Here is a 144179-nt window from a genome sequence, read left to right as displayed (position 1 = left end):
CTGAATCGAAATGCTCACCAGACAATGCTTGGCAAATGAACAATGTATTAACTTGCAAAGACATGGTCTGTGAGTTTACTGCCTTGAATGGTGCCCTACTTTATTTTACAGGATACTATGACAGTAGAGAAAGGCCCCCCAACAAAAGGATTTTCATTGTAAGATAGACATCAGAAGCTGATTTACTTGTCAGTTCAGTTTTAAAGTTTCTAGTTGATTTGAAGAGCATCAAAGCATTTCTTAGATTTTAAAGAATTACACAGAAATCAGCAATATATAAAGGTCAAAGCTTCAAGCGCTCTTATCAGCTACAACAGGCCTGCAGGCCTGAAGACAGGAAACATCCTGTCTTTGAGAGAAGGGTGAAAGTGCTGACATTGTCACCAGTTGATGGGACTCTATCTAAGGGATAGGTGAAAACACTTGGGCGCAGTGACATCAATTTTCAAGATGATTTAACTCTATGCTCCTGTGTTGGAGGAAAGAAACTTCAGACCCCTGATTTACCTCTGATGACAGCCACGCGGCCCCCGAAACAATGTTTCCAAGGCTACTAGCGAATGACGAGTGGTCACGTCTGTACAACCGTCCCCATTGGTTTGATTTATGTGACCAGGATCCAATAAAAATGGCAATCAAATCAACCCAGCCACTTTACAGGTAGAGGGCTGTCTGATTGAGTTGTCGAAGGCATGGCTGAGGCTCAGAGTGATTATGCTAGGAAACAGAGAGGGGTCCATCTCTTCGCAGCCAACAAGGACACCATACATCTCCCCATGCAGCATTCCTACTCCACTGTGAAATGTATCCAAAATAACTGCACACCTACTGCTTGCCTGCCTCTTCTCTCTGAAGGTTATTTGTCGTCTGAAGGACTCTCCCTGTCAGAGTATGATGAATACCATGTACACAGACAAGAGCAGCGTCAGGTCCAGGATTAGCCGGAAAACTCACTGATCTGTGAATAACCTAAAAAAGAGGAGCTGAAGATTAGCAGTGATGCTTTTAGGAATGATCCATCAAACTCAACTACCTCAGTCACTCAAATGAATCATCTCACTTGATTCTTTAACCCAGGCGAAGTACGAGTGACTGCCGCACTACCTGCAGGTCACAGAGATCATTTTGAGGATGTTTATTAAATCAGTGCTATCAATTTTCTTACTGATCATCTTTTATCTGCTCTGTCCTTGGGGATGAGTCAAGCACACAATGATGTTAAAGGTTGTGGTATTCAACTTATGGCTTCTCTATTCAACCTCCAGAACTCTGCTGACAATATTGAATTAGAACCATTGCCTTAACGTACAAATTGATATATGAAATATGCTCCATATTTAGAGGTCCTGTCACTTGCATTAACTCTCTTCTGTTAACAGAGCTCCTGCACGAAGCAGAATAAAATAATAAAAAAGAGAGCAAACAATAATTATGTGAACTATTTGCCTTAGCTTTGAACTAATGACATCTTAGGCAGGCCTGTTTACTGTGCACAAGGAAGCACACATTCAGGAAGTAAATTGGATCAAAGTACAACCAGCTGCTTAAGTACTTACTCGCTTCGATAAGCAGAGTGAAATCACCATCATTGTTGCATTAGAGTGACTTGCCTCAGTCACCGACAGGAAAGCAGGCAGGAAGAGGAGAGGGGAGCCGATAGTACCAGCTCCATGTGTCATGAAGGAGCTGCTGGCTAATCGCCAGCCTGAAGGAGAACAATTGAGCATCACTGTAGAGTCTTTATGTGCTGGAAACATAATCACCCTTTAGGAGAACACAATGCATTGTACAACAGGTACAAACACATCCTCTGGAATAAAAAGGCAAACATGTGGAATTTAAGCAAATGAAGCCAGTATGTGTTTAACCTGTAATAGCTACATCAGTAATATTTAATTCAAAACTGGGTTACTTGAGAAGTTAAAGGAACAAAAATGTAAAAGTTGAACAGTTTGTCAGATAAGCGTCAATTCAAAGAGTTAAAACGGAAATTCTGTGATCTAAGGCATCTGATATGACATTATCTCAAGTTTCCACTGAACTCAGAGGACCTTTACTCTCTAGAAATGAAGACACAAGGAAAGTTCAAGGATTGAGCAAGTCAGTTGGACTAACATGCCATGGAACAGGAAATGGCCATTCATTGATTTTGTGTGTGTCCAGAAAGATCAATTTTATTCTTCCTTTGTTTTCAAACTACAATGCACTAAAGCTCCTGCAGCAGCAGGATGTGTTTTGCACAGGCATGGTCCAAATGAAGCTATAAATCAAGTGTTGGAGCAGAAACACATAATGTCATCCCCCACAGACCACATACAGTACAGTACCCCACCTCAAAGTCTTCTATTCTGCTTTCATTCTGTCTAACAACGTCCAAAAATCTAATTAATGTCACTGTCAAAATAACTACTTTTGAGAAGTCTAAAGAAATAGCATGACAGAGATTTAGACATGCAAACTCCTCATGAGTAAGTTATTCATAAAGCTATGCTGTTATTGCAGTATTGAGGGTTGTTATCTGGTTCAACATCTCTGTTGTTAGGCAGTTAGCTGATTAGCTGTGTGTGAACGTGCGCATATGCGTGTGTGCATAAACTGACACTTCTTTAATTGTATTGCACTCATGCTATCTGCTGCCGGAGTTAACTCGTAAAAGTGAAGTCTCAAGCAGATTCCCAGCATCTGCCTATTTAAGATTCATAGAAAAGACCATCCACCCCAATCAATATCTACTTGAGATTTAAGTTGCATTATGTGTCCCCTTCACAGGCATGATTTAAAACATCAGCACAAAGTATTCTTAATTTTATTGCCTACCGTAAATTAAAATTAATGATGCTGACATCCACAATTAACAATGAAAAATGCAGATTCTTATAATTACTTTAGCAGTAATATTGTTTTCAGCCCAGGCTCAAGGTGCTCCTCATGTGCTCCTCAACATTCAGTAAAACACAAAAAGACAGCTTCATTACATTTTATTTGCTATAGGAAACAAAAAAAGGGTCTTACAAAAATCCACAGCTCATTTGGGAATATCTCGCCATGCATAATTAAGCAAATTTGATTGGAATTAAGCATGACTTCTTTTGGTTGGGTTTTAATGAATGCAAATCAGGCATCTACATCCCTAAGATTAATTTCAGCCAATTAAAAAACAAAGCTTGTTGGAAAGTGTAAAAGTGTTCAAAGCAGGGCAGCACAGCAGCCCCCCCATCTCTCTCTCTCTCTCTTTCTTTCTCTCTCTCCTCCATTCCCCCTCTCTCCTCATCTCATCTTCATAACTTGCACTCAGGAGAATCCCCCCACCCTCAACTTTGATCATTAGCATGAAGTTATAGGCAGTGTGAATTCAAATGTGGTAGAAATACACTGCCAAGATCTTTATGCCCTTTTAATCTCAAAATTTTGCCCCTTTATAGTTTTTTTTTTTTAACTCTTGACAGATTATTTAGGTTGTGTATTTCTATACAAAATGTACAAATATAAGAATCTAAATACTCAAATATGAGCTGACTGTCAATTTTTCTTGCTTATGATGCAAAGGCACACTTTAGAGCATTAAATATGTCATTGTTCTGGGTTTTGACAGGACAAACTATGATAATTATTCTGCATTAGTTTAGCCACAATAATGTTGGCACAACCTGAAATCAACCTTTATCAGCGTTCAAGAGCATTCAATCCATCTGACTTAAGCACTCAGGAGATCTCATCGTGGTATTTTCCATGTGAAAGCACCATTGCACACAAGACCAGTGACAAATAATGTGGCTCACACCAATAAAAAATGTCAGTGTCAGACAGTGTCTGGCTTATCTAGGTGTTAGTCTCATTATGACAACCTTACACTTCCCTCTACTCCAAATGTTATGCTGATTTTTGCACCTATCAATGCAATGAAAGTAAACCCTGCTTATTTGGAGAGTCAGATGTAAACACTAATGATTGAGGGCAAGCCGACACCTTCAGGCTAATGCTAATCTGCCTGCACATTGCTTGGAGAACGGCGTGTACATTGATTTGATCTCTCACATCAAAAGACAAACAATGGTGCTAGTCAGCACTTCCCCAGTCAATGTCATTCCTTGAAGTGATTCCCCTGCACGTGCATCTTTATGGGCCTCGAGAAGGAGGGAGGGAATAGAGAATTAGGTAATCAGAACTATTGGCATTTCTTTAAAGAAGATTCATGATGGGAGGAAAGGAGAAAAGTGAGGAAAAGTGTTTCCCCAGTTCACTTGCTGGCCATCGCAGGTTCTAAGAGGCTTGCTGTGTTTAGATTGCATTAATCCCTCTGTCTCTACCTGTTACAGAGCTTTCATTAATGTTGTCTTTTAACATCAACTCTCCTGCAGAGTAGGGAATAAGTTGACAGTGCTCAGAACTCTGCAGAAAGTTCAAAGCGCCACAAGAAACCCTTTATGTGTTCCCTTAATCATTCAAAAGCCCATCCTAGTATGCCACTTGTGTAGCTCCTCCATATGACGAGAAGAATTAATATTTGGCCTCTGATGCATTCTTTTTGAAAGAATAAAGGAATGTGAAGGAAAGCATTATCTATTCAAGGAGCACAGGGAATACTCCGACTGTGTCTCAGTTCTGTTGTAGCTGCTGCGTCTCATTTTGTCTGTCGCAGATCACAGGGGCTGCAGACTGGTACGTTTCTGAGGGAGAATGGAGATAGGGAAATTGTACTGTTTTATTAGAACCCTGTGGGAGAGTTTTGTAGTGGCAAGCATGCCATTGAGCCTATTTGTATCATGCTAGCAGTGAATAGATATGATAATATTGTGATACTTAGAGAATGATAGAATCACTCCCTCAAAAGATGTTTTATGGGATGATTGTTTTTGTTTTTTGTTTTTTTTTTCTTCTTTTTTTTGCACAGAATGCCTCTGGCGGAGCCCCTCATGATATTAGTCTGCTGTGCTGTTTTAAAATCATTTTACCTAAAACATTACAGATTATGCTCACTTTGTTGTGAAAGGCTTGACAAAATCTAAAGCATAATGATCATTATTTCATGACTCTACTTTCTTGTTTCTTGTCTGTGAGTCCTCCCCTGTGTTAATGTATTAACTCTGATGCCTTAGGCTTTTCATTTCATTCAGTACAGCCTCATTGCTATAGAATTGGCCTTATGCTTACTTTATGCACCAAGAACCACACATTCAAGTTCACTAGAGCAGACCTACATGCCTTTTGAAACATTTGGACCACGTTATTATGAAAGTGTAGTGTTCATACATTTGTAACTGCAATTGCAACTCAGCCATCAGTGTAAAATTTTCCATTCTGAGTTTCCTGAATGCAATGGGACAGAGAGGAGGGAAAAAGAAATGTGTGTACCCTTTGTTTTGACACATAATAACACAACCAAGATTATTATTCAGGTTTTTTCAGGAGTGAAAGGCTATTCACTGCATTTGTTTCAGACTGTCCTACTAAAAATCTGAGAACTGGAATAATTTGCATCAAGCCTTTAAACCTTTCACGTATTCAGTGCTTGCTTTTAAAGACATTTTGATTAATTTTCATTAAATAGCTGGAACTATTTATAAAGAGGAGGTTGTGGAAAAAAAGTCTATCTTCTAGGTATAGGGCAAAATTGTGTGGAGTGAAGAGATGTTACTGAGAGATGGGAAGCCCAAGGGACAAGCAAGAGGACAATAGTGTCTCTTGGGAGAATTTTATGCTGCTGAAGTGGATTTGAATATATAAAGGAGTACTCTGGTAAGAAGGAAAGGGGGGTACAACATTGCCTGTGTTCTTCTAGTCCCTCGTGTGGGAAAAGAGGCAGATTGGCCTATGTGTTGCTTTATCTCTTCTCTCATTGTTCACAATTACTAATTTTGCATTTTGAGATTACAATTGTGCAAACGGCATATTAGTTCAACAATGTTTAACCCCCACACACCCTATGTGTTTTGGCATTAGACGTATTGTTCAGTGGTAGTTAATTTATTTCTGATCAAAGTTAAAAAAAAAAAAAAAAGAAAAAAATATTGCCTTGCAGCGCGTTGCACTTATATTTTTCATTTAAGAAATCCCTGCCTTGGTAGCTTGCTTCTATTTGAGCCATATGACTCAAAATGTCAACAGACAATTTTCACAAAATTCACAAATAGGCTTTGAATCGAGGGGCAAAGGATTATCTAGCGCTTTGAATGAAGTATTTGCCTAAAGGGGTTTGTCTTATAACAACTGGAAGACTAACAGAGACCTGAATTTGTTAAAAGTGGCCTTTAATGATTAACATTTTTAATGATTATATGTCTTAAAACTCTTCCTATCCTTTAAATGATGTTTTCATTAAGCAAACTGGGATGATGGAAATTACACAATGCAACAAAAACCAAGAGGAATGCAACATGCTCGTATCAACACATTCTCTTGCTCAGGCAGGCAACGCCCCGCACATTCTCCCTTCTTAGTTTTCCTGTTTGGTCTGCCCCCTTTACTTTGTCCCTTATCTGAGCATCATTCACTCCTCCCCTGTGATCCTGCTCTTGGCTATGGTCTTTGTGGCTTGGCACCAGCCCATTCTTGCTTGCCACCACCACCAAAGACACTGGTTTGCGCTGTTCTTTGTCTTCAGCCAAAAAGAGAAAAGATTTAGTGTTTGAGAGGGTTTTACTTGTTGATATGCAGCAGCCTCACCTATTTGCATCCCACCTTTCTGTTTTTAAAAAATACAGTTCTTCAGTCTTACTTAACTTGAGTTGAGCTTAACTTTAAGGCAGACCCAAGAGGATTTTATGGTAAATGAGCTTTAATTTAGTTTAATTTACATCTCATACATTGCACAGTTTAAAGCTAAAAAATTCATAAGAACAACTTTCATGTATCATAATTTAAAAAAGAAGAAAGAAAAGAAATCATAGAACCAACAAGAGTCATATTTTAGAATACTAATTTAAAATAAGCTGATTTTAAACAGGTTAATTCAAACCGTAATTTTTTGAGTGCATGACCAAAATCATCTATGAGACCTGAAAAGACATTTCTAAGTTTCACAGTAAGCATCAAGTAGATTCTATTGTAATCTGTTGAGCTCCTGTAGAGGTCACTGTTGTGTGGTGTGTTTGTTTCATATTTGGTACACTATCATCAACCACACCTCCCATTATAAAGTTTGTAGCAAGAGCTGTGACATTGAAATAGACTGAAAATGAGAGCCAGAAAGGATTACAAAGTTAATTTTGTTTGCTAAGCCATAACGCCGAGTACAAACAACATTCTTTTAAAAAGGAAAAGTTTGTTGATGCTTAATCTGTACAATGGTGAACAGTAATTATTTTTGTACCAGTGTTAATCACGCTGAACCAGTGCTGAGTTAATTTGGACCAAATAAAGAATCTTATGTACATATGTCTGAAGGCATCTTAGAGTTGTAGGATTATTCCTCAGTGGAAGAAACACATTATGTTAATCACAAAATCCTAATATTTGTGAATCTGGAAGATGATTGTACAGAGCAATTATGTCTTGGCTTTATTAACTAGAACACAAATTAGATACTCTAAATGAGTTCATCCCAAGCATTTGTAGGTGCCATTTTGCTCTGAAATCCTTTTTTTTTAAACTCCAGTTGCAAATATGAATCAACTCTTTGGCATTAATCATGAAAAATAAGGGCCCAGATGGTACAATCTTAGCCAAGCTTGAGTTAATACGAAAGGTTGACTTGCTGCTGCATCAAGCTCCTCTCAAGGACCTTTGAAGAATGACATGAATAATCATTGTTGTTTGATGCATAGTTTATAAAGTCAGCAGAGCATAGTGACCTATGTTGTGGAATTTTTAGTTATCAAAGATCACACACTAAGTGAGAATCGAACAAAGTAGTTTTATTAAGAGCCGGCCGGCAATGAGAGTCACACAGTCAAAGGAGTTTGTCTGCGAGAGTCTGCCCAGATACAAGTGAACTTAGTTAATATACCAGGCATGAGCTGATAACATCACAGTAGGAGGTCATTGTTTTAAATTTCTCACATAGTTGTTAACAAATGTTACGGAGTGAAGGGTGCAAAGGAGGAAGCTCATTAACTCTCAACATCTGTTGGGGGAAAGAGAGAGGGGGGAAGGTGTGAGAAGGAGTTCTTATCTAGATACACAGACATACAAAGTGTAACCTACAAACTATAAGGGTATATGAATAAATTTTCCATTACAATCCACCCCTTTGATTAAAATGTAACATATTAATCACAATTAAAGAATAAAGAAAAAATTTACTCAAAGAATTCCAAATCACCACTGTCATAATAGGGAGTGACATCCTCTGGGGTATAATGATGAACATGGAAATTAAATGTTCTGTTAAGCGTACATTTGATCAGAGGAAGAACACAGCAAAAAACAACTAGAACACACAAGAGAAATATAGTCAGGAGAGTAGCAACCCTGGTCAGAACCAAGATCCAGGAACCACCAGTAAGCCAGTTCCAGAAATCCCACCCCTTAGAGGGCAAATTAGCATTGTTGCGGTCGTGTAGGGTGTCCCAGAGATCAGTAAGGGCATCATGAATCACAGACAAGTTAGTAGATGTATCAGGGACAAAAGTACAACATTGATCTCCAATCAGAGCGCAAGTGCCACCTTGTGCAGCTAGTAGAAAATCGAGGGCCATCCGGTTTTGTAGGGACATTATTCTCAAGGCTTGGACTTCCTTTTGCAGCAAGCTAAACCCAGAATCCACCAGAGAGGTTAAATTTTCCAAAGAGATTGATAGATCTTCCACAGTCCATGCTAGTTCCCCAACCCCCCACCAGGGCAAAGCCATCATAAATCCTTTCATCTGTGGAGAGAAGATACCGCGTTTAACACGATGGGGGTGATGAAAGGGTTCAGGAAAAGGCCGCAATGTACCATTTGGGGTTAGAGTAAACGCAGAGACATCAGGGAGCAGATAAGCCAGATAACATGTTCCAGACCAATTGACAGGAAGGTAAATATAAGAGTGTCTGCCACATGTCCAAACCATGTTCTGAGGACATCCAAAGCCGGTATCTGATGGGATATAAGACCAAATGGTGTTAAGAACAGAATTATTGTACATAGGAAGGTCAGGAAAAGGTAAGAGAGCTGTAAGGTTAAACACAACAACTCCTGAGGCCCACTCTGTAGAGGGAGAACTATCAGGGAATAAATCACGAGGATTTAAAGTGAACGGGTCAGAGCGTTTGGGGCAAGGTGAGGATATACATGAGGCTGAAATGATACGCTGACAACCTAGAGTGTGTCCTAAAAAGAATAGTGCATCTGTCCCATTTCGCTGAAAACAAAGAGGTGGAGAAGAATATGGATTTGTACGATCCCTTAAGCGGAAGACAGTTCTGGATGAAACACAAGTGGAGTTTGTGTTGCTGGAAAACTCAGCTGGTCTCCTCCAGGAGAGGGGAGGGCGCTGGTGTGGCCAAGTAATGTTCCTAGGGTGTAATCTATTACCCATGATCAGAGTCCACAAAGTGGTATTCAAAGGGACTGGATATGGAATAAAAACTGATTGAGTGGGTGTGGCATGCGGCACCAGTCCACAACATAGCAACTGTCATTTGTCAATTTATGAGCAGACATATTGGCAACTTGCCACCAAAGATTCTCAGTGTGATCATGATGCTGAAGGATGTGGTTATCTCGGCGGTGCCTCCTGAAGGAGGGTGCTTCTGTCCCCTGCAGTCGTCTGGCGGGTTGGGACGAAGCTGGGGTGCGTTGTGTCAGGTGAGGTCCGGTTGGATCCAGGTACCAGAGGAGGGAGGTGATAAGGATGAAGAGGATGACGCACGACCATCCCCTCACGGCAGTCTGGGTGTACTTCATGTTGTCCCGTGGAGAATGGACCATCTCGCACGGGGCTGACCTCAGGGATTATTCTGCCCTGTGGTTGAGAGGTCAGCTGGAGTTGGGGTACTTTGAAACCTTCTACAGTGGGACGCGTGAATCCACGTGGACCTTTCAGCGACCTTCACGGCTGTATGAGTGACCAACAGGACCTGGAAGGGACCCAGCCACCTTTTAGACCGCCAGTGCTTTCTCCTCGTCTCTCGAACCAAGATCCAATCTCCCGGAACCAAGGAGTGAAGCAGATCTGATGCTGGGCGTGGCAGGGCCTCTTTCACCACACTCTGCACCTGTGAGAGAACTTTGGACAGATTTTGACAATAAGCAAGCATGTTACTTTCACAGTATGTGGTAGACACGGAGAGTCCTGGAGGATCCAGACCAGTGTAGGGAGGTCTGCCAAACAGAATCTCAAATGGACTAAGATTTGTCCGGGCACGTTTCCTCATTCTCATGTGCATAAGAATGAGTGGGAGGGCTTTTGGCCAAGACAGTCCTGTTTCTTCACAACATTTAGCCAACTTACCTTTTAAAGTGGCGTTCTCTCTTTCAATTGCTCCGCCTGATTGCGGGTGATAAGCACAATGAGTCTTAAGCTGGAACCCCAATAGTCCACTTACCTCTTTCAGGGCCGCATTTACAAAGTGTGAACCATTGTCAGATGAGACCTTAACTGGAATCCCCCATCTTGGAATGATTTCGGTCACCAGAGCCTTAGCCACGACTGAACTTGTGGCATGCTTTGCTGGAAAAGCTTCAACCCACTTTGACCACATGTCTACCATAACTAGACAATATTTCTTACCTTCTGCAGGTGTTAACTCAATGAAATCCATCATCAAATGATCAAAAGGCTGATTAGGTGGTGTATGACCAGCTGGAGGGCAGGCAAGAGGGCGGGCGGTGTTATAGCCTGCACAGATCAAACATTTTTTGCAGTAATTTTCAGCCACCACAGTGAAGCCTTTTGTGAACCAAAGAGATGTTGTGGAAGATACCATCCCCCCTTTTGACACATGGTCCAACCCATGTGACAACTTAGCAAACCAGGGGAAGAAATGGCGAGGAAGGCAAGGTTTTTCATCAACAGAGCGCCATACACCTGCAGAATCAGGGGTGCAGGAGTTAGCCTTCCAGACAGAGCGTTCCTCTGGAGTAGAAAAAGACTGGATGTCCTGCAGAGAACAGGGAGGAGAGTGATCCTCTTCTGTGAGAGGAGAAGAGGTGAGAATGTGCGGCGAGGCTGACAGAGCTGCCTGCTTAGCAGCCTGGTCGGCCAAGGCGTTGCCACGGGCAACAGAGGAAGTGTCTTTACTGTGAGCTTGACATTTCACTACAGCGACATCTGAAGGAAGAAGAATAGCGTCAAGGAGAGCCGCAACCTGTGTGGAGTTCAAAATAGGCTTATCATCAGATTTCAAAAAATTACGGTGACGCCACAACGCACCAAAGTCATGAACTACACCAAAGGCGTAACGCGAATCGGTATACACAGTCAGGGACTTACCTTGTGCGAATTTACAGGCCTCAGTGAGAGCAACAAGTTCAGCTGTCTGAGCAGAGAATTGTGAAGGGAGGGAGCCAGAGAAGAGAACCTGATGCTCATCACAGACAGCAAAACCCACTCTGTTCTTACCAGAATGGTCTCTGAAGGAGGAGCCATCACAAAAAAGAATGAGATCAGAGTTAAGAAGAGGCTCATCAGATAAATCTGGTCTCGGAGTGCAGATTTCAGACAGAACAGTCTCACAACAGTGATGAACACCATCTTCTGCGGTAGGAAGAAGAGTGGCAGGGTTAAGTGATGTACACCGTTTCGTAGTGATGTTAGGCATATCGAGAAGAACTGTGGTGTATCTCAGCCATCTAGCTGCAGACAGATGAGAAGTCTTTTGTTCGAGCAAAATAATGGATACAGAATGAGGAACAAAAACAGTTAGCTCACTGTATCCCACAATGTCACGTGATGCAAGTACAGCCTTCTCACATGCAGCCACAGCTCTCAGACAGCCAGGAAGACCCGCAGCAACAGAGTCGAGCTTGGAAGAGTAATAGGCCACTGGGCGCTTGTGAGAGCCGTGCTGTTGAAGGAGAACAGAAGACATGAACCCATGTTTTTCATCAACAAACTGAAAGAAAGGTTTGGCTGGGTCTGGCAGAGCCAGGGCTGGAGCAGAACACAGCGCTTGTTTCACAGACAGGAAAGCCTGCTCAGCCTCCGGGGTCCAGAAGAAATGGTCATGAGCAGATAGATTCTTACCATGTATACAGGAAGTCAGGGGGGCCTCAAGTTCAGAAAAATGTGGAATAAAGGCCCGACAAAACCCTACCATACCTAGAAATGACATCAGCTGTTTCTTGGTAACAGGTTTTGGTGCTTTCTGAATGGCCTCGATCCGTTTAGAGGTCAGGGCCTTGGTGGTGGCAGAAATGTGATGCCCTAGAAAGATGACTTGAGGCTGGCAGAACTGTAGTTTACGCAGACTGGCTTTATGACCCTCAGAATGAAGATGGAGGAGGAGGGCCAGTGTGGCCTCCTCACACAAGGAGGCAGAAGGACAGCAGAGCAGAAGGTCATCAACGTAAGTTAATAAAACTACGCCCTGTGGAAGCTGCAAAGAAGAAAGAGAATCTCTTAGTACCTCATTGTAGATTGTGGGGGACTCACAGTACCCCTGGGGAAGCCGGGTCCAAGTGTATGGTTTCCCATTGAACTCAAAAGCGAACCAGAATTGGCTGTCTGGATGAACAGGAACAGACGTAAAAGCATTTGCCAGATCTACCACGGAGAAATGTGTAGCAGTAGGAGGAATCTGCGACACGATGGTGTGGGGGTTGGGCATCATAGGGGCCCGTGAAATAACTGCTTTATTGACAGCTTGGAGATCTTGGACAAAACGCCAGTCAGGTTTGGCTGGTGGTTTACGTGGTTTCATGATTGGGAAAATAGGAGTGCGAACAGGTGAATTTGGACAAGAAACAACAATACCACTCCTAAGATGTGAATTAAAGACAGGTGTAATACCCTCCAAAGCTTCAGGTTTGAGAGGATATTGCTTCTGGCAGGGGCGGTAGTCAGATTTCGGAGTGATGACTACTGGGGGGCAGTTCTTAACCAGGCCCACATCATGGGGAGAGGTAGCCCACAAATCAGAGGGAACCTGAGAGAGGGCTGGGGGAACAGGTGGCAAGGGTGAGTCAGCAGATAAACATGTCAGAAAATCCTCATCTACCAACTGAACACTTTTCTGGCAATGAATCACAGAGAGCATGCTCTGCTTAAACACACCCAGCCTTGGAGAAAACAAAACTGCTGAGTCATGAGTGGATTGCCACCGAGACTCTCTGAGAGCAGTAGCAACAAAGGGGCCCAAATCCTTCCACTCAGTCGAGTGGGACTTGGAAAGAGACACGTGTGGGTGTGTGTGAAGTTTAAACAACTTCTGTTGGTCAGAGGTTAGTGAGACAGACAAAACACACATACTTTCATTCCAAAACATACATGTCACAGTCAGTTTGTCAGAGCAGTCCCTAAAAAAGATTTTTTCATACTGCTGATCTGGCCCATCAGGACAGATGTAGGATGTGCAATGTAATTCCCTCTCCCCCATCACCTCTGCCCCAGGGGAGACTCTGGCTCTGCAGAGGGACAGCCAGTGTGAAGAAAGAGGGGAGCTTCCCATTTTCCACTGATAAGCATAGCAGGGAGCTCTTGGGTTATATTTAACCATCATTAAATCTTTTTCCTCAGTGTCAGAAGATGAACATGATATGGTCAGCCCCTGAGACCCAGAGGAAATCTGAATTCCCAGTTTGCACATCAGATCACGGCCCAGTAAATTTACAGGACAAACTTTGGACAAAAGAAAGGAATGGGTAAATGGATGCTCACCTTGTACTGAGCAGGTTAAAGGTACCGTGAATTTTTCTTTGTCATGATGGCCTCCAGCAGACACAGAAATAACAGTCTTACCACTGAGTGGTGGAGTGGGATTTAGGGTGCCTGTCTTAAGAACTGAGTGAGTTGCACCACTGTCAACCATAAAAGAAACTGGTTGATTATTTACAGACAATGTAAACAAAGGAAAACGTTTATAAGCTATAGCAGCTAAATGAGTGTATGTGTGTGTGTATGTGTGTGTGTGCATTTCACTTCCCTCAACAGTTGCTGCAGCGAAAACTGTGGTGGGTGGAGAAAAAAGCTCCTCTGGAGTCCTGTCTCCCGGGTCCGCCCCTCAGTCAGCCTGCTGGTATTCCTTCTGGTGGGTGGGCCCATTATCCTGAGGGCAGTTATCCTTCCAGTGTCCATATTGGCCACAGCGATGACACGGCCCATGTCGTTGTGGGCAGTTATCCTTCCAGTGTCCATATTGGTCACAGCGATAACATGCCCCACGCTGTTGTTGGTTGCCGCCCCTCTCTCGTCTTCCTCTGCCCCTTCCTCTGCCTCTCCTATCCCTATTGGATTGTGGCTGATTTTGGGAGGTGAACAGAGTCAGGGCTGTTGACATCTGTTTTTCTTTCTTGGATTCAGCTTTTTTCTTGTTTTCATCCATGTCAGGAAGATTTTTAGCATGTTCCATGATTTCAGAGGGGGACCAAGGGCGATAAACCAATATGGGGCCGGTGGGTCCTGATACTTCCACCATGGGGGCACTAAAAACCTCAGTGTCTTCATCTTCAGCAGTATTTTGTCCCAAAAATAGGCCCTTTGCAGTCTGTCCAAATTTGTAGAAAGGGGAGGTTGCTGACACCTCCGGTCCGTAGATCTTCCCGGACTTGGTACGTGAAGGGCTGGTCATGTCTGCTGACGGTCTTTCGGTTCCCCCTGTAGCTTGGCCATGGTTGGAGTCAGTGGGACCCGATGTCTCAGCTCTCCGTCGGTCCTCTGGATGACGCTGCTGAGGCTGCTGGGGCTGCTGTAACACCGGGGGACAGGAGTCCAGATCTGGATCCACCTTCAGCGCCTGTAATCGTTCCTGCAGTGAACGATATGGAGAGGGTTGTGAATGCCCTAAATTATTATTGTATGGTGGAGGTGCACTAGACAGGGATGCATTATCCCTCCTGTTTCCTATATCTCCAGTCATATCTAATCCCCCACCCATTTCTTTAGTATTAGCTTTCCTAACCCTACATTCACTCTCATTTTTCCACATTTCAATGCATTTATTATGTCGTTCCCACTTCTCTACATCCGTTGCCTTGATTTTCTTTTTTTTCTTTTTCTCATCCCAGTCCTTCTGTGCTGCCTCATTCAGCTTATCTAATTCCTTCTTACTCAAACTCCCGTTCTCTGGAAAACCATGTTTCTTTGTCCAGTAAGTCATGCAGTCCGTGCAGTCAGGTCCATATTTTTTTTTTCATATCTCTTAAAATTTGGGAGTCCCATTTACTCTCCTTCCCCGTCACAGCTGCGTTTCCCATTTTCAGCTAGGACGTCTCCTTGCTGGATTTTCTCTCGGTTTTCGGGTCGCCCAAACCCAGGCACAAAAATTGACTAAAACGCCTATTATTACCACCGAAGTTTTCACCTCAGTGCCGGACTAACTCTACTCTACCGCAATAGAATAGTAATCTACCTTGCCTCACAAGATAGCGGGACCCTGCGAAAAGGAGCAGTAAATGGGAGTCTGATATGAAAACTTCTCACCGTGTGTGATTCTGGATGCTGCTCCACACGCAGACTTCGTTCTGGATATCAGTGGTGTCTGAACGGAGTCCCTCCCGCCGTCCCCTGATGGTTAAGGCTGACCCAGGGGCTGAAGTATCCTTCAGGATGATCAATCACGGGTTCTGGTCCTCCGGTCAGTCACTCAAGATATCCTGCCGACAACGCCAAGAATTGTTGTGGAATTTTTAGTTATCAAAGATCACACACTAAGTGAGAATCGAACAAAGTAGTTTTATTAAGAGCCGGCCGGCAATGAGAGTCACACAGTCAAAGGAGTTTGTCTGCGAGAGTCTGCCCAGATACAAGTGAACTTAGTTAATATACCAGGCATGAGCTGATAACATCACAGTAGGAGGTCATTGTTTTAAATTTCTCACATAGTTGTTAACAAATGTTACGGAGTGAAGGGTGCAAAGGAGGAAGCTCATTAACTCTCAACATCTGTTGGGGGAAAGAGAGAGGGGGGAAGGTGTGAGAAGGAGTTCTTATCTAGATACACAGACATACAAAGTGTAACCTACAAACTATAAGGGTATATGAATAAATTTTCCATTACACCTACTGCAAACTGAGAGATATTATAGCACATAGTGCTGCCCTGAGAGGACTTTTTGATGTATTATGTTACAGCCAGGATGCTAAAAAGATGAATAACTTCTTGTACTAATGCACAGATAGATTTTTCGTTTTCTTTTTATGCATCATATTGTGCATCATAATATCACAGTTAATGGTGATAATGATAAACGGAGACATGTCTGATTCCTTTTGTGGTTACAGCCACTATGTTTCTATACCATTAAAATGATTTTGCTAATATGTTACCTACATGTAAATGAATATATAGAATAGAGAACTCTTCTTAAAGTTTATCATTAAATAAAGTAGTTATCTTGCTTTACACATTAGAGTACCCTTTTTGTTGCTACAAACAGAAGGCAATGCATAATATACTCATGGAAAATGTAGAAATGGTCTCCTCAGGGTTTTCAGCTGGAGCAACTTCCAGCTCCACATTCTGTAAAAAACATAGCAGAGTACATGTCACAGCTGAACAAACAGCAACACCAAGTCAAGAAATGTCATCCCTGTCAGTTGCTAATTAACCAACAATTATTCAGTCTTTTACTTTTTGTCATATGATTCTGGAAAATCTGTCACCATCTGCTCCAGATTCCCAGCTGAGTCCTATTACATATAAGAACATGCTTATTAAACTATTAAAAATGGTGCTGTGAATGGTGATAATATTTCATTAATGTCCTACTTATTCTAGCATTAATTATATTATTGTTTGATTTGTAAAATCTTCTAGACTCAACAGCACATTTTTCACTAACTACAATATATCTTATCAAAGATTTGTGGTTGTGGTGTGACTGTTATGCCATCTTCAATGTTTTAAACTTAGATCATTTTAAGATGAACTGAAACAGAAATAAAAACCTATTAACTCTTATTATCATTGACTGCTCCCGAATTATTTAAATATAGGCTACATTTGAAATCAAGACGTACTAAGTGCTACAATTTTCATATGAAAAGTATTCAGGAATGTTTCAATAAATACATGAGTTCCACTTTTTCCTGTTCAGTTTCTTTTAGATGAGAGCGGTGCCAGACCTGGTTGGCATCAGGCAGAGGAAAACTACACTGTACAGGATGCTTGTCTATCAAGAAGCTAACAGAAAAAAAGAAAAACACTTATATTCACTCTCACTGGTATGAGTAATTCAGACTCAAAACTTAGCAAACATGTAAGCATGTTTGTGTGTCGTATGCAAGGTGAGCATTCAGTGTTGCATACTGATGAGTATGAAATTGATATTTTATATCATGGAGACAAAAAGGAAAGAAAAAAGGAAGCGGTGTGTTCACTGTTCATGTTTTTTTTTGTTTTTTTTTTGTCAGTATATGCACTATTTTTATGTTCACAATGCCTTGACTAAATAATTAATTTATGTTTTTAATAACTACATGCACAAAGCAAAAATAGAGCCTTTATTAGCCCTGGTGGATAGCTCTAACACACAAATGATAAATCTGGGCTTGACTCCAGGAAACTTCTCCTTTACTCTTCAAAGCCACTTGGTTAGGTTTGCTTAATCAAATATCCATTTAAATTTAGGAAAGCATGGATAACCTGTAGTTGAAAACCAGCCCAGCCCCCAGAAAATAAGGCATGTAGGCACTACACATGTTCCTTTAAAAGACACGTATGGCAAGGACTGGAGACTGGGCTGGTTTAAACAGCATACCTTGCAAACCAGTTGCTGCCATGCATAGTCATGTATAAATAGATTTTTGTGGAGATGCGTATAAAATCAATACAATCAAGTAAAGCAGACATTTTTTTTTCTGTTGAGATGTCATGAAATCAGATCTGATTATATAACATCTGCATAGAATTACAGTTTATTACATGAATAAATTGTATATCCTGTCCCTGTCTTTTGTTCTTTACCTAAACAGTCCTGCTGTACTTTGCTTTGGTCGCATGTTTAATGTATTCCAGCTCAGCTGATATCCTGATTCCAAAGGACATTGCATCTCATTTCTTGTCACTTGTCTCCCAAATTCCTAAAGGTACAATTAGCATTTTGTTTGACGAAATGTTGAAAGGTTCATAGATTGATATTTGCAAAAAAATGTAGCAGGGTGTTTTTTTCCAAATGCAAATTCTGACATTTATTAATGTTTATTACAGATACTCGGTTTATGGATTGTAAAACTCTGCATAGATTTAATGAGAATAAAGTAAAATTACAATGTTTAAACACAATCAGTGTGGCAAACCAGCAAGTGTGTAATTTAGTGTTGTGTGGCAATGAAATGTTTTACGGGCCTTGATTTATATCCTGTGCATGGCATTTCTAATGAGAGAGACCAACATTGCAGTACGCCTGTGTTCCAGGAAACTACATTTACAGCAGATCTTTTTTCTCAAGAGTGTTTTTCCCCTGTGAAATAATGTCAGCACTTTCCCACCTTCAAAGTCCTTTTGTTTCCAGATCTATTAACAATTCTAATTGTACAGGAACACTTGTTAAGTAAGGCTGGTAAATAAAGCAGGAAACGCATTATTTCCTTTTAGTGCAGATTAAAGGTACAGCTATGCTGGGTTGAAACACATTAATGAGGTTTTAAATAAAAATGCTGGCAGGGAATTTGCACCGCTGACTGGTTTAACTGCAGTAAGCAGTTGATTTTCCTTGATGTTAAAGGGGAACATTATTTTACCCACTAATGAAAAATACATCTCTCCACTTTCCTATCTGTTAATTAACATGTTTGTGTTAAGGGATTTTCAAAAGGGATACAATTGCTTTCAATCTGATTAAAGTAAGTTATACATAATAGGGAGGTTGTTTTCCTAGGGTCCTTCTGTTAATTGAATAGCTTTGTATGACTTGGAATGTTTTTCCTAGTCACAACAATTTGCCAGGACGTAGCTTCTTGGGATGCCCCTATCTTAATTACGGATCGTTTTCCAAATGTGGTTCAATTTCCTCAGCAGGACAGTTTCTGTTAACTGCTATTTTTAAGGCCAATAACAACGTCAAAGCTAGGGATGATTAAAGCAATTAAAGTTTCCCTTTGTTTTCAAAGCGCAGCGAGATAGGCCTGCCTGTTTGTACAACATTTATTAAACATTTACTAAATGGAATTGAATCTGTCATCGATGAAGTTTTCCGAGACAACTACCTTTTAGCATGGCAAACACTGTTTCACTCAGTTAATGTCTCACAGCTTATGGCTGTGATTAACCATTTGATTTCATCAAGCCAAACTAAAAAAAAAAAATCCTCCAGCGGAAAGACAGAGCAAGAGGGTGAGGGAGAGGGCTTTAAATATAATTTTACCATCGGAATTTCTCAATTAGCATACCACATTTTCTCCATTAGATAAACTGCCTTTAGAGAGCTGGCTGGTTTAATCTGTTTAATGTCCGTGTAAACTATAATCTCCTGATTCTAAAAAGAAATCCCTTAAGGACATCATTCGCATACACTCTTCATAAGTCAGTTTTTGAAAGACGTGATGGAGTGCGGCTTTTAAGGGCTTGTTATGCCTATCATGCTTTTCTTTTCAGTGGGACATGGATTGTGCAAGTTGTCATTTCACTTGCATGTGTTTAGCTAATCATTAGTTATTGCCCTTTTACAGGCTTGTCCTTGCTTTACTGTAGAATACTATATGACATGACATCACACATGATCTGGCTACACACGTGACTTGATTGTTCCAGCATATAGTTTTATGTTTTCTCAATTCTCTGCTTGGTTTGTTGACTGTTGTGGCAACAGGCTGGCATCTCTGAAGTCATGTTAAAGCCATGCCAGCTGCTGCTCTGTGAAAGATAACTTAGTGGCGATATCTCTATTTGAAATGATATATGGCTCAAACTTTGATCTCAGAAGTGTATTAGGCAGTGTACGGATACCAATCATGGCGGCGTTGTATTTAGACACAGAAGTCAAGATTTGTTGTTATCCTATTGAACGATGAGCAGAGAGAAATCAGGGCGTTTACATGCATATCATTGCTTTCCATCATACACTGCAGGCTGTATGAGTTAGGGCCTGCAAACAGCCTCATTCTCCTTGCATCACGCCAAGAGTCACTCCATTGATTACCCTTCTCCGCTCCCAGGAAATGGCTCATGCATCTCATGTACATTATAACAAATGTTCTCTTTGCATTACAATTGAATTGTGATTGTTATGTTCAATCAATGGGGAAAGGTCACGGGATCGCTCCTGCCAGCGCTTTAATGGAGAAGTCGATGAGGATTCATTTTAATCACTGCGGCTGTGGCAGAATGAGCACAACACTGAGAGACTGTCAATGGCCCGGTAATTACCGCTGTTTATACAGGTTTGTGCTTTAGCAATTTAGATATCCACAAATCTCTCTGTTTTTTGCACCTTAGTTATATTGGAAGCTGCGTGGCATCAAATGAAGTACTGGAGGATGTGGGCCGTGACTGCTCTAATTGTGGGAGTGTTGGGGGGTGGCTCTTTGGAAATAAATTGAGCTCCATTTGACTGCCTTTGAGCAGTACCGGAAAGTTGTTATTTTACATACTTTATGTGAAGGAGCATTTATATCAGTTAAGTTGAGTTCAAGATCTGCCTATAACAATTATATCAAGAGATGGAAAACATTTACAAAACTTATAGAACTACAGCAGAACTAAGTCTGCAAATGTTTGCATGCACTAAATGACCTCATTTTATAATATATTTGCTCTTAAAGAAACTATGAACATAAGAAACATTGAAAACTTCCCAATAATTACTCCAAAAGAGCTGAGCAGACTTAATTTCTGGAAAAGTGTGCTTAATGTGGTATTCTGCCCTCCTTTTCTACTAATTAACACATTTTGTGTTAAATATTCTGCAGAGGTGAGGTGTAATGAATATAACTTTGTGCAAAAATGTGTGGTCAGAACTTTAGACAGTTTTGTGTAAAGTTTCTACCTAAACAACAGTTAGAAATGAATCATTAATTTGAGTGAAAGGTTAGTCTCATAAGCAAACAGTCTGTCTTATCACAGCATCTTAATTTGCACAGTGACTGAAAAGTTAAAGTAACTTAACACTGCAAGCTGAAACTTTATGTTTTCCAACATGAAAGCCACTGGATGTGGCAAGATGGAATATTATCACTCACATCCACCATCTCTGTCATCTCCCCTTCACCCAAAGTGGCATGTTTGTGTTGGCCGTTGTCAAAGGAGAGATAGGGTCAAGACAGAGTAACCTTGGAAAAACAAATATTCATGATCAATAAGTGCTTTATTCCAAGCATATAAATGATTCTTATGTCTGAGGCTGCTTTTGTTCCACTTATTTGCCCGTGCCGAAAAGCATTTTGAAGATTTATGCAGACAAGGTAAAAGGACATTTTAAAAGACTACACAGTATCAGTGCTTTCAAATGTCATGTAATCATAGGTTAAAGGAGAGTGCTGGGCACAGAGAGCTAAGTGATGTTACAGATAATGAATTGCCTCTGAAATATAATACATCGTAAGTATGATTCTTTGTTCCAAGCTCTGTACACCAACTTGGTACAATTAAAGTTATTTATCTCTCTCGTTTTTTAAGTTCATCAATTATATTGTGATACACTTAATGTCCATAAGAGGATGATGTATGATTGGTCTAATTATTTCTTATTCACCATGCTTTCTAAAGCATATCAATTTTGTTAATACCATGTAATTAAAACACGTCAGTGTGCTACAAGTTGCTGGCTGTATTAATGACTATGAAAATTATTTTAATTAAATAGCCAATTATAGAAAAATCCTAACCATGAGAATTGACATTTAAATGAATTCAATTTAAATTGCTTTTCAACATTGTTTTATCAAAGCTTTATGGGGTGAATAAATTATTACATCAAACAATATAGTGTGTCATTGATCATACACAAGTCCTGTCCCATATCCATACATTTTCAAACACTTTCCCCGTGCCATACATCATACAGGGTGATTACATTTTGACATAGTCATTTGTTTACTGCAATCTCATCCACATGTACTGTACGTCTGTGTACTTTTTGGAAAGTATGTGAACTGTTTATGTTACTTACTTAACTAAATATTTAGTCACACTGGAAACTTCATTTGTGGCATTAATTTAACAAGGACCATTTTTAGTTTTTGTCCTCAGTCAGTTCCTTTTTGAGATTCTTCCTGTGCATTTTTTTTTTCTTACGTAAATAATATTACATTTGTGTTAAATTATATCAATAAAGCATTGTGGTGTAATTTACAGCACAAGCACACAAAGCACATTTTTTTTTGTTATGCTTTGTTTTCTTAACTTGTGTCAGACACATGCAGCCCACCCAGTCTGCTGAAGGGCCTTTGTATCTCAAACATCATACATATCCTGTGTTGCCTTTTCATACCTATTGGGCTGCTGCGGCTCATATATTTTTTCTTTTTTTTGTCTTCTTTTTTTCCCCTGGATAATATTAATGAAAGTCATTTTTCAGAAATTACAAGCGCAATGATTTGCAGTTAACCCATGCAAACAAGAAAAATAGTGGGCAAACTGTTGTGACATTCATTGTATATAATGAAATCTTAATATGGTGCATATTTAAGTGAAAGGTTAGCAACATAAAGGGCAAATGGATTGCCTGGCAATGAATTTTAAGCAGCTATTGATTTTACACTACAAGCTACCTCTTCCCTGAATGATAATTTTAAAATGGCTTATCTTAAAGCTTATCTTACACAACAGGACATCATGAATACGCTGAATTTAAGACAAATACAAGCAGGATAAGCAGAATTGTTATAGGTGAAAACTACACTCATTCCATAAAATGAGAATACTTAAAATGAGCGGAAGAGCTCTTTAAAATAAAACTGTCATAATATGAACTTTGCACAAAATTTTAAGAACTGGGGCATTTAACTTTAATTTTCAATATCCACAATTTATTTGGAAAATGAGCTCGACAAAATTCGAAGAGAGGCTAGTAAAGAGTCTAATAGAGTTGCTGAGTGAGAAATTTTAAAAGTGCAAAGTTGCAATACAAAAATTAATACTGAAGAGCAATATACCTGTAATGTAATGTATAATTTATGATAATTAATGTTTACAAACTTTATTACCTTACGCCAGTGCTTTGATCTATAATGAAAGACAGGGAGACATATACTCTACATCATGATGTGCCTCACTGGTTGGCTTCATATGTTAACTCGATCTGAGCTGGAGTAATACACTTGTACATGGCCTTGACCTTATCCCATTACACAGTACTCAATTTTCCCCTCCAAGTCTTTATCCCTCTTTTCCTGTCTGTCTGAGATTGATATTGAAGGAAAGTTTGAGAGTTCATGCTCCAGCTTGGTAAAGTTTAGTTCAATAATCAGTTTCATAAAGTAGAATAACTCTTGAACAATATGGTGCTTTGTGTGGAGATTGTGGAGTGTGTCCAACACCTCCGAAACACTCATGAAAAGCAGCAACAAGTTGATGCTAAATGCTGATTCTTTAAAGGGGTTTAGGGTTTCAGTTAGCCCCTTATGTTTAACAAATTTGAGTGTTTTCTTCTTTTTTTTTCTTTTGACATAATCCTCAGTTCACCTGCAGTTCCTCTGAGATGCAACTGGTGTTATCAGATGTTTTGAGATGGACAGCAAATGAAGCAAGTATACTGGAAGCACTGCAATGCTAAGAGGATGGACCTTTTACAAAGCAATCTATTGGAGATAAATCATTACAATCCAACTGTAATTAGTGCCCTCATATTCACATTATTTCACAATATGCCACTTGATCAGATGATGCAATATAAATGTAATATATCATATAAATGTGATTTGCATTCAAAGCTTAAATTAATGAAGAAAAATGTATATCGTCTTTCAATATAATGTTTTATGCAATAATTTGCTCCTTTCCAGGCCTAAAAATGAAGTAAATACAGCTTCAGATTAACAGTTACACACAATAAGTCACTGTGTCATCTGATCAACTAAAACTGAGTCAAAGTGCAGAAGCAGTGTGTAAAAACCTAAATAAAACCCATGACTCAGTGGCTTGTACAACCAGCTTTAGTAGCAATAACTAAGTAATCATTTTCTGTGTGTTATCATTCAGTCACATTATTGTGGAGGAATTTTGGCGCATTCTTTACAACACTGCGTCAGTTTATTGAGGTTTGCATGAATCTTTTATGTAAGTTCTCACCACATCTTTTCAGTTGGTTTGTGGTCTGGACTTTGATTGGATCCAAGTGGCCGAAAGGTGTCCAAGTCCTGTGGCGGTAAAACAAGCCCAAATCATCAACTTTCTACCACCGTGGTTGACAATTTGTATGAAGGCTTTGCACTGATAAGCTGTGTTTTGTTTTCATCAGAAGTAGTGCTGTGCATTATGACTGAACATCTTCCCTATAATCTTATCTATCCAAAGGACATTGCTCTAAAAGCCTTTTGGTTTGCTCAAATGAACTTGACAAATATAAGCTGTGCTGCCATGTTTTTATCTTTTATATATATATATTTTAAGATAAAGGGCTTTTTACTCTTCTATACAAGCAAGTCTTGCTCTAATTTTACTGTCATGAACTTTAAACATTTGACATGCTAACTGAGGCCTGTAGAGTCTGAGATGTAGCTCAGTTTCTCTGAACACTGCACAGTCTGACCTTGGGATGAGCTTCATGGGACGTCTACTCTTTGCCAAGATTGGCAACTGTCTTAAATGTTTTCCACTTGTGATTTTTTTTTCTTCACTGAATGATTGACTCCAAACTGTTTGGAAATGACTTATAACTATTCCCAAATTGATAGGCAGCAACAGTTGCCTCTTCATCGCTGATGTCTTTACACCTTGGATTAACACACACTTGGATGATCCAGAGCAAGAAACTGTCATGAAAGCCAAAGTGCTTTCATAGATGTGCTCACACTTGCCGATAATCAATTAATCAAGAGTATTTCATAAGGACAACATCTGTTTTGCAATCTTTTCATTCCATTAGACGTGTCAAAGGTAATCTTACTTTTTTACGCTGCTTCAGGATTTTGGTTTACGTTTTGTAAAGTAAATAAGGACACTGGGCAATTTACAATGTGCCACTGATTATCTAAAGTTACACTTATAGTTTTAAGATCTGGAAAAGACCAGTTTTATTTATTCTAATACTTATCTATTTATTTATTATTATTGTCATTATATGTGAAACATTTAATTGGAAGAGAATTAAAAAAGAAAAAAAAGGGGGGAGAGCTAATTAAGTGGGACATGTTGTCCTCTGCCAGATCCTTGAACGTGACTCATACAGTCAAGCTCAGTCAGAAAATATGACAAGTATGATATCAGAATTAGACTTGTGACAGTGTTACAGTATTAATACCGAAACTAAAAACAGTTTCATAGCACACACAATCCCACAGAGAGGCAAAATACCTACAAATTGCCAAAGATAAAAACAAACAAACAAACAACAACAACAAAAAAAAAAACGTCTTCCTTCTCCTTTTTGACTTCTCCTTATATCTCAGAAACAGGCTTTGCATAATTTTGGAAATAATAAAAATTGATGATCAATAATTGAAATAATGCAAACACACAAAAAATGTGATTCCCGATATGATTTTATATAATCGCTGAAAACTGGAATTAAAAACACGTTATTTTAACAGACTTGAACATTTGTACTTAATGGGAGACCAGTTATGTGTTCTTCAAAGGCTTCCACTGTCCCCTAGCTCCTCCCTCTCTGTACCGTGTGACAATAACAACTCATCCACAGAGCGGAGCTGCACTTTTCAGCTCATTTTCCTCCTGTCATTCCTCCTCCTATCTTTGATCATTGTCCCGCTGCTCGGCCCCCCCTCAAAAAAAAAAAAAAAAAAAAAAAACACCCTCATTCAGCACGCCTTTTTTTTTTTTTTTTTTTCCCCCATTGGTGGCTCTTTTTACTTCCTAACTTAGCCGAGGAGCTAAACTCTCGTGGATTCTTTCATTCAGGGGTGTCTCGGCAGGCTGGGTTTTCTACTTTGAACTTCGGCGACTCTCTTCCCCTCTTGTAGGTGACCATGGCCGTACCGGCTGCTCTGATCCCACAAACTCCCCTGGTTCCACCGCCTCCAATCTCGACTCCCTCCGCAACGACGTCCCCGCCGTCGACAACTTCATCACCGTCTCCATCCCTGGCCCCCCCATCCGGACCCGGACAGAACCTGTTCAGATCAGAGCTCCTCGCGACCAGCAGTCCGGGCATCCCGACTCCGACTGCGGCTCTACCCCCCAGCAAGCCCGTCTATTCGACCCCGTCGCCTGTTGAAAATATACCGCAAAACAATGAGTGCAAGATGGTTGAGTTGCGCGGTGCAAAAGTAGCCTCTTTCACCGTGGACGGCTGCGAGCTCATCTGCCTTCCTCAGGCTTTCGACCTGTTCCTGAAGCACCTGGTCGGCGGACTGCATACGGTGTACACCAAGCTGAAGCGGCTTGAGATCACGCCGGTGGTGTGCAATGTGGAGCAGGTCCGCATCCTCAGAGGGCTCGGCGCCATCCAACCCGGGGTGAACCGCTGCAAACTCATCTCCAGAAAAGACTTTGAGACTCTCTACAACGACTGCACCAATGCGAGGTTAGTGGAGAGCTCTCGTTTGTATTTTGGTTTAAATCTCCTTAGCGGACAGCCGTGCGTAAAAGGCGCAAGAGCAAGAAAGGGGGAGACATTTTTTTCCTTTACAGTACAACTGGTTCGAGCAGTGTAATTAGTAATTTGATCATTGTTATTATAAGGGTTAAGTTTCTGCATTTATGTAGAGGTGTGTGTGTGTCAAACTCCATCCAAACGTCGAAGAAATGTGCTCGCGGTTGTGTGTTGGACATGAAGACACCAGCGCGTTTCACCAGTTAGAAAGTTAAGTGAAAGTTTTTTTTCCTTTTTCTTTTAACACGTGCAGGACAAAGCTGTGCCATGATGGATAGCTTGTCTGCCTCTGGGCAAATAAATCGATAATGTAGGCTACACCTCGGTTGAGTTTGTAAGTACTTTTGAGTAAACTGTAGATGTTGATCTACCTTATGAAAGACGATCTAACAAATACACAAAGCTGTCACCCTTTTTCAGACGTGCTTAAATAAATTTCCTTTACTGTATGCAACTTTTCAGTGTTCCATTTTAGAGATTAAAATAAAAGTGATCTATGGTTCATTATATGCACTTGCGATATAATAACTTAAATTTCCTAAAAAATAAACAAGACAGATCCGTTTTATTAGAAATAAATTAAAATCGTATTTATTTCTGAATACATTCAAATGGACTAATTTTTAAAGAGCAAAAGGCATGACTCAAAAGTGTGTAATAAAATCCTATTTATTTATTTTTTTTTTAATTAATCTGTTTGCTATAATTCAGTTAAGTGTGGACACACTTAATTAAGAATAAACATGGAGTCGGTAAACACTTCACTTGTAAAAACAGATGCATTAAAAAACATCAGCAACTGAAATATTTTCAGCTTCACGTGTTTTAAATTGAAATGATTTAAGCAGAGATCAATATTTGATTAAAAGCCTTTTTTTTATTGTCCTGTCCTGTGATGTATCGCTCAGTCTCACAGGATGGCTCAGCTTGGTCAAAATTTACCATCTCACCTGTCACTGTGATTGATTCCGTATTGATCTGCTCCCCCAGAAATGAGCTGGAAATGCAAATATGATGGAAAGACACACATCAGTGGGGAACAGCAGCAAACACATGGAGTCACTTTGAATCCCGGTTTAAAAGCATGCACTCTTTTGCAAAATTAACAGTGTGAGATTGCAGCTGACATCTGAGTTATAGATGTGCCTTGAGCACATTTTAAAGCAGCTCACACAAACACACGTTGCATGAGTTGCTGCACAAACAGATTTTCTTTTCATTAATTTAGTTGTTGTGTGTTTTTGTCATTAAGATAAAATTATATGATTATACTTTGAACCTTTAAATGTGAACAGTTAGGCCTGGAATGAACATCCCAAAAATCCGACAACTTAGACAACATTTTAAGTTAACGCAGACCCATGTCATCCCAATGAAACATTTCTACTTACAAAGTTATTTTCCACGTGCTTCATTTATTTAAAGTTTCATCATGGCCCATCAGTTTTTGCCATCAGCAAACAGCGTTCTCATTCTCTTTATGCTCGCTTTGTAACAGTCGGCCTCACACATCTACATGCAGAGATGCTGCAGCTTCATGTTTCCATTCCAGCAGCAATCGTCTCAACAACTCACCTGTGCACTTTGGTGCTTAAGCATCATTTACATAAAGCACCAAGGGAGTTAAACACCCCCCACCCCCCTCCCTCACCTCCTTCTATAGTGAGAAATGTAAGGTGCGGTGACTCTCCACTCCAGCCTGGTGTGGAGCTTCAGGTGACAAAGTATGTGGTTGAACTCTCCGGGTTGTCAATGGGGGGATGGCCAGCGATGGGGTTAAAGGATAATGCAGTGCCTCGCGTCGCTTTAATGACGCTAAAGTGCTGGGCTATTACAGGCACATGGACAGGACTGTAATTGTCTCTGAAAGCAGCCAGGTTCTCCCGGTGCTGGGCTGAAATCAATCACTCAGACCGGGCCCTGACTGCCTGCCTGCCCCATTTGGAGAATTACATCATGGAACAGTGAGGCATCCGCAGGATAAAAGGCTTCTGTTACTTAGAAAGAGTTGATTTTATTTGCAGGGATGTGTGCTTGTCTCCGTCTGTCGTTGAATTTGCTGCTGACAAAATGGTCACTTTGAGTAAACAGGACACATGTTGCCCTGTAGGTGAGGATAAGTTCCCTCTCTAAAGTCTGTACTCGGTTTTGGACCGACTTACAGTCAGATAAAAAAGTATCCGAGTTCACCGGTTAACCCACTCAGGTTACACAACAACAGCCTGCTGCCTGGGATAGTTTAGCTTTTCATCTCACCCTATTACCACAATGTCACCACTCTTTTTTATACAGTGGCAGAGTGATAACAATGAAGTGAATAATACTCCTGTACAATGGGTCTTACTATTTCACATGCAGTTTTTTCCCCCTCCCACATTCTATTGTGCTAAAACAACACTACTCTCATTTTGCACACAGTGTGAATGTGAATAGCATCACAGAGCACCGCTGCAACCTGCTGTTTCAGTTTAGATGTGGACACAAACAAGCGCCAACCAAACTGCCCCCCGCCCCCCCATGCTTACTTTAGCAGAGCTCTGTTTTAGCACCGTAAATGGAAAACTGTTGGAATTTTTTTTAAACCATTGATTTAAAAAAATTCCTATTAAAATTCCTTTTTGAAAATTTCTTTCATAGTTTTATAGCATCTGAGCCAGCTTATAGTACCTTGTAATTATTGTTCATCTTTAAAATAATAAAGAAAGAAATAGTCACTCTCAACCCCTTCATTTTCTTAAGGGCTCTCATGCCAGATTACCAGTGTTCGCATTTGCTCCAATACTGTTCCAGGTTCAGTAATCTCCCCCCACCCCTACATTATGACTCTGGCCCTCCAGGAGCCCTCCAGGAGCCCTATGTTCCAGCTACTTGTTTTCCTTTTCATTTTCCCTGCGGTGGGATGAAAAAGGTTCTTATTGCTGCGTGACACTTGAACTCACTGAAAGGTTATTATAACACGGGGGCGGCGCAGAGATATCGCATATCTCTCATTGGTCTGCTTCGTGGAGGCCGGCTATCCGATGCTGGGGCGCAGAAATACAGCAGTTAATTGACAATCATTGTCTACCCCTGAAGGTTAACCACACGCCCTAGACAATGTCCCACCACTGGGAATGGGCTGGCTTTTCACTTACATGCCCTTCTTAAATAGATTTTCCCCGGCTGGTTTCAGTCAAACAGATCGAGCTCTGAAACGTTACACATGGCAGGTCATGGTGAAACCACTTTTTTCTTTAACAAATCTATATAATTGATACGGGTATGACAGGTAGTGCTATGAGAGCTATCACCTCTGTTGTTCCCATTTCAAGCGTGTTTATGCCTAAACACACATATTTGCAAATGACGGTAATTGTTTTGTTTAGCGCTCAGTGTGAGCTGCCACTGAGGGTGCCAGCTTGTCTCTCTCCCTCCTCTCCTCTGCTGAGCTCTCTTATAATATATTTGTTTTCTACAAGGCACGGATGTGTTTACAGGTACTCAGGGGAGATTTCTGGATTCCATTCAAATCATTCCCAGTCAGAGTGGGTGCTAAGATACCCGTCACCCAGCAACCACATCCAAGAGGGAGCTTGGGCGATAATAACTTCAAAAACAGAGTGACAGATGCCTGATTAGAGAAGGAGAAGGAGAGGGGGAGAGATAGAGGTAGAGAGAAAGAGAGGGTAAGAGATAATGGTATACAAAGCTGTTTAAAATCCAAATCTATTGAAGCACATTCTCGAAAGCCAAATTGGCCCTCATATTGTGTGTTGTTTCTTTATTGAAGTAAAGAAAAAAAACATTTTAAGTCATTTTTCCCCCACATTTTTAATCCTTCAGTGGGGATCTGCTAAATTTGATTAGGTACAGTACATGTGCTCAAGTCAACTGTGCAGTTGGCAGATGGCGGCAAGGTGTTTTTTTTTTTTTTCCTTCTTTTTTTTTTTGCAAACAAATAGTCTCCTTGAAAATCAGAATTGCTTTATTGACTTGACATTCACTGAGTTGGAACAAGAGCAAATTAAAACATTTTTTAGAAAAGTCCATCGAGCAGCTCAGTTAACTAAACACGTTCTGTTTCTTCATTTCTGTAGCTTAAAATGAAGCTGAGCCAAGACTGTTAAAACCACAGATTTCACTTGTTAGAGAGGCTTTGTTTGACACTGTCTAATGTCATTTGTGGATTTAGAGGCTATTTGCATGGCAAAGAGGCCTGTATTATTAATTTGCCTGTTGGATGCATTAGCTGTCCATGCTCCTTATTTGCATGCCTTTGCAGCGATTGAATTACCAATTATTATTATTATTTTATTTTTTTTTAGAAAATTAAAGTGGTTTTAAATTACCAGCTCTTGCTTTTTTGATTATTTTTTTAACAAACATCCTAAAACTGCTTTAGTTTTGACTTTTAGAGACAGCAGACGTAAGCAGCTGAGTATCTGCCAACATGCTTGTATATTAAGCTAGATTTGTTAAACTTGATTTTTCCCTTCTAATTTTACACTTGAGAGTCATTCCCTGACATGCCAGCAAAAGACTTTGGGTCATGCAGACCCCCCCCTCCTTCCCTTTGTCTCGGTAAAGATAGAGGTTGTCTTTACTTGCGGGCTCCTTCATATTACAGCACATTTAGGAAGCGTGGCGGAAGTCACCGACGTTTGTACCAGGATGTTAAATACTACTGACAGAAGTTAGAGGGAGCAGATGAGATTTCCTGATTGGAGAAGGAATGCAGGCCCTTGCCAGGCTTTGTCTAATATGGTCACATAGAGAAATTGATTTTCCTCAGAAATTAATTAATTTTTCATATAGCCCAAAGCTGGAGTTTAAAAAAGAGTGCACACTTGCCAGTTTCTTATTTTCAACCTTTTTTTTTTTTTTTTTTTAAGAATTATTGCCTAATCGTATTAATACTTTTGCCCCAAGGATGAAAAGATAATTGTACAAATGCATTTGGAAATATGTATCACTGAGTATTTATGATTAAATTATGCAAATAACTCTGCTCCCATCCTTCGTGGGCCCAGATTGTCTAATTAGGATTGATATGGCGAATAGATGTTGGGGAATCTGAATACAAGCATGTCCAAAGAGCAGAAAATTGAAAATGACAAGGCTGGAATCCTTAAAAAGTGTGTTGGGTTTTTTTCCCCCTCCCTCTCTCTGTCTAATTCAGCGTAGCTGTATCAGGAGTTAATTTTCCCCAGCTTCATTTCTCGTCTGAGCTGACAGGAAAAGGAATCCATCAGGGAAGCAATCTCAGATGGGATTCCACAAATTTCCTCTTCTTGTTTTTCTCCCCCCCTCTTCATTTCATGGAGCCTATCAGGGATGAATCTTCTCCTGAGTAAACATGCAGATGTTATTCCTCCAGTGTCAATGTTTTTGGAGCCCTTTTGCTTAATACAAAAGTACTCCTCCTTAATAATTGAGGGATCCTAAGAAAGGAATGCCAAACAACAAGAAGACCTTTGTACGTCTGGAATTTCTAGAAGTAGTGTCCGTCATTAAACAACTTTTTTCTTTCTTTTTTTTAAATCCAGCATTTTTCTGAAAGTAAAAAGTCACTGTTCATGAACATTTTAAATAGAGAACAATTGATCCAGATAAATAGATTTTAATGATATATTTTTTTCAAATTTAACAGGTTTGTTAAATTGCTTGTGTGACAGGTGCAAAAAAAGTATCTGTTTCATCAAATTTATGTTTAATATATTACAATATGTTATCTAATAAACGGCTTCAAACCCAAGTACACACTCACTGACACACAATGAGCAAACAGTTACCTGTAATTTAACAACAGCTGTGTTCCTCACTGGGCTTAATACATCACAGAAAAGTAACAAAGGAGGAAATGACATCGCTGTGAACCCTTCTTCTTCTCCTGTTAGCTTCAGGTGAGCAGCGCAGCAGAGGAACGGCCCCAGCGCCTCCAACAGTATCTATTAAAGAGCTGATTGTTATCTAATCTTTACCTGGTGTTAGCTGGAAAAGCCCTGAAGCTAATGACACTTGAGACTAACAGCACATTCTATGGTAGTTCAAAGCATCTGCTCAGTCAGTATCTTCTGATGCAAAACTAAGAAAACAGCCCCACAGCTATTTATGTGAATCTAAATTCAGTTATACACCAGAAAGACTTTACGCAGTCAATTTGTTGCTTTGAATTGTAACCACCACTTTGCATAAAATAAGCTCCTGGTGAGGCGGTAGGCTCGCTTCTGTCTGAGTTTTGGAGTTTGAAAAATTCCAAAAGGATAAGAAAGGATAAGAAATTAAGAATAAAATTAGTTGTTAAACTGAAGCAGCCTTAGTAGAAAATGAAGATGGTCTTGGTGAAAGTCCAGATGTCACTCCTGCCATATTAATGACTATATTTTTCATTATATATTTAGGTCATATCTAGAGAACATCTAACAACAGCATTTGAAGTTTGACACTGATTGGCAGATTGCTCCAGATCTGTCTTTCAAAAAAATGGAAAAAAAGAAAAGAAAAAAGTAGGGAAAAAAGTCCTCATTCACAAGCTAAACCACCATTAAAATTTTGTAATTAATCCTGAGGTGATTGCCATATTAATATTTCTTGAAAAAAATCTGTTTAAAAAGTCTTAAAATGCAGAATTAAAATAACAAAAATAGTTGGGTTTCAAATGAAAAATGATAAATTATACAACTATGTTATTGATGTACTACATACAATTAATTGCAACTTAATGATTAAACGATTTTTTCCACAGAACCTTTTCATCTATTAGCAGGTCATAGTGAACCAGGCAGATTCAGTGTGCTGAAAAAAAAAAAAAAGGTTTGCAATTCTTGTTTTAATCCAAAGCGAACCCCACCCACAGCTGCTTCCTGATGCCACTGCACACCTGTAGAGGTTATGAACAGGGTATCAATATCACCAGGTCAACACATTTTCATCTTACACTGACATCTCTCTTTGCCTTTTACCCTCTCTCTCTCTCTCTTTCTCTCTCTCTCTCTCTCTCTCTCTCTCTCTCTCTCTCTCTCTCCCTCCCTGCCTCTGCGTCTCTCTGTGAGTCTAGTGAGAATATCGGCGGGAGTCTTTATTGGATGCAGCGCTTGGGTTTCTCTCCTCGTAGACTCAAATGTCACCGTCTCCCTGATGTTTCTTTAAAATCGCCTGTGCCACCACTTGCTGTGGCGCCTGGCTATTATTACCCTCCTCTTAAAGAGTGACAGTCGGGTCCTCAGAGATGTGACACAAACCTCAGTGGATGAAGCTGTAGTGCTGTGTCAAGCCAGTGCTCTCAGCCAATCAGATAGCTGGGAAACAGACCTCTGTACACCTGGTATGCTATGAGGTCAGTGCAGAAGTCAAGAGTCAGTTTGGTTTCATCTTGTGAAATCATGAATTTTGTTTGATTTTATTTAAAGGCAGTCAAACTCAACCCATGTGCATGTGCATGTGCTGATGCCCTAAAACTCTTTTATTTTACGAGTTATTTAAGTATGTTCACTAATAATTCCACAGTTGTGCAGAAGATTGAGTGAGACAACTTCTTTATGGAAATAAAGAAGTTATTATGATAATAAATGAGCCTTAAGCTGAAACTGTCTTTCCACATACATGAACCCTGTGCAACTTCCACATTAGGAATATGGGGGGGGGGGGGGGGGGGGGGGGGGGCATGACTGATTGTATGCAAGTAGTGTGCGGGTTGCTCGGTGAGAAACAGATGAGTGTGTGCGAGTGTGTGAGAGAGTGTCAAAGAGAGAGTCACCCTCGCACAACTTCACATATGAATGGTCTTGTGTGAAAAGGAGGATGAATTGAGTCAAGCTGACATAGCATGCCAATAAGCTTTGTCTCATTCCCAATGCCGTATTCATTTGTACCACAGAGAGATTTATTGCATGATTGACAATTATGAGAGGGTGACCTAGTTCTTTGTGATGGAACAAAAATGGTTTTCATCAGTTGCCTTTGCTTTCTTTTGCATTGTCTGTGTGTGTGTCTGTGTGTGTGTGTGTTTGTGTGTGTGTGCGTGTAAGTGACGCTGCCTGGTAAAGAATAGGGAAAGCCTCTGTGCAATGAGATACTTTTTCCTTTCCAACAACTGAAACTCATGCATTTTTCTAGTAATGGCTTCATATATTTTGCATAGAATCACATCATCCACCACGTCTGTTCCACAGCAGAAAAAATGAATTTCCTACCCCATTAAGCAATGTGAGCTGTCCAGATGGATCATGTTAAAGTGACATCTTTACGGATGCTCTTCAATCTCTAACTTTAGTAGAAGTAGAAGAAAAAAGTATATATATATATATATATATATATATATGCGTCAAGTCATTTTTAACCACTGCTTAATGTATTATAACCTCTATTATTTTTGTTACATGATCACTGAAATCACAAATCCACTCATCCTTCTTTTACTGTTGTGACTGTCAGTAAAGGGCGTCATCATTTGTTCTATACATTTTCTGAATCTTTTACTCCTCTATGGTTCATTCTACCTGTCTATTAGTTGTGTGTTTGCCTGTGTGCGGTTGTGTTGAGTGTCTGAGCGTGCCCAGTCAAGCTTAGATTACTACGACTGTGAGGAGGAAGTCTCTGCTCCTCCTGGGACTCCTGCTTGACTGGCCCCACAAATGATACAAGCCAGGGTTTAGTTGGGAGTTAATATCCTGCAAAATTGTCCTGCACAGCCTCGGCAGAATGTGGATGATTAAATGACACAAGCATATCAAAAACATTTTTCTCAGACTAGTGGCTGTTAAGTGTCGCGCTGGTGCCGGCCGTCTCCCAAGGTTACCATTAAGAAGAAAAGGAATATTCAGTGGGAAATTGGTGTCATTGAGCTGTGATTGTGTGTGTTTTTCCGTATGTGTGCACCTGTGTTTTGTGTGTGCATACATGCTGTAGATGTTTCACATAATGCCTTGTTTGAGTGGTAATAATATCTCAATAGGATTTTAGGGTCTCATTGAGAGGTTTGGTAGATGGCTGAGAGGACATATGCTAATCGTCCCTGAGAAGACTTTTCTCTCTCTCTTTCTCTCTGTCTCAGAAACATATCCCACTAGAGTTTTTCTTTTACACTGGATGCCAGACTTCCTCTAGTGACAGAAAAAAGAGGCTTGAGGCTCCAAAGTGATTCATTTTATCCTTTCTTTTTCAAAGGATGCAATGCTTTGTTTTAACCTCAGCAGGCAAGGAGATGAAAGGCAGCATAATAAAGCCGAAAGGTCTTTCTGTAGTTATCAAATGGCCTTTCACTCCTGACCTTTAAGATGCCACACTAAGAACTAGAGACAATGCTAGAAATACAGATCGGATTTCAGAGATCAAACACATCTTTGTATAGTTTACTTGCAGGGAGAAGAAAGAACAACCTTTCACAGCACACCATTTGAACATGAAAAAATTAAAACCAAACATTTGGAGAAGAATTAACTTCCATGAGTCACCTGGACAGATCACACACTTGTAAAGTTTAACTATAATACATCTTTGGATACATTTGAGCCTGCTTATTTTCTTTCTGATACATCTTTCCACAGCAATTCTCAGTGTGTCTGTGTGTGTTTGCATGTGTGTGTGTGTGTGAACATGGATTTACAGTATTGTTTGCTTTCTGCTTTATCAGTTACGGGTGTATAATAGAAACCTTTTTACACAGCAGTGCCATTTGTTCTTAACTGCTGTTGTCATGTTGGGTCATGTTGATGATCACCAGAAAAGCTTTCACAATACACAATGAGAAAGGGCAAACCAGAGAAATGCAAAGATTTGGATGAAAAGGATGCAACATTCATGTTAAGTCTCTAATCTGTACTTACTGTACCCTAGAAATTTAAACCCCCTGTTTATACACAAGTCTTCATGTAATTATTGCTCGTCAATCTGCCTGCTGAGGCTTAATTTGTAGCTGATGGTTCTATGTGTGATATGGGAGGTAACGGATCAAGTTTAAAGTGACAAGCTCATGCACTGTAGTGACAGGCCTACACTGTCCAGCAGTCCATTTCTTCAATCACATCCATAGAGGGGCTGACTACAGAGACCGCTAATCACACTCTTAGATGTAGAATGTTATCGGGATTCATGATGGCACCCAGCATTCCTGTCATTCTTGACATTCTGCGGAGGGGCACTCACAGTCTGAGCAGAGAGTGTCAGTGCCTGCGGACCCTGCAGGGCTCTGTGTGTGAGACCCAGTTGGGGCCTGCTGGGCCCAGGCTGTTGACAGTTCCTTGGCACTGTTGTCTCAGCAGGAAGACATCAGTTGGAGCAACAGAGAAGCAGTGGATGAAGGCTGTCTGGTCAGTGGAGAGAATGGACTTGGAGAAGATTAGGCTTCACCCATGGGTCATTGTGTTCCCAGAGCAGGCCCGAGTCTGACAGCCCCAGTATTGTTAAAGGGAAAAGGTCAGGTCCAACGACCAGGCTAAGCCCATTAAACAACCCACACCCCTTCTTCCTGGAAACCTGACTATGCTTTCTCTTAACTACCAAGTGGGGGAAATATCAGCTTTGAACAGCTGAGGTCGGCCATATCCTGATGTGAACAGGAGACCTTAGTTAATTGAAAAGATTATTGCTGTATACTCATATGAAGATCCTGCAATTGTGCTTCTTTATGATTTCATTTTTCAAAGAAGCACTAATTGTTTCACTGAGCCCCCTCAAGTTGGTACGCCATACAGCGTGAGCGGTTGAAGGCAGGGGGGTTGCTGACAGACCCTACGTGTGTCGGAACAAATCCTCACATTTATATCCTCTTAGTACTAAATGCTTATGTACCACATTCATAAGGTCGTCTGAGCCCCAACACACTCCCATAAGTCTCCTTTAGCTGTAGTGATGGCTGGTGTCAGGGATGTCTGCTGAATGAAAGGAAACAGGCAGATAGCGTTTGATCCGTGATGGAGATGAGTCCACATAGGAGTAGAGCTAGTGATTAATAATGGTGCATCTGGGTAAAAAGGATGTCATCCCCTGGACGTCTAATGAAAGCTCTTGAACATATCTGGGCGAGGCGATATGTTGACAGTGGATGATGCAAATGAGGCTAAATGTGAGAGGAAACCTGAAATGAATCACCCTGCCATGTCTTTGGCATTTGTGCGTTAGTGCGTGCATGCGCAGGCGTGCGTGGGAGTAAGTGTGTGTGTGTGCCCCGGCCAGCAGCCAGCCGTTTACGTCGTACAAAGCTTGGTTTGACACTCTCCCTCCTTTGTCTCAAACTGCTAACTGTATTTAATTTCACATCTTATCGGGCCTCGCTTTGTCTGTCTGTGAGTCTCTGCACAGTGGAGGCGACCCCCGGAGATAAACTCTGTCAGGCTCTGGGGTGATTTATTAAATTCTGATTTCTGTGAAGGACTTTAATGTCGAGGGGGTGGGAAGAGTGGGAGGGTGGACAGGGGGGGGGTATCGGTGGGAAGGGTGAGTAGAGTGTAGGGGGAGAAAATATGTCGCAGGTGTCTCTGCCAGCTCCGGGCACTGTTCTCTTTCCATTACCAGCATTGTTAGGTATAGAGAGGCAGGAGAAAAGAGAGAAGTAGGAATCTATGCTGAATTTCCTGTCTTTGTTGTGGCAGTGGGCTTGTTTTTTCCCTCTGTTCCAGGCTAGAACTGCAATATCAAATCTTACATGTTTGGACTGGAGAAAGCAAATAGTGTCTGGAACATGGGTGAGTTTCACCGAGGGCTCAGCCCAGCTCCAGTTATACTTCCATGCTAATCTTCCTCAGGACACCTGAATGGGACTCTCACACTCCATACAAATCTATTAAAAAAATCCTCTGACCTTATTGGCCTCCCTATCCCCTGCTCTAGATTTGAATAAAGCCCACAAGTCAGGACTTGTGTGACATTTTTTTTTTTTTTTTTACATGATCAGCAGCTTTCATAGTCAGTTTTCACAACCCGTTTCAGAGCTTCAATTTAAAATATTTTCCTGTTAAGCACACTTCACAGGTCAATTGTGACTATGACGGAGCTCAACATGTTAATTTTAATATGATTTTATTCATCTCAAATGCATCAGCTCCTCCCTCTTGAAGCCTATTTTACATTTCTCTTTCATATCACCTTAATCTAAATTGATGTGTTATCGTACATGAATCTCGGAGGAGGGGGATCAAATAATGACTGTCAGTAGTGCATGGTGAACTGTGTTTTTGAACATAATATAGTCCTCCACATTATAGAATCGGCTTTAAAGCAAGGTCGCAAGGTGCTTTTCATATGACCCTTCCCTTTATGAGAATAGTTTTTCTTTTTTTTTTTTTTACTGTGATCTGTTGCTTTCTCTGATATCCAATGAAACAGTTTGATCAAAAGAGAATATTGGAGAGTGTACCATGTTACTTCCCAAAAGGACTTTTTATTTTGCTGCGTGACACTTTCGATAATACAGAGTTGTGGATTCTATATTTTTATTTATTGCTCGTATTGAAGAAGTTAATAGAAGATTGTAGTCAGTGATGTGTGAAGGGCTGCTTGGGACAGGACTTTTTCGTCTCAACCGTAGGAAGACAGGCTGAACACATATATCAAACCACACGGACATGCGACTGCACAACTACCTCCTGTACGCACACACACAAACACAAACACACACTCACATACACAAGCCAGTGCTTTATATTTAATGGTTTACCTCTTCTCGTTCTTTCTCTTCTCATTTTGCTTTTTGAAACCTTTCTATTAAATTCAATTTGGAGGATGAGTTTGCAAGGACTCAGAACTCAGCAGCACCATCCCCTCAAAAACAGTCTGTTGAGATCAGCTTAAAACACCCCTTCTGTCTTGCAGAGGCAGAGTTTGTTTGACCTAGTGTGCAAACCCTGGTTAGCAGGTTTGATTGAGCGGTGATGGGGATCTACTAGGACCGGCTCCTCTGATACCTACATCTCCTCATCTCCATTGTTCTCTGCAAGTCAGCATCTTTTGTCTTTGCCACTGATTTGTCTTTTGATCTGTGCGAGTGATTTATCTGCATGGAATCGTTTTTCTCTCTGTTCCCCCTCAGGAAATTTGGAATGAGGCTGGCCTAACCTTGCCAGGGCCAAACAAAGCCCGAGAGCCGATCTCATGTATTTTGATGCTGTTTGTGAAAATGACACATTCACACACACACACACACACACACACCCACACACACATGCACACACACACACACACACACACACACACACACACACACACACACACACACACACGCACGCACGCACACACACACATACAGCACAGACTTTGAGAGCTATGAGAAAAGAGAAAGCGAGAGAGAGGGGAAAAAAGGCACCCTGGTGGTGTCCGATATTTTTTTTTTCTCCAACAGATGTAAGCACCTCCAGCACAATTTCCATTTGGAAGTGACATGTTTTGCAAACTCAAAATGATTAACTGGTTGTAAGTAGATTTAAGTGGACGCTTCTCGTGCAGACCACTAGACAGCTCTAGACGGGGGACCCTCTGAGAGTGTAAACCCTGCTCGCTGCAGCTGAGGTAAGCAGGTAGGGCTGATAGAGCAGGGATGTCTTCAGTCTGCAACAGTTTTTCCTCTGTTTGCCTGGTTAAAAAACGCTAGAGGTTGGGGGGGATTGGAGCTGACAACCCTGAGGGGATTGGAGCTGTTTTCCTAGTGTGCTTTTTTTTTTTTTTTTTTTTTTCCACCCGCCCTCGTGTGCAGCTGTTATAGCCTCCTCCCTCCTCCTACCAGCTGCCAGAGAGAGAAAGGCACTTGCAGAAAGAAAGAGAGAGAAAGGGAAGAGAGGCACAGGGTAGAGGGAAGGGTAGGAGGAGAGGGGAGGGAGGGGATAAACACAACCACTCAACACCTGCTGCCCCGTGAAGAGAAAAAGGTGTGTGCAGAAGAGAGGGGAGAAAGGAGGGGGGAGACAGAGATAGGTGGTTAGGGAGAGGCGACGTGAGTACAAAAGCCAGAGAATGTGTTAATGTGGGAGCGAGGTCTGTGAAAAAACAAAGATTAGAGGGGAGACAGGTGGGTTATGGCTGGGGGAGGGGGGGTATGCAGGTAGGCCACATGTATCCCACTCTAAACATTTGATGTTCTAAATGCTCCCTTATGCGTAAAGTCGGGTTATCTTTAGAGGTAATCTTGGAAAAATATAAATAGATATCTTTGTTCCAGAGGCGGGAGTCTCATTGCTGCAGATGTTTACGTGCTTTGATCAACATTGTTTTGGGGGCTGAGGCCCTCTGCATGTTTGTCTGAGATCTCAGAGAGAGGAAACTTTTCCTCAGCAACGCTAATTATTTTTCCATCACCGCTCCGTCACCAGTGAGAACTGTTCACGTCCACATTGCCGTTCAGGCAGCAAACAGAGCACGCAACCCAAAGAGAGCTTAGAGCTGCGAGAGCATGTTTGCACAATTAATGTTTCAGAGATAGCTCTCTTTCTTCAGCAGTTTACTCCTGATCTTAACAAATACCGCAACGTGATATCATTCAGACATTAGCGATAAGATCACCAATGAAAGTTTGTGCATGCAAAGGTGTTTGATGCCTGTCCAAAACATGCACATGCATTTAAAACAAAATGAAATAAGCAATCTTTCTGATCAGCCCATTTTTTTCTGTATCAGAGACGTGCAGAGTTCCCTTCCTGTTCCCGTTTGGGACTGAACAGTCAATTGGCTGACATTATCTAAACAAGAAATATTAAAACTAATTAAAGAAATGTCTGTGAAATCTTGATAAGGCCGAGGTTATTTTTTCCCTTTCGCTCTCTCTGACTGCTGCACTGTTCTCTGTTAGGAGACTTGCCACAGGCTTGTCTGAGCAGAGGAAGTTATGAAACTCCTACTGCCATATCATTTGCACAAGGAAGTTTCAGCCTGTTCCTCTGGCTCTGTTGACTTGAGTCCATAAAACAGCTTTATTAAAAATGACACCATTCCACTCTGTATTTGCTCAGTGGCTGCTCATCTAGATTAGGTCACATGTTGCTGTGTAGTGTGGCCAACAATAGCCAGAGTTTATGACAGATAGCAGCTGTCTGGGCTGACTGCGCCGTGATAACATATTGCATACAGTACATCTCTAAATCTGCTGCCTCCTCGTCGAGATAATCTGCTTCTGTTTTCAACAGAAAACTGTCTCGACCACAATTCAAAAGCAAGTCAGCACTGTTCCAATTTCCTGTAACCAACTGCACATGATAGTAAATCATGAAGCTGAAGTGGCATGGCCAATGCTGCACTGACTCCACAGCGTTTGAGGTTTTTTTTCACAACTGATGTAACATTGTTACTTTGTATTGCACAAGTTGAACGCTTGAGTTAAATGCTTTAGTGGAGCAACAGTCCAATATTTCTCAACCAAAGACCGGTTTCATCTTGATAAAAGGCCTAAAAATCTGTACAATCAAGATAACGCAAAGTGTCTCCAATGTGTGTTTTGCATCCGCTAACAGGAGCGCCTGTGTGTGCATGCCCATGGATGGAGAATACAACACCACAGTGAGGAAGGGGGTGAGCATTCAGAATTATGTTATGGCTGCCTCCTGTTTAGCTTTTTCCCAGAGCCCCAGGCAACTGGAAGGCATCAAGGACACCTGGGTGCGACTTTATTAAAGTATGAAATGAGAGGTCAGTGACGCGACGGTCCAGCACATGACATCCTGCTGCTGGCTCTTTCTTCCCTGCCTCCTCCCCTCAGCCCAGGGCTCTGATGACTCCGCTATGAAAGTCTGTTTCATTAATCCCCCTGAGGGACCCCTCAACTGCTCTTTCTGCCGCTGATACAAATTTAATTCCTGATAGGTCTGTTAGATGGAAGCCGTGTCTATCAAGGCTTTTAATTAATGTGGCACTACTCTCTGTGTATCGCAGTGTTTATCTGAAATTCATGACCAGGGCGAGGACGGACGGGATTGTTCAAAGATGGCTTGTTTTCCCTTTTTGGTTGAAATGTGAATTTTAATTAGACACGGTTGTTACTCTAAGGGCTTGTAAAAAGGGGCTCTGTGCTTGTTACAAGGAGGTATTTGTTTGCATTGTGTGTGTGTCTGTGTGTGCAACATAACCGCGTACTTTATGTATTCACTTAGTGTCACACCTTTCCACTGTGTTTATTTTCCTTTATTAATGGTCCAGTATTTAGAAGGAAAACAAGGTTTTGAATAGCTTCAGGAAACTACCTACAAAAGTGCAGCTGACTAAATTCTTTGGCCTTCTCTGTAAATCCATATCCTGACAATGGCTTGGCCTGACAGCTGTTTGTATTGGCTGGCTATTTGCAGCCTAATAGCTGTACAGTATCATTGTCAGCCTCTTATCATGGCAACCACAGCCCTTTCTGACACACTGACACCTCACTGGTATGCGTGCATGTGCGCAATTATGCACTTGTTTGCATGCGTGCATGTATATCTGGTAATTATTTTTATATTTATCTTTTATTCTCTTTTTTTGTTGTTTTGTTTATGCATTGATCGTAAGGTGTGGTGTCAAAACCTGTTTATCTAAGAAAAAGTGTTTTTTTTTTCCTTGCCTCTGTTAGCCAGGCTGGTCTCTGCCTGTGAGCGAAAGCAGAGATCATGAAAATCCCATCTCCAGCTGTATCCTCACTCTCTAATAGCATGTTCGGTGCCTTGAGATGATTCTGATGGAAGATTATCATTTGCGCAGCACTCTTCTTAGCACCGTCCTTGTCCCTGAGTCTCATTTGTGTTAAGGCTAATTTATATGGTGTCCTTAATGGTTGTGTTTGGGTTAGTTCTGAGAAGCAGAAAGCCTTTAATTGTGAGGTTTAACATTTTGCAATTAAAATCTCCCCTCATTGCTCTGAGGAATGAATAAGCCGTCTTTGATGTGCTTTAATCAGCAGAGATGTATTGTAGCTTAAGAGGCATAAAGATGCCAGATACATTTCTGATTCTAAATTGACACACTCCTCTACCTTTGAAGATTATTTTTCTTTTTTTTCCCTCTCTCTTTTACTGGCATAAAGCAGCAAAAGCTCAGTCCCTTGAACCCCACATTCAGATTCTGGGGCACAGATCTTTATCTCTCATTCTAAAGTGGCCAAACAGGATTAAGAAGAGGAATGCTTCTGTTTCAACAGGAACAAGGAAGCATACACAATTCACCAGAGCTTGACTAAATATCTTAGATGCACACTGTGACTGTATCAGCTGTTATTTTCTCACCTGTTTGAGGGGCTTTAGACATCCTCTGTAAGACATGCTGATGTGATCCAATAAAAAATTAAGATGTTTAGATTGTCTTTTTCTTTTCTCTAATTTTTGAATGTGATTATGGTGCCTCTCTCCTGAGATATCCTTGTTTTGCTCCATTGTGGACAAATAAAAAGAAAACTCATTAAGACCGGGGGGGAGAGAGAGAAAAATATTCGTTATTTGAAAGGAAGAGGTGGCAGTTATATGAATGCTGATTGGGAGCATCTGGAGTCTGTTTTCAGAGGACGTTGCCCTGAGTGAGCAGCCCTGGCATTTAAGTACGGCTCCTAGAAACTAAAAATCTCCCAGCAAGCAAATTAACGGGAGCAGGGATTTGGTAATAATGGAGGTTCTCGGCTTTTGTTTCAGCGTGACAGATGGACAGTGTGTGCTCAAATTGAATTTGGCTTTAATTGCATTGTGGCGTTTATAATTTATCTGCTCCGCAGATTTTGTTTAGAGCTTTATGGGGGTCTTGAAATGCATGTTTGCTCTCTGTTTTTTTTCCTCCTCTGTCCTCTACTTTTCCTCTCTTTCCTTTCTCCCTCTTTCAGCATGTGTGCCTGTGTGTATGTGTCAGCCAGATCCTTTTTCATCCTCCACTACAGCAGGATAAAGGACACTGTAATTCTCTGAGAGTGTGGTGTTCATTACCGTAGCAGTTTGCCCTCCAGGGTGAATGTGTTCAATAAGCGAGATTGTCTTTTTTTCCAATATACACTTAAACGGTATAAGATTGCAAATGTAAGCTCTGTAGTGCCCGTCTGCCCCAATGCTCTCTGTTCAAATCATTTGGATCACTCGGGTAGGTGAGCACAATATAATTAAATATCTCTTCTTTTGAATAACTCCTGCACATGGACACCAGGACATGCAGACAAGAGGGTATGTCGCCTCACATATGCATGATTGCAAACTTATCTGTGTTGCTGTTTTGCAGAAAAAAAAAAAAATTTCTTCTGCCTTCGAATGTTGAAGTCCGTCTTTGCTCATGTGGGCAAGGGGTCAGCTTCTAACCCTTTTCATGCAAATGCATGCAGATGCTTAAAAAGCAGGAAGATCAGGCTTGTGTTTTCTCTGAGAAATATACTAAATGTACCCAAGCATAACATCAAATCTGACAAGCTGCTCTTTGCAACACAGTGATTACTCAAAACTCATTCTGGACACGAATATAGAGCTGTGGCTTTGTCTCATTAATTTGCGTAATATTGCAGCTTTCCGTTTTTTTTCTTGTCTTCTGACAGACCTCCTGCAGCATCTTGCGGTAGTGATAAAGATTATATTCTTGTCTCCTGCTCCATCTAGCTCTTCTCTCCTCTCCTTATCCTAGCCTCTGCCACCTTCTAATTGATGCACCCCTGCCAATTTACACTTCAGCCCTGGCTCTGACCCCTATTAACTACCTGGCCTCACTCTCCCAGGAAAAGCAGTGTGTTCAGGGAGAATCCTCCACCCCCAATCAACTCCTCTTAAGACTGCTGCTAAACACATTTTCATACGCAGTCAGTGAGAGGACTTCACGCTCTTGCCAACTTTTATACAGATGAGTGAAAAGGATAAGCTGTTTTTCCAAACCCGCTGTAGTTTTATCACCAGTGAGTCTTTCGGTCCTTTCACAAAGACTGCTTATTTATTTTTTTATTTTTTTTATTTTTTCCTCTCTTTAGATTACTGTCCTAGTAACACTGCACCAGCCACTTGTCATTGTCTCTTTTTCAGTTGTCCTAGATCAGGAGTATTTTGAGGAATGCCCGCTCTGTTCTTTGTATCTGTCCCAGAAGTCAGCCCATGTGAGCTGTGAGAAAGAAATAGAACGTGGTCTGCATGCTTAAGCAGCTCTCAGGCTGCGTGGCTCAATCATCTACGTTTTATTTGTGGCATGCGAAGCTTGGTATTCCTACCCCAGGTTTCATGATGTTACATCAGCAGACTCGGCAGGTTAAAGGACAACATATAATCACTTGTGCCTGCGTGTGAACTGTTGATCATATGTGTTCATATTTAGATGAACGGCCCACTGTGGAAGACATATTAAGAGTGGCAATTGCTGGGATGTGGACACTTCGCATGGGCTAGTCACATAATTCCATCTTTTGCAGCAGGCGTGGTATGTGTACAGGGTAATGAAGTAGGGAATCACTCTGTGTTCTCGATTAACAGTAATCACAAAGCAATTGAAGCGTGAAAAATGGATTTGTTTCTTTCAATGCAAAACAGTTTCAGAACACACACAGCAAACTTATTAATTATGCAGTCGTGTTGAGGTAGAAGAATATTATTTTTAAATGCTGTCATACCATGTCCTCTTAATTGTCTGATATTGCACATTTCTTACCATTAAAGCTAAAGAATGAAAGAACATGCAACAGTTAATTTGAGTTCCCCCCCCCCCCCCCCCCCCCCCCCCCCCTCCCCTGAGCAGCATTCTGGCTCTTTAGCCACTTTTTTTCTGGGCAAATTGTTTTTGTGACCCACGGAATGTTAGAGGAAATGCTTCTTTCTCATTGGCGGTCCCCCGGGTGTGGAGGCCATGGCCCCTGTCATCGGCCCCAGTGCACACACAGACACACATGCAGACATATATGCACTAACACACACACACTCACACACTAGCACAGGATCACTCTTTGCTAGAGGAAAGCAATCCACCACAAGAGAGGGACCTCCAGGCCTTTTTATAGCACCAGTACATCCCCCCCACCAGACTCCCAGACATGACATCACAACATTTAGAGATCGTTTTCAGCAGCATCATCACCACACACACACACACACGCACACACACCCACACACACCCTGCATTCTTTCTTCCTTCATATTCATTCTCTGTCTTCCTTCCTTTTTGTTTTCCTTTCATTTTGTCATTAATTAAGACTCTCTTTACAGAAATAAACAGACTCCAGACAGTGTTATTTTTTTTCCAACTCCCTGAAAGAGAAGTTAAAAAGTAATCATGAGCAGTCCCAATTCGAAGAGGATCTCTCTAGAACGTGCAACGAAATATGCTCCTCAGATCAATTAAGTGTTTACAGCCTGTAAGAATCAGCAGCACAATAGAGAAGCTGTCTCTTCTGGACCCCGGAGGCTACCGTAGCAATGTTTCATTAAGTGCACTCACTCCTGTGGCCCCCTATAAACACACATTAATTAAGGCACACAGAAACACAGTCTCTGAGCTTGCACTATGGTAATGATAATATGACCCCAAAAGGAGAAGGGCACCAAGGGTCAGGGAATAAAAGCAGGGAGAGTTTAATGCCGGGGCTTGGCTGATCTGCAGAAACACGGTCTTAGCTGGTCCAATTCAAATTAGGCCAAGATTTGCTTAACTGGCTAATTTAGATGTGCATGAATGTAGATTCATTTCCAACAGTAAGTTTGGCTGGGCCCCCCCCCCACCATAAAAATAATGATGAGGGTCAAGATGACAATTTTCTCCAAGTCAGCAGTCTGCTCCTGATATAATAATTTATACACGCTGTGAAAATTACTTAAAGATAATAATGTGATGGCCATTGTTGTACTTTTTATTATTTATTTATTTATTACATACTGGCAACTGAAACCTGTATTTAAACTTTAGTGCAGACTTGGGCTGATCCTAGATCAATGCTTGGTCATCATTCAGATCATTTTAACTTCAGTAGCAGTCACCTCTCATCAAGAATTTATGTTGATTTGACAATGGCAAATGGGTGTCATCAGTACATTCCCCAAACACTGATATTTTTTTTGTTGGTGTAAATGGAAAGCCCCATTCCTACCTCTCAAGATCTGCAGCTAGAGGCCAGGGGGCTGGTATTTATCTTCGTAACAGTGACTATGTTGGAGGAGGAGGTGAAGGAAGAGGAGGCAAAGAGATGGAGGGGAGGGAGGCAGCATGTCAATGAGCCTGCCCAGTGTCACTGAGCACCACACAGAACAGCCATCTGGAGAATCAAAGACTCCTACCATCTGGCAGCCTCACCCGCTCTCTACCCCAACAGAATAAGAATCAACCAGATAGTGCATTGCCATAACACTTTTTTTGGCCTTTTTTTGGATGGAGAGATGGCAGGTAAAGTTAAAGAAAAAGCCTTTCAGCATTCAAAGAACACAGTTGACGATTTCTGTGCAGATTTTTTTTAACAAGAATTCAGACATGATATTCAACTTCAATATTCTAATATTATAACTGAAAATCAACATATGCCCAGTCTAATGCTAAACCTGGTATTTACTAATTCCTTTTTTTTTTTTTTTTTGCCTGCTCTCAAAACAACTCTCACATCAGCATGGAGAACAGATCAAGACCACATATTTAAATTATTCATACAAACGTTTTGGAAAAACAATATTTAATCTTATTATTTTCCTTTATAATTAAGAATAACAACTATATTCTTGAATTTTATCTCAGTGTTGCAAATGAACTAATAATTAAAACTCATCACATTACTCAATTTAAAGAACAGACTTTGATTCCAATACTAAGGATCGGTACGTTCTTAACATTCTTGATGATGGTTTTGTCCTCAGTTCTTTGCAGATCTAAAGCAGTCTGAATCTTTTGAGAAACCTCAAGTATCACAGCTACAACTTTAAGCTTAAAGTAGTCCTTTTATATCGCTGAGTAGGCCTTTAAAGTCTTGATTTAAATTATGTATGATCTGTAAGTATGTATTTGGCAGGAAAGAGCAGAGAGAGGAGAGAAGAAGGAGGATGAACGCTGAAAAGTCGTCATACATATTCCAAAATGCCATTTCTGTGTTGCTGAGGTACCATTGTTTACAGGGCTTTGATGGAGAGGTGCCCTGATCGCCACTAGCTGTTTCTCTACCTCTCGCTTTTTCTTCCCCCTCTTACTTTGAGAGAAATCTCCTGACGCTGTAAAATGGGCAATGATGACATATGTGGATGCAGGCCTGTTCATATCTTTGTGGGGCCTTTAGGGAAATAAATATCTGAGAACATTCAGTGAAATGAAGCTCACTCAATAAATCACCATGACACAATAAACACTTCTGGCACATGAGCCCCCCCCTCACCACCACCATCCCCTGGTGCCCAGCCCCCTCACACACACAAACACACACTCTCCTCTCAGACACCACCTACCACTCCCCGCCTCTTCTTGTTCTACCAAATGGTGCCTCCCCACAGGCCAGTAAATCAAATCCCAGCACAAATACAGTGGGAATTTATTTGGAATGGGCTTTTGTTCTCTTTAACGCCTGATTGTTAGGCCGACCAGGTCACATGATAAATTCTGAGCAGGTTGTTTCTTTGCACTAGCTGTGTGTGTTTGCTGCCCCCCTTGTTTCTAATGTGAATCAGTCTGCGCTTTACCCCTTGAATATTTACAGCCAGTGGAGATATCAGTTACGTCATTAAAAAGATGCAAAGGAAGTGAACTCAATATACAGTTTTTAACATCAGTGTATGAGCCTACGCTTTGTTCATCTCTGTAAGAGATGGTGTTAATGATGGGTGGTCATCCAGTGTTTCCTTACACCTTTTTATATATATTTTAAATGTGCATATAGAAAAAATAAAATTGTATAATGTTGACTGATTTGCTTTGTTGATTGTAATCAGAAAAGCTAGTCTATAAATAAAGAAAATACAAAGAAATGACTCTTAATTAATAAACTAATAATGATATGCATGAAGCATGGGACCTAATTGTCCATCAAGGCCTCTTTTCCAGTGGAGAGATGAAAAAAATGTGGCAGACCAAAAGGAGTAAGGTGAAAGAACTGTGCAAAATGTTGTGCAAGTCAACTCTAGAACTGTTTTGTAAGTGTGAACATCCTGCTGCCATCCTCCACTCTTTTTCATGAGACCAGATCAACAGCCATGTAATACAATGTTGTAGGTGAATAATATCATCATGCACAACTAAAAATTATTAAAAATTATTGGGCTATTAGAACAGAATCCATCTATCTATCTATCTATCTATCTATCTATCTATCTATCTATCTATCTATCTATCTATCTATCTATCTATCTATCTATCTGTCTGTCTGTCTGTCTGTCTGTCTGTCTGTCTGTCTGTCTGTCAGTCACAAAAGCTGCATATAGCCAAAAACGAAACACGTGGAAATGTTATCACTGTACAATTTTTTTTACCCATTTTTTTATGTTGTTTTTAACTTCAACGATTAGCACAGTGGCCCAACATAGTTATTTCATAGCTTTGTTTATCACAGGTATGTCACAAGACTGGGTTGCTATTTTCTGTTCACTGTGGTAACTACTTCACCTTATCTGAAAACAAATCTATTTTGCTCTAAAATTTTACATTGTGGCTTTGGATAAATCATAACTTTCTCAAAGACACAATACCTATTGGTTACTTGTTGCATATACTAAATCTTGCTATCTGGTTGGTGATGGCAAGTTTATGAGCCTTTAGCAAGGGAGCTGCTGTAGCTGACTATACTGGCTATCAAGTAGTCAGATAACACATCAGGTTGTATGTCTTATATTTTGTCATTCTAAGTTATGTGATAAGTATGCAGATGAATTAGCAATTTTGTTGCTTTTGCAGAGCACTACAACTGCTTTGTAGAAAAAGTCAGCAAATAGCCTAATATTTGTTTGTTGCTATACCATTTATAGTGTAAAATCCAAAATGTTTTCAAACGTTTTTGAACTCTTCTCAATTCATTCAGTACTATTGTTTCCCTCCAAGGACTGCTTTGTTTGCTAGTTTTCTCCATTTTCAAAGCAAAGTATTAAATGCAGCATTAGCTTATCTTACTGAAAGCCTACAAGGGCAAGTTTTTAACCCTCTGGTGAGGGTGCAAGAGCACAAAAAAGTGACTAACTAATGACCGGATATATCCGATAGCTAACATACGGTCTGCAGCAGAGATCTGCGTGGGAGTGTTTCTTTTAAATCCCATTTTTGATTAATTTTTCCAGGCTATTTCTGGGATGTTGGTCTAGCAGACCCATTTAACTAACAAATATGCTAGTATTTATAACCATAAAATGCATTACCGAAAAAAAAAAAAAGTGTAGAATTATTTTTTACCTAATTAAGTATACTGACACTCTCGTATAGTACTATCATTAAGTCACAAGTCGAAAGCAATATAAATTCTGCATGCAAGTAACAGCAATCAGTAAACAATGGGTAAACTAGCAGTAAAATAACACCTTACATCGTCTTGTTTTCTTTTATGAATGCAAATCAACATGAGACAAGTTGTAAAGTGTATAACACACTCCATTCTATGAAGGGGTCAGTAATGCAATCATAACTTGTTTGCCAAGCAACAGTGAAAAGGATGAAAAGAAGGAAAAAGTTAAGTGACACATAGCTGGTCAGAAAAATCTGACTGTGCATGTGTACTGTAAAGTCCTGCATTAATCTGTCCCTCAGTTTCATATGTTAATACTGACATAGTGGTTAAAGCTAGCTAAGTATTGAGCAGTTGTCGCTGCAGGATCCTCAGCTTGTTTTCTTGCTAACTGCTCCTGCCTGTTACAGTGTTATAGATGCCTGCTCTGGCGAGTTTTACATCAGGTCAAACAGGATCCTGATTCTAAAGTAGCCTTGTAGTATGAAGTGTCTACAAGCTGTATTTTATTTAATTCAAGTTGGATCCTGACCCCTCATTTCCACCAGGTGCGTTTGCACTACGTTTCGCTGAGAACACATCAAACCTAGCAGTTTAGATAGGGGCAGACAGGAAATCAGACACAGGAGCAGTGTAAAAACTTCCGGTATTTTTGAAAATTTTTTCAAAAGCCCCGGTGCAGATTTGCACTACTGAACCATGTAAACATTACGTGTTTAACCGGTCAGGGGGTCTCAGTGTTTCGTTTTTCTTTTTTTTTTCCATCATGGACGATTATCCTGGAAGTGAAGAATTACAAGATTTACCTATGATTTTGTGAACTCGCGGATCCTGCTAAGCGGATTGAACTCGCTGACTGTCCACACCTGACACGCTCCCGGTGTGGATTGATGAGCTACGTAGATCAGAACAAAACCATGGCTCAGCCGCAACGTGGCGCACACGCACCCAGTGGAAATGAGGTGTGAGATTAAGAGTTTCCCCACTTTTAAGCAAATGTTTGAACTTTGAACAAACAAGTGACAGCCCTAATGCAAGTCACAAGAAAAACATGTTTGGAAAATCTTCACCAAGGTAATAACGTGAGAAAAATGTTCATTATTTACAGGCTTTAATGCAATTAGACTTCAGTCAGTGTTGTTTTCCGCCCAACCTCCGCCAGCTGGCCACAAGAGAGAATTCAGGTTTAAAGCACTTGTCCAACGTCATATTCTAAAGAATTTAAAAAACTGTTTACTTGATCCATTCGACTGAAATGCTTAAAGGCTGGATGGAAACAAGCAATAATTGATATTTTCCTCCTGACATTTCTCTGGAAAATTGTGCACTAAATATGGATGGGAACTTGGCTCCAGTCACAAGGGAAACTGTTCTTTTAAAACACAGTCCAGTGTATGTAATTTTTTTTTTGTTGTTTTTTTTTTAAATTATAACATGATTTTGTAAATGGAAATAGGAACGATTGTTCAGGCCTTGGTAATGTTAAGTACACATCCCAACACCTTGTGAGTGACACTGTTAGAGGAATTGGGAGGCTCAGCTTTTCCCCTTGACTCAGACAACCAGTCTCCTGTGGCAGCCGCTGTTGATGCAGCGGTAAAATAAGCAGAATTATAAGAGTGCAATTGGTTTATCAGTGTTTGCTATGGTAACCCACATGGAAACAGCCTCCTTAAACAATTATATTTTTAAACTGCAGCTAGGATGTATTTTGCTTTATCTATGGGTACTGTGGATATGATTGCTCACTGTTATAAATGGCACATAGTTAGTGCACGGAGAGAAAGACATTGTTTACACTGGGCCTCATGCGGTGAATCTGTCCAGTGTAAGGTAATCTGCAGTAATAAGCTCCATTTGTTTTGTTTAGCTTTTAAGCTGAGGGAGAGAGGAAGGGAGAGGGGAGAGCAAAAAAAAAAAAAAATAAAAATCTCATTTCAAATCCTACCCTCCTTCTTATCTCTATTTGTTCAGTTGTTTTTAATGCCACATACTGAAAGAATTTCAATGGCTGTTTTGCCATGAAGTCATTTGTTATCCTTCAGCGGGCTTTCGTCTCCCCATTGTGTGACAGCCCCCGAGTGCTTGAATCCTCCAGATGGAGCAGGTCACACACCCAGACTGACTAACATACACAGGAGTATACACACACATGCACACACACTTACACAAGCACAGACATGCACGCACAACTCACAAACAGGTTCACATACTTTCTTCTTGACGTAGATCCACTTGCCTTGTGACATATACAGAGATGATAATGTCATTTTTTAGCAATTTGTCTTCCCCTATTTTTCTGTTAGTTGGAAATGTTGCTGTTTTGAGCTGCCAGGCAGTTACACAGCTCATGCCATGTTTACAAACAGTCCAAATGGAAATCTTTCACAACAGTTTTCTCATTCTCTGCATATTGTCAGTTGGCTCAAAATATTTTGGATGCTTTACAGAGCAGATGCGTTTGACTTGTTTTAAAGTGCTGTTACAGTGATGTATGTGATGTTTTTTCTTATTGACGCCAAAAGGCTTATTTTGTTATTATTCTAACCTTGGCTCTTGTGTGTTTCTCCTCTTTTCTCTTTTTACATGTGGGGTCTGCACTGTTCCTGTTCGGATGTGGTGATATGCAGGTTAGTAGTCTTTCAATTAGCAAAATGCAAAAATGTACAACTAATCTTTGCCTTTTGAATCAATCCCCTTATATGATTCTATTTCATTTTTGCATGTTTATAAATAAATCATTAGTTATTAATAATTATTCCTTCTTTTAAAATGTACTATTTAATATTTTATAGATCACTTAATTGTAAAATTCACAACCTTTTTCAGTACTGTTTGTTATTCATTTGACACTTGCTAAACAAGTACTATAATGAAGAAGGAAATTACTTTGTAATGTAAACATGCATTTATGCAATTTTTGTAAGACACGTGACGTGACATATGACTTTTCTTTCTTGTGTTTTTTTCTTTTTTTTTTTGTAAAGCTGAGTTGCAGGAAAACTAACAGTAACGCTTTAATGTGAACACAACAGGTGCATTTCAGTCAAAACTCACATTCACTTGCCATTGATGGCAATAAAAGTAAGAGCAGGTTCCATAACAAGTAGAACGTAATAACCGTAACAGCCATTCTTAAATGATTTGATTGACTCACGCTAGACCTCATCGCTCGATTTTAAACCCTAATGGAGTCTGGTTATAATTTGACCAAGCCTTGATTGACAGCCCCTTTCTCTATCTCAACAGTAACCCCTGACGATGTACATTAGAGTCGGATTAAAGCAAGGTGCTAACGCATATTAAAAAATTAAGCCAAGCCAGTGGACTGGCAAAGCTCCCTTTTTTTTCTAACCCTTTTTCCCCCTCCTTTTTCATTGTACCTTTTTTTTTGGATAGCCAGGCATTAAAATTCAATGGCATCAAGTAGCGATAGGGACTTGTTACTACAGCTGCAACTTGCCCTTGTGGAGGAAATCAAATGACACAGTGCAGCAGGCCACGGAGGAATGACCGAGAGGACATTATACTGCTTACAGACAACCATAGAGCCTTGCAGGAGAGAGGCAAGGATACAACATCAAATATAACAATGTAGCCTTCATAACTAGGTGCTTAATTTGTCAAAATGTCTTACTTTGGCTGAGGCATATATTACTGTGCCTGGAGCCCTTGGCATATTTAAGAGGACCATAGTAGTTTTTCCTCCGGCAGGAAACCAGCCTTATTGTACGGCTTCAGCTGCTGTAAATAGTAGTAAATCTTTAGTGTTGCATTTATTCTAGCATGACACCAAAGCCTTCCACTCAAAGTGATTGAATGTAACTTATTTGATTCTGCTTCCCTTCATTTGGGGATTTTGTGAAGAGTCTGGTTTGAAGACAATGAACTAACAAAAGATTGTTTTAACAGCTGCATGTCTTTGATTACATGCTTCTTTGAAGTATCACTTTAACTTAGCCTTTGAACTTGGACCGAGATCAGAAATGATTCGAGCTTCTTTTTGATGTAAGAGGAGGGGATTTTGTTGTTGAAATGTTCATAAACTGCTTCCAAACGTTTAGCGAACAAGTTCGGTGTTGATTTTTAAATTGTGGCAGGAGAAGGGGAGGGAGGGGGTTGACGAGAATAAAGGAGGGAGGGTGTTGGTTTCATGTTCAAATGCACCCAGTGACAAGGATTACAAAACAGCGGCTTTCATTCCCCTCAACAGAGTTCTTAGATACGGTTTTCAAGTTTCTTTGCAATCTCAAGCTCCACATTTGCTTGTGTGTCTCATTAGGACAATATGCCATCCATATGTTTCACTAAATGATGATTATATCAGTTTTCCCACTTGTAAAATAGCTGCACATGCAGAGAATCTAAAGAATTCAACCATCCTGTAACAGTTATACTTAATCAGCTTGTTGCTTTTGACTGCAGTAATAATGCGCATTTTAGGTACTTTGTTGTTTTGGACATAACTCAAATTCTATTAAAGGATTAAGTAATTGAACACTAATCTAAAGGACTTGAGGTTTCTGTTCTTTGGTAATGCCTTTAATCTTGGCACAGTTTTAGAAAAGGCAGTGAAGGAGAGAGTCACTGAGGGAAAAGCAGATTAGTTCAATTTCATGTATTTTAAAGGAGAACTACACTAGCTTAGATGGATTACTGTTAAATCAGGAAAATGAAATGTAATGATGCAAAAATGTATTTATTTGGATAAACATGAAGCTTTGCTCTTCCTCAGTGGAATATAGCAGAATCATGGGAATTGTTTGGGGTGTAGGAGCCACACTTGATATATTATTTTGTGAAAAAGACAAAATGAGATAATGAAAAAAAAAGAAAAAAAAGAATCAAGTTTATGAATTTAGATCATGAAGTCCCCCAACTGCAAATTTAACACAATACCAATTTTAGAAATAGAATGCATCAGCTGTAGGCCATTGTCCTTTTTTCACCATTTCCAAATTAATCATGCTCCAAATCCACTCCCATTGTTCAATTTTACTGTTAAGAGTAACAATAAAGAAACAAAAGTTAAAGAAATCGTCTGCCCTACATCTGTCATTGTCATTGAGAGACTGACCATAATACTTTAGTTATATTCTGCTTCTGAGATACATGTTTTTTGTTGTAAATGCTCATTGATTCAAGGGCAGACAGATATACCCCCAATACCCCGCTTGACCCATATAGTGCAATATGTGAAACTCACTGTCTATTAGAATGACACGAGAAGCACAAATAAACCGTACCATACATTTTGTTACCCTTGCAGCTAACTGGAATGACATTTTGAATGTCGTCCACTCAATCTCCTCTTGTCCTTTGTGCCGTCTTTGATATAAATAGACAGACATTCAGGGGGTCTAAAGAGTGGAAGTTAGAAGAATAAAAGGGAAGAGGAAATTTAGATATTTTTAAGTGATGTCCTACATTTTGTCAGCTAAAATCAGGATATTGCCTGAACGGGTAGAAGCCATGTTCTTCAGTTGTCAAAAGGCAGTAAGTAATGATTAAAATAGCAGTGTGAAACGCGGAGAGATTAAAGTGATGCTAATGATAAGTGAGAGAAGAAAAGGGCAAGCTATATTTTAATTCCTGGGAGAATGGTTAATGACTTCTATTGCCTGAGATTAAACTAAACCTGTCTCATCAGCTTTTTCTGCTCACTGAGGAAAAAAAAAAAGCCCCCTGCACTTTAATTTATTAAACTCTTTTAAGGAAGCACATTGATCTACATAGGTTAAACTTTCAAAATTTGGGCAAAAAGACGCCCCATAAAGCTGTCATGCAGGGCAAAGCTGTTGAGTTGCTCAAGGCACACTATAAAGAATTCATTATCTCCAAACTGCCACATTTAATCAGAAAATATCAATTATTTAAAGGGGGAGGTTTGCCCCTGTTTAGAGCATCAGGTTTTACTGACACTCTGGATTATACTGACACATTTAATGTATTTTTTGCCATCACTGTGATAGTGCTTTGAACTTTTCCATTTTCAATGCCTCATTTTCTTCTTTTTAATACCTCTGGCTTACTAAATGTGCATAGTAAAGGGGTATTTGTAATCCCATGGATGGCATAATGTAATCCAAAAAAGTAAAATATTTATCTCCTGTTTACAGCTGGATAGAAAGACTAAGACTCGTGCTGTGTAAATTTTTTTCGCATGGCATTAACACAGAAACACTGGTGACCTCTGTAATGAATTGTATGGTACTGTTGACATGGCATTACAGCGATTCAACACTGTTCATTAATCTTTGTTTTGCCAGAGTCCTTCTGGCATATCCTTCGCCAAGGTGTGGAGCAATGCCAGAAATTGTAAAGCTCACCACATATTTCTGATGGCAATTAGCATGCATTCCGATCCACTGAGCCCCTCGCATAACAACGCAATCCTTACAGCGGCCAGAGTCTTTATCAGCACCCGGGTGATAGGAGTCATTGAACATTCTGCTGACAGCAGATTATTTTTGTTTTTATACAGATGTCAGGCTTGAGTAGGTGGTGTTTTCCACTCCTACTGTGGGACTTGGGCCCCCTTGGACTCTCCTTTTATTCGCAGATGACAGAGCGCCACTAAATTTGACTTCCTCTTAGTCTTTCTGGTAGTCTGTTTGCCTCTCCTTGTATCTTCTCTTATCTTAACCTTTGTCATTTCAGCTCTGGAAATAGGTCTGATATTTAAAGCACAGTTAAGGAGTGACTGTCATCCCTTAGAGGACAAATAACAACACTCCAACAGCACTGAATCCTGTATGCTTCTAAATTCTCACTGGATCTGTCAGCAGGAAGCAGGCATGCAATTAATAAGCCTTATATCTCCAACATCACAGTGCTGCCAAATGGGAAAACTGAACAGCCATTCATACGGATACAGAGAAAATTTCTGCAAATGTCTATGACGAGAGGAAGCCCATTTTTAAAGTGCCAACTGATGTATAATCATAGTAGCTGTGATTCTGATCGATATCATCAATGGCTACTGCTGCCGTGCAGAATTTGATCCAGGAGTCTCATGCTAATGTTCACGCCTGTGTCAGACACAATGTAATCTCTTCTTCTGGATCAATGACTTTTTTCTATGGTCTCATCGCTTTTCCCAGTGTAGGTAGTAACATTATTCTTGAATTTCATAATCTGCAGCTCGCAAAAAGCTCTGAATATGCTGACATGTGAGTTAACACTTTAATCAACATTTCAAATGTACAAACTCCATAACGGCTACATTTCTCATCAGCCTCCAGATGTTCACTGTAAAAGCAGATTTCTGCCACATTTTTTCTTAAGTGTTCATGGGTTAAATATCTTGATTTGCTTTGAGTAAGGAAAATGTCTTTGTGTGATTTTGTTGACATATTCAGGATGAAGTGACTGTTCATCCCCCCACTTTGTCATTGCGTAAAGTAATAACTGTGTTTCTGGGGATGCATTACAATAATGCATTAAGAAATCACATTAATAATGCACATATTTTGTCACATATTTATAACTATCCCCCAGACATCAACATGTCACAGTTGTTGTTAGATCCCCTTTGGTTTCAATTAAAATCTCGCTGAGGCAATAAAAATAGCCAATTAAACTAGAGCAGGCTCTTCAGAGGTACAATTGGTCTGATTAGATTAACCTTGAACATCAATTTGAGTTAAAAATAAGCTTAAATGTATATTAATAACTGCTCAGCATGTTTGGTGCTAAACTTTACTATTCTTGCATCATTCATTTCCCCAGTATTGATTTTGCAAGTGGCATTACATTCGCTTGATTAGCCTGCATGATCATTTATTTTCTCTCAAGCTTATTTGTTGCTTAATTATTTTGACAACTCTTATTGTGAAACACGGAGACTTCATTTTCTAATTACAGGAGTGAGTTTCTTAATCAGCACAAGTCTTTAAAGCAGACTTTGCTCAGCTTTTACAGCTGTCCAACTTTGCTCTCTTTCTTCACACACAATTACTCAGACACACACTTGTCTTCAGAAGCTGTGGCGTGTCAAGCTTTTCTCACCACCACTTGTCCCTGGCTGCCATCAGTTATCCCATCCCACCTGGTAACTAAGAGCTGAGCATCCAGACGCTAAAAATACGCCTGACGCTAATGTCACACAGCCCCCTCCTGCCACTTCCAGCACTTGCTTCCCAAAGAGCAGACCGGTGTGAGGGGAGGGAGCTGAGCAGACATCTTTGTAATTCTTTTAATAACATGTGTAAATAGGAAAGGGGCCTATCGGTCTTTATCAGGCCTGGCGAGCAGAGCAGAGCAGCTGATACCACCTAAAGGCTGGGAAATGTCTGATTCATCTAACAGTGTGTGAAGCTGATTAATTTCACTCTTCGTTAAGATTGTGTTTTGGCGACTCTTTTGACCAGAGCGCATCATAGTGCCACTGCACAACCTCTCGGCCGCTTCTTCTCCAGCCTCCCCTCCGCTCTCCTTGCCGTCGCTCTTTCCTGGGCAGACTTAGCAGACTCGGCCACCCTCCTCCTCCTCTCTTTGCGCCCTTGGCAAATGAAAGGTCAAAGACGCTGCAGTGATTAATGAGCAGTAGACTCTGGGATCTCTCTGTCAACCCCCCGCCAGTTCCCCTCCCCGCCCTGCCTTGCCCGCTCCTTGCATTATTTCATCTGCTAATCTCACACAAAACGGCTCAGTTAGTATGTTACAGAGAAAACAGTTTTGCGTGTCTGTATCGAGACGCTTAGGCATCAACTTTTCTTTATAGGGAGTGCATTGTGGCATTGTGGAGGCAGTACTTGTGGAGTTTTGTAGGGGGGTGGCAAAGAAAAGGTGGTGTAGTGTAAATGCTGGGCTCTCAACTCAGCTTTTCATCTCAAGATGTTGCTACTAAGTCTAATGATTTTAGTAGTGGGCTCTCAGCACAAAAACTCTACTTCAGAGACTTGGAGTTTTATGGTGTAATTGAATGTGAGCGCCGCAGCTCCTTTCACAGGATAGATGACACTTCATGGGATCAGACCAACTGTTTATTTGAAAAAGTAATGAAATATTTACTCTCCATTGCAGGACAGATTAGAAGCAGTAATTGACTGTGACAGAGGTCTGTGCACAAGTATGTGTGCATTTTTATAGCAAGAAAGACCTGGACTTAGAGAGACAGAAAGAGTTTGAGGGCCCCTCGTGTTTGAATGCAGATCTTCAGCGCACAAAAGGTCCGTTAGTGAGGCTGAATTTCTGCCTGTCACTTTCTCTCCACATGTTGCTTTTTCTTTCAGAGATAAGTGGGCCTAATGCTGAACAAATAGTGGAAATCAGAAGCCACTGAGAATCATTTGCCTCTCCTTTTCCCATGGCTCCCAAACAGACACCCAGACGCACAGACAGAGGGAGTTACGATGTGAGAGGGAGACCAAGATAGAAAAGAGGAGGGGTGTGTGAGGGGTGTGTGAGGGGGGGGTGAGGACGGACAGTAAAAGAAAAAGAATAAGGAAAAAAAAAAAAAACTCAATGAGCAAAACAATTTTGTCACAACAAGCAGATCCAATTGAAAAGTCTCCTGGATGGGAAAGAGCTGGAGTTGTCAGATCGGGCCACAGCAATGAATAGATCCAAGCAGGCTAAATTGGCATCAGGTGTGGGCCTCCCCTGGCTGGTGATAGGCTCCCACATTGTGCTGGCTAGACATTTGGCCATTTTCAGATATAATGGGAGAAATGAATGCAAATGAGTGAGTGAACTGAAATGTATTTAAATGCAGATTGAATGGGGGGCTCTGCGTAGCGCCTGATAACAAGTTGCTTTAGGAGAAGGGCCACATTGTGTTGGATCATCCCTCCAACCCCCACCGCTCCGATCCCCACACCAGCAGTCCTGTTCTCTCTCCCTCTGTTGCACTTGTGTCTCATAAGGGGCCATTGTTCACTGAGTAAACTCTCTCAAAACTATTTACATTACTCATTTATTTGAATTACAAATATTTTGGGTCTTTTCTCTTTGCCATATATAGCCGACACACATGCAGCCAGCTGCCTTGGGCCAACCAGTAAAGCTATAATTGCAGAAGGACAGGGGTCTGTGGCTGGGAAGGGGAAAGAAAAAAAAGGAGGGGTTCAGTCATTAATGATAATGTTGCTTATGTCCATAGACTCATTAAAGCAGTATAGCAGCGAGAAGCATGTGTTTCACAAACAAGTTCCCCCTGCCCACTGCTGGTCGTCCGCTAGCCCACGGCGATCCATCTTCCCAAACGTCTCCTTCCCATATTTAAGGAGCTCTCGTTACAGCCTTTCCCAGACCTGTGAATTTATGGTGCACTCCAAGCGGTTAGCATAATCGCCGGGAATGCAGTCATTTCAGCGAGAATGTGGGAATTAGGGCAGGAGAGAAAAGGAAAGCAGTTGGTGTGTTAATTGAATTTCATAGGAATCCTTTGAACAAGCTTTTCCCTGTCCACAGGACAGCGTGGACATGGACTTGCTTGAATTTGTCCTGGTAAACTTTTGTTTCAAAGACCTTTTAGAAAATAAAAAGTTTTCACAAATTGGAGACTGCAGCGATACACAAATCCCACTTCTTTCTTCTCTCTGATCTTACAAATAGAACAAATAAAGAGTAACAAGAGGGTGTGTTCTCATCAAAAAACAGCTTTTTGTTCTACCCCCCCTTCATCTGCATTTAAAATACAATTTACATGCAATTAAATTTGATTAATTAGGGACACTAACCTCTGCTCATCATCTCAACATGCATGCATTTTAATGTCAAACAATGTATGTTTTCTTGAACTTAGATCTTCATTTTGGCAAGAGCTTAATTTAGCATCATTAAAAAAATACTTTTCCAGTATTTGACATATTGAACCCTTAATCTTAGCTTGAGGATATTTTCTTAAGTTATGCCTGGGTGATCATTGTGTTGGCTGTTTTCATAAATTTAAAAACAAAACATCATTTTTGGAAGAGCAGTTATGTAAAGTTTGCCCTGTTAGCATCGGGGCCAGCTGGGGCGGCGACTGCAGAGATGCTTCAGTGTCCAGAAGTTTCCATGCGGTGATTAATAGGAGAGGTAATGTAGTGGGGAAATGAGTAAACACTCCCTTGCTCCTGGCTTTGTGCTTCAATGGCTTGATGACAAGGGCAGAGCAAGGTGAGAATTAAACAGACCCACAGAAGAAGAGAAAAGAGGGGAAAAAAAGGAGTGTAACGGGCTGGAGGGAGGAGTGAAGCATGACAGACCTGGGCAGTGAGTGGGAGTGAGGAAAGGGCGACTGGGAAGAAAGAAGGCCGCCTTGACAAAAGTGGAAGTGGAAGTTTCTCCTGAAGAAGAATAATTAAAAGCGCTCAAGGGAGGGCAGTTTTAATTTCACATGTAAGGGGCTAAAGATTTCATTTAAAGGCGCGGTGAGCGGAGAGGAGGTTAATAAGATGAACAAAGCAGGGAATGTGAGAACATACAGTGTGAGGAAGCACACTGGACTTTCACCTGACACGTTTTTAATTATTGAACCTCTGATATTTCTCTGTAGAAGAGGGGGTAAAAAAAAAAGGAGATTAACTGATTAATGGTCATAGTAACCAATTATTCACTCATGGGGAAATAGATTTAACTTCAGCAGAGTAACACTTCTCTTTGGCGCAAAACGTCACACAGTGTAAATTGCTTCCAACACCAAAGCTAAAGCATACTTTGGTTGTACTGGCAGTCTCAGAAGCTGCCTACTGGGAACACAACCAGAGCATTGCATAATGCCTCATTCTAAAAAAAAGTGAACTTGTTTCTACAGTTGAATGTATGCTCTTGATCACTGAAATCTCCCTCCATTAGTGCTATCTGAAGTTGATGTATCCCAATTATCATAATAAGATCAGCTTGGTCCCATTCTCCATGGGACTCCAAACTCTCTTACTAGCACAAAATGATCAAAAGGACTTTGTGAACCAGACCCAGAGTCCCAGCTGTGGGCAAATTTGTTCAGTAGTGGTGAAAAAAGAACTTTAATTGAATATGATCTATTTCTTTTTCTTGCAATTTTTGGGTCCAGGCTGTAAGAAAAGACAAGAGGAGAGATATGCCAGCTTGTCTTATGTTGGCTGAAAATTGAGTAAAAAAATGTAGCACTGTTACAAACTTCCTCTTAGTAACTCCAGATGTGTCCACTGTCCCCTTTTTCTTTATTGAATCTTTAATATTGTCCGTGCAGAGCATGGGAATAGCTCTTACACTGCAATCCCAAAATCCCTTTTCTCTCCTGCCAGCACATCACACTTGCACACACACTGTGTTTGACACTTATGCATTATATGTTTATCAGTCTCTAATGAAACACTGACAAGTTCCCTGCACAAGGGATACTGTGTTCCATTAATAGCCCTTAACGAACCTTGGGCACTCACAAAAAGACTGGTCCTATTGCAGCTGACAGCAGTGGGGCCCTCAGCCCCGGCCCCCTGGAGAGTGAAGATATTAAGCGTTAGCAATGTCTGCACTCCCTCTTTTAGACTCTTTTTCATTCCTTCACTCTTCCTCTCTCTCTTTCCTTCTATATGCATCCGTCTCCCTTGGAAGTAAAAGGTGTCTCATTCCATTTCTTCATCCACATATTACCTGACCACGGCGTTCAGCACAGAGCTTTACAAAGAGAACTGTGTCAGTTAATTTGCCAGAGACCATTTGTGATTGATTTCTCCATCTATACCTCAACAAATGTTTGTACTGTGATGAGTCCCCTGAACCATAATTTACTCTCTCAGAAAATTAAACTCAACCCTCTAATTACACATATGCACACAAACGTGTATATACTGTTAGATTAGAAACACAATAGTGAAGCTTCCACATAATTGTTTAGACAATTTGAAACAAACCTGTGAAATGTTTTCATGTTTGGAGCTAATTAACTAAGCTGTATTAATTTCCATCATATCATCAGAAGGTAGCGGAATAGGTCACGCTAGGCATGGCTACAGGAAATAGAGGAGAAGGTGTAGCAGTATCAAACAAGAAACAAAACCTTGAAGGAGATGAAAGAGAATCTGATGCACTGACCAAAAGAAACAGACGAAGGTCTTTTAAAAAGTCGATTTTTTTTGCTTTGATCTCCAAAAATGATTACCACCACGGGCAAGAGATTTTACCAAATTATGTCTATTCATGATTTAAGATTTTTTTTCTAGTTAGCTTACTATATAGCCATAAGAGACACTGAGATTTGAGAGGAAAAATTTACATTGACAGCGCTGTTGCCTGTCAATTCAGGCAAGCAGGATGCACATGTTGTACCATTACCCTTGCACAGCTTATTTTATATAATTAGTTTAGTTTTTAGCACTAATATTAGCAAACATTGTGCCTTATTACCCCGCCATTGTTCTGCTTTGGTAATTCACACATGCCAAACACGCATCTCAGGCTACATCCACATGGAGAATTAGCCATGAAGATGATGGAGAATCAAGCTAAAAAGGAGTAAAAGTTGTAAAAGCCATACCATGGATGGTAGCTCCTGCAGCACAAATACAACATCATCACCCACCATTGTTGTAGCTTTAACTGGGTTTTGTACATACTGGTTAAGGGGGAAGTGGAGCTATGGTGCCATCGGTTCAGGAATGATGTCTATGAGTTATAAACACTCAAAATGAAAAATTGCACAAAATGCTGTTTCCATGTAGACAGAACATCCAGTTGAGTAAAAAATAAATAAATAAATAAAAGCAGATGCACCAAAATTATCTCTGAGTTGACCTCAGATCCTCAGTTATGCATTGCAGAATCATCTGAAAAGTTATGTAGCAACAATATGAGATGAATCAACGTTAACAGTATAAGCTTTTAATTTAGGAGTCTAGAAGAAAAGTAAATGTGAAGGTAACATTCGTTCCACCATTATTTTAATTACTTAACGTTTTGTGGTCTTTGTGGTCTGTTTGCTGCTACCGCCAGCCGGCTAGTGCTTCATCCTCTACTTTTCTTTGCCTGTGGGACACAAAAGTGAAACACATCCCATCTAGAGGCAGAAAGTGGTATTACATAAACATTTTTATTGTTTCTTAGTATTATGCGTTTTAGGATGTGTCCATGTGTTGTATTTTTAGGCTTGTGTTTCGTATGTTTTGTCTGTTAAATGTTAACAGTGCACTTTGAGTTCCTTGCAACTGTTTTCCAATGTGGCTTCTTTTCTGCAAATGGCAAATAAACTGAACTGAACTGAACTGAAAATATGATTTAACCCCAGAAGATCTGACTTGTATCTCAGCTGCATAGTGTACAGGTGTTTTTGTATAATGTCATAAGTATTGTTACCCTGAAGTAAATGTAGAAACTTTCCTATGAAGTTGAGAAAGTTTCAGTTTGTTCAGTTGCGTTATACTTTAAAAGTGAATTGCAAACCTCAATCGAAACACATCTGCTGTTAATTTGGAGTAACTGATTGACACAGTCTCATAAGATAATTTTATAATGTTTCATCAAACTTTTTCTTGTTTCCATCAACTTTAATAACTGTGGATCTGATTTCTTTCCCAGCAAAATCAACATGTTTTTCTCTCCAAGATCACATTCCCTCATGGATGCTGTACATGTTCAAAATTTGTTATTGATTCAATTAAACATTACAAACATCTGCTGCTTTTAAGAGCAATAAACTTTTGAGAGAAAACAAAGCGAGAGAAAGAAGGTCTGTTTGCAGATGAGTTTCAAGTCTGAAAACCACTTTTGCCTCTGCTTTCCACTAAAAAGCTGCATATCCCACATGATTCCTGTGATCTCTCTATTAGAATGTGACAAACATTTGTTCTCACTAGAAATAATGGTCTGTAACATCCTCTAATGTGATTCACAGTTTATTTGCAAGTCCATCACTGTGTTGAACAAGGGGTTATGAGCGCATCACACTTATGGATAATTTTAAGCAGATGCATCTGGCGTGGCTACCATGCTATGATTAGTTTCCAGGGCGTTTGTGAGTGTGTAAACCATTGGCGACATGGATGAAATATAGCCTAGGTTCACAGGGAGTGCAGAGAGAAGAAATGTACCCCATCTGTAATACACTGTGTAGACTAATATCAGCTCCTTTTCTCTGATATTGCAGTGAGATATCGATCTGGTAAAATTGTCCCATATTGGAGCTGTCTGTTGTGATATTCATCATGCTGTCACCTCTCCCCAGCACCTACACGTTATTAGAAACCCGGGTTTGAAGAGGTTGAAGGGTTTTAGTCTCCGAGATGTAGCAAACAATTCATCATGACAAAGAGAGAGAGAAAGGAGGGAGAGAAAAGAATTCAGGTGAGCTGATGGTTGGGTAAGATTTATGTCTAGTCAAGCTGTACATTAAGAATTATATCATCAAGCGAGAGCACACCAGCAGCTTCACTGCTATCTGCTGAGTAGGCCTATTTGCTCCCCTGCCAGGCTTAAATGGAGTTTTAGCTTTTGAGAGAAATCTGAAGTCTCAAGGAATGTGGCGTCTCACCCAAACAGGGATATTTGTGAAATGCGCAGCAGCTTGTTGAAAGCAGTTGTCATGTGTGTGCGTCTGACATTTTATTTTGCTCTCTGTGCCAATCACTGATGAGGCATAAAGCTTGTAACTGCCACCTCCAGTCTGGCCTGCTTCAGGGTGGGACCCTAGTTTGAGTTCTTGTTATTTCCTCTCTCTGCTTGCAGTCAGAGATCCTTCCGGAAGGATCACAGAGATGTACACAGACGGAATCCAATTCTTCCGTGTCTCGCAGAGGAGTCAGGCTTTGATTCGTCTTTAACTCAGTACAAATGCTCGTCTGGGAATGTGCAGGCTGGGGGCTCCCTCTGAAGTTGTTTCTCTCCCCTTCCTTCTCTCTCTCTTTCTCTGGGAAGTGTGTGTGCTTGCACGCTAGGATCTGCTCAGTTAGCCGGGATGTTATTGTTGTAAACAGCGTTTAAAGCACAGCTGGCCAAATTGATCAGGGCTTGCGTTGGAGTGAACTCGAGCAGCTGAGAGTGGGGCTGCATAAACAGGGCTGCTTGTATCTAAATATGCAAACACTCTCCCAGCAGTCGACACTCAGGGGAACAGACACCGCTACTTCTGGTGGGGAAACGGCGAGAAACAGGCCTGAGCCCTAACCTTTCCATGTATACAGAGAGAACAAGAAGGAGAACAGGAACATTTTCCTGATTATGTAAACATCTCTTTTCCTCCCTGGATCATTTTTGGACTCCTCCAAGTATTTACATTTCATTAATTATTGAAAAAAAAGAAGAAAACCAGGAAAAAAAAATGAATAAACAGAAGATAATTTTTGTTTAATGTTTCACACAGGATTCCAATCCTCAGTGCAATTAATGCTAATCACCACAGTCTTCCTGTTTTGCTTGAACTTGGAGAGTATTTGGGAGCTGTCTCTTTTGCTCTGTCTTTTCTCCCTCTTTTTGTCTTATGCTCTCTTCATCTTTTTTTCTGCACCCTCTTCCTCCTCAATCTCTGCTGTTAGCCACTGTGTCTCCTCATGTTATGATTACATCACCCTTTGTGTCTTTTGTGTCCATTTGGACCTGAAATTAATCACATCCGGCAATCCGGTGGTGCTATTCCCAAAGTTCAGACACTTTAGTAGTGATGGAAGGGTTTCTATATATTTATATACATATATTTAGACAAAGAGAGGAACAGACAGAGTGAGATGGGGCCGATCAAGCATGTTGGAGGTACTTACCATTTGTAGAGTACAGTGTATTAATTGCTTATCGGTTTTTGATTTCAGAGTCATTTAGAGTCAATCGAATGCATAATTTTCACAGCTATTGTTCTTTGGGGTTTGTTAATTGTCACCCCACTGGCAGAATTAAAAGCAAATTAAAAGCCTTAACTGTTGACTCTATCTGAAGTCACTCTCCACAACAATTTCACAAAACAATAGGGAGGATTAATGAAAATGCAGCTTGATTTCTGTTCTCCAAAGCTTTTGCTATGGGGAACCAATTAACTACCCTTCAGGATGACTTTCACTTCTAACTGCCGGTCTGTTCCACTGCCAGAAACCAGGATTAATTCTCAATTAATCCCTCCACCAGAACAACTCTGCCTTTGTCTGCTGGGGAGGACATGAGCGTACAACACCGAGGTTACCCCAAGCCTGTTTGGTGGAGGAACTCCACCCCTCCTAAGATTGATACACCCTGTAGACTAGCTCTTCTCAAGCTGAAAATAAGAGCCATTAAAAGGGAATGGTTGACAATGATTTTTGTTTTAGGATTTTGGGCTTTATTAGCCATGCATATTAATGAGTCAATTAATTCCATTCGTCCTCGCAAGTGGTCTGTTTGTTTTCGCCTGACCTTTTATCTTAGATGCGTTCACGCTTCGCTTGCTTTAAGCACTTACTCCGTACTGTGTTTCCCATAGCCTCATGTCCAAAAAAGGGAGTTTTTATGTGTTTAGCACTAAGATTCTCCCCCTCTCTTTTGTTTTCTCTCTGCCACTCTCACTCTCATCCCATCCACCCTCCCCCTCTATCTTTTTCTTGTGCTTTCTCTCTCTGTCAGAATGCCTGCTGGATGTATTCTTCTCTAAATGTGACAGGAAATATGCTATTATAGCATGCAGAATATTTGCCTGATGGGATTTGCAATAAAATTACTACAGTTCCCTTCCATTAGGATCTCTAAAACCTCTCTCTTTAATTTATGATTACCCTGGCAAAAAGACATGTTATATACATAAAGACTAAAGTAGCCCCCAGTCCACATTTAGCCCGTCCTGCTTTCAAAGTTAGTTGAGAGGACAGGAGAAATAATTGAAAAGTGCAGCTGGACTGTGTACAATCTTGTAAGGGATGCCGAGAAAATGAGATTAATCAGTGCACAGACATTGTGGGGAAAAGTTTGCAGTGAATGCCTGACAGTTGTGCTCTTTCTCTCATTTCAAATGTTGGCAGGCTAGCAGGCAGCTCCAAGGGAAATGCGCTCCTTTCATACTTGAGTAATTGATGAATTGTATGCAATATGCAAATGAGAATCCATAAATCTTATGAATGACAGCTTAATTTATGTGAGCCTTAATGAATGCAGGATTAGATTTTAATTAAATATCCTCAAAGGCACCCTGACTGGGTAAGTTTTTAAAGCCTTGTTTTGAAGACTTGTTTCATATGCATCGCAGTTCATGAAAAAGAGAGATCAGTGAGAGTGGTTAGATGAAATTTCCTCACAGTTTGAAGATAAGACCTATTCTGTTTTGCTAACCAAAGGCATTTGCAATTAATAAATATTGGAGAAAAATCATATCTACCAATCTCGTTTAGGCTTTCCTGGAACTCCTCATTCTCATACATTTGATTAACTGCATTTACTTTAAGCACTATCTGATTTCTAACATTTGGTACAGTATCTTTTTAATTAAGAGAACCATCCATTAGGCATGGAAAAGTCAACCAATTAGGCTTTCCTCATCAGTTCCCGTGATGTAGGAAGTCTGCTTACTCATTATCACACTCTGTTGATGTGATACTAAACAATCTCCGACTCTGTAGTTGTGGGACATACAATTATGAAATCAGCTTTTAACATTAATGATGCATGGGAATAATCAGCAATTTATCATGTTTCAGATCTTTTATAGATTCTATTTCACAGCCGAGAGGCTTCAAACAGCTCTAATAGAATGTGATTACAAGATGAATCTCTTTGTAGCTACTGTAAGAGTGGTTTGCTCCGAAAAGCCTGGCTGTAGTTGCTCAACACAGTCTTGGAGGGAGCGTGACTGGCTCCAAGTTCCTCTGTGCCATCAGACGCTGTGATGGTATGACCCAGCGTGGGTCTAATCACCCCTGAGCCCAGACAAAGGCACCAGGAAGGCTCCTACTTTTCCAACTACTGCTGATCTCAACCCTACACATTAGTCCACCCAGGGATCAGAGCACAGACAGCACTTTAAAAGGGGTTTTAGTGGGATTGATGCTAACTCTCTCCCGCCTTTGATTTCACACTATTTGATCTGTGATATATTGTTCCATAACAAAGGTTCACAGTTTGCAGGCGGATGCAGCTGTTCCTAACCTTAATAAATAAAAGTGTGTGTCTATTTTTCTTTTCTTTTTTTCTGTTGCTCCTCACACTCTACAAACTCGCTGTAATCCAGCTATCTAGATCAGATAAACGCGATGTGGCTACCTGTGCGAGGCAGTGTTTGACAGGTGCAAGGGGAAACTGATAGAGATAATCCAAGAATAGGTTCAATGCAAATACAGATACAAGATGAGGGGAAGGATAGATGGATGCATGAAAAAGATGGATGAGTGAATACATTCTCATGTATCACACTGTGACTCTGAGATTATGATCATCACAACGAATAGACTGCCAAGGTCAGCAGGAAATATAAATCATCCTTTTTTTCTGTTTTGTTGAAGGCAACATATATTCCTGTCATTTTCACTGTTTTTGCCTGTGAGAATCTTGATTAACTACAACTCAGGATAGCTTTTACTATCAGATAACTGTGTAATTATTATGTTTATTGTTTGATTAATTGTTCATATTTAAAGAAGAAGCATCTGTCTTTAAATTTCAGTCATCCAAACAGCCAAAATAAGACTTTTAAATGCTTAATTTTACAAAAACACAACAAAGTTCAGTATGAATGACAGAACTGAAACACAAATAGTCTTCTTAAGAGGTAGAGCAGGTAGTTGTTGGCATTTTAGCTTAAAAAAGTGATTTTTTTTTTTAGTGCTGTGAAAAGTTTAAAGGTGGAAATTTAAAAAAGAAAATATCTAGATCAAATGAAAATACTCACTGCTTCCTTATCATTTAGTTTGTATTGGCAGTGATCTTATCTTTCCTGTTGTGATTGTGTCACGTTACTCTTATATCATCCATGACTGATCTTACCGCAGCTGATTAGGTTGGGAGCTAGAGAGCAAAGACTACATGCTAATCAGCTCATAATTAATTAGACATATATGTTATCATCACAGATTCACACTGGATAAACAACATTTGTTCATTCTGTCTTTGCTCTCCAGTTTAGATCAAATTTTTGTGCTAATACTTGTAGTTCAGTCTTACTTTTATTATTTTTTTCAAACTACATTAAATAAACTGCAGAATTTCTCACTTAAAGAATTTATTTCTGCACTTAAAGTAAGCAAAAAATTTGTCTTTTCCTTTCAATCAAAGCTGTTATGCTACCTGTGGGGATTTTAAATTAGCAAGAACACACCACAGTCATGTTATCCTTGTCTTTCAACAAACACGGTTAACCTCTTGAGGGAGTTGTGTGCATATTTTTAAACCTTTTGATTGAACCAAATTTAAGAAAAGCTATAAGCTCAGCATATTCAGGCCCCTGATGGTCTGAGGGGGGGTCTGAATTTCTGCCTGACCTGGCACTTAAAAGGTAAGACGCTGCTTTGTTTTATCAATAAGACCTTGTTTTCATGGCTGGTCACCACCCCAGCAAACCAATCAATGGGGCATGCTCTGCTATCGCGGCGAGAGAAATGAAAAATAAACCCCAGATAATCCTTCAGTTAAAAGGTTACTCGGGGCGATAAAAGCTATTTTGTTAATTTATTTACTCTCTGCACTGCAGAGATAAAGAAAAGGAACAATTAGGGAATTCTAGGTGAGAGATTTTAAAAGGGCAATGACATTGGGTTAATATTTTATAAGGCCTGATTGGCAGAGACCTGAGGAGGCCTTTTGTTTACACATGCCCCAGACGAATGATTCACTCGCTTGTTTTGGCCAGCTGGGCGGAAATGGAATAAATATCTTCATCCTTACCTTTTAGAAACGTCAAACAAAAGACTGAGATAAAAGGTTAATGGCTCAATCATAACCACCAGGAAATAATATTATGCCCTTTTTCTGCAAACTGGAACCACTATAGACATAATCAGGTTGAATTCCTAAAGATATCCCAAGATGGGAAGAGCAGATGATTTTTGTGTGTAACTAAATCCACTAAGGGAGTGTGCTCACTTGGGCTAAACATCACATTTGTGGTTTCAATTGATTTATAACAGATCATAATCACTGCATTAACAGCGTTCTGGGTAATAAGATCTCAGTCACTGCTTCCGTCGTCAGAGAAAAAAGTCTGATAGTGAGATGTCAGAATTTTGCCATTAGATCAAAAACCATCCTGATATCTCAGGTGATATTATACCTCTTATTATACCGATCACTGCGTGTTGGCTTCCTGTAAACGGGGTGAGAACGTGAATTTAATTATTTTGCTTTTATTGCATTGTAGTGCTGAAATTGGACTCGTGTGGAGTGTATTGTTGGGCCCCGTGTAATCTGATTGCCTGCGCAGCGTAGTGTGTTGGATAGTATCAGGTTCCAGCCGACTCTGCTGGGTCAACACACGGCCGGGCCATTAAAGGAAGTTTGGTTCAGGGAAAGTTCACCACTATTTTCTTTTCACCATGGCAGCAAAACAAGAAAGAGAGAATAGATGTGTAACATATTTGCGGCCCCAGCCCAAAAGCTGGTGGGGCCTATTTTATTTCCTTAATTAAAGCCAGAGATACGAGGCGGCCTAAATGTCCGTAGTATAAATGTAAATACAACATGACATAAAGTTCTTTCATGACTGACGTCCAGACCAAGAATAATATTGTCCAAACAATCCCGATTTAAAGATCATATTTTCTTTAACATGTTAAAGTACATGACGAAATTTAAAAAGAAGGTTAGTAAAATTAGAAAAGACAACAGCAGATAAGAAATACACCAAACAAAGCAAAATTCTCATCTTTGTCTGTAATAATGGCCTAGTTTGAAACAGTTTCTGTGCCAAGCTATTTAGGGAATCAGCATCTGCTGCTTGATAAATAGCCTGAATCTTTTGTTTGAGGCCAGGTTCAGTTCCTCTCTGGACCCAGCTTATTAGCCTGCATGGCTCTGACCATCATAGATCTGTTCAGATGTTAGCCTGCATGCCTCAGATGTGGTGTTTCAGGGCAAGAAATTACATTTTGTTAAAGAACCTAGAGAACTACAAGACTAACAAGCCTTAAAAAAACCATCCAACACAGGAGGAAAACAGTCTTTGCTGCAACTCTTTAACAACAAATTAGATGCTATTTCTGCAAATTTAGACACCTACTCAGCCATGAGGAAAAAAGACAGTAACATTAATTTCTGAAAGGCCTTCCTGTTGCTCGGAGGTTCCTCAGTTCAAAGCTGTTTTGGTTAGCGTATTGCTTTCATGGCTTGCTAGTGTTATTTGTGCGCATAGAGTAGCTGAAATGTTATCCCTTTAAACACACGGACAGATTCTCTTGCAGCCTATCTAAACATTACCTTTACTTAACCGGGCCTTTGTGCCGGGGGTTCACATCCTTTGACATGATCTAAGGTTGATATGACATTTTTTGTCCATTTGAGAGCCTTTTTGCTTTTAGTATTGTTAGTAAAAAAAAAAAAGCCTTTTACCCATCACATATCTTCTATTGAGGTCTTTCATAAATAATTCAGTCAGAGTACAAGTGAAAGTGATGACAGCAAAACTGTCTGCGATCTCGCCCTCTCATAAGATCAAAGAGGTGCTTCTATAGAAATAGGAATTACGTTTCCAGACCTTCCTGGGTTGAACGGGCACTCATTTCTCTTTCTGCCCCTCTCCTCCTCTCTGTCTATCTCAATGCCCTTCTCACTTTCTGCCATTTGCTTCGCTCTTGATACCTCTTTCTATCTCTTGTGTATTTCCCCTGCAACGGGACACAGTTGGGTGAAAGTCTGCTTTTAGTCCTAAAACCTCCAGAGCTGGTATATGAGAGAGTCAGCACATTCAGACAGATTCTAAGTGCACTCTATTAGCAGTAGTGAGGTAAATAAACCTCAAAAGACATGGCTGAATAAATTCTACCACTAAGGCTGTGTGCTATCTGAAGTAAGACACTCCACCTCTCTTTAGATGCCGCCTTTGGGAAATGTAGTGAAATGTACTGTAACACAAACACCGTCATACACTGTACTGGTTGATAAAGTCCAGAATAAGACTTTATTGTTAAATTAGACGAGCTCTCAGCAAGTTCCATTGAATGAATCTAAAATGTAATTTTAAACAACATATTTGTTCCTTTTAAAAACACCCTTAAAATTCAATATCAGCAGCAGAGCTGCTTTGGACACTTGAGAGAAATCTGGAATACATTAAATTTCCTCATCAGCAAGCAAGAGGAAGTAGCTCAAGGTAAAACCTCCATTAAACATTTTTGTAGAATTTTGTTTTTAAAATTTATTGACACCAATGAATGAATCACAACAAGCTGCATCCAATCAAATCAAAGTATTGTGAGGTGGCCTTTTCAGTCTGAACAAGCCATACTTTGAAAACCCTTTTAAAAAACATTTTTTTTTTTTGTAACAAATAAAGCCAAATTCTGTGCAGAGGACTCGAGGAAGTAAGGGGTTAATAAACAACTACAGATAATTCACAGGTATAGAAAGTAATAAAATACTTTAATTTGCAAAAATAATTTCTTCTTTATATTTTTCTTTATATTTATATTTCTTTTGTTCATTTGGTGGCTGACTTTACTCACATCTGCTGCATATATATATATATATATATACACCCATATATATATATATATATATATGGGTGTGTGTTTGTGTGTGTGTGTATGTAAATATATAAAGTTAAGACATAAAAATCCTATAAGAAAAATACAAATATGTAAAATCTCCTCCTGATTATCCATACTCTTCTCTCTACAATTTATAGAGGCCATTTTGCATTTTAAAGATAGCTTTAACTCATTTAAGAGAGAACCTGGTATCTTGGTAAAGCTTGAAATGGACTACTATGTGAAATAATGTATGAAGCCAATATGTCACCTGTGTCAAGTCACCATAATTCATCTTCGGTTGAGACATGCAGCTCCTGCTTCATAAAGAATATGCCTCTACAGAATCTCGGCCCATTACATGCTCATTGTGTATGTGTTTTTTTTTTTTCACCCTGTAGGCTTTTCTTTGTAACTATAAGCCAGTAAAGTAGGTATTGATTGAAACTTGAAGCTGTATTAATAAGTGAATGAGTAAGATGTGTGGAAAGTCAGGGGTGTATCTGCTTTAAAGGCCTTTTCTCCTCCACAGTAAGGTGGCACAGTCATTTATCACGGCTGGATCTGTGCCCCTCGTTTGGTGTAATAAAACTCCCCCATCAGAACCGTCCAACAGGTCTGAATCACTCTGTCACACCACCTTCCAGCTAAGGCACGCATTAAATCAAGCAAGCAGAACATTTCCTAAGGCAGCCATTGCCTTTTAATTTCCTGAAGAACCTTAAAATATCATTCATTACCAGAACTACACATATTTGGTTTTTAAAAGTCTCATAAATCAATAGTGGCCTGACTGCAATAATTATAACAAGTTAACATGTAATTTCCAGGCCGAGGGCCGCGCACTGGATTTTAGCATATGCAAACGAGGCAATTCAAATAGTGTGGGGATATTAATACGGAGGAACAGGTAACGAGGTACAGGTTATGAATTATGCATCAAAAAGTGGTTGATCTTCAATAAAGGAAATGAATTCACCGTGTAATCTAATTAGTTATGGAAGTCTATTATGTTGAGCTGCAGAAAGCAACTGTCCTTGAAAAGAAATTTATTTACAGTACATGTTAGCTCTTCGGAATGGAATTGCATTCTGGGGTGCTCCAAATGTTAACGCTCCCCCGCCACCACTGCTGCCCACACGGCCCCTCCTCTCTCTGCCAGTCTCCTCTTCATCATATCTCACCCTCTTCTTTCTCAGCTCCAGACCCGGCCGGCCTCCGAAGAGAACCCAGAGCGTGACATCACCAGAGAACCCCCACATCATGCCCCACTCGGTCCCTGGACTCATGTCTCCTGGAATGATCCCACCCACAGGTATGGTTTTGGTCTGTGCTGCTCTATCGCTGTTGCTAAGGCTCTCATTCTCTCTTGTCTGGGTCTCTCTCTCTCTCACACACACACACACATTAGGCCTCCCTACGAGTAGCCGCCCCGCAGCTTGTCCTCGAAATGGCAACCAGTCCAAAGTGACACATGCACCCAACCACCAGACACCAGCCGCTCACTCGTTTACCAAAAACAGATCCTCTGCTTAACGCCCGGAAACCAAAAGGGGGGAGAATAAATGGGACTGGAAATCTTTTCTCTCAGATTATTCCAGTAGATGTTGCATTTTGCCTTGAGTGCATTCTAATTAGTGCGATTAAATCCACTCCACTGGTATATGTACATAGGCAGTGGTGATGCTAAAGCAAGCTTATCGCCACAAGAATCAACAACAACCGTTTGTGCCCTAACTTAGCCCTGGGCCAAGTCTTATTGCAACTAATGCTTTTGTTCTATTTGTGGCTGGCTTCATTGTGAACGCTTTGATGTTGGGGGCTCTAAGTGCTCTGATTTACATATTTTGCTGTCCTTCTTGATATGTCTTTAATGATACTGAGCTATCGAAAGCAGCTCTATGAATACTCTTTTGGTGTACAATGCACACTGTATTTAACTAACAATTAACTGTATTATTATGAAATTTATATTTAACAAATTCAGCAGATCTCTAAGCAAACACATTTATAAAAAAAAACAGAATAGACTGTTTCTTTTTTCTCTTTGTCCAAGAGGCAACAAAGAAGCATCTTTGAGAAGACTTTTAAATTCAATATTAAACACAACTCTGTCCATGTGTTTCAATACAATGGAGGCTCACAGCTCAGGCTGGGGCTTTGAACTCTGGGAACAGGGTGAGGTCACTGGCTATCGGTGCTCTACTATAGAAGGAACTTAAAGGCCGTAGTGAACACAGAAGAAGGACAATGATGAGAAAGACATGTGTTATTTAGTGGAACATAAAGCAACAGAAAAGCCTTTTGATATCATCCCCTTTAAGCCCAGAGGGACTCTGTGATCTTGACATTTAGTCAGGGTATTCGGGGGCAGAGATAAAGTAATTGAGGTTTTTGGTCTTCTCATAACTGCCTTAAGCTTCCTAACTGTGGTAAGACAGAACTTCTACAGCACTTTCTGTAATTAAAGCATTTATTGTTTTGATGATATTATTAAGTATTAAACGTCTCAGAAGTTTCACATTTTGGCAGATTAGCAATCACATATAATTGACCACACATAAGTTAGCATCTAAGTAGGCGACTAATTGATCTTCCTGTCATGTCCAAATGTTCTGAAAGATGATAAAAAATGACATTGAATAGTTTCACTATCATGTCATGTTATATTAGTTCATTTTTCAGACGAGCTAACGCCTGCACACACAGATAGAATGTGGGCTGGCAGCTTTTCCTAAAGCTTCTCCAATTTTTCAAGTAGAAAAAGAAAAAAGAAAAAAAAAAAGCTGCAGCGTTCAATTTGGGCTGCATGAAATACCTTTTTCCCCCCTTACTCACCTGTTACATAAGGAGAGAAATGCAACACATGCCTAACATGATGCTGGTGCACTCTCCCGTGCATTTACCATTTAATTTCATTTCATTTACTGTGATTTCTTCATGCAAACGCTAATCAAACTTTTCTTTTGAGACCAGACAAGGGATAAGACGTACATTTGAATCGTATCACATTAGCATCATTGCTTATATGAAACTGTAAAAATGTGTTCTCAGCAGGACCAGAGAGGGGATGTGAAGCACATTGTTAACATATGTATCTTTGCCCTTGATACCTGCTCCTTTTAGAAAAGGACATCTTAATATGCTTAGTTTTCCACTTAAGGAAATACCTTCATTTGTGTGTGTGAAAGCACATGCATGTGTGTCTGAGCGTCTGAATGCTTACGTTCATGCCCCTCAAGAGGGGGCGGCGGGCTACGCTGGAGCCTTTCCAGTTGCTGATGCATTACAGGCAGATTGGCCCCCAAATCGGATTATTTGCTGTGGACTGACACCACACTGAGATGACATCTCCTTTAAAGTGGAGAAGGGAAGGGAGGGCGTGGGGGGACTCCGCTCACACTCTGGCCACTTCTTAAGCAGCAGCTTTCATATAATTCATTTATGTCCTGGATGTGGCTTCAACCTTTTGAATAACGCAAGAGTGCTGCGTTTACCATTAGAGAAATGAATGTCACCTGCTTTTTACACGAGTGCATCCTGTACTTTACTGGTAAAAACTATATTTTCTAATGCTGCCTGACTTGGCTTTATGGTTCAGCGTGTTTTCGGGTTCTTCTTGCAGGCGCTGTAAGATGAGACAAATCTTGGTATTTATACTCTGTCAATATAAAATTAGCATCCCATTTTGTACCCTTGTTGAGTGGATCATCTAATCCATAGCTGCTTCAAGCAGGTTTAAAATAGATCCAGTGTGCACCAGGTAATTTCGTGTCAGTCCTTGTGTGTCTGCCCCGCCTCTTTCAGTTGGCTGCTTGTCATAAGGTTAGCACACCCTGTAATTGATACTAAATTTGTCATGATGTGGCTAGCACAGTTCAAGTGGTTTAGTGTACCTAAGAGTCGCGTTGCTCCCATCACCGCTTTTGCCGTCGCTGTGCTGCCACCAGTCCATGCATAAAATTAGGCGGCCATGCTCATTGACATGGAGTGTCTCCTCTCTATTTATCCTGCTTCGCGCTGATAAATAAAGTGTGTTTTCATTGTTGCCCATGGTGCATTCCTTAACTCTGAACAACAGAAACAAAAGATAAGCTCTGGTTATTTGTTAATCTTTACATTTTATTCTTTTTTTGTGTGTGTGTGTAATCAGTGCTAGAGAAAGTCGTAAAAGTCTGTCTTTTGTGTGCTGATGTGAAGTTAATCTGATTTTAATTTAATTATACGAGTTAGTTGCGGAGGGCACAGGCATTGGGGTGTTTGTTGTAAGAATGTTCTGACATTGGCGCAGGTATGGGGCAGCTAGCATGTTAATTAATGATGAAGATCCTGACAATATGCAGAGGCATGACAGCGTTAAGCCAGTCGGCTGCTGCTTCCTTTGCATATTAATAGATCCTTCATTATTATTTAATATGACAGCTGCTCCAAGGGCTACCATCAGACCTTGTCTCTGTTATTTGCTGTTTTGTGCTCCCCATGTGACAGTGCCATGCTATTCTCTATTTGTTGAAATGTTCCCTTTTCTGTTCACTCACTGGTGTGACTCTCTACATGCCACCGTGATGTGCTGTTTGTTTTATGCTCAGGAGGATTCGGACTCATCTGTGCTCCAATATCAGAAAAGTGTCTGAATCTAAAGGTGACTTTGAAAGAATATATGAGGCTGGATTGTTTTGTTTGCATAGTAATGAATGCAGATTAGCACTGAATGGGATTGGTCTTGTTGACGTTGAGACTTCTAGTGGCTAATAGACCTGTTGGAGGGCAACCGTGTTTCTCTGGCTTCCTTATTACATCCATTGTATTGAAGTGCGTGTTATGTGGATATGACAATTGATCTGGCGAAATGAAACAATTATCAGAACAAAGATTTCGATCTATGGAGTGTCACTTAGTCAAAGACAGGAGGGAGGTTGCAGCTGAATGATAAATGAAAAATGGAAAAGTGATCATTCCATTCGTTTCACAATAGTACAAATCAATTTCTCAGTCTTTATTTACTCAATATGTATTTGATATAAAACCTGTTACCTTCTCCTACATGGTTTAATGTCCTTTTTTTTTTTTTTTTTTTATGGTTGCCGCAGTTTAGACCAGTCTACAAAATAAAAATAAATAAAAAAATAAATGGTGGTGACAGACTGGCTGCAGTGCAATAAAGCATGGTGTTCATACAAGTTAGAGAGCTTCAGAGAGCTCCACTGCGGCACTCCTTTGAGCAGCACCTGATTTGTGAGGGGAATTTATCACACAAACAGCCCAGAGGTGATTTCAATATTTACTCGGCAGTCTGTTCTGCATACGTCTCATTTGGAAAACAGTTGACTCTTGCCCATTATACACAAATGAAGGCTGACCTTCAGACTGGGCAGAGGCCACATTCATTATGTGAAGAAGTATCACCTTCTTATGAGGCAGTGACTTTTTTTTTCTTTCTTTTTTTTTCCTCCTGCCCTGCCTATGCATATGGAACAGCAGATAGGGCCCATTGCAAACGAGAGGGCCCTCGCTGACATGATGTATACAGTACGTCAATATGGTACTGATGTATTTTAAGATGCAAACAAGGCTTTAAATTATATGCACCTCCATGCCAGTGGCTCAGAGTGACTCCCACCATCTGCCTATCAGCTGGAGATGAGGGGGAGAGGGTGTCCAGGCTAGTACGCTCTTGTGTGCATGTTTTTCAGTGTGTGTGTTTGTGCCCACGTAGGCTCACAAGTGTGTGTTGAGAGCCACATGTTTGATTTCTACCTCTCCTTGTACGCCTGCCACTCCTCAAACGCGTGGCTAATAGCTGCTTTGAGTCCCATCACCGAGACGTGACAGCTTAGCGATGATAAACGCAAATGCTGCTTTGTTCTGCATCAGACGTAATGCAAACCTGCATATCAAGTACAAACAGCTCCTTTAAAAAAGAGTAGCTGATACGCCCTAGTGTGGATATGAGTTATAACAGTAATGGCTACATATCTTTTTCTCGTCGTGCATCTTTTGATTTTGATGCTGGGGGTAGGCAGGAAGAGTCGTGGGACTCTCCTGAGACACACCGGGGCCTGGAGGAGCTTTAGCACTATCTGTCCCTGCTGTTTGAGACCAGCCTCATGAATAAAGATTTCAGTCACGTTCAATACACTAGAACCCTGGAACCACCACAATGACAAACCAGTGCTTTATGATCTCTGCAGTGTGCCCAGCATATGTATGTCTATAAACTCAGTCTTAGTATATCAATCATACCAAGTTGAGTTTGATTGATGTGGACGACTGTGTTAGATTTGTTTAATGCTATTCTTGTGCCTATTAGGAAATTGCATTAGAAATTTGAATGATTATTTAAAATGTGGTGTCAATTGTCATTTAGTCTGCTCAAGTAGAACAGCCGCCTTGGGCTGGAAGAGAATGCATGTAAAATTCTCATAGGTATTTGGCAATTTGTCAAAAATTTACAAGTGATATGAATACAAAATAATGGCCGTATTGTCACTGCAGCGAAGAAAACTCCATATTTCAAGAGTTTTTGTTTGATTCTACAGAGAGCTTTTAATGTTTTATGGATAGTCTTAAAGATATCACAGAAACAAACATAAAAATGCCCAATTACGCCATTCTTTTTAATGGATCATATCCCTCAATAAATTTTGTGTGTGAAGACTCACCTTGACACCCAAAAGAACACTTAAATTTCTGCATGTAATTTGAACACCAGTATTGGGCATTATTCTGGTTGATTAGATCTAATGAATATGTCAGAAGTTATTATTGAAATTCCCCCCAACAAGATTCATAAGATGCACTTCTCCACCTGGATTTGCTCACATGTTGAAACCTCTTTCACTTTTTCCCTCTTGAACTCTCCTCGCGTCACACTGTATCACAAAGCCTCTTTCACACTCGTGCAACTTTGCATCTTTATAAGTTGTACACACAAAATGCTTGCATCATGTACTGTTATCTTGACTGCATCTGCTCCCATCAAGGGACAAATACATCAATACAACGGCGAGGATTGCTGGAGTCCGTGAAACATTCATAAAAATCATATGCTGCTGCACACAGGGATCCATCTCATCAGCATGATAACCTGCTGTGAAGATATCCCCTGTCAGAAGATGAAAAACCAAGTTATGAGCTCATAGGAGCTTATTCCCCGTAGTCTATAAAATTATTCATAGTTTTAGTGTTTCAAATGTCCTTTTGCTTTGTTTTCTTTATTCACAGAGGCAGGTCTTGTGAAAGGTTTTGCAGGTGCTGTGGCTCAGCCTCAGCAGACTTGTAGCAGTCTGTAAGCGCTCTGTCTCCTCTCTCCAGGCCTGACAGCGGCGGCGGCAGCAGCTGCCAACGCAGCCATCGCAGAGGCCATGAAGGTCAAGAAGATCAAGCTGGAAGCGATGAGCAGCTACCACAGCAATGCCAACCACCATGGAGCCGACGGAGAGAATGGAGACCTCAGCTCCAGTGTTGGTGAGGATGCCCTTCACACAGACACACATGCACACTTTTATAATTGCTTACATTCATGTCATTTAAATGCAACTGGTTTATTTTAAACTACAGAAATATACAAATACATTAAGGCTGTTTTACCTGTAGAACTCATGTCTCACTTAAACCGGCACAATTTTATATCTTTTATACTATTAATGGATAAATCAAGAAATTAACTATAATCTATAAACTATAGTGATTCCCTTCTGTATCAAAAATACACATATTCTGGAGAGATAATTGAGATAAACTGATAACAGCCATGACTTTTGGAAAGAACTAAAATGTTAAGCTTGTTTAAAAGCTATAAGTAAAATATGTAAGTTTTAAGGTTATAATCGTTTTAATGATTTCAATGAGAAATCAGCTTCACTTGGTACTGTCATTGTGGGTTTAGCAACCCAGAGTTGATTTCATTTAATTGTTGAAAGGATAAACTGTTGCAGGTAAAGCCCAATGAGTACAGCCAAATGCTAAGCTGTTACATGAAACTTAAGCTAACTTTTATTTAAATACTTGGTTTTTTTTTTACTCTTTTTTGGGCTCTCATATTATCATCATGTCTAAAATGATTTCTGCTGAAGACCATGTCGTCAAACTCATGCTCATCTCTTTTACCCCTACTTTGGTAATTGCATCTATTCTATCCAGCAATGGAAACAAGATGTGCTTAACTTCAAACAGGCTTGCTTTGTACTAATTCTACATCTCTACCGATCCTTACCTCTGCCTTAACCTAACCACTGTTTCTTTCAGCATTTGTCTAAGATCCAGCCAGATTTCACGCAGAACCCTGAAACAGCTCATACAGCTCCACATAAACCAAAGATCTGCATGATATAACATACTGGAGTTTTTTTTTCTGTTTATAAAAATACTAAACTATGAGTTCAGCTGGGTTGCATGCACTGGAAACATTAACTTTAATACAATAAAGTAAATAATGTTTTCCCATGAAGTATTTGATGATGAAAGACTGTAAGCTTGATAGCTAAGAGAAACTGTGAACACACAGTTTCCCAAAGCTATCAGCTTTTTAACAAGGTCTAATTGAATTGCTGTGAGAGCACTGTTTTTTCACTATGCACCATTCCAATTAATTATTAGCCCTAGAATGCAGAAGGATTTCTTTAATATCACACACAACCACTTAGCGACTTAAAGAGAATAATAAGGTATGTTAGTGTGGATTCATGAGCCCTTTTCAAATTACAAAACCTGATGTAATCCCTTTAGCTTTTTGTCACTACACTGAGGTTCAGATTCAGTGACTGTAATAAATGGCGTGACTTCTGAACACATTTCTACAATAATACTTGACACAGTGGAGCTTGTGGTGTGCGAGATGAAAACAGGATGTGTTTCAAAGCAGATTTAACAATGCAAAATGCATAAACTGTGAGGTCATCACTCCGAGAGAATGGAGTGTGTAAAAAAGAGAATATGAGCCTGCGAGGTCACAGAAATAAAGATAAATGTGAGTACCAACAGCAAGGCTGTGGCAATGGAGCTAATAAGAAACTGTTTTATCTTTTTACAATTTAAATTGTAACCTTGAGCCCAGAGCCAGCCACATGGGCTCCCGGAAGAATCATAATTCTGGCAAAGGGGGAGCAGTTCTAGGAGTGGGTGCATGGGCCACAGCATTAGCTCTCTGAGTGAAATATATGGCAGTGACGCCTCTCGGCCCCATCCACAATCAATTGGATTCTTTTCCTTTAATATTTACTTGCAGCGATGAGATGCTCGTCTGCATGGTGATGAACAGTCTGCCACTGGCGTTTGAAGGTGACCTGTCAGTGAGTATGGACAAATCTCTCGCTCGCAGAAATGTAGAAAATAAATCATTAGGGCCAGGCAGTCAGACAGGGGCCCTTCTCTCTCCCTCACTCTCCTCGGATTTAAATCAGCCCAGATTTATGATTTGAATTAATGCTTCGTTTGGTCAAAGGAATGGTTGCAGAGACAAATGATGTTTGGTACTGAAACCATCCTAATATTGATTACTGGGTGTCGCAGCAATCTCTTGTTTATATCAAGCACTCTCCTGTGACAGGGTGGCCAGCAGGAGTCATCCTGATAATACGCTGGAGATATATGGCCTGCTCTGCACTGTAGAGCCATGAAACACAGCTTGCAGTGTGCTGTCTTCTTCATCTGCCCCAAGACTTTTTTTTTTTTCATGTATGTTTTTAATGGAAGAATTCTTTAATTTTACCAAAATAAGAACGGTCTCACTGGAAAGCATGATTATAGAATTATTCAACTTTCCAAAAGTAGCTCACTCTGCTTTGATTTATGAGTATGAGCATTTTGGAGTGCGAATGCCTAATATGTTCAGCTCTCAAGCCCTATTATCCAACAGCAATCCAAATGTATAAATCATTTGACTGATATAGAAAGGAGTGGGCAAAAGGGGAAATGTTTTTTGGCTGCAGCTTTGTTGGGACTGGACTAACTGTTTTGTTCAGAGTACTGACTTGGGAATGACTTCATACTGTTTTTAAACAGACTTGAGGCCGCAGCTGCTCTGAGGAAATGGACTGACATTTTATAATCATCAAGCTCAGGCCCACACAAGCGGATGTGTTTACTTAAACAAATTATGTTACCAACCAAGACAGGAATTGATATGATAATGAGCATGCTTCTGATAATACCACTAAGGCTGTGGATCCATTTAATCAGAAGGAGCCACTACATAAGCCCATTGGAAAAAAAAAAAAAAAAAAAATCCTCCTCAGGATAAAATACAGGTGCCTCATCTCTGTGTTTGTCTGAGGCTGATCTTGTATTGTGAGGCGCTTAAAGCCAAGCACAACAGAGCCAGCTAGTGAAGGACACTCTGTACTGTTTGCGGAGTTGGATTGCTCGCTGCTGTCTTTGTGTTGATGTAAATTGAACAGGCTAATGTTTCTCCCTCTCATCAAATATTCATCACAATTAGACCTTCCTGTTTGCATCAATGTTATTAATTATAGGAGGAAAAAACAGCCCATTTAACTCTGCCAAAATAACCAAACATCCTCAGAGAGATATTGAGAGAAAACATATAGATATGTGTTAAATAAGAACTGACAGCTTAAAAAAAGTGCTAAAGAAGATGGAGAGATGTGTAATGGTAAAGAGAGAAATTTAGAAATGTGTGGTGGGTGTCCCTCTTTGATTTTTCCCCTCACACTCTCTAGTCGGGCGCCCTCTCAAAGCACATTGTGGATTGTTCCTTCGCCTCTCAGGAAATGCCACAATTACAGATCACAGACCAAGCAAAACACGTGTGGCGCTTGGCCTTGAGGGGGATAAACAGCCCGCCATTCCCTCCCAGTGCATTGACCCCAGCCACAACCTTCATTACTGGAAGAAAAAATATTGTCAGCTGCCCACTAACAAACACCTGCCAATTTCAAGAGAAGGAATTGCTTTCTTCGGCCACAGAAGGAAAATAAAGTGTTTCTCCGACCCACATAAAAGCAGTAGAAAGAAAGATAAACCATGGTTCACCGTTGTCCTCTTTTCTCTCTCTGTTTTTCTCTTTTTGCTCTGCCTCACTTTCGTCTCTTTTCTTTCACCCTCTGTCTCTCTTTGGCCACTGGGTGCTGCCCTGCCACTCATCTGACTCCTCACCACACAACTCTAATGGAGCTGAAATCCTGTTTGTAATTAGATATGGGAATTCCGCTGTCATCAGCCAGATGATGCCACAACATGCCGACCAAACAACCCACCGAAAGACAACACCGCAGGAAAAGAAGAAGGCACAACAATCGCTGTTTCCTTTCAGATTGTGCTGTGCATTTTGAATCTATCCTACACCTGTTACATCTCATAAGCTTTAGAAGCTGTTAAAAATGCAAAAGTTCTTTGTCACATATGTGAGGCTTTTGTCCAGGCTGCCTGGGACCAACAGGGGAGGGGAAAGCCACATGCTAGGCTGAAGTCAGACAGGTGGTGACAGGTACCTGGAGTGTTGCCTCACTAAGAATTGAGAGAAGAGGTTCTGGGTGAGATGATGAGGAAGCATCATTCTCGCTTGCCAGGGTCATCAGGCTAATTTCTGCAAAACCTACCCCTCACGCTTGCATGTGTTTGCATGTGTGCATGTGGATGTCTGTGTGCGCACACTCGCATGAGAGAGAAAGAGGGGGCCTTGGCCCCTGAGAGCGCTCTGTGAGGAGACCACAGCTGTACACTCCCAGCAGCTAATTGGTCCTTATCTAGCTGTCCCATTCATCTTCATTTTTTACCAATTACTGAGCATTATCTGTGTTCTCAGTTGGGTATGGGACTTAATCCTTTTTGGTTAAGCTGGTGCTACAGCTTGCAAATTTCAAATGGGAGGAAGGGGGAGGGGAGAGGTGCGTGGTGGGAGGCTGAGGGGTGCCAAAAGTCATAGCAAAAACAAACTCTGAAACTTCCCATCATCCCTCACTGACAGGATGCAATCAATAAACAATGACATCACATGAAGGAGAGAGGCAAAATGGAAGAGATCAATTATTGGCATTATAATTCAAGTCCTTGTTTGCAAACGTTGCAGCCTCATTGATTAGGCTGTTCTTGTTGCACTCACCATTATTGACTTGTTAAAACCATATTTTCTCATCATCAAGGGTTTTACGTTTGCGCACACAGATAACGACACTTTATGGGGCCACGGCATTAATTATTCAGCATTTCATTTTAAAGCACAGCAAGTCAAAATCCTCCTGTTTACTCTACAAACAGTACAAGTACAGCACATTGCTCATCCAGAAGGTACATCAAGACACTGCAATCTGGGGCAGTTAGGCTTAATTTTCTAAGATCAATGCATAACTAGGCTCCTCTCTATATGGGGTCCATGCTTGGCCACGTTGCCGAGCTGAATGAAGTCAGCTCGGATACCACGCACTAATTACTGGAGTGTTTACTGCTCTGCTGGAAAGCATTTGTAACATTTTGGACCTTCCAAGTGAGTCTCTGAGCTTCATGATGGACTGATAAGATATTAAGATGAGAGTGGATGCGCAGGAAATTACAGTGTAAAATGATCTACAATGGATACAATTACACAAATGCGTACTTATGGAACATAAAGTCATGCATATGAGCAAACACGCTCTTGCACACAAAAGCAGAACACATATAGACACACCACTCCTGCACTTTGATAGGGATCTGTTTGGTCACACTCTCTGCGCCAGCTGTCAGCTCAGCTCCACTGCTGCGATTTAATTAGTCTGTTTATGTCCTTTCTAATAATAAAGCTCTCTGGGTGGAAGGACACATCCAACAAGCGAGCTCGGCACTCCAACCTGCTAGCTGCACTGGTGCTGGTGGCCCGGCGCTGCTAAATGTGGGCCATGATGGAGGATGGTTGTAACTTCCTGCTCTTCTAGACAGAACTCCAGCCCTCGGGCTCAGATCTAGTATCACCCCCTACTCAATCCTAACCTTAACCATTAGGGGATAAAGCACACGCTGACCTGATATGAGTGTCTAGGGGCAACTTCATCCATCTTCCTCTCTAGTGCTCTTATGGGAGCTTTTGTCAGCCAAAGCTCTATAGAGATACTAGATTGTTGCCATAGGCTGAAAAGAGCTAATTTCTTGAATATATCATAACACCTCTTTTGCTACTACAGGTATTGTCTTGTCTGATTTCTTTTTCTTTTTTTTTTTTTCTTTTTTGGGATATCAAGGCTTCAGTGGACAACGCACGGTCTGTTAAAGCTGCCACTGTCGGGGAAATGGGGATAGTGGTGTTAACTGAGTCAGACACACTGAGCTAGACAGAGAGTGGCAGAGCAGACAGGCAGCTTTCCAGGCTGAGCGAAGAGCTTGATGGGTCTCTGTCTCTCTCTTGGGCTTTGGCCCTCACCATCTCTCTATTAGTCTGCCAGGCTCATGGGAGCCAGGTGACAGATAAGTGAAGAACGACACACACATTTTAATAGACATTTCAAAAGATAAACCTGATAATCATTTCTCTCTTTAATGAAGTTTAATGTCCTCGTTCTAATTCCAGTTGCGTCCGCTGTTAAGCATCGGCGTAACACTTGAATATGCATGATTGGGAAATTGCGAGGCACGGTGTAGCTGCAAAACACACAAACGCAGACAACTGCAGAAATAGATTACAATAACAGGGGGAATTGATTAAACATTATTTCCGTAATGATCCATATCAAGTTCTATCATCTTTGAGTGGCAGCTGAGTCGCAATGTTAGAGAGAAGAAGGGATGCAGGGATAAGCAGCGTGCAAATATTTGTCTGATTGTCTCTTGCGGTTAGTTCACAATAGCAGAAGCAGAGCTATAAAAAACAACTGACCAGTCGAGTTGTCATCCCTCATCAACATTAGGCCTCATTCTTCATTAATTGGATAGATTAATTTGGAACGCTTTGATGCGGGGGTGATGCATGTGTTCGGCTGTCCCCTCCTCACTATTCTCTGTCAGGTTGAATTTAGCCAGGGAAGGGGCTGACCTTTGAAAGTGAAGAGATCAACACAATTTGAAAAGACAATGTCACTTGGTGTAAATGTGATACGTGTAATAAATGACATTCAACCTTTCAGTGATGATGAGCTTTCGCAGGTCGAAGTAATGTGAAATATACATGGCGTGTAATTGCATAGAATAGGAGCATTTTCCACATACGCAGCTAAGATGGTGCTGCATTAGAGCCCTGGATATCATGTGCTCTCATTTTACTCTGATTATGTGTAAGAGGACACATTAGCATAGAGTAATGATATTACAGTATACACAATAACAGTAATGATACTGTGATGACAACAACAAAATGACAATCTCTTACTGTGATTACAATGTAAAAATGTCCCATTGCCGGGCTCTGCAGCTATCAGGACTCGTATAGAAATACTTGCTTCTGCTTTTGCTCTGAAAAGGTGTTTTTTTGTTAAATGCCTGAGATGAAACACTTTTTCCCCCCCTTTCTTTCTCAATTATGATATGGGAACCCTCTCCCGAATTGAGCTATCAGCCATACTGAACCCAGACATCTTCACCATCGCAAAGCCTTTCCTCTGGGATGGAGATAAAGGAGGAGAGGTTGAGCAAGTTCAAACAGTGTTAAGGAATTCCTCACAGTAGTGTAAACAAACAAATGGAGGTATTTCTTTTGAATTTCAACAGAAATGCTCACTTCAGCTAAATAATTGGGAGGAAAAAAAGTAATTATGTAAAACTCGCGTTACAATGAGAAACATCACATTCTTACCTTGAACTCATTAGCGCTGTGGCTGTAGGCCATAATGGAGGAAGTAAGAGCGCAGGAGGTAGTGATGCTAATATTTTTGTAATTAAAACAGATGATCTGATGACCACATGCAAAGTGACTCCCACCTCTCCCCACCACCACCTGTCCAACTAACCTGATATGACGGGTAGAGTGGGTTGTGATTGATAACACTCGTCAATATATTTCATTTCGGGAGCTTTAGTCAAATGACAACTGGTTGTCATTGACTGAAAGCAATCTTTTTAAAAGGGGAGCCTTTGCTAAGTATCAGATGAAAATGATTCCTCTGTCTGCTTGGGTGTCACTGTCTGCAGGAGCTTTATTGATTGGACTTGAATATATTGCACCCGCAGTAGTAACAGCTGCTAGTAATATCTCCTCTCCTTCTGCTCTCCTCTTCGGCTCGCAGCACTTTCCGCGCCTCGGCTTATTGTAAGTGCTCGGATGTCAGGGCTCTCGCGCCTGTTTTTGTGCGTTTTATCAAGAGTGATATGTGACAAATGTAAAGTGAACCTGGTTCCGACCCAAATTAGGGACTCGAGCCTTGTTTTTGCTAATGTGTCCTGAAGGGGGCCTGGCTCTCTTGGCCATTCACCTTATTCACGTCCATGATTGCGTTAACTAAACTCACTATCCCCACCCCCCACCCCATGCTCTGTACGCCCTGCGTTATCCAGCACAAGGATGTTGGCACTGGATGGTAAAGGTCATTTACTGTAATGAGATTTGCCACATGCAAGCATATGGCCTGATTATTGCCCTGTTCGTTAACATTTTCAGCAAAGAGACAAATAGACAGCTAAAACAGGAGACCAGCGTGGATAGAGGTGGGGGGGTGGGGTGGGGGGAGTCGTAGTGAAAAAAAACCTGTTTAGCATTTTTCTCTTCAAAGATAGGAAGAACTTCTTTCACAACAGATCTGTCACAGAGATGATTGATCTTTCAATTTTCATAAGGAATGCGTGCCATTAGAGCAGAGGATTTAAATTATCCTATAAAAGTTGCCTGCCTTCGATTTTATACACTTAAAGGACAAACACCTCTGTCTGTCTCCTTGATAATTTCTACCACATGTTACACTCCAGTGGTTTGGGTTGGAAAGCAATTATGTTACCTCATCAAACCAGAAATGTTTTCCTATCATGCTATCTCTCACATTACATGAGGCAGTTTGGCAAGAAGTCTTTGCCCACCTGAATCATTGTGTATCTTTATCCCGAGATGCGAAGCACATTTTGTTGATGTGAATTAGCTTGAAATGTATCCAATCCTCGCGGCTCTTGGAATGTAAAGCATATTGTTTGCATGTGTTTTTATGTCTAGCTGGCTTCGCGTGTTCATGCACAATCATCTATTCGGCATCATTTTCTGAGTGTGTGTTTTCATGTTTACCTCTCTTTGTTGGTGTGTGATGTGTTCTTTTTATGTGTTCGTTTTATGTTTATGTCTGCATGCATATGTGTGTGTGTGCATGCATACGTGAGTGTAAAGCAGATATTTAACAAAGACAAGATGTTTGCTTTATTATCAGCATTAACTGCGTAAACACAAAAAGCTTCAAAGTTTCATTCAATGACACTGAAGGGCTGTGGGTGGCTACATCAAAGCTCAATACCTTCCTCACTCCCCCCATTTTAATGAGAAACAGGACTCACCAGCCTTGACTGAACCTGCCATCTGTGTGTGTATGTGTGTCTGTTTTTTGTTTTTTTTTCTTGTTTGCATTTGTGTGTACGCTTGTATGAATGTGGGAGAAGTTCTGTTTCTGTGCACATGTAAGCAAGTGCCTGTGTTGTCTTACGTGGCACCACGATAGCAGGCGGCATGTTTATAGAGGCTGTGTGTTATGTTTGATCTAATGGGTGTGAAGATTCCTCCATCTCACATCCAGGACCTCTGATTTTGGAGGAGATTAACAGTTATGGAAAAGATGAATAGCTGATTAGTGCCACAGAGAAAGCCCCTAAATGTCTTGCGGCATGACATCCACTTTTTCATGAGCCATTCATTTCCTTTTGGGACCGGTGTGCAAATCCTTGATACGACCACAACAAAGACTCTCCGTGTGCATGCACCTCCGTCTCACCTTTGTTGGAGACATGCATACACAACATGGGGGCATTTTTAGAGGCACAATTAACAGTAAAGCGGGGATTGTTTTGCACACTGCATATGCATTGTGCAGCCAGTTGGTCCATTTAGCAGCTTGACTGGAATGGCCCTGTTCAGTTTGACAGATCAGAAGCAGGAAAAAAAAACATCTCAACACTATGAAAACTAAAGGCTTAGCATAGAGCAAATCAGCCCTTTGTCTTGTTCAATTCCAATCAGAGGATAACCAGGAATGTTTGTTTGACAACAGCATTTACAATGCATTGTTCTGAAGCCCAGAGCCTCCCAAACAAAGACAGATAGGCTTTAAACAAGTCATTTAATTAGCACCGGATTCCCAGCTTTGGCTGCGCCAACCAATTATACATTCCTCAGGCATGTGCAGGTCCTATTTCACAGGAGCGAGAGGCAGATCCTCTCCAGCCCTGTCTCTTACAGTACATCTCCCCCCTTCCATTTAAGAGAAGGTAAATAGCCCAGACAGACAGCTTCATTAGCCAGCGTCTGAAGAGCGCAGGGCCGATTGTCGCTTAAATAGTGCGCTTTTACTGCAGGCCCAGCCAGCGACCTCCGATCAATTACAGCTGACATTATTGTTTGTCGGGAGCTTTTTTTTTTTTTTTTTCCTGGACAGAGGGAGTAAAAAACGAGATCAAGCCTGAGCTTTGGCTGGAAATGTAATCTTCCCCCTTTCTTTGGTTCTTTCGCTCCACAAACAATAAATCATTCAGTTGAAGAGATAATAAAGTGCCAAGTAGGAGCTAGTTTAATTTTTGTCAGGGGAAATCTGTCCACAACAGAGTTAAGGGTAAGGGGCTGGTTGCTTTCTCATACAATTTTCAACGGCTTAAGGTTCTTTCTTTCTTTTTTTTTTCTTATTTCCCTCTGCAGATTTAGATGACCAGAAAAGTTGCAGTTCTGTTCCGATGAAGATTAACAGCTGCACAAATCACTGCAAGTTATCATTTTTGTCATCAATATGAATTACTGCTCTCTTTTAATCATTTTAAAGCATTCAACGTTTAATCAGTTTTTTGTGTGTGTGTGTGTGTGTGATTTGTTTAAGTAACGGAAACTACCGTCAGCCAGGCTTGGTCCTGATGTAACAGCTTTTTAATCATGTTGTTACCAAGGGCTGTTTTAATTCATTCAATGCATCCTCTGCGATTCAGATCTTTGCTTATCCATGCGTGAACTCACAAGCACTGCACAACATAATAGCTGAGCTGTTTATATTGGTATTAAGTGATTTGTAGTTTTAATGATGGTAAATAGCAGCTCACCTTTGCACATCCCTCTGGCTTACTTCAGGTAAATTACTCCAAATCTATTGTTTATGCCCTTCAGGAGAGATTGGGGCTTGTGGGAATTCACCTCTCATCAGGTCTGAACTTCTGTGTTAGAGATAAACAGAAGCTGATAAATACATTTTTAGCAGTAATCCAACCAGAATATCTGTTCCTTAATTATATTTCTTTGAGGAGAAAAACACAAAAATCCCACTTTATTAAATCCAAGTTAAAGTGTTTGAGGCAGTGCACTGCATTAACAGGACAAAATGGGAAGAAATTGCATATGGATGACATGAAAACACAAAAAAAGAAAGCCAGATTCCTTGAATAAATAAATATCCTCCTCACCTGGCTCCTTTCAGCTACAAATAAAGGGATTTGGTGGACCCTTGTTGCTCTGTGGCACATTCCCCTACAGCGGCTTGAATGGGTCTTTATGGGAGAAACATTGCTTTGGGATGGGGTGACATGAAAGGGGCTGGACAGGCACTGAAAGCGAGACTAATACCCGCTTAGAGTGAACAGAAGTCCAGTGTTCTTGCGCCAGGCTGTCACTCTGGTGAGACACATCATGAAATCCTTGTATCATCAAGTACAAGGAATAGCAAGGAGATAAGTGGAGGAATGTTGGTGGCAGACTTGTGCTTTTGTTGTTGACTTTTCATCACTTTTTCAAACTTTATTGATATGGTGAAAATCTGTCTTAATGCATGTATGTGTTGATTGTATAGGTGTAATGAAACTACCTCAAGGGCAGAGTAAGTCTCTTCTCTCTAGCCCTTGAGTGGCCTTGAAAGCCTGATCGGTAGCCTAGATCTCTCCAATGTTGCCCTACAGTAAGTACCCCTACAATCAGGGCCCTCTGTGGTGTTTTTTAATTGAGCTTAGCCTGCTGAGTGGTAATTGATTCAGTCTGAGCTTCAGCAGAGGCGCTGATACAAGGTGCTGCTTTGCTTCCGCCTTTCTTTAATCTCCCCTGCTTTATATTGTTTGGGAATACTCACCACTGAGAAACTGCATGGCATCTTTCTTATGGAAATCAATGCTTCTTTTGGAAGGAGGTGGAATGACAGAGAAGTACTTCTCATGTCCTTTCATTTTCAACCAGTGTCCTTCTCTTTAGAGGCTTCGCCATGCAGATCTCCTTGCCCTTTGGCTACTGATGTTTTGTGGGAAAAGAAGAGCGGAGATGTTTTGTGGATGGTGTTCTGTAGCGCCGTATCTTTTTCTTTTTGTTTTATCCACCCTCTTTCTTTCACGCAGCTTTTTCTTTTCTTTTACCTTGAACCAGGCTGCCAAGAAAGAGAGAAAAAAGGAGCGAAAAATCAACAGAGAGGCTCAATCAGATCCAATAGTGTCTATGAGGGTTTCTTTAAAGCGTTTGAGGAAAAGCATCTGAGCGGCATAGGAACAAGACCAAACTCTTCCCAGTCACTTTTGATCCTGCCAGTTCAAAGTCCCCACAGAGCAGAGGGGGGAAGGAAGGGGTGCCATGGTTGGGGAGGGAGGTACAGACACCTAGCTTTGACCTTCTGTCTGCGCTCGTGTCCTTTGAAAGTTGTCTTGTTTTCATTAAGCCATTCAAAAGCACACTGCAGTTCCACAGTTTGACTAGCTGCTAACCCCCTATGGTATCTTTATTGGACATTCTTTACATTTTCAGACTGCTAATGTCTTCAATTTTCCTAATTAGGCAAGTATTGCCACACAGCAATTGAATAATTTAAAACATTTGCAGTACATCTCTGATGTTGTAATGGAATAATTTGTGCGCATATGAAAGAGGGATAAATTGGAAATCTTATTATTGTGCAGTCTAAACTCTTTTTGGTCTATAGGCTGCTATAATTAGCCTGAAGTCATTGCTTCACTGTAGTCAAACAGTTCTTGTTTGTCATTAGCACATTTAACTAGTCATATTGTGTAATGGCTTTGTGATTGCCCTTGTTTTTACAGACATTCTTTTTTGCACATAAATACTAAGAAAATTTCCATAAAGTGTGCCTTTTATTTATCATAGAATAATTAATGTTTCTTTATTGCAGTGTAAACTTTGGTCTTTAAGGGAGTGTTTAAATAGTTATCCCAATTTTATTTAGTAATTTTCTTTATAATTATTGCAGCAGTATCTATTATTAACACGTGCAGTAAAATATTTATGTGTATTATGTTAACCTGATAAGCTACCCAAGCACTTATTATTAAATCATTCTCTTTTTAATTGATGGCAGTGCAAAGCTTTAGGGTTGTGTTGGACACCCATTTAAAGGGCACCGCAGTGGTGGGAATTACTGACTGCTGAATTAACACCGTCAGGTTTTGAGTTTTCAGCCAGAGATTCACAAGTTTCCCCTGTGAATATCTCACTCATAATATGCATCATTGAGTAACCAACAACCTCTTCATGTGTCTCAGGGTTGGAACTCCCCTTCATGATGATGCCACACCCCCTGATTCCAGTCAGCCTGCCCCCAGCCTCTGTCACCATGGCAATGAGCCAGATGAACCACCTCAGCACCATTGCAAACATGGCTGCTGCAGCACAGGGCCAAAGTCTACCTTCCAGAATGGTCACCTCTGTTATAAAGGTAACTTTTAAAAGAGAAAGCAGAAATGTTATTTGCATCAAATGGCTTAAACTCTGTCTGCAATGCTTCAGTCTGCACTGGAGATTTATTTTGTGTGTGTGCATTTGTGGCTGTTGGGGTTGCAGGAACGAGTGCCGGACAGTCCCTCCCCTGCCCCTTCCTTAGAAGACAACAGGAGGCCGGGCAGTCACCCATCGTCCCACCGCAGCAGCAGTGTGTCCAGCTCCCCAGCCCACACAGAAAGCTCCTCAGACAGGATACGTAGGTTTTTTTTTGTTGTTTTTTTTTAAATAAAACCTTAATACACAATTAATCACACAGTAAATGACAAAAATTTTGTCATCCTTTCTGCAGCGGCACACCACAATGGCCTGTCCATGAACCAAGCCCTGCTAGGTCTGTCTCCCAACATGGCACCTGGGCCTAAAGAGGGAGACCTGGCCCACGACATGAGCCATGAAGCAAAGAGGATGCACATTGACAAAGGTGAGGAAAAGTTTTTTGTGAACACAAAAAAAAGGTTGTCATCTACCAAACAGTAAACAATAAAAGTTTTGAAAAGCCTGCTACAAAACACATTTTTAACTGTTACTGTTGCTTCTGTTTGACAGTGACAGACACACTTGACTTAAAGCTGTGCTTAACTAGTCCAGAATATGTAATTATAATCCAAGATACAATTCTGGAAACAGTGTCTGATGACAATCAGGTAGGTTAAATAATTTTAACACCCCAAACCCAGTGAGGTCTTGTGCTAAAAAAAAAAAATTGAACTGAAAAAACAAGGATGCAGTGGAGATAAGACGCCCACAGTGGCCACGTTTGTCAACAGAAGACGAGCAGCTCGATTCGATAAACTACGTTTGTTTTTATATCAGAAAAAATAAAGCTGACGCTGAAGTGCCCAAAACTGCAGTTTCTCAACTGGCCACATGGGTTTTACTTCAGACCAATACTGGGCCTGACTTCAGACTGAGAATACTCAACTTTACAGTAGAATTAAATATGTAAAGAGCTGGAAGCTGTACATGGGTTAAATGTTTCTGTAAGTTAAACTGACAGATGTGCTTAATTTCCTAGAGATGTCTGTCAGATGCAGTTCTTGCATGTAATTTCTGGCAGCAGTAGCCTAAACAGTGAACAGTTACCATAACTGTTGCAGGAAGTTGCAGTTGCTACCATCTATATATACAGTTTTGAACATGATTGCTATAGACAATAATGTGAAAATAAACAATAAATGAATAAATTATGGCTGAACCATAATGCAGTGATGCTAAATTTTAATTAATTTATTTAGTTTTGTATTTAAAGAAATCCTCTTGAATCTTTACATGTCTGTTTTATCCCAATTGGTGAATGTGTCACGGTAACAGTATGAAAGTAGCTAATCAAGCTAAAGTTTTAGCCTAAAGATCAATTGTGCATACTAGATGAAGAAAAAACAGCATTTGAGTAAATATGTATGAGTGTGTGTTTAATTGGTTTTAAATGACGACACTAGTATGGCTTAGTGTGTTGACTTTAGTGACACCCTTTAAGCTCTTTTACTGTAATCAACCAAAATTATTTTAACCTGTTAAACCAGTGACTGGCAACATTAAAACTGGCTTTGAATATTGTGAATTTTCATCCCTTTTTTCTCAGATGACATTTTTTTACTTTTTATATTTATAAATTACTCACATACAGTATATTATTTCCCATAATCAATTCTTACTTTGGCTGTAAAAAATTGTTTAAAATCTTGAACCTTGAACCTTAGTATGTTTTTTTTTTCTCTAATTGCTCATTTAATAAATATTCAATTTAACTTGTTAAAAAAAGGCAATAAAAAAAACATCAATACACAGATAAAAATCTTACTAAGCGTTGTGGATTAAATATAAAATGAAGCAAATAATAGATTTTAGTATTCTCTGTTGGTTTTTGCAGAGCTGTGCTGTTCTGGGTGATACAGGGTGGGGTGAAGCTGATAATCATATTAAACCCACTATGGAAATCATCAGGCTGTGTGTTCCCTGTTGGCCAGGCTGACGTGAAGATCAGTGTTAGACCTTCACACACAGAGTGTGAAGCAGTGAATAGTAATAATTAGCAGGATCATGAGCTGAATCTAAGGGTCACAAAATGTCTCACTGTGTTTGCATGTATGTGATTATGTGAGTGTGTTTAAGTGTTTGTGTGAAGAAAAAAAAAAAAGAGGGGACTTGCACGAACAAAGAGTAATGCTAACAAATATAGAAAGAGGCTTAACTAAGGATCCACATACATAAATCAATTGAATGTTTCCACAAATCTAAGTTGAAGTGCCTCCTTCATACTCAGAAAATCAACACAAATGACTCTAATTTCTTTGCAACACTAGAAGAGAAAGCAAATGACCCTGCAGTCGGCGGCAGTTCTAACTAGTTGACCTCCGCACAGCAACTCACAAACACGTTGTATTATCTTTGAGATTGTCAATTCCTAATATGTCACTGGACTTGATTAGGATTCTGAGCTCTCCAGCGTGTGCACCAGAGGTCTCGGGCTGTGGAAAACATTTTTATAAAATAACCCATTAATGCAGAGGAGTGCAACTAAATTAGTTACCAATTTGCTGAGCATGAATTAATGAAGAGAGCTTCTCCCGGCTCCCACAGTTGTAATTTTCATAATAACCCCAGACCTTTATTTGGCAGGTTGTTTAGTTTTTTCGTTTGAAGGTTTTCATTAGTCTAATGAGGACTGTGCAAGGGCGAGCAGTCAGCACAATTTACATGAGGAAGCTATCATAATAAATGAGGCAATTTGAATAACATGCACAGGTTTATGCAGCGAGATAAGAGAGATTGTAACAGCAAGATATGGAGGTAACCAATACATTAGAACTAACTAATAACCAAAGTAATTCCAATAAAAGCTTTAAGTGAAGGGAATAAAATTAATGATAGAAATATTGAACTGTAATGATATGATACACGATGCATTAGATTAATAAAATAAATGCGTTCCATTGTTAAAGAGGGAAAAGGCCTCGTCATCCGAAGCTTTGTTTATGGTGAGCTTTTTAATTAGGCTTGTTCATCGCATCAGTTTGTTTAGATAAATGAGATAACATTCCAATAGTTTAATGATATCTCTCCACTTGTTTGATCTTTATGATCCTGGCAGAGCATTAAATTAATCTCTAGCAATGCACTCTTAGAAGAGAGCTCAGTGAGTGCAGAGGAAGGATGCAGCATCTTGGCTCATATGGAGACTATTTAAATAGCCAGACACCTCAGAGACAGCTGCTATAATGTCTCATCACTCATATCCCATGAACACGTCTCATCTTTTTTGTGTCATCTCTGGTTATGAAGGACAAAGGCTGTTTGTTGTCATAAAAAAAAAAAGAAAAAGAAAAAAATAGATAGTTTCCAAACTTGTGTCACCATGTGCAGAAAAACCAGATGGTAGTTTTCTTTTTTTTTATTATTATTTGGAAGTGTGGGGAGGGAGGCTGTTGTTTGAACTTGTTTTTTTTTTTTGTCCAAATTTTGCCTGAGAAAAAAGGGAGATTAGATGATGTGTGAGGGAAGGGGGGGGAGTAGAAAGCTTAATGTTGTCTCACATGTGACTAATTGAATTGCTTCAAACAGAAAGTCGGTGGTGATGGCTTCCGACAAGCCTCTGTCTCGTGAAACAGCAGGTAGCTGACAAACAAGGGGAAATTTGAAAGGTACGGAAGCCTTTGGCTGTAAACTCACTTTGGACATCAAACACTGGATATCATTTTATTTCCTCAGGGAAAAGGTGTTTGAAACACAAGCCATATGCACGATATAGATGCTGTAGTGTTTTTGTTTTGTTTTTTTTAAACGTGGCAGTACAAGCATTTCTCTCACCAAGAAATCTCACTAACACACACCTCGCTCTGCAGTCAGAAATTTCCTTTACACTGAGCTAAAAGGCTTGAAAAATGCCAGTCAGAGGCAACTGCAGTCTGTAAACTGATTCTGTAAACCATATTTTAAAAGCGGATGAATCATTGGTAATATGATATTTGCACTTCCATGGTAAATGTTTTATATATACTTGTTGACACAACAGGAGATGCATTCATAATGTCCTCCAAAGCACAAATGGAAGGCTGTGGTGTATTATGTCACCTAGAGGTGCATCTTTTCATATCTTGCTAATATCCGAGCAAATCGCTGATGCATCTCGCACCCGTGCTGACCGCAATGGACGAAACTCATTTGCCACGCCTCTTTTATAGTCAGGAGGCTGCATGTAGATAGCCGGTTGAGGCTCTTAGTGCTCTTGGACAGTCTGCAGTCCCAGTATACGGTTTGAATGATGAAGTGGAGCAGGTACCTGCATCACTTTCAATTACCATACTGCTGCTTTGAGCATAGACCTGTGGATGCTGATGGGCTCATGCAGAGAGGAGGGATATAGTTTGAAAAAAAAGATGAAAAAGACAAAAAAGTGATTTCTAGCCTTTGTAGTCTTTGTTCTGTTCCTTCTTTGCATATGCATTTGCGATGATAAAAAGGCAGGTGGGGGACTTTGGGTCAGGCAAAAGTTTCAGCCTGAGTTTTGTGCTCTTTTTGCGATGTAAATATTTCACTGACATTGATGGTATCTTCGTACAGTATCATTAAAAGTTCGATGTTGAGTGTAAGCTCCTTCTCTTCATCTTTTTGACTTTAATGCTTAGTGTTTTGTTCAGTCCTCCCAATGTCCTTGGCATTGCAAGCTTCAAACACATGCTGACTACCTGACTTTCCCTAAGTCAGGAGGCAAGATCATTAGCCATCACAACCCTGAAATGTGACTTGGCAGACAATAATGCTTTATGATCAAACAACTTGTCAGTGCGTCCTGTTGAAATGAAAGAGTGCAAAAAAATAATTCAATAGAGGATCAATCAAATTTCCCCAGCCCATGTGAGCGAGATTGCTGATGGTGCAGAGAGGGGCTATTCCTTGAGGACATGGGAGTTCATTTGGATATTTGTTCTCCCCCTCATGAATGTTCCATTGCGTGACACCATCTCCTGCTAATCACATTTCACTGAAAAGGGGGGATGCTTTTAGGGACGTTGAAAAGAGAGAGGTTCTTTTTAATCTTTGAAATGCCTCAAAAGTGACAGAATGCTTTCTCCTGCCAAGACGTGAGCCTCGGATGGGGAGATAAATATGCTGTGGTCAGCTAAGTGTATCTAGTGAGCAGAGAGGCAAATTTAATAATGCATTATCATTCACTGGCGAAGGTGAAATCTCCCTGTCCATCAGAGGGCTGAGGCCTGTTTCATGTTACCCTTCACTGCAAATGAACAAGTGCTTTACTCAGCCATACCAAAGATGCACAGTAGGCACCGGTGCTTCACTATATGTGCTGCTCTGGACTGTCAGGAAAACAGGTCTGCAATCAAAGCAATCATCTCCCTGTCTTGACTTGAGACATTAATGATCACAATCCTGTATCCTGATAAAACTGTTTGGTCCAATCACCTTGGCATTCTTTTTTTTTTTCTTCTTGTTCTTTCTCCCAGAGAACACAAGTCGCGTTTTACATATCTGAGCATCTGCTATTATGCAGATTGTGGGAACATATTTACCTGAATGCCCTTGGACAACAGCATTAAACAATTATGAAGATTATGTACAATGCGGCAAATTTGTGATTCAAAACGATTCCTACTCTTGCAGCTTGCAACTGTTGCAGACAGATAAGGTTGACCCTGAGTGTGTATTTCTGTATTTTTGGAGACATTCTGCTGGGTTGTTTGTATAATTTAATATTTACATGTAAACAGTAATTAAGTGATGCTGCCGACATGCCAGGACCAGGCTCTGCCAAGGTAAACACCAGCCCGAGTAGTTTGCCACAGTCCATCATGTTTACAGACTTGCAGAGCCGAGTGCTGTTTGTGTTCTTTTCCTTGGCAAAGCCTATAAAACACAACCAATTGGATGCCGAGTGTTGAACACAGTCGCTCTTATCGTCTGGCAGTCTGCTGGCTGACTTGAGGACATTGTGAGTCAAACCTTTAAATTTTCACTCTGCGATAATTACACTGCTATACTTGAGCTTTTATATCCTTTCACTGAGAAAGTAAATCATTCCTAATAAAGAGAGGAAGAATAGGGGGCGGAGGGAAAAGTGCTTGAGGACTAATTCTCCTCACTCCCTCTCTCTCTACTCTCTATTCTGCTTTTTGAAAGCAGAATAGAGTATTGCAGTCACCTTGACTTTGCAGCTGCAGCCTCATAGTCTGTTGCTTATCCTGCCTAACCCCAGCCTGTCAATTAGGTCTTTAAAAATTAATCTCTTTAACTGGAAATACCATGCCAGCTTTCTTCCGTCTGTAAATGAAGTGTTATTAATTCACACCGCGCAAAGCCACTGTTATGAATAATGTTATCAAAACAGATTTCCACACGTTTAACACGTCTCTTCTATTTAAACCCCTTAAGTATTTTTATGACTGTGAAAACAGGACTACGTACTAATGGATTTGCGTTAGTTTTTGAGCTTCTACCCCAGCCAGCCACGGAGCAAGTGTTCCTAAGCCAGGCCTTTTAAAGTTTACGTTTCCCCGTTTCCTCCTTTGTTCTTTCATCTTCATTTAAAAGCAGCTCAGTATATCCAGTCTGGATTAGCGCCAGCCTTCGTCGACTTTCGTACAACCAGCAACAGAACAGCGAAGCCTCTCCCTGTAGGATTGCAATGCCAGGCAATGACACCAATGTGTCTGCATGCTACCCCCCCTCCCTTCCTCTCCCCTCACAAACCCAGCGAAGCTCTGATCTAGCAGCAGGCTATCTGGCTAACCACACCAAGCTTATACTTGTTCCATTAAAACCTGGTGATTATGGGGGATTTCCTCTCTGTTTGTTTGTTTGAATGCTTAATTATCAATATGTAATTGGCATGTGTATTGTGATGTTGGGTGCATATACGGTGGCATATTTTGCTGGAATGCACTTTGCTATCGGGTGGAAACAGGACTCCCCAGTCACTGTCTAAGTTAAGCTGCATGAGAAGTTGCTCTAATGAATTAATAAACGCTAAACAAAGGGGAACTAAACAAAGAGAGAGACATAAATGGCTTGATGATTAGTGGGTCAGACAGATTAGTGGGGTATACAGTACAAATGATCCCCCTCTGAAATGGGAATGATTCAAGCAAAATGCCCAATCAATAGTTGAGGCCAATTTAATCTCTGGGATTCTTCTGCCAATAAATGGACCTGGACAACAGAGGTCAATATGCAAAGACAATCTGAGCATCTTCAAAGTGCCTCACAATAATGTCCTTCTCCAAGTATTGTCTTCTTGACAGTTTGGCCTCATAGTCAATAGGGGAATTACAAAAATCTATTCAAGTCTGCTATTTTCTCCCCTGAGCCACAAGTTTATTTTGCTCTTCTCAAGTGCACCTTACCTTCCTGATCGTACTTTAATCTAAGGTCATGGATTCAGCCCTGTGGTCTCTCACCCAAACCGACTCGCTTCTCTCTGCCTCGTTCCATTTTAACTGGGTTCGGCACTCCACGAAATGCCGTTTTTGTCCCCACTCCTGATATCTTTAAGAGCTCATTTGAAGGTGCGCGCTGGCAGAAACAAAAGTCCTGCATGCTTTTATGCAGTCATCACAGTCAGCCAAGCCTGTAATCCTCAGAGGTCCGATAATGACATAGCCCCTGCATTTATTACATGGAGGAGAGGAGAGAGGGAAAACGCTGACTTTGAACAAATGAACACTCTGACCTTTATGCAATAAATATGACATGGGCCGCATAAAAAGACAAGATATCTTCCTCCTGAATGGAAGTCAACACAGATTCTGCTCCCTTGCCTCTTGCTCTGTTTCTCTTTTTCTCTCACACACACTTCAGTTTTTTTCTCTCCCTCTTTTACTAAGTTGGCTGTTAAAGAAATGATAAAATCTGCCTTGGCTGCTTTTAATTAAAGCACGACATTGCACTCAATGCAACTAATTTATAAGTACAAATAAAAGTTCTTTGTTTTCTCTGTGGTTGCAGTTGTAGACAATCTGACAGCCCAGAATTATTCGTAGGTTGAGGCATCTCCAATTGAAGGAACAATATCTACTTTTAGCCATGCTACCAAAAAACTGTAACAGAGAGGATTAACCTTCCCCCGTGTCATCCCTGTTGAGGTTTGTGATTGTCTCCTTTTGTCACCTCACACCGCCTCTCTGACAGTAAAGGATTTATGGTTATTTCCTCCATGCAGCCTGTCCATCTGTGGCTCTATCTTCATATGGCCTTGAGAATACGATTCAATTTATTAAGGCGAAGCAATGGACTCATTACTTTAAAAAAGGTGGCTAGCGAGTGAGTGAAAGAAAAGGGGGAGAAGTGACACACTGAATTGGTTATTAATGGAAAGGCACAGCCATAGGGCAGTTGAAATTTAATGATATCCTACAAGAAAATATGAGGGTGTCACTCTTCAAAAAGTCATGCTAAATGTCAACATTTTAAGGTCCCGGTGCTAATTTTATGCCTGTGCACAGTAATGTTTTGGAGAGCATTTAGGAAACACGGCCCAGTGGCCAGCCTGATTATCCCACTCACCTTCTCTCCTCTCTCCAAATGGGTTTGTGCAGCAAGCGATTTCATCTCTAAGTGAAGGGAACATTAGGGAGGGGAGAAAGAGAGAGCGATAGAGGAAAACACACGGTTTGATTTTCATGCTGTGATAAGAGAGTGGGAGCCAAATGTTACCTGTTAATCTAGCCCAAACCGACCGGGGCTCTTGACTTTGTCCCTCAGCAGGGATGGGGCAAACACTCATTTTCCTCTCTCCGTGATGAAAAGGAAATTAGCTTAAACGTGATGAGGGCACATTAGTGCATGTGCCGTGCATGTGTGTAATGAATGTGTATATGATTTGAGACTCTTTGTTTGCATACATGTGAGTGCATGTGTTTTGTCTTTCTTCACAGTCTATACTGTATATTACACACAGTGATAGTCAATCCAAAGTGATTTGTCTTGTATGGATCACCATACATTTTTCATCACAGCTGATCCTGCAGCCTACATGCTAGTAAATCTTAACCCTACAATATTACAATATAACCTACTATCTTCTTATTTTTACATGTATTGATACTTATAAACATGCTTTTGCATCTCTGTAGTGATTGCAAGTCAAGACAAACAAGACAGAAAATATTACAAGTTATTAAGTTATATAAAACTTCCTTAAAGCAGTTTTTTTTTGCCTGAAAGACCCTTCAGAGAGCAGACATCATCTGCAAGATCAGCTAACTTCATGTTTTTTTCAAGTGCTCAAATTGCATGCAACTACTTTTTTTTTTCTTCTTTCTGCCCAGCTCTGCATTACTGCATTTGTACCAGAAGACAAGATTTTCAAAATCCAGTGCTTTAAGTGCAGGTGGAATAATGCTGTGTCGGCTGCTAATGGCTATCCGAGAGGTCATAACTACTCCATTTGTAGGAGGCTGGTTTCCCCGCAGCCCTGGCAGGTCAAATCAAATGTAATTGTGCAGTGAGAAGCAGTGCTTTGCTTTGTGTTGGCTCTGCTGACAACCTCTAGGTTTAGCATTCAGTTCTCCTGCTGGGAGGAACACAGGTTTGCAAGGACAAAGGCTTCACCTGTCAATATATCACACTGACTGGCCGGGCAAATGTACCTCTGCTCTACTTCTCTCTTTCCCCATATCTCTCTTTCTCAGTCTTTGACTCTGTGCACAGCCATTCTATTCCAGCCTCCTCCACCTCAGACGATGCTTCTCCTATCTGTCCATCCGTCTTGTGTCTTCTACCACCTATCCCTCATTCCTGGCATTCTACTCACCCTCTTTCTTGCTCTCTTTCTCAGTGCATCTTCCTCTCCTCCAGCTCTCCCTGCCTCTGTGTGAGTACTCAGCTGAAATGTCCTGAGGGAGCCAGTTTCAAACACAGGAACCAGAAACATATGGCACATTTTCAACTCCCAAGGTCAATTACAGCTATTTATCCAGAGATTGCAGCTAAATTTCCCAAGGTTTCTTCTAGATTTACCACAGATTGCAATGTGTGTCTGTCACATTTTAAATCAGGCCACTTTTTCCTCTGCTTCTCTCCACTCCCTGTGACTTTCCATCAAATATTTCAAAGGCTTTCAAGTGGGTTTTGGACATGTTTTATCTCCGGTTATCATGTGCCCCATCTTTTTTGCTTCAGCTTTGCAAAGACCAAGTGCTGCTTGCAACACAAATCTAATAACATGTAAATTGGAGATAAGCCCAGATCCCTCCAAGTGATATTTTTTACATTCATAGTTTGTCAAGTCAATTCCTGGGCCCCTGTTTTAGCAGCACAACACACGAGGAGTGAGAAAATTAACTGGATAGGTGATTCATCATTGCTAGCACACTGTCAAGGACTCCCTCTGCAGCTATTGAGAGTAGGGTGGAGGAGGACAGAGAGAGGATGGGGGGGGTTGTTTTAAATTATGGCATTTCATTCAGAATGCATTGTATTTACAGCGTCCCATTTTTATTTGTGGCTCCTATTATCCACCGAAACAGTTGTGCATGAAATGCTATTTGTGACAGGGGTGACCTGCGAGTGTTTTTCCTCACAGTATTTCATAGTCGGGGCCTTAACTGTACCTTTACCGTACGGTAAGCACTAGAGGCTGTCACAGCTGCTGTTGGCAGCTTTGCTAGTGCAGAAATATCACCTGGAAACAGTACTCCATTCCACAGGCCCCCATCACTCCAACGCCTGTCGCTGTAATTAAGTTGAAGTCAATGATTCTGGAGCGATGGTGAGAAATAAACATGGAAACACATGCCAGCATTTGCAGCCAGGCACCGGGAGTAAGAGGGGAGGGGGTGGCAATAACATTAGAAGCACAGAAACTAAAGATTTAGATCGTGTTCCACAGGAATTTACATTTAGCTTCATTAAACATGTTTGATTGCATTGATTGAATTAGCCATGTATTAGCTTTGCATTTCTTTTCCTTCTAAAAACACCGGTGTTTATGCATCGCTCCTGGTGGAAATGTTATCTGACAAGAGGTGTTGTACGGTAGTTTGAGTGTGTCGAACAAAACACGCTGTTTGCTTTTCCCAGAGCATGACAGGTTGTTTCCCCCGCAACAAAGCCATCAAATATTCTCTGTGATCCAACATTGTGTTGGAAGGGGAGGCCTGCTGAGTGGGAAGCCGGAGTTTGTTAAAGCAATGATTTATGATTAATGCCAACACTAAATAAGGGACAAAGTGCCTACAGTACAAATCAATTACAAAGCTACAACGGCAGACCTTTCCCCGAGGTCTACTAACGTCTCTAGTTGTTATGGTGATTTTATTGGAGGTGGGTGATGCATGCATATAATGCATGCAATACATCTATATCAACCTAAGCTGGAGCCAGCTGTAATGCTTTTGATCTTTGATTAGTTATTTTATTGAGATAAAATGGGACTTTCATGTTGTGCCACTGTTAAAGGAGAGTGCTTTTTATATCTCCAGCCAGACGCCCACCTCAAAATGTAGACAGGACTGCACCAAACAAAATGAATTACCACAGGAGTGGCTTCTTAAAAGTAGGCAATTCATTATTTTTATGAAGTCAAATTATAAACAAATTTTAATCCATTAGGCAACCATCCATTCTAATTAATCAACAGGAGTGAACTTCATCTGAAAAAGGAGAAAGGTTGTTTACGCTCTCCACGGACCAGCGGTGCATATTTCACCATCTTCCACATTCAGAGAAAAAAAAAAAAAACGTTCTCCAAATTACAAACCTAAACTGTGAATCCTAACACTCGACTTTTGGCGCCGGGATGTTTCCAGGGCATTTGCAGATGCTTGAAATAATCTCCAATGTTTTTGCTCAATCTGCTCAGAGGATGGGTGAAATAAATACTTTAAACTAATTAATGTAAGACCAGCTGTTCCCAGCACTTGGCTGGCGTCGGTGAATATTGATGGGAGGGAGAAGCAGGGGCTGTTGAGCTCTGCTCGCTGTTTGTACAAGATTCAGTCTGCCACATAAACAGATATGAATAGTGGATGAGAGCAGAGAGGTGCTGTGCTCCACGCAGCCAGGGTTCCACATTACAAATAAAACTTTCCCCCCTATTTCATTGAATTAACAGTTAAACAGCTGATGGTGCAGACTTCCTGTGGAGACCCTTTTTTCTGAACTGGATGTGTTTAATAAACTGCCTTTCTTCAAGATGGTAGCACTTACAAATTCTTGGCCTGATAAAAGCTCATCGGACAAAAACATGTGTCAGATCTGATGGGGCAACAAACGGCAGTGTCTGACATACTGTTTTAGTTTAAGCGGGCTGTACATGTGTCTGCCAGTTTGCCTCCCCCCCCCCCCCCCCCCCCCCCCCCACCCCCCGTCTCTCTTCTGCTCCTCTTCCCTCCTCTGAGGCCCTGCAGAGAGGCTGGACAGCAGATGGCAGGGCCTTACCCTTCTGCTGGTGATGAATGGAGAATGATGTCATCTTAGGTTTGACAGGCACCCGAGCGTGCATACACAAAGAAAGCCCGAGCCTCTGGGGTCAACTGCCGGCCTGCTCCTGATTTTGGAGTCCACATGACATCTTTTAAATAGGGATAGCTGGATTTATGTTCTGGTTGATATTGTTTAACCCCTCATACACAGGCCTTGAGAAGAAACAATACGAAGGAATCTCAGAGGAACATGTCAGTCTAATATTTTTTTGAAAGGTGGGGAGAGCTGGGATCGGCCTCTGGAGATCAATACAAACCCAGTCACAGCTTGTGTCAGCCTCAATGCGTGTCAGCAAAGCCCAAAAAGATCTGCTCGCCTGTTTTCCAAGTTAAACAAATGTTTTCTGGATCCTTAATCAGTTTATTGTTTTGTTTCTTTGCAGAAGACAACCCGATGTGCACCCCAACAGCAAGAGACAGCTATGAGCGGTTGTCACTGGCTGGACAAGCTCTGCCTCCTGGTTTCCCCTCGCCATTTCTCTTCCCAGATGGTTTGTCCTCGATAGAGACTCTTCTCACCAACATACAGGTATTGTCCTCCAACTTGAGTTAACACAACTACACCTTGTTGTCAGTTCATATTATTGAACAGTGCAACTTCACTTATATGTCGCCAGATGTTTAAAGTAGTCTGGAAACATCTTTGCACTCCAGATTTGTGCAATTAGAAGCTTGTTTTAATAGAAACTCTTTCAAGAATGGGTCCAAAAATAAAAAAAAAAACTCTATGTTGCTCATGATTATAGCCATGATAAGCTCAACATACTCACATTAAATGTTTCTTTATAGCTCAGCTTTGTATCCTACTTTTGCCAGATCACTCAGCCAGGAAGTGAAACAGTTTTTCCAGTTTCATGCTGAACTATGAGTTGCTGTCTCATTTGAGACTTTATAAGAGTACATATTTAGTGGGAAAAAAAAAGAGGATGCCATTAAAAATCCTCCCACAGTTTTACTTAACATGCATGCAGGGACCACAGATACACTCAGTCTGTAACAACACCCATCTACTCAGAGTGCTATTTAGGCTTCAGCTCAAACCCCCTCAATCAGAAAGATGAATGTATTTGCCTTCTGTCTGGGTGTAATGATGTGTGCACCCTGCTGCCCTTCTCATTGCACTTGTACCATTGGCATCAGAGTCCTGCTTCTCCTTTGGCTCGGCGTGATAATTAGAGAGCCACAAGGAAAGCCGTCGCAAGCTCCCAACACTCCTCTAAGTCATCTTTGATAATGATCTTCGACTTGAATATTTATATACAAATCAACAAAATGAAACCAAGCAGAAAATTAAGATAAAGCAACGTAGAATAAATTGGGGTTAGAAGAATCAACAATTAGTAAGCTATAGCCCAGTGCATTTGATGTAATTGCATGTGGATGGGTAATAATTGTAATGAAAATGGCCATATTACTGTACAGCGTTCACACGAGTATGTTGGACTGAATGGCAGAAAGGTAACTGATACGGGATGAGATAGTTGTCTTTATTGTTATTAATCTTCTGTGTATTAAAAGCAAACTTCTTGCAGTTATCAGTGTGAAACTGGAGGTCTTTGAAAGAACATGAAGGAGCTGCCCAGTGTTTCTTGTTGCTTTCTTGTATTTTCTCCTCTTCATTTCTCAAATCACCAAACTTCTCTTTCCTTTCATGTCTGCTTCTAAAAGCACCAGCAAGCCAAGTCTGTCAACACTTGTATTTCACAGCTTCGGCCAAAAGGGGTCAGACATAACCATCGCTCTCATATCAGCTCTTTTCATTAAGAATAAAACAACATTCATTGCATAAACTGGGGATCTGCTTTACTAGATCTTGTGGAAGCTGTGGTGCAGCAAACTGCACAGACAAAAGGTTCAGTTCAGGTGCCAATCACACTGAAAGGAATCATGTTGCAGCAGCCAGATTTTGGTACTGCTGTGACACACTATCAGTGTGGTTTCCCATCATGTCATTTCAAAGCTTTTTAGTAGCCTACATCACTCCAGCCTGCTCCATTCCAGGTTCTCTCTTTTTTTTGTACATTTTAGAGTCTATATAAATATATATGCATTCATATATGTGTGCAGGGCCTACTTAAAGTGGCAATTGACAATGCACGGGCTCAGGAGAAGCAGGTGCAGCTTGAGAAGACAGAGCTGAAGATGGAGCTGTTCAGAGAGAGGGAGCTCAGGGAGACTCTGGAGAAGCAGCTCGCCATGGAGCAGAAGAACAGAGGTACTACCTGACGACTTCTTGGCACTGCATCCCTCCTGTCAGCTATGTGTGTGTGTGGGGGGGGTGGGCAGGCATGCGTGTAAGTGTGTGCCGTGTACTCACGTTCAGACTTCACAGGCCTGTGCTCATGTAGATGCGATAGCTCCTGAATGTACTTACACAATTCTCCATGTATGTTTAATGTTTCTGATTGAGACAGACACAAGCTACTGTGTTCGCCTTTGCTTGCACATAAAACCGATAGCTCTGGATTTCCTGTTCTCAGTCTGTTAACATAATTGGAAATACACATCCTATACAAACTCACCCTCAGTCTCATGTAAAATGCATCAGAGTCACGCTAACTGTATCGTTTATGTTTAATGAGAGAAATTCATGAAAAATATCCCAATAAATTTTTCAATTAGCTTTAATTCCCCCTAGCAGTTTGCTAAGTCAAAGTCACTATTTGCCCAGATTTTCTCTTTTAGATCTTTATATATTATGAAATATTTAGCTTTAATTGATTTCCACTTTTCCATAATGGTGTGCTTGGTTTTAAAAAATGGTTATTATCATTGGCTCCCTGAATATGGCTATAATGAGATTTCAGTTGAAGAATAAGGCTCCTTTAATTTGCCCCAGAGCTCATTTTATGTCACTTTGGTTGTTCTCCTGTATTAGCAATCATCCAGAAGCGTCTGAAGAAGGAGAAAAAGGCCAAGAGGAAACTTCAAGAAGCTCTGGAGTACGAATCCAAAAGGAGAGAGCAGGCAGAGCAGACGCTGAAGCAGCCCTCGCCCTCTGACAGCATGCGTTCACTCAACGGTCTGACACTGCAACTGCCCATCACAGCATTTAGTGTGAACTCTAATGGTATAAATATAGAAAGAACAAATATACAGTAGAAAATATTACTCATTACATTCTGTGAATTGAGTCACTTGTGACACTGTACAACTAAAAAGAATTTCCATTACCATCTCATCTGCAATCTGTGTCTAATCTGTCTAAAATGCCCAGACAATGGTTTTAAATGGCTTGTAAATATATTTAGGGGAGAATTATACAGTTTTAAAAAGCTCGAACTAAAGTGAATAACATGCATGTCTAAGATATACCTTACACAAATAACCGGTCATCAGAATGAGGTGTTTTCAGTTGATAAGTTAACTGATTGAACTCTGATACACAGAATAGACTAATCATTATTATTTATACATATTTGCACCACATTTTTCTTTTATCTGTATGTCCTAAGATATCGAAACTAAACAGTAAAGAAATCAAGTCTTTAAAATTTATTGATGGCATGCATTTACACATAAATGCAACCAGTAATGCAGAGCTGTGTTTTAAACACAGGCTCTGATATATGGACATTTTTACTGCTTCTTTCATCCTCGGTTCATTGGTCTGCCACCAGCAGCATGCAGTGTGGAGTTATTAGATCAATTACAAAATATGACTGTTCATTTCGAATGTAAGAGTGATTTTCCTTTGAACTTGTTAAAACATTTAACTACCTTTTTATAGCTTTATGAGAGCAAACAATTCCATTTAGGGTCCTAGTTTGATGGATTATTATTCCAAAAACTTTAAATAAAAGATTTAAGTGTCTTTTTTTATCGCTGATGATCATCACAATAGTGGAGCAGATTTGTCCACCTCAGTTACATTCAGCAGAGATGTAGCATGTAGCTCTGAGGCCCAGCTTCTTGTTAGAAATGAACGATGCTGTGAAAGTGGCGTGGTGATAGGTGGATGTCAGGCATGTTTAACGGTGGTGATCCCTCTCTTTTTGCAGACTCTCTGACCCCTGAGATGGAGAGTGACCGCAGCAGTGGAAGAACAGATGCTGAAAGGACAATACAAGGTACAGGAGCTCAGATGAGACAATAAATCTCTCCCTTTTCCTGGCTCTCACTTTTGCTCTCTTTTTTTTTCCGTCCCCCCTACCTCCTCCTACACCTCCCTCCCTACACACACACACACAGCTTCAGTTTATGAACATTAGTGCTTCTGTGCCTGCTGTTCAGACATACACCACCATCTGGGCCACAGCACTAGGTCAAGATCATTGGTTTTCTGTCGGAATAATATTATTCTTTTGCTTGACTTTTAGTGGTTGCTGTGCTTTAAGGAGACAGGTCTTTGTCAGGATACACACATTACAGTAGGCAGACCAGTAGAACAGCTTAACTAAAAAGACTAAGCGAAAAAAAAGTTGATTATTTACAACTCAGGAAGAATTAATGAGTCATAAAACCGCAAAAAGCAGCGCAATCCCTCCTTTGATAGTAATAATCGGGGCAAATCAATCCATTTTATGAATAAGCCTTGTACATTTTTAATGGTTTGTTTGTTTGTTAGCCTTGGGGGTGCAGTTTGTGTTTGGGGAAGGGCGCTGTAGTGATAACCTCCGCAGACTGTCTGCTATCTGTGTTTACCCAGATACAAGACACCTTGCAGAGGTTGAATATCCTCATTATTACTCGAACGTCTTGCTTTAATACGCCTCAGCTGCATCTGCTCAGAACCGCCCTTATCAGTGGGAGAGGTCCCAATTTATCTGGGAAAATGCTGCATGTAATTTGCTGTGAAAAGTGGAAAATATTCATCCTTGCATGCAAGAATAAGTGAGGTCCCTTTAACTCTTTAATGTGCGATTAGTCTACTTGAACTGGTATTTTGTGAAAGGGCAAAAATAAGGAAAATGTACCAAGAGAAACGATGAATCCTCCTTAATTAAATGTCATTCAGTCACTGCAGGGAGCTCAAACAGTTTGATGTCCAAAAAAAGGAAATCCATATGTCATCATTTAAATACAAAGATAACTTGCAGATACAGAGTAATTATAGCCCTCTATTTCATACCAAATTAGTATATTTAGCCACTTCTGTACTTTTATGAAGAGCTGACTCTTTGTAGTGTAATTGTATTAAATTAAATGTGTTAAATCTTCACACTTAGTCTACAACTACAGCAGCCACTGTCCTGCTTTAAAGTTAAGTTGAGGTGTCAACAAATTTTTTTCTTGAAAATCTAATCCCTGTATTTTACAGCTTCTTCTTGACTCTGATCACTGGCTCAAAGAGTGGAATGAAACCGAATAACAGGCTGCACTTTTGTGTTTTGTTTAATTAGAGAAGCATTTGTCTGCCACCCATGTCTCCTCTACTCTGCTCTGCAAGCCTCGCTGTATAATTAACCTCAAATGGCAAAAAATGATGTTGATAAATTACACAAGCAAAAGGGGGAAAAAACAAGCCTATCACCCGCATGAAAGCCAAGAGAAATGTGTGGGTGCATTCTCGACTCCAAACTCAGGGAGGCGAATGGAGGGAGAGGGAAAAAAAAATAATGAGGGCATAATTTTAGAGAACTAATTATTTCTATTTGTCTTTTGTCACACTTCTCTAATTCTGCGATATTAACACAGTCTGTGTTTATTAATTGCTTTTACAGTGTTTTGAATCGGGTCCAAGAGGGAACGTGGCTCTTTTCACAGGCAGGCGAGCTACTGGGACTGTACCTCGCCAGTACTGCCTGGCAACGGTGCACGTGTGAATATCTTCCCCCAGTATCTTTGCCGGTTCCCTGCCGCTTCCCACTCGATGTGTTCGGCAAGTTTACACGACCCTGTGCGCAGAGATAAAGTTCTTTGTTGCAAGATTAAACATCAAAACAGTTAAAGTGAAATTAAAATTAAATGAATGAATGTCACTGAAGCAAAAAAGACTGTAATTAATGGATCCCTTAATTGTCTTCATAAAATATTTGCATGGGCATAATTTGCATAATTTACATGTATTAATTAATCTTTCAAAGGAATTTTATGCTGAGAGAAGCCAAAAATTCCCTTTGTTTTATTTAGCATCTAATGAAATATTTATTCTCTTTAATGAACTTTTCATCTTGATTTGAATATAAAAATACTGAAGTTTTAACATATTTTAATGAGTCTTTCATAAAACAGCGTGTCAAGACGTCACCTTTTTTTTTTTTTTTTTTTTTTTGGTCCTGTATGTAAAGCAGATGTTTCAACATTTGCGCTCATATTGCGCAGACTGATTGCTGTTTGAATCAGTGAGACCTGCTTATCAAGCCCCCCCTTTTCTCCATGATTTCATCTATTAGAGGTCGAACGCAGCAATGCATTAAATGTCATCATTCATCAAATAATCAGATCGTCTTTGTTTTTATTAACGACCCCTATAAATTGCCCCAACTGTGAAGCAGGAATGCAGGGAGTCGAGAAGCGAGGTGATGCTTCATGTTTCATCCCTTTCCTGTCGTGAAGGGGCATGCAATGCGTAAAGTTTGCATGTCCCAGCCCACTTCTCTCAGCATTCTCCGGCCCCGTTCTCCGACGTTCCGTTCTTCGTTCCGCTGCATTCATGCTGTAATGACTTTTACACAGAACTCGGTGGTTGTTGCTTGAATAGAGGCAGCCAGAGTGCAATGCCTTTGAGACCTACGGCAGTGCTGGGTAATTAGCCTGTGTGTTTGTACACACCAGTCCACCCCCCCCCCCCCCCCCCACCACCACCACCTCTCCTCAATCCCTCCCTCTCCCCACACACATTGTACACACATTCAAGCACACACAACAAGCTTTTGTTGTCTCCTCTGTCTGTGCACAATACATAAAACACAGCCTGAAAGGTTAAGCAGGACTAAATGATCAAATATTTATTATGAAGTAGTATAGATTAGAAATTGAGCAAAGCTTTAATTCTGACTGATAGAAAAAAACAACATTCTTAATAATAGATAACTTGATGCTCAAATGACTCTCAGTTGAAGAAGATGTACTTCAAGACACTGACACCAAGTGCATCCTCCGGTAGTCAAGCACTGCCTCTGATGTCCCACACCGCTTGTGTCATGTCCGACAACCTGCGCCGCTAAATGTCTTTGTGTGGGTTTCTCTTTAACATTGAATAATTCAGGCGCTGCCACAGAGAGGTGCGCTTCTTAAAGGCATTACTGTAGTATTCACCGGCAGAGGAAACGTGGAGGTAATAAACGTCAAACAGGCTCCTGAGCTGCGCCTAACAGATGCTTTTACCCGCTCAGCGTCAGAGCAGCGCTGCTCGCTCAGGCGAACACTTCCAGACAAGAGCGTGGAGCTGGCAGTGGACAAAGCTCGTTAGGTTGGAGGTGTCTGGAGATAGCGTAGCAGAGGAATGGCTGCCATTTTCAATAAACACTGTTTCCATGCAGGAAATGTCACTTAGAGAGGGCTTTGCATCCTGAATGTGGTATTATCCTGAAACACGCAGATGAGTAGAGATGTCCTGAACATGTGTGGCCTCTGATGACTTCAGTGCTGCTTTTTTACATTGTGAGCTCTGTTGATGATAAAACGTGAAGGTAACAGTGTAATTATTATGTGCAGGATAGGATCTCAAATGCATACTTAAAGCTACTTTGAATTTTCTTATATTTTTTGGAAGTAATAAAGTTAATTACACAGCATGATATTTAATCACATTTGTCATGGCAGCTAACTTTTATCTGATCCTTAAATCAGCTCATGAATTCACAGCAACGCCGCTGAAATTGAAAGACTAGAGGGCAACATTTCAAAGTTGCGTTTCATCAACAATCACATCTTGAATAGTGCATTTGGATCAGCGAGATGTTAGCTTTCGGCTAATCTTTGGTGCATGTGTGTGTGTCCTCTGTTGCAGATGGAAGACTGTTCCTGAAAACTACGGTGATGTACTGATAATGCCACGAGGAGCCGAAGGAAAGAAAAATTTCATTTAAAAAGAAAAACAAAACAAAAAAGGACAGACAAGAAAACCCATGAAGATTCTAAAGAGCCCTTTTCCAGGCCCGTTGAGTTGTGGAGAGAAGTCAAGCTGCTTGTAGGTGGAAATGCTGTGTTCACCCAAATGCTGGAGGAGGTTTGAGTCTGAATGTAGAATAAGAAGTCTTTTTTTTTTTTTTTTTTTCCATCACAGAGGTCAACGAAAAATAGTTTGATAAGGCAGGTTTTGATGTGACAGGTTGGCCGACGTGAAGGATAAACATATTTACTGAGCACAGTCAAAAAAAATGTACCCGTGGTACATTGTTGGTAATAACTCATAAATTCACAGCACTGAAGATTTTTATACTGTATCTCAGCCAGCGAGAAAGCTTCGAAATAGAAATTTGACTGAAGTTTTGTTTTGTATTTCAAATTGAATTCTAAGAAGCTAAATATGACGTTTGGAGATGAACCTCGTGGGGGAAAAAAAAAGAGAATCTACCCATGTTTTCATCCAAAAGAAAAGACTGATGTTTGATTTTCATGTTTTCTAAATTAGATGAGAATACAATCAAGTTTCCTTTTTACCATCGTTGTACATACAAGATCTGACGATAATGATAGGAAAACCCCCTCTACCGACCCCGAGTGGATTGATAAGGTATGTGTATATAACGTTAAGAGGTATTGTGTATGCAGTAGAGCTATTAGGCAAACAATACCACCATTTATATAAACCTCCAGTTTTGTTTCGTTCTATCTCTGAGCCATCATTCTTTCCTATAGCTGCCATTTTGGTGAGAAAGCATGCAGGCATGTAAATGTTTGTCCTGGAATTATGATATTTAATAAATCCTATATTGTGCTGAACAAATACTAGGGTTGACTCACTCAAGCCCAGATGATTTTGAAAACATAATTAACGAGCATTTCACTTTCAAAATGAAGACTTTGCTGTTGATAGTACTGTAATATTTGTAACAGAGGTAATATTTCTTGGAATTTACTGTACATTTTTGTCATGAGACACACTCAGAAATCAGCACTTCTCAATGCTTTTTTTTCCTTCTTTTTTTAAAAAAAATAAGGTGTCTGGTCTAATATTATGACATGCCAGCTTGAGAAACAATCAAGTCGAGATGCAAACTTTTAAAAACTGAATACTTTCAATACATTGTTCAAATCTCTGTTTAACCTACACAAGTACACATTTTGTTTTAAGAGTGTTTTATGATAATCCTGGTGAGAAAATGACTTCTTTCCTTAAAGACTTTTGAATTGTGGTGCTGAAACACCTGTGTATATTCTCTAGTCATAAGCTGATGTCAGTCCTTTTAACTGCAAAACAGTTTAGACCGTATGTGTTACAATCAAGAAGATGAGGAAGAGAAAGAGGAGGCGTGTCCCATGTTCACAATGTGTTTGTTCCTTTTGTTCTCAATGGAGTGTCTGTTGTCACTGATAACTTATATAGCTTCTTGAATCATCTCTTCATTGTACTTCAAATTCAAATAAAGTTAACATGTTGATGATAAACTTACGTGAGTTGAATATGTTGCCTGAGCTTGATTTGAGGTAGAGGCAGTCAGATGTGGCTGCTGGAACATTCCAGATGCAGATCGAGACCACTAACGCAGAAAGATGTGGTGGCCAACTGCTGGAGACAGAAGTCCTTGGGCAGCAGTTGCTTTCTTTTCGATTGTTGTGTTTTTGGTGGTTTTTTGAGGCATTTACAATAAATCCTCAGTCTTTTAAACCTTTTCTGTGTATTATGTATGGCCTAAAGAAACATTGCAGGCTTACTGTACTGTAATAAAAAAAATGAGCATATTGTTCTTTTGCTTTGTAAAGCAGTAAAACTAAAAAAAAGCATAGTATAAATGCATAATCAAATGATGAGAATATCTGTTTTTTTTCTTATTTCTGACAGCTGTGTGTGTGTGTGCGCTTTGACTTGCATGCACGTGATTTTCTTTATCTTTAAATACATAGGCTAATTCTAGATAAAATATGTAAATGAGGATCTGACCAAGCTCACTGTAAATAAATTGTTTTTCATGTTTACTTCCATTTGTACAACGCAAATTCTTAATATATAGCCATAAACTAATACTTCTTTAACCAGCTGTACACTCTAAGGGGTCATGCATCAGGAAATGTGTTTGAGCACTCCAGCTGTTATTTCAGTGCTGCATTGTTTTTCATTGCAGCAAACATTGCTTTAATGATTACTTGTGCAAACTTTTCTAGAGTGACATTATATGCTTTTTTCTCCAGAAACACAATAGATGTCCACAGGGATCATTCCTGAGCAGGTACAGCTCTTAAAACACGTGCAGAAATATGAAATCGACATTAGGAGACAAATTTCTCCTGTAAGCAATTCTGAGTGAAATGTGTTGACACAGCATGCCTGGCCCATTCCCATTTTGCATGCTTTTTAAAGCATGGCCATAACACAGCCACAGAGATGAATAATTGACTGATTGCTGCATAATTCAGTGCTGCTTTGTAAAAATTCAAGGCCTGAAATATTTCAAGCTTTTCTTCTTTTTATTAAAAATGAGGTTAAAGTTTCAATCAACCTTGAAAGAACAATATGACACACAATGGGCAATCAATCATGAAGCCGTGCTTCTTGCCGAGTTCTAGCTCGCGCCGGCTGTCGCAGCTCCACTCTAAAACTTCAGCTCTCGCTCTGGAGCGAAAGAAACTCCAACATCACATCCACTTCATCCATTTAATAACTTGATGGCCCCTTTTTTGCAGCGGTGAACGATTCACTGCTCACCTCCAATGAGCCTGTGAGAAGTGGGCTGTTCACAGCTATTACTCACATATTCTGTTTATTTCTCTATTTGATGCCTTTTCCTGCACAGGCATGTGAGAAAAGAGGCCCTGAAGCTACATGTTTCATATCACTGCACATTTTGTAATAAATTCAATTCAGTACAAATATGACCATGAGGCACGAAGACTTTAAATACCAAATGTGCATTATAGATGTGTTGTTGCTTTGCACTTCCTGCGCTGTAGTGTGGAATGCACGTTGCTGATTGCATATTCAAAAACATTAGAAGCCATGTTAGCTGTGTGTTTTATTTACTTGGCTTCACGTGGAAGCCAAGTGTGCTCTTAAAGAGATCATCCAGATGTGATTATTCTGCATGATCCTGCACCCTTTCGCTTCACCTACTGTCACACATTTTGTTGTTCTTTTGTGCTTGCTTGACAGCAAAAATTCTTGAGATTTTTTTATGAAAAAGAAAAAGTAGTTTCACAACAGACAAGGGGTCTTGTATACCTACTACAGCATTGTCAGCTGCACTGTTAATCCCAGCTGAGCTAATTCCTGGCTCATCGTTGCAACCCGGAGATGACCATTTAGTGAAAGCAGCACTATTGCATGTCTCTTGATAGCTCAGTGGTGCCCTGAGTCTGTGGAGACATTAGGAAGGTTCAGGCTGATTGTCTGAAAGATAGGACTAATGTCACCTAATCAGATCGACCATTACGTATTAGTGAAACTACAAAACAGTTTTATCTGACAAGGGCCAGGCTACATTACCTAAATTAACATTTTGCAAGCATGAACATGGAAGACCACAGAGGCGAGAGGAGGGTTGCAGGACTGCGGCCTGCGCTTAGACATTTGGCAGTAATTATTAATTTATGATTGTCTCTGGTCTTAATGAAAATGAAAGCCAGGAGAGAGAACAGGGAGGGATAATGTGGCGTGAAATTGAGTTTCATTTGTACAGGGGCCACCTTTTAACTCCGCTCTTCTTAGGCGGAAATGGAGCCGAGCGCTTCCCTGTCTCTCTCTAGAGAATGTATTTTAGCATTTTCCTTCTTTTTTCCTTCCACGCTTTCTCCCCTTTCAGTCTTTCAGTCAAAGCTTGTTCATATCTTCTCATCCTTTTGTGATATTTGTGGCCAACGTGCCCTTTAACATCTTCATTACTATCATAAGGCCTTTTCAAAATGACACCAGGCTCTTTGATGTCTGATAACTATGTCAACAAGTTTCTTGAATAGAAATGTCTCCACACGGCTCTTCCTTTAATGTCAACAAGGCAACTGAGAAAGGGCTCACACCAGTTTGGCAAGAGAGGGGCTGAAAGAGACTTAGTTTGATTTACACAAGATTTTGTGGAGTACTTTATCTACTTAATACAACTGATTTTTGTTTTTAATCCTGGTCTTGTTCACCCCTGTGAAGAGCGTCATTCCTTTTTAAAGCATACACCTCTGCTGTACTGAAGTGATAATGGTGTAACAGCTTGAATCTTGGAGGTGATAAAGGGCTTTGCGCAAACATATGCATGAAAGAAATTAGACGGTCTACAATTCTGGCCACGCATCTAGTAAATGTCATCAGAAGTAAGAAAAGCCATTATTTATCACGTTACTCTTCTTTTTTTCACTTTGGATAACAACATTGCACTTATTATACAGGCAATATGGACAATTTTAAACACACAGAAACAAAACACTGACTTCCCATTATGTTTTAGAGACTCAGTGCAGTCAGATTTGTTGTTAAAGTGCTTTAACATCTTTGGAAGACTGTTGATTTGGCCCAATTGTAATATATCAAACATATCAACATATAATTTTTTAGCCAACAATGGCCAATGAGTTCTGATCTGAATTTGTATAAGATGAAAACCTGGTTAAGTTTCAGGACCCAAACTCAAGTAAGTTTGTCACTATCAATCCTGGAGCCTCATTTATAGTGAGTTAACTATTTGCTAGAAGATAAATGGATTTAGGTAATTAAAGGAACAAATCATTTTGGCCTACTGGAGCTGTCTTGCTCTACATGTCGTCTTTATGCCAATCTGAGCTAGAGCTTTTAAAACCATCTTTCACTGCACAATTATAGGAGCCAAAAGCAATCCTTCAAACAACACCATGGCAATATCAATGCAAATATTGCTGTCTGACTAATTGAGTTTTTTATTTTTCTGAATGTTTTGTCTCCTGTTTTAGGAAGTAAAGAGTTTTAAAAATATTAAACTAAAAAAATAAAACAATCTGCATTCATCATTGTTTTGATTTTACAAGCTGAGATCATATCACAATGTTTCCTCATGTATGTTATTGACAAGAGATTCATATTTCAGTCTTTAGCTTGTCGCTGCTAATATAATGACACACCCCTTGTCTGCAATCAAACAAATTCCATAAATATTATTTATGATATTTCAAATGAACTGCATGACTAGGCCATATAGCGTTTGTATTGTTTGGCACTTAAAGCACTTCACATTACAAGCTTCATTCATGCGTTCGCATACAAGACTTTTTAATCTACACACAGAACATTTTTCTGTCTACCTACTGTATAAAGACATCATGGACATTTACGGGTTCTATGTCTTGCCTGAAGACACTTCAACATATTGTCTGAAGAAGCAGGGAATCAGACCGTAGACTTCCCGATTAATGGATTAATGGATGATCTAATATAGGTTGTAAACACTGGTTAACCAACTTTGTAATTTTTAACAAATGGTCAAAACCGTGGATGACCAATCTTCTGTTGGTTTTTTACTCATTTTGCATTAAATGAAACATGTTTTCCTGTTTTTGAAAATAAAATTAAAACTGTTGTAGATTTTTTGATGGTGGCCAGAGATGCTGACCAATCAGAGGATGCTTTGCTTTTCAGATAGACAGCTGCTGTTTTCACATGAACCCTATCACTATGGGGAAGCATGTAAGCTTTGATTTAATGTGGAGATTTGGTTTTGATTTTAAATGCTTTGAGCTAAAAGAAAATAATTCATGAGAGCTGTGAATGAACCAAAACAGTGATGTGGCTGGGTGAGAAACCTAAACAATGAATGAAAGATGTCAACTTAGATAAAGTGAGGGTAGCTTCAGTGTCTCCATGAGCTAGACAGCAGCTTTGTGTGGGTTCATTACTAAAAGCCAGTGGTAATGCCAGTAACCATGTCATCCACTGTTAATGGAAAAATTGATTACATGCCTTAGAGTGGTTCCTCCTATTCATACCAAGGAACAAGAAGATTTTAAACAATACAATGCAAGGAAAATACCATTAATTTAATTGCCTGTCAACTCAGCAAACATAAGTAAAGGGAGTTAAATAATTAAATATACATTCCAATATCAGTCACTGCTCCTACAATAGTCTTCTTGTCATTTTTTAAGGAATTAGAACCACAAAGCTTACTTTAGCATTTTAAGCAGCCAATTTATGTCCTGATCTATCAAACCAACATCAGACTTGGAAGATGCTTCACATTTGAAGTGGTGTCTGAAAGGTTTTGCAAAAATCGCTCACAGCCAGAGTATCCAAATCACCAGGGTTGGTTATATTAAGCCAATTACATTTTTACAATTGTGAGCGAGGGATGGTTAATTTAGTTTGACCCGAGAGCGCCCGACACTCCCCCAGATAGCAGATGGATGAGACGAGTGACCACAGGCATGAGGGAGTGTGTGTCTGAGTGTGTGTGAGCCCACTGGATTAGTCTTCATTTGGTGCCTCTGTCATAAGGGAGGGGAAGACTGAGAGCTGAATGGTGGAGCAAAGAAAACACACAGGGTCAGTAGAACACACACAAACACAAACACACGCTATTAGCCTCCCCCCCAGCTCATCAACTTTATTTTGCAATCTTCCCTCAGAACCATTAGAATACCCTGAAGAAATGACTTTCCAATTAAAGGGGATCTAAAGAAGAAGGGGTTTTCTTTTTTTTTTCCATCTCCAGCTCCTCCAGTTCTTTATTCCAATAATTTAAATTGGAATTGATTTTTTAATTTACCCACTGACTGTTATGGACACAGAGCGTAGGGGCAAATAGAGCTTTGTTCTCAGAATATGTGTCATGACACAGTGTAACATGCAGATTTTCCCAGGGTGGCTAAATAGTCATGTATTTCCTCCCAGGTGAATAATCCCGCTGGACAACCAAAATGAGGCCTTGTGTAATTATGGTATCTGGTATTCATGTGGTGTTTTATGTTGAGGTTATTCAAATTTCCTCCAAACACTTTTTTTTTAAAAAAAGAAAAAAATGTTTAAAAGCTCTGCACTGCAGGCAGACTTATAGGTTTAATGTTTAAGGATTTCCTGCAGTTAAAGCCTCCACACAGACCAAGTTTCAGTATTACGCAGCATTTCCCACAAGCCTCAGGACCAGGAGGTAACAGTAGTTTATCCCAGGCAAGCAGCCTGAGCCTCCCATATTTAAGTTTGACAAACTATGCCCATGAAGACAGCAAGAAACAGCAGCTCCAGTAGCGTTCTAATGAGCATTTATTGTGCCTCGACTACAGCAAGCGCTTTGCAGAGCGTGCTTCAAAGCCAACCAGACTCTACTCGAGCTGTTTTACAGATGCGTCTAGAAATCCTAGGCCGTACTTCTGTGGACGAATGGTTCTGTCTTTTGCTCCTGACAGCTGTGCGGGCTTGTTGTTCACTCTCTCCTGAGTTGTTTTAATAAAGTTGTGCTGCAGGACTAGTGAGAGAAGATTAATGGACGCACAGGAAGTGTGGCAGTTGTGAGAGGATGCAGGACAGAGCGGGCCAGCAGCCATCTGTTCCCTCTCCTTTACAGCTCTCTTAATGGAGAAGCAAACCAAACAACATGGATCTGAGCCCTGCAGACACACACACATGCACACAAGCATGCGCACACATGTCTAGTGCACACAGATAAACACAAAACATCACTTCATATGACAGAGATGAGAGCTAGGCTTTTGTCATTGTATTCCCTCTTGTTGGATTTGTGTGTGTGTCTGTGTGTGTGTGTGTTCTGGCGTGTGTTTATGTGAGTGTGCTTTTTTTTTTTTTTTCTACCTTTCAGCTAAATAAAGTTGGGTGTGAGCCACGGCTGTGAGATTTAGATGAAAGACACAGCCTGGATGGAACGTGATTAAGAGATATGTTCTTGAGGCAAAACAGGACTTGGCATTTGCTGAGACAAAACCTAATCAAATTAAAGCAAAACATGGCCATTGTTGTGGAGTGTGTTCTCTGCTTGTGTCATGTTTGAAATGAAACAGTGTAAAATAGATATGGGCTTGTGTCTGCGCAGCATCACCACCACAGTGGTTTTATTCAGATTTACACACAGGCACTGACTAATGACGGTTGTGCCCAATGATGCCTGAAGCACTTTATAGAGCTGTCTGGGTTATAAAAGATGTTTACTGTGATGGAGCTGAATGGCTCACTGAAAGAGTATTATTGTTTACAAGTTATTGTTTCAGATTAATTCACTCAGCACAATTGTTAAATTCTCCATCGGATGGGAACGCTGACCTCTGATTCAATCTTCAGAAGTAAGAAGTCTGCTGTCTGGTGGTTGTTGGGATGTAAAATGCTGCAATAAATACAGAAATACAACAAAAAAGACACACAAGGAACTTTCACTGAAAAGAAAAGACAACAGCAAAACAGAAAACAGAATATTTCACGAACTGGAAATAAATTCTCAGCTCTCTTTGTTATTTTGTGGTTGTGTTTTAGTTCTCTTTGTTGATTTCTTGTGTGTTTTATTGTTTCTCAGTCTGTGTTCCTAATTTTCTTTTCTCTGATTTTTTTGTTTGCACAATTTGTCGTATTTTCAAAAATGTCTATTTTGTATTTTGTGGTTGTGTTTTAGTTGTCTTTGTTGTTTTCTGAAACATTTGTTTAGTTAGTTAGTTAGTTTAGAAATCTTGTGTGTTTTCTATATTTAGGATGTGTTTTCAGTATTGCTGTTTTTTTAGAAAGTTTTCTTTATATTGTTGTTTTTAAATCTAATATTCTGTCTTTTCTGTCTTAAATTTTGCTATGTGGCAGTTTTTTTTCTTTCTTAATTCTTGGAAATATTCTTTGTTGTTTTGTGAAGTGCTGTGTTTGTTGTTGTATATTCTGAATTAGTTTGGTTTTGTTATATTTTAGGAAATAGGTGTTCTGAATAGTTTTGTTGCTGTTTAGTTGCTGTGCACTTTCAAATATTCTGTTTTATTGTTTTAATTTTTTTTAAACATGCTTTTTCAGATTTGTGTTCGTTTGTCATGTTTTATTGAAATTTTGAGTTTTTTCATTAAATAGATCTTGTTTTTTTTTTTTTTTTTTTTTGGTTAAGTACTTTGTTTTTCAGTTGCATTTTCTATAATGTTTCTTTTTTTAATGTTCTGAGAAATGTTATGATTCCTGTTCTGCTTTAGTTTTTTTTTTTTTTTCTGAAACCTTCTTTTTGGTCACCACTTCTGCAATGTTGTGCTGTGTACCACTGCTGAATGTTGAGTTTTTATTTTTATTGGGGACTTTTTGGTTGCACTGTAGTTCAGCCATGTTTTTAATTTGTGGTTGTGATTTTATTTCATGTGTGTTTTTTGTTGTTCTTCTGTTTTTGATTTCATTGCTGTGTTTCTGGCACCTCTGGGACGCCATCATTCAGTCGTCTCTGTGGCTTTATGCTTGTGCTCATATACATTATGAAACCTATAGTCCAACTGTTTCTCATTTAGTTAGTTTTGAACAAACAGACTATGTCACGTTAAATGACAACATGCATCGTCCCTCTCTTTCTCCCAGTGAGGACATCTGTACGACATGATGAAGTTTCCTCTCTGAGTATCAATCCTGTAATTGAGCTCAGGCAGAGCAGACGTGACGTGCACACAGAAGAAGTCAAAGGCCTCTCTCATTCTTCTATTCATTCCTTCTTCTTTCAGTCTGTTATTCCCTCCCTTTGTCTCTGACTCTTCTTCCACACATATCCACATGCTGCATCATAATTCAGCTTGCATGCACACCAGTTGAAATGAATGCATTAGGATTAGCTGCTGTCATATCTCTCACTGTATTGGCAATGCTGCGCTATGCCTGATGCAGACAGTTTCTCCAAATAGTGTCTTCAAAAGCTTTTCACAACACTATATCCTGAGTGAGCCCCCTTTCTGTAGCCAAAACACCTCAATTCATATTTATTCATCTATCCTGTAATGCTGTTTTTCACATTTTGCTTTCTTATACAGTGTATCATGAAGAAACAGAAGTGAGAGTAGATTAAATATTAACACAATCTGACACAGTCCCTGCTGGAGTTCATATTCCGATTCACATGATACAATTAAAAACATCCCTACATGCACTGAGCACAGCACTGTCAAGAACACGTTGCTATACAGACTTAAAGTAAATCTGATCTATGGAAAACATGACAAGGAGGAGGCCAAGGTTTCCATGCAGGCACTTAGCTGAGCAGAGAGTTAAAAAAAAAAGAAAACACAGAGAGAAATGAGGGCCTTACATTATTTATTTGTGCTAATGGTGGCTGGCTGCGTGAATCAGCAACAGAACTAGCTGCTAAAATAGACGCACAGCTGTAATCAAAACCATACATTTCCTCTATTCTTCTGTCCGTGGCTAAATTCAGGGTCAATTTGAATCGGTTTAGCTGCATTTGAAATTCTTGCAGCAGATTATCTCCTTTTAATGGAGACAAAAGACAATGCAGAAGTAAGACTGCGTCTGAAAAATATCTGCACTGAAGAACCACCTTACACAGTTCCTGTAAGATATCACCACAGATAAAAACAATAGCTCATGTGCTTAACCTAGTTTTGTTCGCAAAAGGAATCCATTAGTCTTATTGTGCAGCCCTTAAGCTCAGCATCACAGGGGGGAAACCCGCTGCCGCAAAGCTACATCCATGCACATGTGCCTCTCATTTCCTATGGCAGTCCAGAAGTATCCTTCAACATCCTATTGTAAAGTTTACCAGGGGAGAGGTTGGGCGTATTAAAGTGCCCTGAGAGAAACACTAAATGATGTAAATGCAGGCAGCTGCTTGCTGCTAATGCCGTACAGTAGACGAGGAGGCCCAGCTGAGATTGGATGTGTACTGTATCTATATAACATTATAGGCTGTCTTTCATGTCCTTGTGATCTCTAATGGGAACAATATGAAGCGTAATGGTATGGTTAAAGTGTTGGGAACAGTGCTTTAGTCAAAACTGCAGCATACTCAGTTTGTGCTGTTTATTTGAATTATTTATCAGCACTATTATATTATTTTTCCATTTAGTTTAACTGTTAGTGTTTAGGCTTATTTGGCGATTTGCATCTATGATCACTTTGTCTAGCTTTTTTTTGCCAACTTGCTTTCTTCCACTCAGCATTGTAGCACACGTAAGCCTGGTGTTTAGATGAGCTCCTAAAAGTCTCTCCATGTGTAACCCCCTGGCAACTGCAGACGTATACCTCCAGGAGGAGAAAGAAGTACCCCAAGTTGGGAATAATTGCTGCAAGCTGTCTATATTTCTTCATCAAACTCTCTTTTTTTAAACTCAAATGGGTCATTTGTCCCAAGTCTGCTTCTGCATTCATAATATAACCAAATAACCAAGCACAAATAAACATATGAGACACAAACTCTTGAAAAGCACTTTTAATCAAGATAAAGATAAATAGCCCAACAAAGCATGATTTGGAAAACGAATGCAGCAACACTGTCTCTGATCATCATTTGATGGTGCGCTGACACGCAAACTCTATTAAGCTGTCTTCAAATATGCAAAAATGATATGATTTTACAATGATTACATATTCACTTCCCCAGCTGGCTGGCTCCAAGCGTCTCCATTTGTCATCGACTATTGTGTCCAATTATATGATTAGCTTTGAACACTCCAGCACTTCGAGAGCTCTCGTGTGTTCTGCCGCGCAGAGTGATTCACAAACAAAGTCATTACAACATGTATTCACACATATCAAATAACAAAACAGATGGCCACTGCGCCTGCCGCCTGATTTGTTTTCCACACAAGTGGAAGAAAAAAAAGTATTTTGTGTGAGCTGTGTTTAATGCTGACTTTTTTCTTTTTTTTTTATTCCCAAAGAAGAGCAGCTGGCTGTCGCGCTGTTAGATCAGTTCCTATGAAAGACAATCTTGTTTTCATTAATTTCTCTACAACAAAGGCACTTGTTGGGAAGATTTAGAATTACAGTGAGTAAAGCTTCCGGATAATTCATCACAGGGACTTGACAGGAAACTTAATTGTTTTAAATGCCAGTTTCTGTGAGCAGTGTGGCTGGTTTTTCTTTGATGTCTAACAGGTGGGACAGATCGACGACCCTCTGATGTTGCAAACGACCTTTGACTTCTTGGTTATAAATCCACTTGTAGTCCACCAACCAATAAACCTATCACTATATGATGGACTGCAGTTGCCAATATTCCATGTGCGATGGGAATCTTGTAGTCTGCCTCTTCTTATTTAACACAGTGTAAATCTACCCTCTATGTCATACAGAGTGGCCACGTCTTCACCTGTGACGACCATACGGATTCTTTATTTAGAGTTTCCTATTCAGACATGTTGCATTACTTTGTCTTTGTATGACTGGACCTGCTTGTTGTTTTCCTCTTTCAAATGAAGAGAGTTGCTGTAAAATGTTGTGATGAGAGAGAAGTATTAAAATCAGACCTTTAAAGGAATCTCACAGTACTGTGCATTTTATTTAGTTCTGTTTACCATTGATCAGACAGTTCTGAGGGCTGCTTTATTACATAAGGTTGGAACACAAGGTCAACAACTGTCCAACTGAAAGAAATACAACAGTGAACCAGTTACATTGAGTTATGTTGTATGTAGGTACTGCCGTGTTGTTACGTTGCGTCTATGGTACAATACACACCAATAATGAAAGCAAAAATGCATTTTCATTTCAAGAAATAATAAAAATGACACAGACAAGATAGAAACAAAAACAAACTGAAGGCACAAAGAAATTAAAAATTGTTTTTGCAAAACATATAAACATGTTTTGTGTTTAGTGAAGTTAAATGTTTTGTCCTCTGAAATGGTGTGTTGTGTTTTGTTTTCTTTGCTGCTTTGTGTGTTACAAACTGTTTTCTTTTCGGGTTTGTTTTTGTATTTGGAGAAATCTTTTCATCTGTTTTTAAAATATTGTCACATTTTGTGTAATGTTTTTGGACTTCATGGTGTCCTGTATTTGCTGAATTCATGATCTGTTTTCTGTGTTGTTGTGTTTGCAGAAATGTTGCTGTGATGAGTGAATTGTTTCCGTTTTAGAATTTAGGTTGTATTTTCTAATTTGCTGTTGCTTTTTATATATATATATGTATATATATATATACATATATATATATATATATATATTTAACTTAGTTTTCTAAAGTGTGTTTAATGAAATGTTGTTGTAATCCATATTTTTTTCACTTCATGCTGGTCACATGTTGAAGAAAAAAAAAATGTTGTGATTAAGTATTTACAAGAGAGCCTCACATTAAAAGTTTTTGCATTTTTGTCATTTACAGCCTCTTCTCTGTGACATGACTGCCACACATTCAGCTCTGACTCATTACTTCTCTCTTATTTGAGGAATACATTAAGATTAAATTGCATTTTATACCTGCAGCAGAGGCCTGACACTGAAATGTCCCTGCGCTGAAAAGGTTTTCTGTTTAAAGGTTACGGTTGCAGTAAATCTTGTAAATAGCCTCTCTGACATCTCTTGAGCATGTTACTGTAAATGCACTCCAAGCAACTGAATCATTTAACATCTAATCAATACTATTCACATTGCACCATAAACACATTTTAGTCAGATTCATGGTTGAGGAAGATGTAAAGATTGTTGTTAACTGGAAAAACTGGGATTTTGTTTTCATAGTGCCACTTGTAAGGTGCGTAAGTACAAAAACAACACAAAGAACTATATCAGAAGAAAGTGTAAAAGACAAAATTCACTTTAACAAAGTTTTTAAAAAGCACTGGGCTGTTAAGCTCTGGCTGTTAGATTGTATCTAGCTGTGCCATGCTGCCATCACCTGGTCAATACATTTACAGCAACCTTTAGAAGGCCTGTGGTGTGTTTTGTAATTATGTCCTTCTTTAAGAGGTTAGTCTTAACTCTACATAATAAAATGGCTGCACTCAGACAAATGTGGTGGATTTGCACCGCATGTGCATGACATCATGAATCACCGATGGTCTCATATGCTAATTTCGTCTATGTGGAACTTAGAGGCAGAGCTTCAAATGTGGCTGACTGACTAACAAATGAAACAACGTGGAAGAACACACCACTGCTTCCTGTGGAGGCTATGAGGCCTTTCATGCTTCTCAGCTGGCGCACTCAGAGGGTTGAAAAGAGTTTCAATTGTTATGCACAACAGAAACAGACGCTAAGATACTGTGGGCTGTTTTTTATTTAATGATTAGGAGGTTTATTTTCACCTGCATGTATCACACCTGAGCCACAGACACCCGTGCTTTGTGTACCAGAGAAAAGATGCATGCAAAACATCTCAAGTCTCATGGGTGAGTCAATCAGCTCTGAACACAGATGTTTTTTGCCACAACAGCAGCACTCCCATACTGCGAGTGTAAATTACACCTTGAAAATTAATTGCAATTTTTGGATCCTTTTGATAATTAACTCTGAAAAGTACACAGTGATGCATTCAGCCTTACATTGTGCCAAAGCATGCACAGTAGGCACAGTATCGGCTCAGTACAGTATCAGAGAGCTGCTTGGAATGAAGTTTCATATCATAGCGCTGGTCAGATTGCTCATTGATCTGACACTACCAGTGTGTGTGTGCCTACTCTTTCGTCTTACGCTTCGTAGGTAGTTCCTGTACAGAATCACACTGATCACCCTGTCTTGGAATTGCTTGGAGACAATATAATATAGAATGATATCCAAGACTGTGCTTAGATTCATCAGGAATGTGGTGAAGACTGCCCATGTGCTGAACCCCCCATCTTCATCATCCCGCAGCAAACGAAACACCAAACACACATGAAAAGGCACAAAACATACCAACACTTGGATAATGAGGGTGATGATGATCCGGATAGACTTCTCCTTCACTTTAGGTTTGAGTTTAGAGGTGCGTCCATGGATTAGATTGTCTACAATGACAATGTAGCAGCCGATCATTATACATATGGGCACCAGGAAGAAGAAGATGAGTCTCACAAAGTTTACAGGATTGTCATGACGCATGTAGATGATGTCCTGCATCTTGAGGCAGGTGGTGAAGTTAGAGCTTTGGTCAGGGTCTTTTTCAGTGAAAAACAATGGCATTGTGCTGCCGAACGTCATGATCCACACCCCCAGACTACCCACCACAGCTTTTGGGACATTCCTCAACTCCTTGCCATGTTTTGGCTGCACGATGGCCATGTAGCGGTCAGCGCTGATCAGAGCAAACAACCACAGAGCCATGCAGGGGTAAAAAATGGTGAGAGCTGCACTGATTCGGCAGAAAATGTCACCAAAAGGCCAGTAGTCCTGGTAGAGGTAGACCATCCTGAAAGGAAGCAGCAGGATGTAGGTGAGGTCCACCACCGCCACGTTTATCATGTAGACAGTGACAGAGTTCCGCTTCTTAGTGGTCAGCGCAAACACCCATATTGCAGTGATGTTTACTATGACTCCGATGATGAAGATGAAGGCGTAGAAAACCAAGCCCACTATGCGGTACTCCATCGACCCCTGTTCTGGCCTCACAGTGCCAGATTCCACTGACATATTGGAGAAATTTAGATCCAACTGCATACTGAAAAAAGCACAGCAAGACACTTGTTTTTTTCCATTGAATTGTACATTCCATACATAGTTATTAGGTTTATATGTCCTTTCTTATTGCCTTACAACGGCTTTAATAATTGGAATAATTTTCTTTTAAATCTTTTAGCTATCATATTCAATAAGAAACAGTGAACACTACATATCAGATGTTGAAATTGAGACATTTGATAATTTTCAGAATAATAAATGCTCATTATAAAATTTAATGCTAGCAAAAAGTATTTAAAAAAAAGCTATGACTGGTCAGTAAACGACTAGAAAGGTTGTGTAATGCGAAAGAAAAGTGCAGTGCAGAATGTAAAAGACTCAAAACATTGTCTTGCAACATCTACAGCACAAAATGTCATCATGCGAGTCAGGAAATCCAGAAAAATCTATTTTTACAAATCTGATCAGCGTTATTTTTTGTAGTCCTCAGGCGGATTCAGCATGTTTTTGTAATGAAAATAACTGCAAGAGTTCGGAGGCACTTCATAAACCCACTGACAGTGAAAACAAACATAAAAACGAAAGAAAAATAGAAATGCTTCCAAACTTTTAGGCAATAACGAATCCAAACTGGACTGAGGTGAATTTAAACAAAGAAAATAAAAGTCCTGTTTTTTGTTTTATTTAGTTTTTCTTTTTGTTCCATGGATGGTTTATCTACTTGCTTAAAACAAACCTTGACAGGGTGATGTTTTAGCTCAACTAGCTGAATGGCAGCCACATATACTAGAGGCCCAGGTTCAAATCCAGGCCTGGAGCCTTTTGCTGCATTTAAAAAAATTAAAACAATGAATTTACTCTGTCTCAGCATCTGATGTGCTGTATCAATCTTTCGCTGAATAGAGAATGCACACAGACGTCATCAACACACTGAATTGTGGGACAAATGACCATTTTGGGTGTACCTACTGTTTGTTTACATCAGTTCAGCAATGACGCTCCTCTTTTAAATCTCTGTTTTATCCTGAATTTCTAACGAGTACTTCATCTGTTAATTTTTTTTCTTTGAGCTGTGTCCTTGGCTGCAGCAGCAGCTTTGTGATCATTGCACATAAAGGAAATTAACCAGGAAATTTAGAAGGAAAATTAACAAGGAAATTTTCATCCTTTGTTTCCATCTTGGTGCAGTGCTTTAAATATGCTGGATAAACACATCCCAGAGAACAGCAGACTGCTGCACAAACTTTTCCTGGTTTTGGCTGACTGGCTTTGAATATAACGGATAGTTTGGCGACAGTTAGACTCGCAGGTTTTCATCCATCTGATTGTAAAATGGCTGCATGAACACTGAATGATTGGTAGTTTTTAAATTTATCACAGTTATAAGAACTTACGCAAAACACAAGGTAAACACCCACTTCTGAGACTGAAACAGGTGACAACACATCCTAACCTCAACTTCATTTACTGCTCAGCAGGTTGTAACTAATTTATGAACAATTAGTGTTTCTGCTTCGCAACAACTCGTCACTTTTCTTGTGTGCTTAATGCGATAAGGGCTTTTCTTTTCAACGTGTTTTAGACATATTTTTCATACAGTTTAGTGAGAAATCTAAAAGTGTAAACATAAACAGTAGCCGGGTGCCTCCAAAATGGCGGAGAAAGCTATGGTCACGTCACATGCACGTTGTCTATAAAGGAATTTAAGTCATTTGCTATATATATATATATATATATATATATATATATATATATATATATATATATATATACTTAATTAAATTTTTTTTTTACAAAAAATGTTAAATTTCTGTTTATTTATTGAAGAGTGTATTACTTACTTATGTGAAAGTAATCCCTCATTAATCCAAATAAGTGAAATCTAAGAACAAAAAGAACAAAGAAACTTTAGAAAACTACATTAAAGTAGGGTTTTCTTGAAAAACCTGATTCTGTTTCTGAGTTAAACAGAAAAAAATGTGTCTGGACCAATCAGGTTTCCAACGGAAACACTGATAGCTAGAGGCTGCCTCTAAATATGGAAATATTATCATGAAACCGCTGGTTGAAGTTTTGAATACATATTTTTAGCAGTTGAGCAGCTGTTCTACAGGAAACAGGGGAAGACAAGCAGACCATGTCTACATATGTGGATTTTATCTGAAGCTACTTTCTTAAAAGAAAACAGACAACAAAGAAACTAGACGATAAACAGATGAAAATTTAATATATGGAATAACTCACCTGTGATAATTGTAAAAGTATTGAAGACATATTTGTATTACAGAAAAACTGGTCTCCTTTCTTCAGAATCAGAATTTATATGACTTCTGTGTTTAACTCTTAAGAAACACATTCATTTGTATTGTTCTTAATCCTCAGCAGTATATACTTGTAATTATGCTGTAAAAAAAACAACTGAACTAAACAATAACCCTTGAGATTCAGAACAAAACAAATATTTCTTTTAAATTAACAAGAACATCAACAAAACAACCCCACAATCAGCGGGTAGTTATAAAACATGTCTGCCAGCATCATGCTCTCCTACCAGCTTAAATGTGAACCAGATCAGGTAGCTTTGCCTGAACAATAAAATACTGCACTTACCACAGAAATCAGGCAAACATCTTGACAAGCTCATACCAACAGGTTTATGAAGTGAAAGTGAGTTCATGAAGATTTGTCTGAGCTGAGCTCTTACGGTAAAAATAGGGAAGTGAACACTGTGTCAAAATGTGATGTGGTGGCGAGACTGAATGCACTGTAAAGCCCCCATCACTTCCTGTGAGCTGTACTTTCTGCACTTTCACATTCCTTTACAGTATCTACGTAGTTGGAACAGAAAGGGCTACAGCTTTCCACAGTCTGCAATTACACCCCCTTAAAGAAAATGATGTGCCATTAGAAGTGGGAGTGTGTTTGGCAGGCAGAGAGATGGCAGATTTAGGGCGAGTTATTGATTGGAAAAGTGGGGTCTGTCACAGCACATTAGTTCTCAGGGGAGTAATCCACAGCAGGTTGCTGTGAGAAGCATCTGCTGCTGGAGAGAAGTAATTAAAAACAGGATGTTGAGGCAGTTGCCATATAAACAGGAAATAAGACGGTGGTAATAGACACTTCACGCTGATGCTGTGAGATGGTTTTTACACCACATCCACTTAATGGATGCAAAGCGCATACCTCAGGTGAAACGCTCAAGGTCAGTCTGGACCTGGATTGAATACAGATTAATGTGTGTGATTAATGTGTGTGTGAGCTGCTAACAACTATGAATTTGGACATTTGGCTCCAAGAACATTGTGTAATAAAAACTTCTCCCCTTGTTCTCCTAACTACTACTTTCCCTTCCTGTTATAGATCTTATGAAATAGGCAGCATACTTTCCCATGTCTTCCTATTTCTGCCTCTTGACTGACCGCTTCTGTTTCTGACCGCCATAAAACGCCGTTTCACCTTCACATTTGGATTTGATTATGCAGACTTCTCAGCTTCGGAGCCAAACTTTTTTTTCCCAAGTTGACCACAGGCATTGTATCGGAGTATTTTCAGAGCGGTGTTTGTATTATTCAGTCTAATTCTTATTCCTGGGAAATAATGATCCATCGGCTCGTCCTCTTGATGTGCCTCAAAAATCTCATACCAGATGGTACTTGGTGTTCATTGCAATATGTTGTTATGACAACAGTCTGTGTGATGTTTTCCTCTCTTTGATACTTGTCATGTGGTTGCCTCAGTAGAGTATTCCACTCTATGGAAAATCCTCTTAAAACCCACCTGTATAATAGGCAACATGAGTGTGTATAGTTATATTTGACTTAATAAGCATATCTAGACAGCAGCCAGCTGTGGATTTTTCATCTCCCATCTTAAATCATTAGTTTTTATTTCTTATATGTTAGTAAAAGTCAAAGTGCAACAGTAAAATGTTAATAAGAAGGTGAATAGATGTTCTCGTTGAAGTGCCTGTTACCTCTTTACCCTGTTTTACACTGTCCTCTAGAGGCTGACATGAAATATTACAGAACTATATCTTTCTCCAAAAAGGAGGAAGTAATTGCTCAATTATTTTGAGCCAGAGCCTTTGCATGCATTAGATTCACAGCAACTCTGAGTGTCCTTTGGGTGTAAACATGAGCATAAATAGGTTTTTTCTTTCAGGGGGTTACTTGCGTTTCACTAGTGTCAGCTGGGATAAACAACAGCAACAAGTGTGCATACAGAATTCATGGATGAACGAAATCCAGCAGAAATCAGCCCAGGTTAGCAGCGTAATAACTGACTTCTGAGGGCCAACAGATGTGTTACACAGGAAAAAAAAAACAAAAAAAAAAAAACGTGTGTAACGTATGTAACAAGAAATTCTTAGTGGATGTTTGGGAACAAAAGCTGCATTGTAAAGTTATTTGGAGAATCTAAATAATAAGGCTAAAAGACTTTTATTTACCTGCTGCTTGTCTCCTGTTTTCATATTTTCCTTTTTTTGGTCTTTCCTCGGTAGGCCACCTTAAAAACACATATTTTTAGCAAATTTTTTTCTGACTTCCAGCTCATTGCTTTCTGTCTGCATAGGGAGACCTTTACATTTCTATGAAAACTGCACTATGAATGATAAGAATGCCTTGATAAATAGATTTTGTATATAAACAAATTTTTAAGCACCCAAAGAATAAAAGTAAGATTTCTTTTAAAATGGCTAAATTTACAGTACGTATACCTCTGACAATTTGCCACACAAAGTTGAGTCCTTCATGGTTTCAGCCCATCCCTTAAAAAAAAAGAAAAGAAAAAAAGCACATCTCAAATCCCTAAAGACACGAGGCAACAGAAAGGAGGCGATAAAGCAGATGGCAATTATATGTGTGAAATACAGTGTTTATTGCAACACAGCAGCTAGACTATCAACAAGGGACACGTTTCAGAAAACAAATTAAAAAGAAAATAAAATGAAACATATGAAAAGGTCAAGATGCAACACATGTAATAATATACTGCTGTGTTTTAAGCCTGACAACCATAAAACATATTCCTAAATGATAGCTGGTCCAGTTTGCCAAGAAAGAAAAAGTGTTTTCCTTTGTTTAAATTCTTAGGGAAGTGAATGAGCAGGTTTGTGGAGAAATGGCATGAGCCAGGTGGTTCATTGTTTCATTTTCCTGTTTGTGTCTCACCTAACAACCACTTTCAGCTTGTAGTATTTCAGTACTGATGACAAGGTTTCAGTCTTGGTTTCTTTAAATCAACATCCCAAAACATCAACTTTTTTATCACCCTGATCAAAGAAAAACAGCTTGTAGGAAACTGTAATATTTGGTGTTTTGCATGAAAAACAACTAACAGATAAAGAAGACAGTTGGTGATTAACATTTATGGAGGGATTACCAGCCCCTAGGCCAAGTATTTGAACTGTGGTTTTTACCTTTGCACGAGATGTTTGCATAAACTCTACGTTAGGGTTCCTGGAACTGACAAATTGTTTTTGAGTATCTTTGTTTACCATTTTAACAAAGGACACTTGGTAGAGTTCTTAATCACTTCTCACTTCTTGCTCTCACGTGGCAGCAGTCCTTCTTCTTCTTCTTTCTTCTTCTTCTTTTTCTTCTTCTTCTTCTTCTTCTTCTTCTTATTATTATTATTATTATTATTATAAGTAGTAGTAGTAGTAGCAGCAGTAGTAGTAGTAGCAGTAGTAGATGTAGCTTTATCTTTATTCATTTCTCTGGTTTCAAATTATTTAATGCAAAGAGACTGCAGTTTACAGGTCAGTATTTGACAATAAGTTAACAGGCGGCATCTGTATTCTTAGTTTGTGTTTATACTGATAACATATGCACTACAAACAGACAGTATCAGACAACCGAACTACTTATTTCCTCTTTTTTGCTGTGATATAAATATCTGAGCCTTACAACAAAACAATAATGGTTCATTCATGTCAAATGTCAAATGTTGTTCTTACTCTCAAATGAAAGTCGCTTTGGATCAAAGCGTCTGCTAAATGACTGTAGAATAGAATACAATAGAATAGAAATGAATCCTAATGCTACATCTAGAATGAATGATTAGGAAAGGAAAATATTTTAGAGCCTGTGTTAGTAGACTGAGAGCTGTAGTGGCATCTTAACATTTTAAGTATAACATTATAAGTAAAATGGTTTTTGTTTGTCTATCAGTCTTCCTTTACGCATTTCAGTAAAGAGAATAGACACTAGGAGAAGTATTACAGTTTTTATAAAGCTCTTACTCAGGAGCTTGTAAAACTATTTTTGTTTACTGTGTGCATGTTTTTCTTTTGTGGTTTTGCTGAAGCCTTGCCTGTGGTAATTGTGTGCTGATGTCGTGACTTTTTTGCTTTTTTGCACTATTGGTTGTGTCTTGTTTCTCTGCCATCTGTCACGAAAAGCTCAGCAGATATCTAAATGTTCTGGATATAGTCTAAAAGTGATGTTTTAGGAATAACAGTTGAGATATTGCTGCTGTTTTCTTCTATTTGTCTGGCCAAAACTTACAACAAAGGCACAAGGTAAAATTTGTTATCAAGAGATTTAAATAAGTCATTTCAAGAAATAAATCCACCCTTTCAGACTGTGGAGGGAAATACTGAATTTAAAGGTCAAAATACAGAACTGACATACAATTTCTAGTCCAGTTCTTTCATCTCATAAAAGCATTGTCTAGTTTTTAGTTTTCTACTATTATACAATAGTTTGGTTTAAATTCCTGTTTTTTCTAACAAAAGTTAAACATATACAGTTATCTTTTTATGAGAAGTCAATGATTGTGTGTATTTGTGTGATTTAGTGTCACTTGATCTGGTATTGATTTCATGTATTTTAATGTAACCAGAAACAACATACAACAATATAGACTATGATGGTATATTTGGCCTCCATACATCCACTTTCCATACCTGCTTCATCCTTGTCATGGATGGGTGGAGCCAATCTTTGTTGCCATCGGGTGTGAGTTATCATTCCATCACAGGGCCAACGCAGAGAAAAACAAGACAAACACCCAATCACAGTCTCTCACTCCTAGTTCCCTTTAGAATAACCGTTTAACCTCATTTGCATGTTTTTTTTTTCCAGCTGAGGGAGGAAGAAAGAGCACCTGGTGAGAACCCAGCATTCACAGATGCACATACACAGACTCTAGCTGAGATTCAAACCAGGAATCTTCTATTCTAACTTCACAGCATTATGAAGAATTTTGTATCCATTAAAAAAAAAGTAAAGGATTTTGGTCAGGAAAAATCTAAGAATACATAGACATAGCACCTAAATGTAAAGGCATAAAAACAGACTTCATTAATAGTTATCAGATTCTTCAGTACATCTGGTGCAGACATACTGAAAAGTGGCAGTTCTTAGAAATTTGCAGAATGTTGGTATTAAGGTGAGAGTGTAACACTTGTGTGCAAAACATCCGCCTGTTTTTTCAGATTAGAGCTTTCATCTGTTCACATGGAGGTGGCCCTTTAAAAGCCACAAGCATCATTTAAATAGTCACCGCTTTTGTACTTCAAAGTGGTTACAATACTTTGACCTAAATAATAGTTTATTTGCTACATGCATATCTTAGTCCTTGATCAGCCACATGTTCCGCACTGCTGAATTAGAAAAGAATAAATTTAATAACTCATTAAATATTTAATTAAATAAAACAAATTGTAATAAATATGTTTTACCTGCATTTAAAGTGTAACTACACACCCTACTTTTTAAGTAACTCCACCCACTGCCGAATTTGAAAAATACCTAAAACTGCAAGGGTTGGGGTGCAAAGTCTGGGGGGGTTCAGTCAGGGGGCAGAGAGTGGACGGGTCGGGATACAGGGACACACAGGCAGAAATGATTGACAGACAGCAGGTCAGCTCACTAGTGATGGGATGTTCAGCTCTTTTCAGAGAGCCAGCTCTTTTGGCTCAGCTCCCAGAGAAGAGCCGGTTCTTTTGGCTCCCACATGGCTCTTAATTTAGCATCTTTTTTAGTCCCATAATTTACCTTAACTTCTCAAAAATTAATGAATTGCGTTTTGAAAACCCTTTTGTGTTCAGCATTTTTACGATACAAAACCACTTACTTTTGTTTACTATTTCAACAAAAATCTTACATTGCACAAATGAAAAAAAAAAAAAAAAAAAAAAAAAAATAGCAAACAGATCCACAAACAGAAGGAGAACCAAACAAACAGCAAAAGGAGAGAAAAAGAACAACAACAACAAAAAAAAAACACTGGGAGCTGATTCTCACTTGATGGGCGCTGGCTCCTCTGATTTACTACCAAGCATTGGTTCTTTAACGCATGGCACATCACTACAGCTCACTGGCAAGATGCAAAGTGAGATTCACTAACTACCTGCACCACACAACGGTCTTTGAGGTGGAAAACTTTTGCCCTTCTGAATCTCCTCAGCTTCACAAGAACTAGGTGGTCCTGAACCGTATCAGTCTGAGCCGTTAGCGCTGTTGTGCTGCCTGTCAGCAGCCCCAGCAGCTCTGGAAAGCTGTGGAGACTCGCGGCAGGTTGTGGCAGCTGCAGGAAGTGCCGCTGTAAGTTGGTGTTGCCACAATTTGAGCTGCTGACTGTTGCCAGATGAGAATCAGCAGGTAAAGAAAAAAGTCCAGTGTTACTTTCACACCCCTCAAAAGCACATATCCACCCCATTGCAAGAATATTTAATCAAAAACTCTGTGAAAGAATAGAAATCTGAAACCAGCAAATCTACACCATATTAGTTCACATCCATTTATATGTGTTGGTGGTTGTGGTTTTCTATGCCTGCAAGGCAAGGACCCATCTGTTTGCATCTGGACGGAGGGGGCTGTGGGGTTTTTAAAATTTTCGTATATGTAGATAACCTTATGTCACGGAAAACATAACCTGGTTTTACCCTGTAGAGGGAATTATAAACTAGTTTTTACCCACAAAATCCCGTTTTTAAAATAAACTGAAAAAATACTAATTTTATCAACAGTGTATGTTATTTTCATCATAATTAAGTAATTCTGTGTTGTTTACAGCTCAAAAACACATTTTTGGGTGCACTACCCCTTAAATAATTCCAATAGGTCAGAAATAAATTTGAACCAGAATTTTTTTCATGTCCTATGCTGATCACTATGGGTCTAATTCAACTTGAGAATGACAAAAGAAAACATGAAAACACTCTTGCGCTATTAAGATTATTTTTTGTTTTATTTAACATATGTTTGCATAAATTCTCAGCCATTAAGACCACCATAATCCTAAGTGCTTGAAGAGAACCCAGTTGGACTGCAACTGACCTATTTAAGATATGTACAGTACACGAAACATTCTACACACCATCAATTATTAATACAAATTCTAACAATGTCGCACAAAAGTTTTAAAAACTAACAGTAAAAAGAGAATGCTTCTTTAACAATCCTTGTATAGCTTTTATGTACAGACTAACTTTATTTTTTACTCAGTAAAGTCAAAATTAAAAATGTAACATAAAAAATTTAAAAATAAAAAAAAAAGCTTTTTAATTCATTTACTTTGGAGAATTTGCCACAGTTCCACAGTGAATTTGTCTGTCTCTGAGATTTCTGTCTCTTCAACCAGCATGTTGCATTCAGGACTCTGTGAGGTCCAGAACCTCTGAAGTATGTGATTTCTGTGGGACAGTGTTGCAGCTGCAGGAGAATATATTAAACTTTTGGTAGAGCTGCTACATCTCTAATGTAATTATATGGAAACAAGTAATGATGATTTTCAAAATCATGGATGTCATTGCAGCTGCCTCAGCTGACATCCAATTCCCCCCAAACAGCTCCATCTGCAAGTTAATGAATAAAACTGTATCATTGTCCAGACAAAGGAAATAAATGGTAGACCCAACAATAGTACTACTTTTCCAACCAGTCAGGGTGTATTAATTCCATATAAAGTTAGAGGAATAGTTCCACAATACATCTAATTTCCTGAGAAATTGTAGCTTGTGGAACTGAAACTTGAGGGGGGGAAAAGAAAGCAAAAACTAAGATTAAATCTAACCTATTTCCAGATTGAAACTCACATCAGAGCTACTTCTGCTTTAACATTTCATTTCCTACCTATCAGCTCCTGTTGGGTAGCTGAGACAGACATTTTTTTTCCTTACACAGATGCAAAAATCACTGATCTTATGTACAATTCAGAAATATTAACAAGCAAATGTGTAAACATAAGACATGTTGATTTTTCTTAAAAAAACAAAAAAAACAAAACACAATAGGTATTTTGTCAAAGTTTTTGAAAATCCTTGATTATGGAAAATAATCTGAGGCATTCCAGTGGATTAAGATAAATAGCTGCTAGTTGGCACAACTTGGTTTATTTGGCTCACTGTCCCATTGAAAATATGCTATACCTCTTGTCTGTGTGCTCTCGTCTTGCCTTGAATCTTGTGTTTATTCATGCCAGTGAGATCTCCGTTCTGAGAGCCTCTCAGTAGTTGTACCGACAAAAGAGCTGTTGAGTTGGATCTTGTTGCCATCAATGAAGTCCTTGGAGGAGCCTTCTGGTGATGTCCTCACTGCACTGGAGAAGGACATGCTGACCTGCATCTTCAGCAGCTTCAAGACTTTCCTTTTGTAGCCCTTACAGGCAAAAAAGTAGACAAATGGGTCCAAGCAAGAGTTGAGGTTCATCAGACACACTGTGATGTGCAACGACACCTGAAAGGCTGTTAGATCACTGCAGTCTGGGTTCGATACCAGCTTACGGATCATGTACTGCAGGAGGTCAATGTGATAGGGGGTGAAACAGATAAAAAACACCAGAGACACACAGCAGATCACACCAATGGCCTTGCGACTCCGACCAGACTTTTCTGTCAAATGGTTGGTCTTGGCTGTCTTGTGGAGTTTGGAGCATAAGACAGTATAACACACTGTGATGGTGAGTACAGGGATAACATAACCCAGGAATACAGCACCAATCAGAACAGTAGCAATATGGTCCACTTTTTCAAAGTTGGGGTATTCCATACAAGTGATGTAGCCATCAGGTTCCAAATTGGTCATAGGCATTCCAAGGAGAGGCAGAGTCTGTGCCAGAACAAGCATCCAGACAGCACAACAAATGTAACGCACGTTGCTGACTTTCCTGAGTCGGGCAAAACGCAGAGGCAAGACTACGGCGATAAAACGGTCCACGCTGAGGCAGGTCATGAAGTTAACTCCTGCATAGGTGTTGATGTAGAAGATGAGGCCTGAGATCTTACACATCACTTCTCCAAGAGGCCAATTGAAGCCCTGAGCATAATAGACTATCCTCACTGGTAGAGAGAGGGTGAAGAGGATATCAGAGACCACCAAGTTGAGAGAGTATAAAGTGGTGGAGTTGATCTTCTTCAGATTGGGACGGATGACATGGAGAGCGAGGCAGTTACCAAACAACCCCACGAAAAACACAATACAGTAGAAAAGAGGCATGAGGATGCGTGCATAATTCCGATGTGTGTATAGGGTATCACAGGTGGTATCATTAGACTCATTTGGGGTTGAGGTGGTGAGAGTCACAGGCACAGTGTCAGGATCCATCTTGATATTGTAGGAACCAATAACTGCAAAAAAGAAATAAAAAGAATACCACATTTAAATTTAGTTCAACATGGCACTGTGCCTTCTTTTGTCAGTTTAAGCATTTTACAGGAAATCAAAATCTAGGTATCACACTGTGGCCTTGTGTCGAAATGAAACTCAGACAAACGCATGCAAGCCTCCAGATTTAACACGTTGCTTTCAAAAAGGAAGTAAACGGAACAATGGTATTTCTCATGACTACTTTTTAAAACCTACTGACCTTAAAAGTACATTTGTTTTTTCCAAAGTTTTTAGTCTTTTACTCTTTCAGTATTTTCTGAATTTTGCATTTAGTCAAAAAAAATCTCATTAAAAATGGAATGAAACTGTTGACATGATATGTTATTACACATATAGATGGTCTTGTTTTTCTTTAAATAGAAAGAATTCTAAAACAAAGGAGGAATTATTTGGATTCCTTTCAAGCTGTTAACATTATGATGTGAAATTATAATGTCAAGCAAAATCTCAGCTGGTTGAAACTAATAGTTAAATCATAATGAGTTGATAAAAATAAACAAATGCTCTCTGGTTGTTTGTGTGGTGTGCAGTGCCATCTTGTGGATTTTCTTGAGCAAAACATTCTAAATGAACTTTGTCTTCATTTTACCAATCTCAGTTCAGCCAAGTGACAATATTAGTCAAGTAACAGAGTAGAAGGAAAAGTTCAGGATTTTGAACAAATCTGATCTGAACTGGTTTATCTGAAGCTGGGAAGTACACTTAAAACTATGTTTGGACAGATAAACAGTTTAAACATTTAGGCAGGACTTTAAACATTTTAATTAAAGGAAATTGGCATTTATATGAGAAATCTTTATGAGCGCACTCATTGATTCACTTCTTTTCCTTAAAATACAAAGCTTTGTTTTTTTTTTTATCACATTTTTAGCTGAAACTGACACAAAGGAAGACAATAAACAAAAAGCTAAACAGAGATCCTGAAAACAGTTGCTTAACTCTTATAATTGAAAAAAAAAAAAAAATCATAATAATAAAAAAAAACGAAAAACGTGATGTTAAAAGCTGGCCTTGTGTTTCAGGAAGTCTACTTCCCCGGGGTTTTGTAGTTTAGAATGAGGCAATGGAAAGTTGCATTGTTGGAACTGAATTATATTCTGCTCTAGTTATGTTCGCGTGTATGTTGCAAGAGAGAAACACATTTCCTGACATAATAACAGAACTGACACTTGCCGGTGGGGCAAAAGTGTGCAAAAAAGACACAATTTCTATAAATTGTTCCAAGAATTTGCAAAAATTTAAAGGTTTGATAAACATCTGTATTTAATCTTAATAAACACATATATTTACTGTTACTTTATATATATATATATATATATATATATATATATAT

General features: G+C 39.9%; 5 protein-coding genes across 12 annotated transcripts in view; 1 reads left to right on the top strand and 4 right to left on the bottom strand.

The window, feature by feature from the left end:
* Positions 1–9866: 9866 nt before the first annotated feature.
* LOC121650742 lies at positions 9867–15581 on the bottom strand. Its single transcript, XM_042002441.1, has 3 exons — positions 15501–15581; positions 10950–13019; positions 9867–10760 (listed from the first exon to the last, which is right to left on the bottom strand). The coding sequence occupies exons 2-3, from the start codon at positions 12781–12783 to the stop codon at positions 9868–9870; spliced, it is 2727 nt and encodes a 908-aa protein (XP_041858375.1). The 5' UTR covers positions 12784–13019; positions 15501–15581; the 3' UTR covers position 9867.
* On the bottom strand, positions 10070–15220 carry LOC121650743. Its single transcript, XM_042002442.1, has 2 exons — positions 13740–15220; positions 10070–10148 (listed from the first exon to the last, which is right to left on the bottom strand). Exon 1 carries the CDS (start codon positions 15175–15177, stop codon positions 14083–14085), a length of 1095 nt encoding a protein of 364 aa, XP_041858376.1. The 5' UTR covers positions 15178–15220; the 3' UTR covers positions 10070–10148; positions 13740–14082.
* A 10235-nt stretch (positions 15582–25816) lies between the features above and the next one.
* dachd (dachshund d) lies at positions 25817–117589 on the top strand. Of its 7 annotated transcripts, none has more exons than XM_042002448.1 (12): positions 25817–26659; positions 75706–75821; positions 81821–81973; positions 92247–92309; positions 95063–95235; positions 95361–95496; positions 95590–95721; positions 108121–108266; positions 109805–109952; positions 110616–110807; positions 111739–111807; positions 115632–117589. In XM_042002448.1, the coding sequence occupies exons 1-12, from the start codon at positions 26103–26105 to the stop codon at positions 115667–115669; spliced, it is 1923 nt and encodes a 640-aa protein (XP_041858382.1). In that variant the 5' UTR covers positions 25817–26102; the 3' UTR covers positions 115670–117589. The 7 variants fall into 7 exon arrangements, with proteins under 7 accessions (XP_041858382.1, XP_041858381.1, XP_041858384.1 ...); XM_042002447.1 differs by having other exon boundaries at positions 95352–95496; XM_042002450.1 differs by having other exon boundaries at positions 25818–26659; positions 110616–110759.
* A 10588-nt stretch (positions 117590–128177) lies between these two features.
* Positions 128178–133957, bottom strand: gpr18 (G protein-coupled receptor 18). Of its 2 annotated transcripts, XM_042002627.1 has the most exons (3): positions 133842–133957; positions 133073–133113; positions 128178–131271 (listed from the first exon to the last, which is right to left on the bottom strand). In XM_042002627.1, exon 3 carries the CDS (start codon positions 131268–131270, stop codon positions 130251–130253), a length of 1020 nt encoding a protein of 339 aa, XP_041858561.1. In that variant the 5' UTR covers position 131271; positions 133073–133113; positions 133842–133957; the 3' UTR covers positions 128178–130250. The 2 variants fall into 2 exon arrangements, with proteins under 2 accessions (XP_041858561.1, XP_041858562.1); XM_042002628.1 differs by lacking the exon at positions 133073–133113 and having other exon boundaries at positions 133842–133956.
* A 7500-nt stretch (positions 133958–141457) lies between these two features.
* Positions 141458–144179, bottom strand: part of gpr183a (G protein-coupled receptor 183a) — a 3495-nt gene continuing 773 nt past the window's right edge. The window contains exon 2 of the mRNA XM_042000822.1: positions 141458–142806. Within this exon, the coding sequence (XP_041856756.1) occupies positions 141650–142783 (1134 nt within the window). The 5' untranslated portion in view covers positions 142784–142806 and the 3' untranslated portion in view covers positions 141458–141649. The remainder of the gene's footprint in view (positions 142807–144179) is intronic.

Source organism: Melanotaenia boesemani, chromosome 12 (assembly GCF_017639745.1).
Source record: "Melanotaenia boesemani isolate fMelBoe1 chromosome 12, fMelBoe1.pri, whole genome shotgun sequence".
Classification (NCBI taxonomy): Eukaryota; Metazoa; Chordata; class Actinopteri; order Atheriniformes; family Melanotaeniidae; genus Melanotaenia; species Melanotaenia boesemani.
The sequence above is the reverse complement of the archived record's forward strand: the minus strand, read 5'-3'. Positions and strand labels throughout refer to the sequence as shown.

Bases quoted from the DNA above. Each gene is read 5' to 3' on its own strand.
- LOC121650743 (XM_042002442.1), bottom strand. From the start codon at position 15,177: ATGACTTACTGGACAAAGAAACATGGTTTTCCAGAGAACGGGAGTTTG.
- LOC121650742 (XM_042002441.1), bottom strand. From the start codon at position 12,783: ATGAAACCACGTAAACCACCAGCCAAACCTGACTGGCGTTTTGTCCAA. The intron at 10,761-10,949 runs GTGTATGGCGCT...TGATCTGTGCAG, and splicing joins CTGCACCCCTGATTCTGCAG to GCTATAACACCGCCCGCCCT.
- gpr18 (XM_042002627.1), bottom strand. From the start codon at position 131,270: ATGCAGTTGGATCTAAATTTCTCCAATATGTCAGTGGAATCTGGCACT.
- dachd (XM_042002447.1), top strand. From the start codon at position 26,103: ATGGCCGTACCGGCTGCTCTGATCCCACAAACTCCCCTGGTTCCACCG. The intron at 92,310-95,062 runs GCAAGTTATCAT...CATGTGTCTCAG, and splicing joins TAACAGCTGCACAAATCACT to GGTTGGAACTCCCCTTCATG. The intron at 95,497-95,589 runs GTAGGTTTTTTT...TCCTTTCTGCAG, and splicing joins AAGCTCCTCAGACAGGATAC to CGGCACACCACAATGGCCTG.